Source organism: Hyaena hyaena, unplaced genomic scaffold (genome assembly GCF_003009895.1).
Source record: "Hyaena hyaena isolate Hyena2069 unplaced genomic scaffold, ASM300989v1 scaffold_393, whole genome shotgun sequence".
NCBI lineage: Eukaryota > Metazoa > Chordata > Mammalia > Carnivora > Hyaenidae > Hyaena > Hyaena hyaena.
Window position 1 is genome coordinate 1098655 of NW_024081025.1, and position 144179 is coordinate 1242833.

At 36.0% G+C, this 144179-nt stretch overlaps 2 protein-coding genes and 1 long non-coding RNA gene across 5 annotated transcripts; 1 reads left to right on the forward strand and 2 right to left on the reverse strand.

The window, feature by feature from the left end:
- Positions 1-3396: 3396 nt before the first annotated feature.
- Positions 3397-4813, reverse strand: LOC120244782. The gene is made up of 3 exons (XR_005531635.1): positions 4768-4813; positions 4335-4398; positions 3397-3631 (listed from the first exon to the last, which is right to left on the reverse strand). It is a non-coding gene; the product is annotated as an uncharacterized LOC120244782 (long non-coding RNA).
- An 8559-nt stretch (positions 4814-13372) lies between these two features.
- On the forward strand, positions 13373-50965 carry HSF2 (heat shock transcription factor 2). Of its 3 annotated transcripts, XR_005531638.1 has the most exons (15): positions 13373-13564; positions 27814-27922; positions 28058-28185; positions 29065-29189; positions 31566-31641; positions 34093-34154; positions 35299-35386; positions 36934-37082; positions 37487-37726; positions 38024-38129; positions 42741-42794; positions 45771-45855; positions 46311-46484; positions 48733-48853; positions 50935-50965. XR_005531638.1 is itself a non-coding variant. In XM_039251524.1 (13 exons), the coding sequence occupies exons 1-13, from the start codon at positions 13472-13474 to the stop codon at positions 46601-46603; spliced, it is 1608 nt and encodes a 535-aa protein (XP_039107455.1). In that variant the 5' UTR covers positions 13373-13471; the 3' UTR covers positions 46604-47317. The 3 variants fall into 3 exon arrangements, 2 of the variants coding, with proteins under 2 accessions (XP_039107455.1, XP_039107456.1); XM_039251524.1 differs by lacking the exons at positions 48733-48853; positions 50935-50965 and having other exon boundaries at positions 46311-47317; XM_039251525.1 differs by lacking the exons at positions 42741-42794; positions 48733-48853; positions 50935-50965 and having other exon boundaries at positions 46311-47317.
- Positions 50966-51416: 451 nt separating this feature from the next.
- SERINC1 (serine incorporator 1) lies at positions 51417-85755 on the reverse strand. Its single transcript, XM_039251518.1, has 10 exons — positions 85635-85755; positions 70138-70299; positions 66941-67110; positions 59001-59080; positions 58620-58757; positions 56846-57015; positions 56647-56737; positions 54969-55113; positions 54629-54859; positions 51417-52992 (listed from the first exon to the last, which is right to left on the reverse strand). Exons 1-10 carry the CDS (start codon positions 85671-85673, stop codon positions 52857-52859), a joined length of 1362 nt encoding a protein of 453 aa, XP_039107449.1. The 5' UTR covers positions 85674-85755; the 3' UTR covers positions 51417-52856.
- Positions 85756-144179: the final 58424 nt, after the last annotated feature.

The window sequence follows — 144179 nt, forward strand, 5'->3', positions numbered from 1 at the left end:
CTAATTTTTCCAACCCACTCTGATCTTTTACTTTATTGTACTCTTTGTTTGTGTTATCTAGTTAATATTTAATTATTCTGTAATTACTTGGGTATTTTCATTTTATGTGTTCATGAGGTCATAAGATCCTTTTGGCAGGTTGGACAAAGCATTGCATACTTGCTTGATTTGTGGAACTAATATGATTGAGGACACCTAATAAGACTCAAAGAAACATTAGCTAAGCTAATCAATGCATTCCATATCTTTTTTTTTTTTAATTTTTTTTTAACGTTTTATTTATTTCTAGGAGAGAGAGAGAGAGAGAGACAGTGTGAGCAGGGGAGGGTCAGAGAGAGAGGGAGTCACAGACTGAAACAGGCTCCAGGCTCTGAGCTGGCAGTCAGCACAGAGCCCGACGCGGGGCTCGAACCCACGATCCGCGAGATCATGACCTAAGCGAAAGTCGGACGCTCAACCGACTAAGCCACCCAGGCGCCCCCAATGCATTCCATATCTTACAAGTGAATAAGAAACTAGTATGAAATATAAGCCTGCTCATTCATTAGTGGAAATTGATAACTCTGTGGGGTGCCTGGGCAGCTCAGTTGGTTAAGCATCTGACACTTGATCTCAGCTCAGGTCTTGATCTCAGGGTCATGAGTTCAAGCCCTGCATTGGGGTCTGCACTGAGCATGAAGCCTACTTAAAGAAAAAATAATAATAAAAAGAAAAGAAATAAAGGAAGAAAGAAAATTATAAATAAACTCAGAAGATGGCTAAGACCTGTTCAAATAAACTAACAGCGTTTTACTGTTTGGGGGTTATTTGACAGTATCATGGGATATTTGTTGGCCACTTACTATTACATACCAATCTATCCATAATAAATTCGTTATTTAACTAAATTTTCACAACTGTATGAGATCTTATAAATGATTGAGGCTCAGAGAGATTCACAGTCATGCTGTCAATAATAATGACAGATCTAGAGTCCAAATCTGTGTCTACAAAACTCCAAGTACAGTTGACCCTTAACACAGATTTGAAACGCATGGCCCCACTTACAAGCAAATTATATTCAATACAGTGCAGTACTATAAATATGCGTTCTCTTCCTTATGATTTTCTTAATTACATTTTCTTTTCTCTAACTTACTTATTGTAAGAATAAAGAATATCAACTGTTTCCATTATTGGTAAAGCTTCTGGTCAACAGTAGATTAATAGCAGTTAATTTTGGGGGGGATTCAAAAGTTGTACATGGATTTTCCACTGCATGGGGGTCAGTGTCCCAAGCCCTCGTGTTGTTCAAGGGTTAACTGTATGTGCTCTTTCTTCTGTAACATCTTCTATTGATAGAAGTAAGATAATTGGTGAAAAATGTTATTTTTGGACTAAAGAGGTATATTTCATAGGCAAACAATTATGGAGATACAAATAAAGTAAGAATAAAAAATCAAAATGCATATTTCTAGAAATATCTATGGAAATCTAGCAAGAACCATCAAATGTCAAAAGTTATTTGATTTAAATTTGATTTAAATTTGATTTAAAATTCTGCAAGCTTATTGTAAAGTCACAATACATATTAATATTGAGATTTTTCAATGATGAAACAAATACTTTTATTTTACGGGTGGTATGAAAAATGTTGGACACATGTTTACTGAGAGAACAAAGTCCATAACAATAAAATGCTTTGATTTTTATTTCATGTTTTTAAAGATCTGTCTAAATTTTTTCTTGACCCCAAGAGTGAGTCATTTCTTTGATAATTTGGTGAAGGATTAACACATCATTAAATAGAGCCTGCCATTATGTCCACTCCTTTAGCCAGCTCTGGCTATTAACTTAATAGTTAAGTTACCTAAAAATCTGCTTAACTGAATAATTAAGTTACCTAAAAATCTGCTCCTCTCGTGCATTCAAAACAATGTTCACTTTTCAAAACAATGTTTATTAAGTACCTGTGATGTGCCAGGCATTCCTCTAGGATCTTGGGATAGATATATCAGTGAGAAATCAAAGATACCCTTGCAGAAAAAACAAAAAGGGATTAGGAATACATGAAAGGGTGGTGATAAGAAATTGTTGCAATGTTTTTAGTTTATTTATTTATTTATTTTGAGAGAGAGAGAGAGAGAAAGCAGGGGAGGGGCAGAAAGAGAGGAGAGAAAGAATCCCAAGCAGGTCCTGCACTATTAGCACAGAGCTTGATACTGGGCTTGATCCCATGTGAGATCATGATCTGAGCCGAAATCAAGAGTCAGATGCTCAACACACCCAGGCCCTCCAGAAATCACTGCAATTTAAATAGGCTGGTCAGGATGGTCTCCATAGAAAAGATGGCATTTGACCAAACACTTGAGGGAGTTAGGGAAAATGCATTCCAGGTAGAGGCTTAGTATCCCTAAAAAGTACTCCTAAGAGGATTCTTAGGGAAAATGCATTCTAGGCAAAGAAGCTGTTTGTGCAAAGGCCCTAAGGCAAGGTGTTCCTGATATTTTTGAAGAACAGTAACGAGTCCAGTATAGTTGGAAAGAAATGAGAGTAGTAACAGATGAGTTTAGGGATGAGCTTGTGGGCTTTTACTTAAAGGGAAATAGGCAGCCCTTGTAGAATTTTGAGCAGAGGAGTGATATGCTTTGATATATATTTGCAATGAAAAATAAATAGCATAAGGCCATATAATAACTTATTTAAACATAATTTTAAAGTAGTAGGCTAGCAAAGGGGAGAAATAAATTGACTACATCCAAAATATTGATTTTTTTTCTTCTTGGATATTAAAAATTGTGTATTCCTTAAATCTTTTCTAGTTAAGGATAAATATCAAAGAGTAAACTATAATTCTAATAGAAAGAAATCATTCTCTATTCACCTAGGCTTAGAATAATGCCTTATTGTATCATTATAAACTTTTGATCATTAAAATTAGAATGTTAATAGCCTTTAAAATGTATTTATCAGCTTATCCAGTCATAAATCACCTAGGTTAGTAAATATTTTTATTAGTATTGCTTTAATATGCAGAATCGTTGGATTTTTTGGATGACCTGCATTTTTGGTGCAGTTAAAGATCACAAATCTGCAGAGAGCCCATTAGCAATCTCAGCTGCCAGGCTTCCAACAATGCCAGTGTGCAGGTGAGGAGGAATGAATAGGTAAAATCAGGGAAGGATAGGAATCCTGCCACAAGCCAGGTAGGAATGGATGGTCAGCACATCTTATCACAATATTCAATGGGGAGGGTGAACTTCTTCCCTACATAGGCCAGCACTGAGGCCCAAAAAAGGGAAGCCAAGGAATAGTTGGGCTGCTGTAATGCTCACCTAGTGTGTTAGTTTGCTAAGACTGTCTTAAGAAAATGTCACAGTCCAGGTATCTTAAGCAACAGAAATTTATTTTGTCACAGTTCTGAAGGAGAGAAGTACAAGAGCAATGTTGTCAGGTTTGGTTTCTTCTGAGACTTCTTTCCTTGGGTTGCAGATGTCCACCTTCTCATTATATCCTCGAATGCTTACTCCTCTGCATGTTTTCTGTGTCATAATCTCTTGTTATAAGAACACCAGTCGTACTGGATAAGAGACATGACTTCATTAATTACTCCTTTAAGGGCCCAATCTCCAAAGAGTTACATTCTGAAGTACTGGGAATTAAGATTTCAACATATAAATTGGGTGGCTATGGATAGGAGAAGGAGGAAGGACACAATCCAGCCCATAACACCTAGCATCAAGATCTAAATGATCCATCTGGTTGAAGCAAGACTTGGGACCAGAACTCCCAATTATCTAACTAGGCAGTAGGCAAAGTAAGAGAACCCAAACATGTTTTTGTTTGTGTTTGTTTTATCGATGGCAGATTTTAATATTTTCATAAAGTATCAAAGCAATCATTATGAAAATGCAGAACTTCACTATAGTTTCTTTTCTTATTTTAATGTTTATGTATTTATTTTGAGGGAGATGAAGAGAGAGAGCAAGGAAGTGTGTATGCATTGGGGAGGGGCAGAGAGAGGGAGGGAGAGAATCCCAAGCAGGCTCTGCCTCACAAAAAGTGAGATCATGACCTGAACCATAATCAAGAATCTGCTGCTTAACTGACTGAGCCACCGAGGTGCCCCTGTTATGCTTGGTAATATAAAGTCTTACTTGGCTGAGCACTAAGGGAGCAGCCCAGCCAAGTGAATGGGCATTAGAGGCAGGGGCCCTGGGCCTAGCATCGTAATTGGATTGCAAATCAGAAAACTCTGACTGAATCCCAGTTATAGGGTTCAGAGGAGTAAAGAGAGTCAGAAGGGAAGACTGTCACTGTAGATTGGAAAAGCCAAGCACTCATGCTGGACATACCTGATATGAGAACTGGGTTACCAGGTTTGGTTTGAATTCCATGAGGATCCTCGAAGGGTAAATCCTAAAAAGGTGGTGGAAAGACATATGCTTTAAGGCGAAAAAGTTCTAAATCAAAAAACTAAATATGTATTATACTGATTGTGATCTATGAAATGTGATCAAACTTCTCTGGGTCTCAATTTCAGTTTCCATAATGCTAGTTCCTTCCTTTACTCTTTTCCCCAAAGCTGACAAGGACTGGAGGAGATCATTACTGACAATTACATGTTTAATACACTGAAATGTAAACCAGAACTACACAGACCCAGAAACAGCTTATCTTCAATCACCAATGACTGCAAAGCCATGTATGTAATAAAATCTATAGTTTTCTGGTTTTGTATTAATTGGTTACGGATACCAAAAAATAAAGTACTCCTTTAATCTGTACCTAATAGTCAAAACTCCCTCTAACACCAAATATTAGATCCTTTTCTATCAAGCTTAAGTGTTTGTTATTGCCATAGAAGCGTGATGTTGACTTTTCTGGTTGCTAGGAGCGTCATAGTGTTGGATACGTATACAATAGCATTCTGTTAGCTCAGATGTGGGGCTTTTTAATCAGCAGGACTTTTTCTCTATATACCAGTAAAATAGTTGGAAGGGTAGATTTACCATGCAAATCATACATGAAAATCTGAATTAACTAATCTAAAAAATAAAAGTGTGACTATTTAAAGGCATGTTTATGGGTTTTTTGTTCCTTGGTTTTTTGCAGCAGCATCTTTCAGAATGAAATAAATAAATAAATAAAAGCCTTGAAACAAAACGGATGCCCACCAGTACGTAGCAGAATGGTTAAATATATTGTGCTTCACACACACCATGGAATACCATGGAGTCATCAAAAGAAGTAAATTAGAGCTACGTTAGTTGACTTGAAAGAATTTCCACTCTGCATTGTCAAGCAAGAAAGGCAAAATGCAGAAAATTAGGTATGTGCAGCAATGCTCACAGCAGCACTACTCACAATAGCCAGAAGTGGCACCATTTAAAATTTAAAACATATTAATTATAATTTTCATTAAATTTTAAATTCTACATAATTCTTAATATTTAAGCTTAAGCATACTAATGTAATTTTAATTTCTCAATTTTTTGCATTTATCTTAAATAATATTTTATGAAATATATTCAAATCTGGATTTTAAGTATAATTGTGCCTTGAAAATGATTACATTTTTAATACTTTGATTATTACCATCAACAAAACACAAATCATGTGAAAATCATGGTAACAACCTAATTATTTTGTTGAAATACAGGCAAGAAAACACAATTTTATAGAACAAACATATGATAATTTATGAATTATGTATGTCTTTATTTTATTGATCATCTAAGACACCATTTCCCAACCAACAGAATGCTAGACAGTAATAATTCAATGTGGTCAGTTTGGATATTTTGCCAACTTAGTGTCTTATAATACTATAGCTTTATATATTTCTTTCAAATTTGTTGTTATGAAGACATTTATCAAGATAGGAAGAGAGACATATTTTATTTAACAGTTTGTTAACTTCAACAATTTGTTAACATGATCTTTAAGCGTTCTAAAATATGTATGTGGGCCTCCATTTTTACTTTAAGCCGGGTTACCCAAATCTTCCAGACTGGCCTGGAAAGCCCTCTGAACACAGGGTCTACCAGAATCCTAAGATTAGGGTACTTACAGAAGGGCATAGTCTCTGGCTCCAGGTATCTTGAAGCTTAGGTTAGTCAACAGTGGAGAAAGCCAATACACTGTATCTAGCCAATACACATATGCTGAACTTCATTTTATCAAGGAAAAATCAAGTCCACATCCCTTATCTTAATTAACAAAATTTGAGAAGTCGATGAAATAAAAACTAAAATTAAGACCAACCCTTCAGAGAGTAGGCTTTTGATTAGTCTTCTAAGTGCTAACTAACCACCCCTGGAGTATGCATTCCTAATTAGGGTATTTCAAATGCTAACTAACTGCCCTTAGGGATACATTGCAATGAATTATCACACTACAGACCACTGTTGAAATGGAAGTATTTTAAAATAAATTATAGCAAATGTAACAATAATTATATATAAAGTCTTTATAAATAAGAGTCCTACCACTAATTTGCAGTTCTTTAATGTGTTCTTGTAAGTCCTTGATTCAGAGAATGTAAGACTTTTCTCTGGAAAGTCAAGTCATTCAGTTCTATCTATTCTAACCACACTGTGAGCCCACACACAAAAAAGGATATTTCCCTAGATGCTGCTCGTAGTAGTTGGCTAAACTTTAAAGAAGTTAGAAGTATTCCATCATTGCCATCTCTCCCTACACACCTCTCAGATCATGCCACACATCCATGACAGTGGTTAATTGCTAACTGAAGCCAGTTGCTCCAGTTATGAGTAGATTTGTCTTTAAGGTATAAGTAGATTTCTATACTCAAGCCATATAATCCAGATTAATTTAATTGTTGAAGGGACTCAGGTCTTCATCATCAAATGATTTGAATACAATGATCATTTAAAATCAACTATCTAGAAAGATGAAATCCAAACATATATCTTAGCCGCTACTCCCACTTGGAGCAATACCAGTCCCAAGGGAATGGAAACTGGAACCCTATCATGATGCTATTCTAGTAGAAATAATGGAAAGCTTGTATCACAGACCGCGTTGCTATCTACTACATTTTTCTAATGCTTCCAGTCTTTTTAAATTTTCTGACCTTAAGTTTTCTTTCTTATCAATATCTCTCTTTGTGGGTCTGGGCCTCTATTGGGAAATTTGTGGGATACATGAAGTTCCTATTTATCATCCAGTTGTTGGGATACCTGTGAAAGAGTACCTTCACCCTGCTTCTGGGATGGCTAAATAAGAACTGTATTTAAATTTTAGATCACTCATCTGCACTGGCTGCTATACAAGTTATTTGGCTTAGCTTGATGTGTCTCTGCTTCCTGTCCAATAACAGTAACTGGAAAAGGCTACAGTTAGTGTGACCAACCATCGTGGTTTGCCTGGGTCTGAGGGACTACCTGTGGCATAGGATTTTCAGTACTAAAATAGAAAGTCCTGTGCAAACCTGGACTTGTCACCTTTTGTTGGGTGATGGATCAGATTTTAACAAATTTGGCATATAGTGGAAGTTTTCCGTAGAGCCAGCCCCAGTCTGGTACAAGGGTTACTAACACATGTCCTACTCAAAAGCTTTACTCAGCCAGGGCCTCTGCACCCAAGTTGTAGCCTTAGAAAATAGAAGGTTCTTCTTTGATCTTCTTAAAATTTTTAAGAAATTACCTTTCACAATTTTTTAGCTCTCTACTTATTCAAAAGCCTACTATAGGATCTTTAAGCATTTTGCCACTGTTATCAAAGTATTGTTTGTTTTAAAGACAAATGACCTCAATCCTGGCACTATAACATTACGTTAATGTCTAGCATTTCCAGGATTCTGATATTTGTTACACTAATAGTTCTTGAATCATATGCCTCTGACTTGAGCTATCCTTAAGTTTTCTGTCTCTTTATTTTTCTTCTTTTTTAAAATAATTTTTTTTCATGTAGTTATTTTTGAGAGACAGAGTGAGACAGAGCATGAACGAGGGAGGGGCAGAGAGAGAAGGAGACACAGAATCTGAAACAGGCTTCAGGCTCTAAGCTAGCTGTCAGCACAGAGCCCGACGCAGGGCTCGAACCTGTGAACTGTGAGATCATGACCTGAGCTGAAGTCGGACACTTAACCAAGTGACTCACCCAGGCGCCCCTATTTTCTCCTCTTATAAACACTAAAAAGTATATATGGGGTAAGATCGATTAACTTATAAGTAGTTTCCTTGTGATTTAAAAAAATTAATGTTTATTTTTGAAAGAGAGAGAGAGAGGGTGGGTGAGGGGCAGAGAGAAAGGAAGACACAGAATCTGAAGCAGGCTCCAGGCTCTGAGCTATCAGCACAGAGCCTGAGGCGGGGCTCAAACCCCTGAACAGTGAGATCACGACCTGAGCTGAGATGCTCAACCAACTGAGCCACCCAAGTGCCCCAGGAGTTTCCTTATCATTAAGTAGAGTACATTCTATGCAAAGGGTTTCTAAAACTGAAATTATTCATTCAACAAATATCTATTGAGCAGTTCCTATATTATTAGCACTATGTTCACTGCTAAGGATATAACAGTGAACATTGTAAGCACAATCTTTCAGGCCAATAAGGGCTGCTCAGAAGTCAATGAGCAGTAGCAGTGTGGTAAATATCATGAGGCTCAAGGTCTATATGCCATGGAACATATGAGAAGATCAACTAATGCCAAATATTTGGAACCATGGAAGACTAAATGGTCTTAACACTGAACTGTTCATTTATTCATTGATTAATTCAACGCATATTTATTGAGAGTTGAACACGTATAAGGCACTCTGATAGCTATTGCAGATGAAAATAAATATAAATAGGACATAATCTTTATGTTGGAGTTTCGTAGTCTAGTATAAAAATGCATGTAAATAATTACAATATGATATAGTAAGTGCTATAATAAAGGTCTCCAGGGAAGGTTCATAAAAGAGATGACTTCTGTATGGAATTCTACTCTTCCTTGAAAGTTAAGCAGAAACTTGAGGTATAATGGGGTAGAAGAAGGGCTCTCTACACAGAGGCAACATCTTGTGGAAATATGAAGAAGTGTGAAAGAACATGAGGAGTAGGGTATCAAGCAGTTGGGTGTAGCTAAAGGTAGGGGTAAGGTGAAGAGTGATAGACAATGACTGGAAAGACAGGTGGGATCAGAGCAGAAAAGATCTTTTATGCCATCTTAAGAGGTTTGAATTTATTTTGAAATTTATGGAAAGCTACTGAATTGTTTTAAGTCAGGAAGTGACCTTTTCAGATTTGTGTTTCAGAAAGATACCTCTAAAGATTGTACGGTGGCCTGGAGGAGGAAGTATTTTTTTCTGACCCTCAAAACCACTCTGTGAAGTATGTATAACAAGTATTTTCACTCATATTTTATATATAAGCATCTAGGACTTGGAGGTGTCTACTGATTTTCCTAAGGCCCATGGGTCATTCCAAAATTGAAGAAACTCAGCAGCTTGTCCTGATAGGAATGTAGATGGAAGCCTCTGTGCAGTTCTCCTTTGATTTCAGTCATACTATCCTTGAAAATAATCTTTAAAAGCTAGTTCTGCTTGCACTACTGATTCCAACTAGTTTTGGGGTAGTTGATTAGGTAGAATTTGTACAATCTGAATCAGAGGCTTTGAAGCATCAAAGTGTCTCACAATATGTTATTCTGTTTCCTAAGTAAAATCCTAGGCCACTCATATTTTCTGATGTTATTCTAAATCTTCTAAATCTTACACCTGGGCTGGAAATGAGTCATAGAAATATTTCAACTTTTAAGTTTTCAGTCAACAGGAGGAAATTCACTTTAAGAAAGTGACATTTTTATTCTCTAATACTGTAAATATTTCAAAATTGTGAACTCTGTGTCAAATGAGTTTCTTCTTATATTTGTGAGATTTGTAGGTGCAAATAACTATGAATTAGCTTGATTTAGTTTTCTTCCTTTCTCAGGTTTATAACTGAGTGTCATATAATTGCAAGTGGGTCAATAATGATTTTCTCTTCCTCCCAAAAATGTCTCTAATAAGTACTTAAATTTTGTTTATAGATGACAATAAATACTAAGGATTAAGTTCATAGAAAAAGAAAACAATAGTTTAAATTATTTCTGTAACATCTGGATTTCGTTAAGAGGTGAAGGGTGAGTAATAAAAAGTCTGTACTTATAGCAGAGAAAGGTCAGTTTACTAATTTTTTCTTTAGAATAGTGGTTCTCAGGATCAGCAGCATCTGCATTACCTGGGAACTTGTTAGAAACCTGAGCCTCAGATCTAGTTGGTGGAGTAGAAGGAAAAGCGATCTGTTTTTTTCTGAAGCCCTCAAGGCAATTCTAATGTAGGCTAAAGTTTGAGGCACACTGGTATAGAGGAAAAAAAATCATGTTTCAGACTATGAAAGACATGGTTTAAATTCCAAAGTAATGTGATTTTAGACACATCATCTATTTCCTGGTCATATCACTAGGCTTCCTGGTTAACAACTTATCCCCTTAGCTGGTCTCATGAGTGGATGGATACTATCCAAAGTGATACCTGCTTGTTTGTTATATTGACCGTCGTCCCCCCTCCACGTGATTTGGATGCATGTTTAAGTTGGAAAACCATTGATTTATAAGATGCAATATATTGAAAGCAGACCAGCTACAGAACCTGAAGAGCTCAATGCAGAAGGAAAATGCAGGCTACCTTCTTCAAAAATGAAGAATTTCAAGGCGGTGACAACAAAGCATTAAACCAACCATCAAAGTACAGAGCCCTATAACCCATAAGCCTACAGTTGTACAGGTTGAATGCCCAAAGAGTAGCGTCTGCTTGTATCTAACCACACCTTTTTTTTTTTTAAGATGGAAATACTACAATGCCATGAAAGTAGGCCACATTTTCCCCTCAGACACTATCAATCTTCCCTCCTGAGCTGTCACTCTCCATGCTTATTAGCCTCCTATCTTTTCTCACTTTTGCCTTCCTTTCAGCTATATGTGTGCAATTGTACTATACAAGACCCAACTTAAGGTCACCATCCTCCATTACATCTTCCTTTGCTACTTTAATTTACTTAATCATCTTTCTAGTATTTTATAGTATTTTTATGCCATAATTTGAGTTCTTCTTTAAAAAAAACTAATGACTGCTGATCATTGTGTTTATCTTGTTTCTTGAGTTAGAATATAAGTATCTTAAGCATTGAGGTGATGCCATCATCATACAATGAAAAGAGCACAGGCTTTTTTTTTTTTTTAACTTTTGTTTATTTTTGAGAGATAGAGCATAAATGGAGGAGGAGCAGAGAGAGAGGGAGACACAGAATCTGAAGCAGGCTCTAGGCTCTGAGCTGTCAGTACAGAGCCTGATGCTAGACTCCAACCCATGGACTGTGAGATCATGACCTGATGTCGGACGCTTAATCAACTGAGCTGCCCAGGTGCCCCTGAGCACAGGCTTTTGAGCTTAATAAACCCTGGGTGTAAATTCCCTCTCTCATTTACTAGCTTCCATATAGGTAAATTAATTCAGCTTTGGGCCTTAGAATCTTCATTAGAAAAATGGTATGAAAAGATCTGCTTTGGGGCGCCTGGGTGGCTTAGTCGGTTAAGCGTCCGACTTTCACTTAGATCATGATCTCGCGGTTTGTGGGTTCGAGCCCCGCGTCGGGCTCTGTGCTGACTGCCAGCTCAGAGCCTGGAGCCTGCTTCAGATTCTGTGTCTCCCTCTCTCTCTGACCCTCCACTGCTCGCGCTGTCTCTATTTCTCCTAGAAATAAATAAAACATTTTAAAAAAATTAAAAAAAAAAAGAAAGATCTGCTTTATTGTGTTGTTGTGAGGGTTAAGTGAGATAATATGTACAAAGCTTTGGGCATATATAGGTGCTCTGAAATATTAGTTCTTTAATGCAGGTACATTGGATGTATCCTGCCATATATCTGATTTTGCTTCAGCAAACAGATGAGAGCTGATCACAAAGTCACTATTCAATAAAAATCTGCTCATTGGAAATTGTATGTATTTTATTTTTAATGTATTATTTTTCACATACCCAGGAAGTAAACAAATCCTGTGGTGAATTTTTTTTTAATTTTTCATGTTTATTTATTGAGAGAGAGAGAGAGAAAGAGACAAACCATGAGCAGGGGAGGGGCAGAGAGAGGGGGAGACACAGAATCTGAAGCAGGCTCCCAGCTCAGCTGTCAGCACAGAGCCTGGCGCAGGGGCTTGAACTCAGGAGCCATGAGATCATCACCTGAGCTGAAGTTGGATGCTTACCTGATTGAGCCACCCAGGTGTCCCTTCTGTGGTGAATTTTGTATAAAATGTTATTATCTCTGATTTTTGTGTAAATTGTTATATTCACATGCTGACTTTTGCAAAAAAAAAAAAGGTTTAATTTTGTACAATTCTTTTGTATTTCCACACCTATTATCTTACATGGGTAAAAAGAGGGATACTCTTATTTCCAATGAGAAGAGGAAGTCTGGCACTGACAGATTAGGAGATTACTCTAAATTACACAGACCAGTGTAATTTAATATCCACTAAACTGTCCTTGAAGCTGGGTTTATATTCAGATATACTGACTCCTTGTCCACTTTTTTCCTCCACTACACCAGACAATCCCTGGGAAACAAGAATATACTTGTTAAGTATATGCAGAAATTATTCTTTTATTAAAAGGGCATATAGTTGGCATTCACTGTGTGTTAAATTAAAAACAGCATGTAAGGTCTATTACTGAACCTCGTTCACTTAAGTACATACCTAGTTAAGAGTTATTATTCAAATTCCTCGTTTTGATAAACGTATTTTAATGGAACTGTTCTCGCCTAATGAAAATTTAACTGCAAGACTTACTATTTTTAAGACCGTTTCAATTTGGGGCCTAGCACATCATGTTCGAAAGGTGCTTCCCTACCCCGCCCCTTCTCCTCATGTGAATTATTATACTTCCTCCTGCCTGGTGTAAACCACACTTTGCCTGCCAAACTTATGGCTGAATACCCCCGAGGACTTTCTCCAGCCTCCCAGCCGCCGCTCAGAAACCCAAAGCCGTTTCCACGTGAAACAACCAAACACAGTCCACTAAGCCTAAGGTCCGCTACAGTGACGGCTCGCGTATAAAAGGCGAATGAGAAGGCAGCGCCCCCTTCTGCTCCCACCCCCTCCTCGACTGCATCATCCAATCGCTTTTCTTTGTCGTGTGGTCCGCGCCTCGGATTGGTCGGAAACGGGACCAGCGCGAGACCAGTGCGCACGGGCCGAACGCCGAGACTTGTCCGTCAAGTGCGGCCGTCGGTCCTCCCCGCCTCGCTGCGCGCTTGGCGAGGCTGGGGGGCGGGGCCCGGGAGCTGCTGCGCCTGCGTTGTGGGCGTTCTCCCGGAGCAGCAGCTGCCGCCGCCGCCGCCGCCACCACCTCCACCACCGCCGCCGCTGCCGCCGCCGCCGCCACCGCTACCGCCACCGCCGTGTTCGGGTGTAGAATTTGGAATCCCTGCGTCTCGTTCACAATGAAGCAGAGTTCGAACGTGCCGGCTTTCCTCAGCAAGCTGTGGACGCTTGTGGAGGAAACCCACACCAACGAATTCATCACCTGGAGCCAGGTACGGGTGAGGGCACGGCGGCCTCCGAACCCCTTGACTAACCGCCGTCTCTCTCTCTCTGTCTCTCCCTGTCGCGGGGTTGTCTCTCGCGGCCTGCGGCTCGACGCCCTCTGCGAGGCCCGCGGCGCGGGGTGGCGCGGGCCCGCCGGTCAGCCTCGCGAGGGACCCCTTGTATTGTTCGCGCGGGGAGCCGCGGGGGTCCCGGCCGGCGCCGCTGGCTCAGGCCGCGGTGGGGGAGGGGCGGCCCGCGCCGGGCGCCGCGGCCCGGGAGGCCCCGTAACGGTCTGGCCCCGTCGGCGTTCGGAACCGGCCCGGCAGGGCGAAGGCGGCCGACGAACCGAGGGCGCCGGAGCCACGTTACTGCACACTCATTCTCCGTCCTCCCTCCGGGCTCGCGGGTTACGAATCGCCGAGGGCACAGGCAGTCCTGGGCGCGAGGGTTTGTCTGAGGAAATCTTTACCTCAGCGACCCGATTCTCCTCACTAAAACGGACACCCCGCTTGGTGCCTGGGTTCTTTATGAGGAGAGCAGTCAGAGGGATACTGGCAAATGTTCAAGCGCAGGTTACTGTTTCTCAGTGGGTTTTGAAAGCTTGATTAGAAAATGGTACATCATTCTTTGGAAATCCTGAGCCATTTGTATACACGGGTTTTTGTGATTATTTTAATAATCTAATAGGTGTTCAGTAACTTGGTGAGAAGCTGACATGAATCACTAAATTTCACTGAACAGTGGCTGAGCGAGTGGGATATGATGCCTTGATTATTGGTTTGATCCCAACTCTGCCACTAAACAGGAATGACCTTAGTCAAGCTCCTTATCTTGTCTGACCTAAGTTTCATCGTCCTTAAGATGACTGGGTTGCCTGGGTGATCCGAGACCCTTCTAGTTCCAAATACTAAGGTTCTAAGCAGAATGATTATTACATAAACAGTGCATTTGCGTTTGAATGCACTCTCAGGCTGTTGGAATAATTTTATGACGTGGAATGGATTTTTTCTTATTGTGGATGATCATTTGTTTTTGGGTATTTTCTTGTTGAGAGGGTTGCAGAAGCCTAAGTGAAATCTACCCTCACAGTGCCTGGCACCTGTTAAGTGCTGAGTAAATGTTACCTCCCTTCTTTCTCCCTTTCTATTCCTTTCCTGTTGTAGGAGCTCTCACTTTTACTTACTTTTATCTTAAGAGGGAGCACTATATTGAGTACATGAAGTTTCTGACTACTGTTAACACCATATTCTTTCTTATATTACTGTCATTTGTTCATTTTTTTTATACCCCTTCTAGGACTTCATTTTTTTGAAGGTCAGTATCATCAGCTGAATGGTGTGTGTTAAGTATTTGATGAATTCTTTACAGTGTACAAAGAAAGGTGAAAATAAGAAAGCCAGCCGCCAGCAGCATACACTTAAAAATAAACAGATGTCTCATGCTTTTCATCAGTCAGAAGGATTAAAAGTTGACAGGGATGGATCAGCACAGACTGCTGTTAGTCATCCTTGTATGTATTAGAGTTTGGACTGAGAGTCTCTCTCCCACCCAAGCTGACTTTATTATACGTTTTTTGGCTTGTATGGCCATTTAAAAAAATAATTCTTATTTATCCAATTAGGTCTAAGCTTATGTTTTACTAATTTTCTTATACATAGTGGGACAATTAAAATATAAATTCACTGAGGGCAGAAACAGTGTTTATGCCAAGGATACATTAGGTATTTAATAATGATGAATCAATGAAATCCTTAGGATGTGTAATAGAAGTGGTAGGGATGATAAAGATAAAATTATGCCCTGAAAAGAATCTTAGAGATAATCCAGTTTGGCCTCATCATTTTATAGATGATGATTGAGGCTTAGGTTAGATTTCTTATCCATAATTACAAAACTACCCATTATTGGAGGTGGGACTCTAACATAGATTTCTGACCTCTCAGATCAGTCTTCCATCAACAGCACTTCCCTTAATACAGGTTGGCACAATACATAGTTTTAGTTTTATATCAAAATATTATCCTTTTACAAGTCAGTGGACAGTTCTGGATTAATGTTGTCTTGGCCTTAGCTTAGTTGCTCATGATGTCTGTCTCTATTACTTTCCAACAGACTTTTCCAAAAGCAGTGTTAACAATGAAATGAAAGGTAAAACATTAATTAAACAATGTTGTTAAATGGAAAAAACAAAATAAGTTACTCTCATCTTTTAAAAGTTGCTATTTATGGTTGTTTCTGGTTTCCTTCAAACGTGTTTTGCTGAATTACTGTCAAGGTGATTTAGCATTTTTACTGTCTGAGTGAAAATCATATTAAGACCTTTTAGAAGCAGCAGATGTTTTAGAAACCAGGCAATCTTTTATGCAATTTTCTTTTCACTTGTGGAAAATAATTTACTCCTCTAGCTTGAGAGTAGGGCAAGGGGGAAAAACAACTGCAGCTTGAAAAGTTTGGCTTAAGATTCTTGAAGACTTACTTTTACAGCTAGTTTTTCTTGAAACTTGTAATTTGACAAAAATGAAATAATGCCCCCATTCTCATGATTAATTATAGAAATACAATATTCTGAGCAATCAAAACTATACTAAATGTGTTATTAATTCAGATAGTAGAAATGTCTTTAGATCCCCAGAGTATCTTTAAAAGATTTGTACATATTTTTTCTCCATATTCTCCCCTTGAAAGTTTCTTTCTTCGGGGCGCCTGGGTGGCTCAGTTGTTTAAGCGTCCGACTTCAGCTCAGCTCATGATCTCACGGTTCGTGGGTTCAAGCCCTGAGTTGGACTCTGTGCTGACAGCAGCTCAGAGTCTGGAGCATGCCTTCAGATTCTGTGTGTGTCTCTCTCTGACCCTCCCCTGCTCATGCTGTCTGTATCTCTCTCTCAAAAATAAATAAAACATTAAAAAAAAAAAAGAAAGAAAGTTTCTTTTCTTTCTTTCTTTCTTTTTTTTTTTTTAACATTTCCTATAACTTCAAAATTTTATATAGCTCTTTTGGCTCTGGAAGGCAGTCTATTGGCAGAATCAGTTACAGAGATAGTACTGTTAGACCACATAAAGCTGTTTTAAATGTAACCAAGCCCTAAACAGAAGGCACAGGTTTAACTTGGAAACAACTGCAGAAACTTGATATTCAGGGACAAGAGGTTGTGGAAGTTGGATGGAAGTTCTTGCCATTGATAGTGAGGAACAGTCTTTACTGGTACTGAAATTTGATAGTCAGTGTATGTCAAAGTGAAGCAGTTATAAACGCAGGAAAAAACTGGAAGTCATTGTTTTATTAGTGTTATTACCTTTGTCTCTGTTCTTCATATTGTTTGAGAAGACCAAGAAGTGATTGCCGCTGAAGACCTCATACTCATCTGTTCCACCTTTTTGTGCCCTTTGACATTCTCTACTTCTCCATCTCTCTCAAATCAGTATAGACAAATCAGGAAATAGGAGGGAAATGGAGCAAAACCAGAATTAGTCTCCTATTTTGTAGCTATTTTGGATGAATTTGAGCATCCAAAATCTGATGTTTTGGGATCGTTTTGAACTTCCCAGCAACCATTGCATTATTACACTAAGTTGAAGACAAGAAAGCCACAGGTGTGCCAGAATAGGGGTAAAATCCACATTAAATAATTCTACAGAAAAGTTGAACGATTCATTGATGAGTATTTTTTGTTTGTATACATAAAAGGGAGTGAACTAAAGACTCAGAAGGAATGACTGGTGAACATTAAAAAGTTATGGATTGTTTTTTAAAAAGTTCAAATTTCTCTACTGAAAAATGTTTTAAATTAATGGGATTAAAATATTAGATTATTTAAGAATATTTTGGATGTTCTTAACTGAGTACCAAATTCAGCAGTAACACTGTTGTTATTTGGAAGCTTGCCAACCGTTATGGGTAAAGGCTAAAAAGAAGCTACCCATCTCTCCCACCTTACACAGTCAGTAGTGGCTTTCAGCCCCTTATGAAATGTGTTGGGAGAGTTCTGTGTTGTACTGTTTGAGCTTCACAGTTTTAAATGGCAGTAGGTTGGAATTTTTGCACTCAGAGGTTGTCAACTAATTTTAGAGTGGAGACTGAAGGAATGACATAAGCAGAGACACAGAATATGAGTGAAGGAGGGTTGTATGAGAGAGGGAGAGCACCTACAGATATAAGTAAGGGGCAGTCATTTGTTTCATTTGGTATGATCCAAGAATTGAACTTCTAAAAAGATAATTTGGTCCACTGTGGCCAATGATTCATTTATTTGATTACTCATAAATATTTATCATGAATATTTTATGACCAGACAGTGTGCTAGGTACTAGGAATTCATTTAGTAGTGAACAAAGTGACTTCATAGACCTTATATTCTAGTGGAGGACACTGATAATTAAAAAGTAAGCAAACACAGATAATATAATTTCAGTTAGTAGTAAGTACCATAAAGGAAATAAAGAAGTGTAAAGAGAGGTAAGATACCAGTTAGGACCAAGTAGGAGACAGAAGTCACAGTATAAAAAATGGAAAGAATTGCTTTTAAATATTATAAGCAAGGAAAGTGTAGTAGAATTACTAACTATATCAGAGGAATTGGACTAAAATCTAAAGAATATAGGCCTGGCAGTTATAAGAAGAATATAATGGTGACTCACTTAATGACAGAGAAGCCACTGGTTCCACTTTGGTGGAACTTATTAGAAGCTCATCCTTCAGAACTTGTGGGGAAATATGCCTTCTAAAGCAGCAGTTTGCAAACTATTGCCCATGGGCTAGCCATCTGTTTTGTAAATAAAGTTTAATTGGAACATAACCATGCTCAGTTTATTTCTATATTGTCTTTAACTGTTTTTTGCTACAAGAGCAGTATTGTGACCTTACCTGAAGCCAAAAATATTTACTAACCCTTTAAGAAAAGGTTTATCCATCCTTGCTCTAGAGCACCCTTGAAGCTATTCATGGGGACATGTCTTGCTAGAAGTACTCTGGTTTGAAACCATCAAAGGGGGAGAGAAAGCTGAGGGAAGCTGTTGGCCTTGTGCTGGTGACCCACAAGAGCTAGGTGCTGGAGAATGTGCCTGCACTGTAGGAGCCTGCCAATGTTAGGAACCAGGAAATAAGAAGGAGAACCCCCTTCCTCTTATAATCTCTCTATAGTGTCTTCTATTGACAAAGTTTATCACCATGCCTTCCAGAAAAAGATGTTTAAGGGGCCCAGCCCCGTGTTTGTAAAGCAGACAATGAAAAATGAATTTGGAGTAATAAATTGATAACTGGCACATAGTTATCTGGAATCTGTGGGTATTTTAGGTAGAGTGATGAGAAAGCCTCTCTGAGGAGATGATGATTGAGCAGACACCTGATCAATTAGGAAGGATAGGCCAGGCGAAAGGGAATGACAGATGTGAAGGCTTTGAATATGGCATGTTCATGTGATTGGAGAAGGCCCGTGTGATTAGAGTATCTTTAGAGAATGTGAGATTGAGGTCAGAGAAGTAGGCAGAAACAGATGGTATAGGGCCTTAGGGCTGTAGTGAGGAGATTGGAAATCTAGGGAACCAGTTTGTAGATTATTACAGTTTTCCACTATGGTATTGAAAATAGTGTAGCTGAGACTAGGGTATTTGCAGTAGAGATGGTGAGAAGTTGTTGGATTTGATACTTTAAAGGTGAAGTAGCAGAACTTACTAAGAAATTGTCTGGAGTATAGGAAAGACAGGAAAGAATTAAGAATGACTCAGATTTGGTCTCAACAACAAGATAAATGATAATACCATTTGCCCAGTTGGGAGAGTATTCAGAGAAATGCAGGTGGAGATTCTGTTTGGCCATATTAACTTCGAGATTACAAATGGACACTAGTGTTACCTGAAAATTGTTTTGTTTAGCTTACATTTTGTTGACCACACTTAGTCATATGACCCTGCCTAATTTCAAAGGAGGTGGGGAAGTTCAGTGCTAGGAAGGAGAACAGGAATATTTTTGAACAGTATGAATGACTTCTACACTCCAAGACATCCATGTGGAAATATTGACTAGGATGTTTCAATATAAGACACTGGCATTTAAGTTTGTGATTGGTAAAGCCATGGGACTGGATGTGATCATCCAGGGAGACGAATGAAGATAGAAGGAGCTGAAAGACAGGCCATTCTAATTTTTAGAGGGCATGAAAGTAAGGAAAAGCTAGCTAAAGAGATTGAGACATAACAGTGCAATAGGAGAAAAACAGGGGAGTAAGGTCATAGTAGTTAATGGGAAAAAATGGTTCAAGAAAGAGAAGATGATCAACTGTATCAAGTGCTGTTATGAGTATTCTTACACACCTTTCCTGGTGTATACAAGCAAGAATTTCTTTAAGGTATACATATGTACCTATGTTGAAGAGTGGAATTGCTGGAAAATAAGATGTGAACTGTTTGACCTGAAAATAGTTCAGATTGTTTTCCAAGGAGATTAAATAATCTTATACTCCTGTTAGCCATGCATGAGATTTTCCATTAATTCACATCCTTAAAACTTGATGTTACCATTGTTCTTAATTTTTTATTGATCTAGTGGATGTCAAGTGTTCTCTCAAAGAGGTGTTAATTTATATTTCCCTGATTACTAATATGTTCAAACACCTTTTCATATTTATTGGCCATATGTGTTACCTATTTAATGAAGTAAAGACCATTTTTCTATTGGGTGGCCTATTTTTTTTTAATTTTTTTTTTAATTTTTATTTCTAGGAGAGAGAGAGAGAGCATGAGCAGGGGAGGGTCAGAGAGAGAGGGAGTCACAGACTGAAACAGGCTTCAGACTCTGAGCTGGCAGTCAGCACAGAGCCCGATGCGGGGCTCGAACCCCCGAACCGTGAGATCATGACCTAAGCGAAAGTCGGATGCTTAACCAACTAAGCCACCCAGGTGCTCCTGGGTGGCTTATTTTTTAATATTTGTAGGAATTCCTTGTATATTCTGTATATCCATTTTGGGGGTTTATGTGTTGCTTTTATCTTCTCCTAGTTTGACGCTTTTTTTTCTTTTGATAAGTACAGGTTTTTAATTTTAGTATAATTTAATATATTCATCTTTTTTGTTCATGCTTTTTATTTCATCAGGATGTTTTTTCTTACCTCTACCTCAGGGAGAGAAAAATATTCTTCCATTTCTCTTCTTTTTTTCCTGAATTTTTTAAAAGTTTGCATATTTTGTATAAGTCTAATTCACTTGGAATTGATTTTTGTGTGTGGTATGAGGAATCCAATTTCATTGTTTTCCAAATAAACACTCAGTTCTAGTCCCTTCATTGAGGGGTAGTTCCTTCTTTCTGTGGTGATGTGTATTACTACCTATGTCTTATAGCAAAATTACAGGTAGATTCTATGATTTTGTTTCTAGGTTCTCTATTCCATTCCATTGAATTTTTTTTCTTCCCTCATCACATGTCTTAATTACTGTAGCTTTATACTATCTTGCTTTTGGGAGAGCAGCTTATTTCTCAGGAGTACCTTGAGTATTGCTGGTCTTTGCTCTTCTGTACATGTTTTAAATTCAAGTTCCACTAAAGAAAACCTGCTGGGATTTTAATTGGAATTGGATTGAAACTAAATCAGATTAGGGAAAATGGAAATCTTTATGATATTGAATATTCCCATAAACAAAGCTTGTTTTAAAATTCATTTTGTTTAATAAAGTTCTGTATTTTGGGGGGCACCTCATGGCTCAGTTAGCTAAGCATCCAACTCTTGATTTCGGGTCAGGTCAGTGTGACCTGACGCTATGAGGCTTGCTTGGGATTCTCTCTCCTTCCCTCTCTCTCTACCCCTCCCCTACTCGCGCACACGCGCTCTCTCTAAAAATAAATAAGTAAACATTAGAAAAATGTTTTTAAATAAAAAAATAAAGTTCTTTATTTTTTGGTAATTGGGTCTTGCACATCTTTGTTAGATTTTCTTAGGTATTTTAAGACAATGTAAGTGGAGGGGTGCTTGGGTGACTCAGTTGGTTAAGCATCTGACCTCAGCTCAGGTAGTGATGTCGTGGTTTGTGGGTTTGAGCCCCATGTCAGGCTCTGTGCTGACAGCTCAGAGCCTGGAGTCTGCTTCAGATTCTGTGTCTCCCTCTCTCTCTGCCCCAACCCCACTGGTGCTCTTTTTGTCTCTCAAAAATGAATAAAGTTTTAAAAAAAAATTAAAAGAAAAACGTTGTATGTGATATCTTTTAGTTAAAAGTACATTCTGGCTGTTGCTGGTAGTTAGAAATACAAAAACCATTTGTGTGTTGATAAACCAATAGGCTAATCATTTTACTGATTTGGGTTAAGTGTACATCCACACATCTGTGAATGATAGTTTTGTTCTTCCTTTCAGAGCTTTGTACTTCAATTTTTTTTTTCTTTTTTGCATTGGTAAGACCTCTTAGCATGTCAAATAGAAGCAGTGATCACAGATCCCTTTTTCTTATTTTTAAAAGAAATGTTTTTCATATTTCCCCCTTAAGTTAACTAACCGTTAAAATTGAGACTTTTTAATTTATCTTTTTGTTGTTGATGTTATCCTTATGATCCTTTCCCCTCTCAGTCCATCGCCAGGAAGGAAGATACAGGAAAAAAGTTGATTTTGGTGAGTTAGGGAGATGGATTTGATATAGAAAATAGTTTGAGAACTTATTGAATTAAAGAACGCTATGCAAAAATGTTAAAAATTGAAAAATTCAAGTGTGAAGTTTGAGATGGTCAGGGCAGAGATACAGATATATTCGTATATAATAAAACATCATATTTAATAAAGTCAGTAGGTACACTGATGTGGATGACACTGCCTAGGAAAAGAGTGTAAAAAATGTCATGATCAAGGATAGAAACCTACAGAATACACCACCTTTGATAGGTGAAGAAAATTGAAAGGAAACATGAGAGAGAGGAGACCTAATAGTATTTAGTTTCAAAGTCACAAGAGTAGAGTATTTAAGGAGAAGATTGTCAGTAGTGCCAAATGAAATGCCACAGAGAGGTGTGGGAAGATCAGGACTGAAAGGAAGGCATTGAATTTGGCATTTGACATTTTAGAAAAAAATAGTTTGAGTAGAGTGAGGGAGAATGAAACCAATTTTTAGCAGGAGTAAGTAGATGGTACTAATCTGGAGAAGGGGGTTTTGAAGTATTAAGTTTTACAGTGAAGGAAAAGACAAATGGGGTGAGTAGATTGAGAGGGAATCAAGGTAGAGAGAAAGTCTTTTTAGATAAGAAAAAACATGCACTTTTAATTTTGATAGTTATTACCTAATAACCAATTCTGATTATCATCAAACTTTAAAAATTTTGCCAGTGTACTCAGCCGGTTAAGCTCAGGTCATGATTTTGTGGTTTGTGGGTTCAAGCCCTTCATCAGGCTCTGTGCTGACAGCTCAGAGCCTGGAGCCTGCTTTGGATTCTGTGTTTCCCTCTCTCTCTGCCCTTCCCCTGCTCATGCTCTTTCTCTTTCCCTCTCAAAAATAAATCAACATTAAAAAAATTTTAATTTTGCCAGTCTAACAAGAGAAAATCATTATTTTGCTATACAGTGATAATGAAGTTGGGCCTCTTCTAAATTTTACATTGGGTTTTTCATCTTAACTGATTTTTAAAGACTTTTTTAATTACTGCAGTTAACTGTCATAAGTATTTAAAATATTTTTATGTTAATTTTCAACTATTGAGTTTTTTATAACTTAATAATCAGGTTTAGTTTTAGACACAAATAATGGAAATCCATACAGTGGTTTAAACAGATTAGAGATGTGTTTTCCTTTAAATCTGAGGATACCCAGTCACCTTCTGGTCTTCTCAGCCATACTTAGTTTCTTTATCTCAGTGATTGCTGAAGCTTTAGTCATTAGCTTGAAGTTCCAAGCAGGGATATGGGATATAGGGGTTTGACGCTTTGAATTGTTCCCCTTCTAGACCTTTTCTGGAAGCTCCACTCAGTTCATTCTGTTTATATCTCAATTGCCAGGGGTGTATTTGGCTCCCACTATTTGTAAGGGGGACTGAAAAATGTGGTTGCAGCATCAAACAAAATTGTGATTCTGTTCATAACAAAGTAGAGGATCATTTGTGTTTTTCCAAATGGATCTCTTTGTTTTTAAGGGTAAATAGTGTTCCTGTGTGTGTGTGTATCACAGTTTCTTTATCCATTCTTCTATGAGGGACACTTAGGTTGTTTCCGTATCTTGTCTATTGTAAATAATGTCACAGTGAACATGGGAGCACAGAAAAGTCTTTGAGATACTGATTTGATTTCCTTTGGGTGTATACCCAGGAAAAGGATAGCTGGATCATTCTTTTTTTTGTTTTGTTTTGAGGAAACTTCATTGTGTTTTCATAATTGTTATACTGATTTACATTACCACAAACAGTATACAAAAGTTCCCTTTTCTTCACATCCTCGCCAACATTATTACTTTTTTAAATAATTGCCATCCTACCAGATATGAAGTAGTACCTCATTGTGGTTTTGGCTTTCATTTCCATGATGGTTAGTGATGTTAGTGATGTTGATCACCTTTTCATACACCTGTTGGCTATTCCTGTATATTTGGGAAAATGTGTATTTGGGTTTTTTTTAATCTATTGGGGGTTTTTTTGTTGTTTTTTTTTTTAATTTTTTTTGGGGGGATGTTGAATTGAATGTATTCCTTACATATTTGGAATATTAATCCCTTATCACATATATTACTTGCGGTTATTTTCTCTTATTCCATTAGGTTCTCTTTTTATTTTGTTTTCTTTGCTGTGCAGAAGCTTTTTAGCTTAATATAGATATGTTAGATATGTTAGTTTGACTGTGGTAGTCCTTGCTCTGTGTGTATAAATGTTAAATCATGTTGTACATCTTAAAAATATACAATTTTAGTTTTATTTTTTTATTTTTTTTTAAATGTTTTATTTATTTCTAGGAGAGAGAGAGACAGTGTGAGCAGGGGAGGGTCAGAGAGAGAGGGAGTCACAGACCGAAACAAGCTCCAGGCTCTGAGCTGGCAGTCAGCACAGAGCCCGACGCGGGGCTCGAACCCACGAACCGCGAGATCATGACCTAAGTGAAAGTCGGACGCTTAACCGACTAAGCCACCCAGGCGCCCCAATTTTAGTTTTAAAATAACAAAAATAAAAAAGGAATTAGAGAAATTTGGGAATAGGGTAGGCAGCTGGCAGTTTCCATGAATAAATTATAAATTCTTTACCAGTATGCCTTCTAGTTTACTTTATACTCCCAAAAGCTGGGTTATGAGCTTTGAGTTAGCACTGAGCAGTGAGTTAGAATTGAGCTTTTGTTTTTTCCTTTTCAAATGGAAAGTTTATGAAATAATCCTTTTTTATCCAGATTTTCACTTCTGATTTGAATGCTACCTGTACTTAGTATACATATTATTATATATTATTATATATTATATATTAACATGTAATATATAATATAGATATAATTCTCAGAAAGATTTGCTTATGCTTCTGTTCTCCCTAGTCCATTTTTTTTTTTCTTTTTGACTGTCTCTTCTTTAGTACAAAACTCTGGTAAGCACTGTAATTATTTCACCTTCATAGGGTAAGGTTAACACTTCTCCTATCATTGTTTTTAGTATTTTCTTGCCTACTGTTACGTAATTATTTTACAAGTGAACTTCAGTACCTAATATTTGGTTGTGTGAACATCTCTTCACCTTGTCTCCAAGGTTTTCTTCTTAGTGAGAATTTAATGTGTTGGTTAATTAGAATTGACAGCTTTACAGTTCTGTATTTGTTGCTCCATAGTTTAACGTTCTCACAAATGTCTTGTATATTTTTAAGATTTATTTTTAGATCTGTGACATTTTTCTATTATTGGAATGTTTATGTTAGTTTAAAATTTTTATGGTAAAATAAACCTAACATAAAATTAACCATTTTACCCCTTTTTAAGTATACAGTTCAGTGGCATTAGGTGCATTTACAATGTTATGTAGCCATTGCTTCCATCTATCTCCAGAATGTTTTTCAACTTTCCAAACTGAAACTTTGTACTCCTTAGATAATAACTTCCAAATCCTCTTTCTTCCTAGCCCATAATAACCATTTTGTTTCTGTCCTTATAAATTAGACTATTCTAGATATCTCATATAAGTAGAATAGTAAAATATTTGTCCTTTTGTGCTCAGTTTATTTCACGTAGCATGTCTTTAAAGTTTATCCATGTTGTAGCACCTGTCAGAATTTTCTTCCTTTTTTAAGGCTGAATAATACTCGTTATGTGTGTATACCACATTTTGTTTGTCCATTCATCGGTCAGTGGACATTTGGGTTGAGAGATATTTATTTTTGAGAGAGAGACAGAGCACAAACAGGAGGAACAGAGAGAGAGAGAGAGAGAGAGAGAGAGGGAGACACAGAATCCGAAGAAGCTCCAGGCTCTGAGCTGTCAGGACAGAGCCCAATCCAGGCTTCAAACTCACAGACCGTGAGACCATGACTAGAACTGAAGTCAGACACTTAACCAACTTAGCCATCCAGTTGCCCTGGGTTGCTTCTCCTTTTTGACTTTTGCAATAATATTACTATGAACATTGGGATACAGATATCTTTTCAAGTATCTGCCCCATTCTTCTGGGTACATAGAAGTAGAATTGTAGGATCATACAGTAATTCTGTGTTTAAGTTTTGAGAAACTACCATACTGCTTTCCATAGCAGCTGTACTTATTTTACATTTCTACCAGCAATGTAAAGGTTTCCAGTTTCTCCACAGCCTCCAACATTTACTTTCTGTTTATTTGGTGTTTTTTAAAAAATAATTGCCACCCTAATATTTTGAAGTGGTAATTGTGATTATGGTTTTAATTACCCTAATGATTAGTGATGTTAGGCACCTTTTCGTTTATTGGCCATTTGTTTATCTTTTTTGGAAAAATACCTACTCAAGTCCTTTGCCCATTTCTGATCCGGTTGTTTCCTTTTTGTTATTGAGTTTTAGAAGTTCTTTGTTATGGATATTAACCCCTTATCAGATACCCAGCTTGCAAACATTTTCTCCATTCTGTTGGTTGCCTTTTCTCTCTATTGATGATGTTCTTTGCACAAAAGTTTTTAATTTGAGATAGCCTCATTGGTCAGTTTTGCTGCCTTGATATTGCCCAGAAACCATTGCCAAATTCAAATAAAGCTTTTTCCCTTATGTTATTCTTCTAAGATTTTTATAGTTTTAAGGGTACCTGAGTGGCTCAGTTGTCTAAGCTACTTCTGACTCTTGATCTCAACTCAGGTCTTGAGCTCAGGGTTGTGAGTTCAAGTTCAGCTTTGAATTCTGTGCAGGGTATGGAGCCTACTTTAAAAAATATATATATATATATATATAATGTATATACACACACACAATGTATATGTATAAAGCTTATATACATATATAAAATTTATACACACAGATATATATAAAATTGTTATAGTTCTATCTTTATGTTTAGGTCTTTGGTCCATTTTGAGTTAATTTTTGCATATGGTGTAAGGTAAACTTTGTTCCTTTGCATACGAGTATCCAGTTTTCCCAGCATCATTTGTTGAGAACTGTCCTTTCCCCATTGAATGGTCTTGATACTCTGGTAAAAAACCTTAGGGCTTTATATGTAAGGGTGTATTTGAGGGCTCTTTATTCTATTCAGTTAGTCTGTCTTTCTGTGTTTATGACAGTACCATGCTGTTTTGATTACTGTATGGTAGTAAGTTTCAAATTATCTTTTTCTTTTGTATGGAAAAACACTAGTGACTTTAAATATTAATTAGTAGCCAGAGAGCTTACTGAATTCTTTCACAGTTTTTCAATTGATTGTTCAAAGATACGTGTGTTGCAGATAATGGTAAAATACGGCTTTTTAAATTTTGTTTTTGTCTAATTGCATTGGCTTTAAAACAATGTTAAATATATTGCCTACTTACATTATTTTTTTCTTGTTTCTAATTTAATGGAAATTCTTTTCTAATATTTCACCATATCATATGATGTAGCTTTTGTTTTGAGACGTATTCCTAAACTTCTGAGGTTGACATTAAAAAGCTTAATTATTCACCATGGCGTATGATGTAGCTTTTGGTTTTAGACAGTCCTAAATTTCTGAGGTTGACATTAAAAAGCTTAATTACAGTTTGGCACTTAGTTACAGTTTGTTTCTTGTTGCTGTTAATAGGAATAAAATGTTGATCTAAAAGTGTCATAGAAGGACTGCCCAGTTTTGGAATTCATATGTATCACCTCCAAGGACCTCAACTAATTGACTTTTTGTGTCTTTTTCAGAATGGCCAAAGTTTTCTGGTTTTGGATGAACAAAGATTTGCAAAAGAAATTCTTCCCAAATATTTCAAGCACAATAACATGGCAAGCTTTGTGAGGCAACTGAATATGTGTGAGTATGGACAGCGGTTTCTTTGGAGCACTGTCATCAATGGATTAAACCATTTTTTCCCATTAGGTTGATAAAGAAAAAGGAAATTCTTTAATTTTTGTATATTTTAGTCCTCGAAATTTTTACTCTTTTCAGATGGTTTCCGTAAAGTTGTACATATTGACTCCGGAATTGTAAAGCAGGAAAGAGATGGTCCGGTTGAATTTCAGCATCCTTACTTCAAACAAGGCCAGGATGACTTGTTGGAGAACATTAAAAGGAAGGTGAGCTGTTGTTAATGTGATTTACTTAGGGCATTACCATGTAGCATATTTGGCCAACTTAGTATTTCACCTGTTGAAATTAAGAATGTACAGAAATATACAGGTGTTCCTTGTTGGGATGACTTAGATTGATAAAGCTTTCATTATTTCCCTCTCTTTTTATATTTTTTTTCCTCTGTAGTCAACTGTCCTGAGGGCTTAGTCTTCGGATACTGTCTAGAGGGAAGGAAAATCTTTACATTCTGAGGATTGAGGAATCATCCATGTTGGGATGGCTCACTCCTTCTAATTTAGCTTAAAAATGTAAGCTCCTGCTAGAATGTCCACTCTCTGGATGGCTTTTTCTTTAGTTCATTGCTGAATATACAATTCCCAGAATAAGTCCCTTGCATTGTAGTAAGCATTTAATAATACATTTTTAAATGACTGGTATCTTTTGCTGAAATAAAATATTTTACTAAATCCACAAAAGAGAGGGGATAAAAGAGTTAATGGACCATGAAAGAAAATGGCCCAGTGTGCAGCTGTTACTGCATAAATTTAATTAAACATGGAATGTGATAATAAAGAGGCTTGAGGAAATTATAGTGAGTTTGGCAAAAGGGAATGAAAAGAAAAAAAGCCCCTAAGTTGTTCCTGTTCTTGGAAACTTTTCCACATTTAAATGTTTAAAAAAACAAAAAATAGACTGATTATTTTTTATTCTTTCTCTTTGAGCTATGAAGTTTATTCTTTTTATAAAACCCTAACCTGGGCTTTTTGGAACTAAGTCTAATTTCCTGAATGGGGTACAAAACTCACTTATGTTAGGAAAGCTTTGAATTATATATAAACATGGTGTTTAGTATTTGATTGATTTCCTGAATTTGCTTTCAAAAGGTTTCATCTTCAAAACCAGAAGAAAATAAGATTCGTCAGGAAGATTTAACAAAAATTATAAGTAGTGCTCAGAAGGTTCAAATAAAACAGGAAACTATTGAGTCGAGGCTTTCTGAATTAAAAAGGTAAAGTATTTTTCCAAATATAATCTTAATATAGGGGCTGGTGTGTATATTTGTGTGTAGGAGGTTGGAGGTTAGTGCTTTAAGTACTTAGATCACATTGTTGAAACTGAGATAAAAGGTCATTTTTCTTTAAGATTTGGTTCCCTATAGCCCTTGACTTTACCTCAATAGTATATTTTCTTGATGGTGGTCAAAAGAATTTAGGGCAGTTAGAACAATATGATGCATGAGCGTCACTGATGAAATAGTAGATCTTTAAATTGTGGTAGGAAATATGATTCTACTTAGGTTAGATTTCGTATGATGCTCATACACAGGAGGGCACATAAGCCATAAAAAATACTACATGTGTTACTCATTCTTTTTTTTATGGTGGTTTTATAAGACTTTTCTATGTGGCCCATCTCTTAGGAAAAAATAGGACACAAAAAATAGGGAAAAAGGACACACGAGCCTTGCCCTACTTGATACTTATTTTATATAGACATGGTATAGTGTTATTCAAATCTTTTATCTACAGAAACTTGCTTTTGCTTTATTACAATTTTTGGCACCATTATTTGCCACAGTAACAACTTACATATCGAGTAGATGTATTTACTTCTTAGTAAGTAGTTGAGATTTTTTCTCTTATCCTAATAGGTGACAGGTCTTGGGAATAATTTAAATTTTATGTATTGTCTCCAATTTCAAGTGTGGGACATTAATTTAGCTGTCTTAACTTAATTTTCATTAAAAGAGTAACCTTGGATGTGATTCCCTTTTTTGAATAAGACTTAATTTTAAGCTGTCCTATTGTACATATTTTATTTAATCATTTATCCCACTTTATTATATGTGGTTTGTGTCTGCTGAGGTACCTTTTGACCCACTTCCTTGAATCTCAGGTTTAGCACTTAAGGAATGGGATCCTAGGTTCATCCTGTAAGTTTTAGAGGTAACCATTTTTCTATTTATAGAAGGCAGATAGATGATAGTATCTTTAAATATTTGAGTCTGGGGCACCTGGGTGGCTCATTCGGTTGAGCATCTGACTGGCTCGGGTCATGATCTCGCAGTTTGTGAGTTCAAGCCCCATGTCAGGCTCTGTGCTGACAGCTCAGAGTCTGGAGCCAGCTTTGGATTCTGTGTCTCCCTCCCTCTGCCCCTCCCCCTCTCATGTCCCCCCCCCCCCAAAAATAAATAAACATTAAAAAACATTTTTTAAATTTAAATATCTGAGTCAGAAAAAGTACTCTAGTTATTCAGTAAGTATTAAAGTTTCATTTTCAATGCCCTCTATATGTAAATCCAGTCCCTTTTGTAATAGTTTGGCTTGAGGTAGATGGATATTATGAAAATTAACAAGAGCAAAAATCAGAGCATATAATAGGTAGATTATCTTTCATGCCTTCTCAATGTTATCATTGATGCTAACATTTAATAGCTGCAGTTTTAAAAATAGTTAATGAAGGAAAAGACATTATTACTACTAGACAAGTTACTGGTTTGTCATATATTTAGACATGCTTAAAAACTTGTTTTAGTGTTTTCATATGTTTGTGTTTGAAACATCTTAAGATAGACAGTTTTAGAATCGGATAGACTTTTAGATCGACTTCAAAACTTACTATAAGTTTCCTGTGCGATTTTAGGCAAGGCCTCTCAATTCTTGAGTTTCAGTGTCCTCCTCTATAAAATAGAGTTAATAATTCTTTTCTTGACTGATTTTAGAGAAGTTTAAATAAGAAATACACACCAAATGCTTAGCGTAATGCTTAGAACATAGGAAGTGCTGGGTAAATGTCACTTCTTTTAAGAATTCTAGGGGTACCTGGGAGGTTCAGTTTTTTAGGTATCTAACTTCAATTCAGGTCATGATTTCGCAGTCTGTGAGTGTTACTCCTGCATTGGGCTCTCTGCTGTCAGTGTGGAGCCTGCTTTGTATCCTCTGCCTCCCTCTTTGCCCCTCCCCTGCTTGTGCACGTGCTTTTTCTCTCTGTCTCTGTCACTGTCTCTCAAAAATAAATAAACATTAAAAAAATTAAAAAAAAAATCTTTTCTAAACACATGTCCTAAATTCACTTGGTAGTCACAGTTGAAAGGTTGGTTTATTTTTTGAATAAGAAGTAATGAGCCACATTGTCAGAGAAGTATATTACCTACTACTGTATGGATGTAGGCATGAATCTTAAAATTTTGTGTTTATATTGCCAACAGTAGAATGTACTATAGTTATGAAAGGATGATTCTGGAGCTGTGTCAAGATAGTTGTTATTTTATGTAACTGAACCAACATTTTTCTAGTCTCATAAAAGTAAAGTTCACTGGTATTAATGAAATATCTTGAGATCTGGCTTTCTGAAAAATATTTTTGTTTTTTAATAAATGATGTAGTGAGAATGAGTCCCTTTGGAAGGAGGTGTCAGAATTACGAGCAAAACATGCACAACAGCAACAAGTTATTCGAAAGGTAAGCTTTTTTCCACCATGACTATAATCTGCCTTTGTTTAATTTGTGTACCATTCATAACCTAAAAAAGTCTGTTGAATAGTTAGTGATTGATATTAGTTTCTTATATATGGGGTGCGTATAGAGTAGTGAAACTCTGAAATCAAATTAAATTGTGTTATATTTTCTCTTCTTTCTTTTTTAAAAAATTTATTTCCGAGAGATAGAGACAGCATGAGGAAGGGAGGGTCAAAGAGAGAGGGAGACACAGAATCTGAAGCAGGCTCCAGGCTCTGAGCTAGCTGTCAGCACAGAGCCCAACACGAGGCTCAAACCCACGAACCGTGAAATCATGACCTGAGCCGAAGTCGGACACTTAACCGACTGAGCCACCCAGGTGCCCCAATAAGAAACACTTCTTATTAGCTAAGTATGGTTGTTTCATATTCTCAGCTAAAGTCTCATTAGCTTTAAGTGACTTAGAGCCTGATATAACAACTTTAAAGATACTTTATTTTTGGGAACATAATATACTACCAATTTCATGACATTTTTTACTATGAAAGATAGCCTTATTGTGTGGGTTTGTTATTTTTGTTTTTACTATTTTTTACTTGGAAAGGCATAGATCTGATCTTTGAAGACAAATGACTAAAATTTTCAAATCAGTTAACCAGATGAGTTCAAAAAATGAATTATCAGTGTATGCCATTATTAGTTTCTGTAGATAGGCAGTTAATGTAGTGTGTTATAAAACAAATTATAGATTTTAGTATCTGAGCTGAAAATTACTGGGAGAACTGAAAATCTCTCTGTTGCATTGTGTCCTTGTGATTTAGTCTTTTCATATCAGCTTTCATGTGTTAATAAGAGTTGAAACATTAAAGTAATTAAGGCAGCTATTTTTTGCTCATGAGTAAACTAGACTCTGAAGTTTAAGCAACAGGTTTTGGGTGGGGGAAGGAAGGGTAGGAGGTCTTTAGCTAAAAATAGAGTTATGACTGACTGGATCTGGGTCTAGTGGAGCAAGCTTAGAACAGAGATGAATGGTTGCAGCCTTCGGCCTGCAGTAGAAATAGATATACTGGGGTTTGCTTTTTTTTTTTTTTTCCAATCAGTATGCAAGTGAAGGGTATAATACAGAATTCAGTTTTAAGTGTTTAATCCACGTACATATATTTTCAAAGTTTCCCTAAAACTGATTCCAACATGCAGCCCTGTTAGGAATACCTGATTTAAAATGATAGATATATTGTATAACCTGTACTTTATTTTTAAAAAATCATTTAATCTTTTTCAGAAAATGTTTTAAATATTAGCTTATTATACTATATAGCTTTTTTCCCCCTAAAGTCAAGGATAGTTGGTAAAATACTTATATAAAATTTCAGTTTTTCATGGAAGCTGACATTCTGTCTGCTCAAATCTGAGTTTGAATGTATGTGATTTGGTGGAGCTAGGGAATTTTCCTAATGCATAGTGATAGCTGATAGTGATAGTGATAGCTGATAATTTTTCTTTATTCCTGGACTTGGTTCATAAGTTTGCCATTTACTCTTTTGCCTTGGCTCAGTTGGAATATATGTGAGTTACTGGTATAGGTGCCTGTTACAGGATAGGAAAATAGTACCAGTCATAGAACTTGCCAGGTCCAGAAGTTAGATGATGTAAATGTTAGATAACTTATCTTCTCCTTCAGGAAACAAGCTTTGTACAACATGATGCAGAATTGTCATGAGAGAACTAAGATGAACAAATTTCAGGAGAAATTTATCTAGTGATTCATAATCTTGTAAATTCAACCACTAATGTTCTTAGAATTTTCCTATAATACTTATAAATTAACAAAAATAATTGAAATCAAATTATTTCATTGACATCTTTAAGCTTAAATTTAACTTGTCTTCTCATCAGCTATCAGTCAGCATTTTCTTTGGAATAGGATTAGTGGCTAACTTCCTTTTCATAGACTCTAATGCCATGCTTTCTTCTGAAAGAGCTGGCAGTTTCTTTTGCCTCTAATCATATTACTTAGTGTAAGAAAAATGTTGCCTGTCACTTTTTTTCCCATTGTAATCTTGAAAGAATTTTAAGTAGAACGTTGGGATCTGTATCCAGGCATGCTTAATACTTATCACCAAAACAACTGAATTGAATATTGAATAGGTAAGTGGGTAAGTGGGTGGTTGGATAGATAGATGGATGAATGGATGATTAGGTAGATGAATGTCTTAGGCATCTTGGTATTACAGGTAGCTGCACCTTTCATCACAGGATATCCTTCTGCTTGGAAACCATTACATTTCTTTAGATATCAATTGTAAGATGCACTCAGATTTCAAATATGTTAATATGTGAGAAATTATGTGACTTAGAGAGCATGTAGTATTTGAATTAATTTTGTAAGACGTAATATGGACTAAAAATTAAGAGTCTATGGTGGAAAATTTTTTGTTTATATTTTCTTTTTAGATTGTCCAGTTTATTGTTACGTTGGTTCAGAACAACCAACTTGTAAGTTTAAAACGTAAAAGGTAAGATTTTGTGGTAAAACACTTTGACTTATTCATGGACAAGTAAACATTTTAGTGTTTTACATGAATGACTTACATTTGCTTAGTGTATGCCTTTTGTCCCAGATTCACAGTACTTCCTTGTTAATTTATACTCTCAACATGTCAAGACTAGTGTTATTATCTCCTGCTGTCATCCCGCTGATGTTTTTGAAAGATAAGGTAGCCTAAGTAGTCACTTTACAGACACATACACAGTTAATAAAGAATCCATTTTTATTCACATTAGCAGTTTAATATAGCGTTAGATGACCTGAGTGAGGGAAATTAAAAAACAGGTCATGTATTGAGAAAAAATAAAAATTTTTTTACTTAATCTCTTATGTTTAATCCACTAATAAAGGATTTAAAAACCTATCTATTGAGTGTAGCTTGTGATACCTATAAATGTTAGTAACTGCCATTGTCACAACTAAAGCTTAAAGACAATGGACAAAGGAATAGTTGAAAAGCAGAAAAAGATCTTGTAAGGCTAACAATATTCTAGCAAAGCTTATTTATGGTTATAACTTAGGCTGTGGCCTTAACCCTGCTTCCACAAATTAGTTCTCATGATATTACCTATTTGTTTTTTACTATGTAAATACAGTTTATAAAGAGTTATATAGCTCAGTCAGCAGTGAAGTTTATCCAGAGAAAGTAGTTTATTATATTTATTTTAAGAAAAACCGTACAAAAGAATGACAAAAGTCCTAGACACAGTTATCCTCTAGTTTCTATTCCTAAGATGTGACCATTTTTTTAAATGTTTGTTTATTTTTGAGAGAGAGAGAGAGAGAGAGAGAGAGCATGAACAGGGTAGGTGCAGAGGAGGGAGACCCGGAATCTGAAGCAGGCTCCAGACTCCTAGCTGTCAGCACAGAGGCCTTTGTAGGGCTCAAACCCACGAACCATGAGATCATGACCTGAGCCAAAGTTGGATGCTTAACCAACTGAGCCACTCAAGTGCCCCCAGATATGACCATTTTGGGAGTTCATTGTGTATCATTAACAAATCTCTTATTATTAAAGTGTGTATGTTCATGTGAGGGTAAATTGTTAGAAGCAGTTTAAATTTCTTATATATCTGCTTCACTGAATTTCATGAATATCTTCTGATTTTCAGACCTCTACTTCTGAATACTAATGGAGCCCAAAAGAAGAATCTGTTTCAGCATATAGTCAAAGAACCAGCTGATAGTCACCATCATAAAGTAATTTTTTGGTTAAATTCTGTTTATATTATTTCAAGCCAAATTTTATTGTAGCAGTATTCCATGCAGAGTTTAGTGAATAATAATTGTGTGTTCATCCTCCAGCTTTATTAAATCATGACATGTTTAATTATTTGCCTTAGATTTTAAGAAATAAACCATTTTAAATATAGTTGTCTTGGTTGCCTGTTCCTAGATTTGTTTTTCACCTCTTTTTCAGGCTCTTCTAGATAGTCACTGTCTTGAATTAGTGTTTATTATCCCCGTGGTCATTTTATATGTGTGAATTCTTTTTGAACAATATTTGGTATTATTTTGCATGTATCTAAACTTTATATAAATGATACATAATTTTGCACTTATCTTTTTGCATTGTAACTTTTTTCACTTGGTTTTGCTTTGGAGATTTATTAAACACATTTAGTTAATCTCAACTATTATATTAATTGAGTATTATAATAATGTAATTATGCATTCATCTATTGGTTATTTTAAGTTATTTCCAGCTTTTATTATAAATTGTATAGACTAGACTTTTTACTCAAGCAATTTCAAAGCATATTTTTATTTATCTTTATCTTTGTCATGGGCTTTCTGGATAATTTGTCAAACTTACATCCATTGGCAAGTCAATCCAGTCCAGAGTCTAGACTTTTTTTAGCATCTGATTTTCATTGTTACTTTCAGATTGGAATTCTAAATACTGCTTCAGATTTATTAATGTACTAAGATTTTTTTCTTGAGCAGACCAGAATTAATATCTGGTTCTTCCCACCACTGTTTCTAAATAATCAAGCATACCTAACTGTTGTGTTCTTGAATTGAAGATTCAATGTAAATAGATGATGATTTTTAATTTCACTAGATTTATGTATTTTTAAGTACTTTACATCTTTTGCCTCTGATTTATCTACTGTTGAAATTTATAGATTTTAAAGTATGATAATGACTTTAGTTTGCTTTAGAGAATTTAATGCATTTTTATTAAGTACCTATGATCTAAATATATCTGTAGCTGAACAAAAAAATTTTTGCTAAAAATACAGGCTGACATTTAACTGTGGAATAGCTGAAAGGTTTTTTTTTTTCCTATTAATGAAAAGCATTTAGTAAGAATAAACCATATGTCATATAGAGTAGCTTGAGATAAAATAATCCTCACCAGTACAGTGGTCATCTGGATATGCTTGAAATTCCTGGTGAAATCTTAGGAATTTTCTTTTAACCCTTTGGATATAAACAATAACTTAAAATTTGAAGATCTTTTTATAGAATCATTCTGAGGCATGTCATCCTCAAGATTCCTTACAGTAAAAGAAATAGTTAACTAGAATAAAGTAACACACTTCATACCTCTGTGAATTGGTACTAATACCAATTAGTATGTAAGTCCCATTAGGGTAGAGAACATAGTTGTTTTGCCTACCATTGTATCCTCAATGTTTAGTAAATACTGGGTGCCTAATTAGCACTTTTTAAATAGTATGTTGTTTGGTAGTCAGTATAATTTCAAATTTTGATATATATTTTCTCCATGATTATTTTAGGTTCCACACAGTAGGACTGAAGGTTTAAAGCCAAGGGAGCGAATTTCAGATGATATCATTATTTATGATGTAACTGATGATAATGCAGATGAAGAAAATATCCCAGTTATTCCAGAAACTAATGAGGACGTTATATCTGATCCCTCCAAGTAAGGAGATTATGAAGTAAAATTTGTAGAAATATTGGTTACTTATCAAAGAGCTAAATTCAAAACTACTTTATTCTGTGAAAAACCATTGTCTAACTCATGTCTGGATAATTAAACTGAAAAAGCCAAATTATTCAACCACATGTTGTCCCCTCAGCAAAAAGACTCCCAACAAAAAGTAAAGAGAATTCTCATTTTTTAATTATGGAGTTAAATGTCTAATTGATCCTTTATGGTCTTGTATCATATGATAAATCAATATTTATGATTAAGCTACTCACCCAAGAAATTTAAGCCTTTTGATATATGTTTTGGAGAGAAAGTTTCCATGAAGAATGAATGGACAGAATGAATTTATTGAATTTGTTTGAAAATATAATTGGTTTTCTTATATCCTGATGTAGCTGTAGCCAGTACCCTGATATTGTCATTGTTGAAGATGACAATGAAGATGAGTATGCACCTGTCATTCAGAGTGGAGATCAGAATGAACCAGCTAGAGAATCCCTAAGTTCAGGCAGTGATGGCACCAGCCCGCTCATGTCTAGTGCTGTCCAGCTAAATGGCTCATCTAGTCTGACCACAGAAGATCCTGTGACCATGATGGATTCCATTTTAAATGATAACATCAATCTTTTGGGAAAGTGAGTGTTGATCTAGATGTCTGAGCTTATTTACTTTCGTTAACTTCACGTTCTATTTCTCTTTCAGTGATCTTTCTTTCACATTATGAACCCATATAATCTATCTTGTTTTGGTCAAGGCTGAGCTCTGCAAATGTTATTTTGAAAGGATTTAATCATCCCAAGAGCAGTCTTGGGATTTTCTTGGCAGTTCGTAATAAGGCACCCCTGTAATGTGATTTTAATGTAAAAACAAGGATTTTAATGTAAAAACAAGGAAACCTAATATTTGATATTTTTTAAATCTTTTTATTTTAGGGTTGAGCTGTTGGATTATCTTGACAGTATTGATTGCAGCTTAGAGGACTTCCAAGCCATGCTGTCAGGAAGACAGTTTAGCATAGACCCAGATCTCCTGGTTGATGTAGGTACTTTGAATAATCTTTGCTATACTGGAAGTTTGTGTATTTATGTTTGTGGTGTTAAAACACTACATCATTTCTTGTATTCTACACTGTCCTTGCATTTTCTTTTTTAAATGAATGATTTTGTTTATCAGAAACAATGAGCAGATGGATTCAGGACAATGAAGGAGGGTGATCAGCAATCACTACCTATTTCTGAATAACAGTTCAGTTAATCCTCATATAACAATGTATCAACTCTGTTCAACAGTACTACTAAATCCAGGTGTTCTGTAGACTTGTCATGTTTTGTTTTGCTCTAAAATAGTCACTGAATAGAAATTGGTGGAAATTTAGTCGTAGAATTACTCAGCCACGAAACAGTATGGAAATATTCCTTAATACTTTGTGAATTAATGTTTTCCACTCAAATGAATTAGATTTTATTATATTTGCTATATTTTAAAAATTTTTATGCCCTGAGTCTTAAGGTTATCCTGCAATCCCCACTACCTCCTACATGAACTGACTCCAGTGTTGTCTGGACTGTGAATCCTTAGCTACCATTTCTGGCATTAACTAACTACCTTTCTTGCTTTCTTCCCTCTAGCTCCTACCACTCCTCTCTCTCTTACATAGCTTGGTTCCATCCAGGTGAATATTGTTCCCTGTTTGTGTTTTCTATTGTAAATATGTTTCTCTATCCTGAAAAGTTTTGTTGCTCCTTTATTTATTTGTTTATTTGTTTGATATTTTCTGCCTTAAAATGCAGCTTCTCTTCATCAAGATATTCTTCAGTCTTGTCCTTTTAAGGGCTTCTTAGTGAGGCTAAAAGGAATTAGTCTTTTCTTATTTTTCAATCTTATTAATTCACCACCTTACTCTTCTGCTTCTCATTAGTCTTTGTCAATATCCATGATTTGATTATCCTTTGCAAATGATCAGTATATCACAGGATGGATTTCATTTTCTTTGGGATTTCTTTTCCATACTGATCTTTACCATTTTAAGTGAATTCAGCATCCATGTTAATGACCTACTTTAATTTGTTAATAGTAATTTGACAGCCCTTCTTGATTCAAGTAGTCTTTGTCCCCACTCTGAATCCAGAGACCTTTTTAGAATGTTTGTCCTTTAGATCATAAGAAGAAAATAAAATCACATCATTCTGACCCTCTACAAATCCTTGCAGTCTTCAGTTAGATTGTTATTATTTTTTTTTTTAACATTTATTTATTTTTGAGAGACAGAGCATGAGCAGGGGAAGAGCAGAGAGGGAGACACAGAATCCAAAGCAGACTCCAGGCTCAGAGCTGTCAGCACAGAGCTGAACGCAGGGTTTGAACTCACAAACTGTGAGGTCATAACCTGAGCCAGTCAGATGTTTAACCAGCTGAGCCACCCAGGTGCCTTTTCAATTAGATTATTTTAATTTAACCTTGGAACATTTTTCACACTCGTCCTCAGGACCTTGTCTAGCCACCTCTTCCCTGTTCACAGAGGACAATCACCATGCCTTCATTGTCTCATAAGCTGTGGAACCTCATCTTCTTTCTTCTTAAAGGAAGTGCTTTCTTTCCCGTTAAAGCTGCCCTCTGCCTCTGTTTTTCTAGCTCTGTCCTTAATCTCTCATCTTGCTTCAGTAGGTACAGATCTCCATCTTAAACATTTTGATGTGTTGCTCTGTTCATTTAGCATTCTACTTCTCTAATTCTTTCACTGCAAAGTTTTAGAACTGAATGGCTGTATTTGGTACTTCTTTTTTACCCTAAATTTCTTTTGAAACCCTGTATTGTTCAATTGCTTATTTATTCTAAGCCTGCGCTGCCTTGGTTTATCCATGAGTAGGTTACAGTTTTTTTTTTAATCAGGCCATTGGGGTAGTAGGTTTTTTTTGAGTTAGATGGATTTGGGTTTCATTTAGCTTATGTCACTTACTAGCTATGGTGTTAACCTTGGGAAAACTCAGCTGTCTTGCCCAGTTTCCCTATTTGTTAAATGTGGCTAATGGCTAACATGAAGGACTCTTTTGGGGATTATAAATAATTGATGATATTATTTTTAACATTAGTGATATTTGACAATGGAACTTTTTCTATTGATTTTAGAGGCACTGGATTTTTTTTCTCTTTTATCTTCCTAGCTTTTCTCTGTTTACTCTAAGAGCTTTTCTTTTTCCTGTTTTCTACTTGTGAGTATTCCCCCAAGGTACCATTCTTTCATCCTTTTATCTGTTCTATGTCTCTTCTTTTTCTGTCCTTTCTCTGTGAAGGGATTTTGGCTTGTGGGATTGCTCTCAAATTTATATCTCCAGTTCTTAATAGTTTTTTAAAGTAAATGCTTGAATTCTAATTCCATGCCTTTGGGATGATCCATTAAGATCTTGCCTTAGATTACTGATGTTTAATACCAAACTTTTCTTTATTCTCCAAACTACACTTTGCAGCTTTCTTATTTTTTATTTTCTTAATTTTTAAAATGTGTATTATTTTGAGATGGAGAGACAGAGCATGAGCAGGGGAGGGGCAGAGAGAGAGGGAGACATGGAATAGAAAGCAGGCTCCAGGCTCTGAACTGTCAGTACAGAGTCCGATGCAGGGCCCGAACTCACGGACTGTGAGATCATTACCTGAGCCAAAGTCAGACGCTTAACTGACTGAGCCACCCAGGCGCCCCCAGCTTTCTTTTTTTCTATGGTGGTATCAGACTTCTCTTTACTCACTCAGGATAGTAATCACTGAGTCATCTTGGTTTCCTTATCTCTATCTCATTGTTCACCTGGTCCCTAAGTATTTTCAAAAATAGCACTCACAAATCATCCCTACTTTCTGTTTTCACTGTTGCCTCTCTTATCCAAGACCTTCATTATTTCATCCTTGAATTATGCTGTATTATAAAAATCCACCCATAGGTTGTTTTGTTCTCTGAGGTGGCAGAGATGGTAAGGACATGAACAGGTGTGCTGAGGAACTTATGGGTTCTCTGCAGAGTTCAGTACTGAGTGACCTAGTGTGACGTGTCAGCAAGAGAGGCCTGGCGTTAGGATTAAACCAGCTGTGTCAGCACTCCTCCTATATGATCTACTTTTTTCTGCTTCACACTATGCATCTGCTGGGGATACCTGAAGGTATCCCTGATTTAATGGGTAAGGTGAGTACAGCAAAGAAGGAGTGAGGAGCTTGTACTCTACATATGCCACTCTTAATAGGGACAAAAGCTGGTCAATCTCAGAGGCAGTGACAAGCTGAACTTGGCAGAGATTGGCAGTTATGTGCAGTTATCTACTCTTAAGGATCTGAGTCTCATCCTTTTCATGGTTCAGTAGGTAGTATGAAAGAAGGGAAGTTAACAAAGGAAGAACTGGGGATATTTTTAGCATTATCATGAACGTGGAACGTAAGGAGAGGAATCACTGTCTAGTGAGGGTAGAGGAGGGATCTGTCTGTAATCTCTCTGCATTTCATTTTATCCTATGAACCATTTGGTGTGTTCATTCTCCGAAATGCTTTAATCACTGTATGTCATTGCTGAGGCCTTTTCCAAGCCTGTTATTGCTGACAGAGTGTGGGCTTGTCCACTGACTGGCCTCGTTCTACTTTTTGAACTTTATGCATACAATTTACTATTCAATTCAGACTGGTCATCTTGTCTGTTTCTAGAACTTACCCCACGACCATACCTTCTTCTCTATTATAGCTAATACTATAACAGTTTATTCTTCTCTCCATTCTCTCCTTTCCAAATCCTAGCCATTCTTCAGGGACTGATCTGTGTTGGATAGCTACATAAAGATGTTTTTGTTTCATCTTGCATGTGTGCACTCACATGTGATTTTTTTTTCCTTTCTCTTCTTAGTACTTTTGATCCCCACTATCCTTTACTGTTATAATACTGAATCGTATCTGATCATATGTTGCTATTTAATATTGTTCTTGTCTTTTAGATTGTAAGCTCCTAGAGAGCAGGAATAGTGTCTTCATCTTATATTCTTCATGATGTCAGTTATTTCATAGATGCTCAATAAATCTTTGTGGAATAAATGGCTTTGAAGCTTATGACTTAAAATTTATGTCTGTAAACTGGCTGGATTGAGGAGTACAGTAAGCAGTGGTCTTAGCATTTACGTCTTCTGTTGCTAGGTGAGGTGAAAAGAACCAACAAGGAGGTATGCCATTCAGTCAGAGGACTGCATATGAGGTGTAATTTAGGAGCCACTGTCATCGAGTAGATTCTATAAATTTCTCACATTAGCAGGTAGTCAGTAAAGGCTTACTGTCTGGGCAAGGAACTCATTCCTGGGTGCCCGTTAAAGCCAAAAGCGCTTAGAAAGAAAATAATAAAGGAGATGGAGGAGAGGGAAAGTGGGGCAAATCACCATTTGTCTTAAGTGATTTACTCCACTGTTTTATGGAGAAATTCTTAAAACATCTTGCATGGGTTAGCTTGCTCTGCTTTTGTATGTTTTTCTTTCTGCTTTCCTGCTTTTCTCTTTCAAACTTGTTTTTACTGTATGAAAACTTCCTAGTGCAGGAGCTACATCTCTTCACCCACATGGCTATATAGAAATTTTGAACACACAGTTCTTTTTTAATATTTTTTAAACTTATCATCTTTCTTGTTTGGTCTTTCAGCTTTTCACTAGTTCTGTGCAGATGAATCCCACAGATTACATCAATAATACAAAAGTAAGTTTTAATTCATGTTGCTCAGGACCCTTAGCTGTAAGAATCTGAAAAAAAAAAAAGTTCTAGTAAGTAGAGAGCAATATCACTCCCAGTTACAAAAATCATTTTATATTTTTACCCTAATATGTGTGAACAAGATAGTGAAATTCTAGATGAAAAAATAGCTTTTGGTTATGGGGGGAGTCATTGCCCAATTCTTTAGGCACTTGTGTGATAAACTACCAATATGAAGTCAGCCCTCAAAGGACTGGGAGATCAACTGAACATGTCATGTTCAGGTATATCACTGAAATTACGAAAATATTTTTTTTTTGTTTTATGTGCTTCAGTTTACATTCTTATTCCTTCTATAAATGGCTTCTCAGCAATTTTATTGAAAATTTACTGGTACCAATATTTTTAAATAAATTCCTTCATTTTATTAGCATGCAGTAAAAGCTCAGGGATTTGAACTAATTTGTACTAATTGTAGGTAAGGCAAGTTGAAACAATGAAGTGTGGATTTTGGACATTTTTTTTTAAGTACTGGTTTTTGTTATTTTCTTAGACTTCTAGGAACTGCAGTTGGGATTAGCAGATGTTGACCTGACATTCTTTAGAACTTGTTTTTAATGACTAATAATAAGGACAATTTGAAGTTGTTAAGAGCCGATGATTAGAATCATTCTGTTATTTTGTATATGACTTACTGTTTTAAATAGGTGTATACTCTATTTATCTTGTTTTTTTACCAAACTTTTCAGTCCCATTTTTTACTGAATACAAAGGTATAAATCAGGTCCCCTGAAATTTGTGTAAGTTCTAGATTAGTGGAATAAAAATTTAATTTCATTCTTGTTCCTTGTAGTCTAATGTAAGTGGTTAGAGTGAGAGTAGAATTTTAATTTTTTAATGCTTTATTTTATATTTGAGAGAGAGACACACACAGAGCACAAGTGGACAAATGGGGGAGGGGCAGAGAGAGAGAGAGATACAGAATCTGAAGCAGGCTCCAGGATCCCAGCCATCAACACAGAGCCCAACTGCAGGGCTTAAACTCCTGAACTGCGAGATCATGACCTGAGCCAAAGTCAGACACTTAACCGACTAAGCCACCCAGGCACCCTTAAGAGTAGAAATTTTCTGATTAATGTCATGTGTGAGGCTAGCCTGACCAGATTTTCTATATATTCAAATTATATATTATAATCTGGGTAACTTAGAGTTGGAAGAAGTTACGAATTTTTGAACTACAAAGTTGATTATACATTCAATATTTGGATTTTTATCTGAGGTTGGCATACTTTTGTAAAGGCCAGTTGGTAAATATTTTCAGTTTTGCAGGCCATATGTTCTCTGTCACATCTACTCAACACTGTAATTATGGTGGAACAGCAGCATTAGACTATACAGAAAAGAGTGAGTGTAGCTGTGCTTCAGTAAATTTTTATTTACAAAGACAGGCAGCATGCTGAATTTGGCATGTGGACCACAGTTTGCCTGGATTTGTATTTGAAGGTTCTCTGGATCACTTCAGTACTGGGTTTCAGTAAATATGATACTACTGCTTGTTAGATCTTAAGGTGAATGAACCCATATCATTTATTTAATAGTGAATGTGCTGCACTGTTTATTGATTGGTAGACATTGAGTCATTCTTTCTCCTTGGATTATCCTCTTTATTCCAAAACCAGTAGCTTAAATACAGTTCTCAGATAGAGCAGTAAAACAGCAAATTGCATACTGCTCTGTAGTAATATAGAAAAATTAGAGAAGAACTTTACATTATAGTTCTAAAATCTAGATTATTATTTTCAAATAATTGGCACATCCACTGTCATTCCCTTGCCCATGACAGGTATTATATTGACATAGATTACACACTCTTTCCTAATAAATCAGGATACTGTACTCTGCAGTAAAGCAATCTTAAGTTGCTACTACTAATGAACAAGAATTTGCATAGGACTTGACATCCATTTGTCATCCTGGTTCTCATGTTTTAGAGTAACAGCGACATCCCTGGGAACTACTTTTTAAAAAGTAAAAAAACAAAGATGGTTTTTTTTGCATTAATGTTTATTCATTGTGATTGCTAAATGAGAAATACTTTTATGTTCCTTTTTCTAAAGTTTTAGTTACATGTTGGGGCCATTATTATATCTGAATCCTGGAAACTTGTACTGCTTCCTTTTATGATGAATATCAGGAGAATTATAGGAATTAGTATGTTTTTTACACTATATGTAGTTAACCAGCATGCAAGTGTCTGGGAATTACATCTATTAGGAAAAATTGTGAACCTCTGCACCTCAGTTTGAACATCGTGGAAAAGAGCATTGAAGACCTAAACAACATTAAAGGTTTAATCTCCTTTACAAAATCAAATGTGGGGAAAGAAGACACTGGTTGAAAGAAGCAATTTAAATAACAGAAAAGAGTTCAGAGTCTCAAAAAGGAAATGAAGCAACTTCACCTCAACTTTGAGGCTTCCAATTATAGAGATAATGGTTTTAAAGACATCATCATGTCATCCTGAGCTATTTACTCTAAATATGTTCAGTTATGCTAAATATTCTGTTTGTGAGTGAATTGAGTAATAACATTTTTAATCAAAACTGTTTAAGATGAGTTTAATTGTTTAAAGAATTCTCTCTTAATTAGTTTAAACCAGCCATCTTTGATTCATTCCCATCTTTTACCCTTGACAAATTCTGCTTGTTCTGTTGAAATGTCCCCTCTCTTCATACTTACTGTCATTCTAGTTCAGGTTCATTGTTTCATCCACTTGATGACAGCAATAGTTTTTTTAATCAGTCTTGATACCTGTTGACATCTCTTTCTCTAGTTCATCTTTTCTGGTGCTTCCCCTTCCCATATATTTCAGATAATACATTAATATTCACATACTGTACCAGTTTTTTATTTTATACTATATTTTAGGACTATATCAAATATGAAACAAGTATTTTTATGTTTTTTTTTTTTCTCTTTTAGTCTGAGAATAAAGGATTAGAAACTACCAAGAACAATGTAGTTCAGCCAGTTTCAGAAGAGGGAAGAAAATCTAAACCTAAAACAGGTAGGTATAAATGTAGTATTAGTTTTTACATGTTTTTTAAATTACAAGTCTTACATAGAAACTAATAGGAAAGTTTATTTCCAAGTATGGAAAGTTTGGCCATACTTAACAGTTGAATTCAGAATGTACTGTTCTCAGTTCTGTGCATTAATGTGTCAAGGTTTCAGCAGATAGAGAAAATTAAATTGGTGAGGTAATATTTCTTTAAGTCATTTTTTTTTTTAATTTAACTTTAGGAGAACTGAAAGAATTCTCATATAGTAATTATTGAATAAAAGACTTAACCTTTCTGACTAGTACATTTTTAAATTTACAGACAGAAAGTATCATATTTCTTGTTTGGATGTATAAGGGTAGTTGATTGCATATATGCACATCTGTTTTTATTTTTCCACCTTCACTTGAACTCTGTATAAGCTGGTGATAAAAGAGCATTTTTCTAATCTTTATTATAGATAAGCAGCTTATCCAGTACACTGCCTTTCCACTTCTTGCATTCCTCGATGGGAACCCTGCTTCTACTGTTGAACAGGGGAGTACAGCATCATCAGAAGTTATGTCCTCTGTAGATAAACCCATAGAAGTTGATGAGCTTCTGGATAGCAGCCTAGATCCAGAGCCAACCCAAAGTAAGCTTGTTCGCCTGGAGCCATTGACTGAAGCCGAAGCTAGTGAAGCCACACTGTTTTATTTATGTGAACTTGCTCCTGCACCTCTGGATAGTGATATGCCACTTTTAGATAGCTAAATCCCCAAGAAGTGGACTCTACATGTATATATTCATCAAAATGATGAACTATTTATTTTAAAGTATCATTTGGTACTTTTTTTTGTAAATTGCTTTGTTTTGTTTAATCAGATACTGTGGAATCAAAAGCACCTTTTGCTTTTATCACACACTCTTGCAAAGCTTTCAGATGTTACTCAGCTACATAGGTACACAAGATTTAATGCACATTGTTGGTATATCTTTAAGTTGGATTCAAATGTCCATTTTTCTCCAGTTATAGTAAATTGGATTCCTTTTTTACATATATGCCCATTAAACCCAGTTAAACTTCTGTTTGTTTTACTTGTTTGATGCTGTCTGTTTGCACTGAGTGTAAGTCACTAGAACTAATGGTAGAATTCTTTAAAGCTTTGTCTGTTCCAGTTACTTTTACTAAATATTTTTCACTTGGCTTATTTTTAAAAACTGGGAACATAAAGTGCCTGTATCTTGTAAAACTTCATTTGTCTCCCTTGTTCAGAGAAGTTCATTCATGTTCAACAGGAAAGGCAAAGTATACTTGAGTGCTTGCTGTCAGATATGGCTCCAGCTTCATATACATAGAAAGAAGGGAATGGGGTGGCATCAACCCTATCCATCTCGTTGGACTAGTTTTAAGTAAAAGTTTTCTGATTTGTTTGTGTTTTTTTGAACCATACTATTTAGTAAAATAAATATAATGAATGTTGCGTACTAGTGTCTGTCATGTGTCTTCTTTAGAGGTGACACCCACATGTATAAATTTTTCTTTTTTATAGGAAGTAGATAGACTTAAATTGTAAACTGTTGTCCATTATTGAGTTACACCAAGATCTTTGTGCCTCATCTCAAAAGATAGACTACGTATTGCAACAAGGAAGGAATATAAGGTCTCTAAACTTAATGTGTTTTAAAGGTGTTTGTTAAATTATACTGGCTTGCATTCTATTTTTCTAATAAAGAACTGAGAGGAGTATGTCTCTCATTTTCCTAAATGAGGTAAGAACATTATCACTGAGTGCTACCCAAAGAAAGGCCTGTAATTTTTGCCCCTAGAGAAGATGAAATAATTAAATCATCTTCTCCCTTTAGAATAGTTGTTCAGGAGGTTAATGCAAGACTAAAGCACCTCTTTTATCAAGTTGAATTCCACCTTCAGGCAGAGGGCTGGAAGCAGTGCAGTTTATATCTGAATATTTGGTAGGGCCTTTTGATTAGGAATTACAAATAATGACCTTTCTCTTGGCCATCTTCTGTCTCTTCAAATTTCTCTTATTGTGATGTAAAAATTCAAAGTAAAACCTAGCACAGAGATAGGAAATCCTTCCTTAGCAGATCCTAAAACATTTGGCTCTGACAGTGGCATCTTGGTTAACTAATTCATGTCCCCAGAAGTTTCTGCATTAGCTGTAGAGATCGCTTTCGCAGGTTGTTAAGGTGAGAGTAAGAATTTAGAGACTAGGAAGAGATACAATTTTAGAGACTTTTTTCCTCAGTGTGGAATATGAAATTTCTTCTCTTTGGGACATTTTGGAGCTCTAGAAGTATTCTAAAAATCTTGAAAAGCTTTATATATTCTAGTACTTTTTAAGTTGAAATTAAAATTTTTCACCTTTAGTTGGAAGGAATTTAGGGTGTTGTTAATAGTACCATTTAAAAATAGTCATTACTGTTTAAAAATACAATTACGTGCTTTTTAAAATGTATCTAAAGGAATCTAAAGACCATAGTGATTTGATATCCATCATCATCCATTCTACTTCTCCCAAAGAACTTTATCCTATTTTTATTATCTGTGAGAGTCTTACATTGAAGATACTGTCACACTTCTCTGTAAGAGAACTTGAAATTGTTTCCTGCAACCTTAAAATTGTGAACATTAAAGAAGTTTGTCTCCAATTATAAATACACAGTTGATTAAAACCGGATAGATCGATGTGGCAGAGACTGTTAAAGGAGTGCCAAGCCATTTTCTCTAACATGCAGTTAGATTATTTCCACCCTTGTAAACAGAGTGGCTATGGAACTGAGTTCTGATAAATATAAAATCAGAAGTGATGTATAGAACTTCAGGTCTGGTCTGTGAAAACCTCCCCTGTGCAATCCTTGCTCTTTTACCCCTCCACTAGCCTGATGCAGAGGAGTATGTGGCTTCTGAGTATACATTCAAGGAGGAAGAAATTTGGCTTCCTGAATCACTGCTTAGAAGAAAGCCACCCATCAATTTTGGACACCCGTTGTAGACTTCAGGTGAGTGGGGAACTTATGTTCTGCCTTTGGAATTTGGGGGGAGGGGTCTCTTCTAGTGTTCACTAGTATAACATTCATATTTTGGTAAACTGTTATTAACCATAAGTAAAATTTTATCAAATATATTTTTAGTGAACAGGTCTTGATGGGGGGGCAGGTTTTCCCTACTTTTTTGTATCTGGGGGTTTTGTTTTCATAGATGTAAAACTAAGAAACTTCATTTATAATAAAAAAAAGTATGAGAATGGAATTTTGTTATAGCAGTGTCAATCAGTTCTCTGAATTTTTTCAGAATTACATACCAGAACTATTTTATTATTCCTCTATAAAGTCTAATTTACCAGAGGAAGTCTGTTTACTGCCTGTAAAACAAGTACCACAGTATGAAGACTGGCACAAGTAGGGCCACGGGAGACAGCGTAGGTTTACTGAGAGCTGAATGTTCTTTTAGGGTAGATCATGCGGTTTTTCATAGGGATGATACACTCAGGTGATAAGCTTAAGTGTGAAAAGTCTGCAGACTGGGAAAAGGACCAAATGATATTCATTGTGATGAACATACATAGAATGCTACACTTAAGAATTAGAGCCTAAATGTTCATTTCAAGCACACATGAAATATTTGAGAATTGGCTGCATATTAGACGATAAAACAAATCAACAAATTTCATGGAATTGGTGTCAAACAGACAATTAATGAGACCTTTACAGTTTTGAGGAGCACTGGCATGGTATTTTGTAGTGACTTTCAATTTGGGATTACCATGCTTTTTCCCATGATTAGACAGGAGTTATGGGTCTGAGAATAAGAAAGGCCACAGAGGTGAAGTGCCATTTTCACCACTCATCAGAACATCCTATGGTTGTTTCTCTGGAGAACCCTAATATGTTTACTTAAAAAGGAGCAAAAGTTCTCTTTATCTTAGATCTTACAACACAGAAAACCAAAGGTGGAAGAATAGAGCATCTGTCCAATAAATAGAGATGCTTTCAGAGCTGTCACAGAGCAGTACTAAGAAGGGTGAACTGGCCAAGTAGTGATAAGTTTAACATAAAGGGACTACAAAACAGAAAATTGACACAAGTAAGGTAAGATCTTTTAAAAATTGGTAAATTGAAGCTAATCAAAATTAAGTACTTTTGTTCTGCAAAAGACCCTGGTAAGATGGAAAGACAAAGCTACAGACTGGGAGACAGACTGGGAGAAAGTATTTTCAAACCATGTATCTGATAAAGGATGAGTATTTAGAATATATGAACTCTCAAAATCCATCAAATTATAATTAGCTATCCAATTAGAAATTTGCCAAAAGGCATGAACAGACATTTTACTGGGGACATATAGATGGCAAGTAAGCACATGAAGAGATACTCAACATCATTAGCCATTTGGGAAAGGCAATTAAAACCACAATGAGATAACACAACGTTGCTATCACAATGGCTAAAATATGGGATGGTGACAAATACTGGCAAGGATGCAAAGAAAATGAATTGTGCATACAGCGACAGTGTGAATATGAAATGGTAGTGACCCTAAGTTTGGCAATTTCTTATAAAACTAATCATTTAGCCCATCCACCAAGGTTTTTCCATCCTTGGTTCCAAAGAACCACTAATTTCCATTTTTTTATTTGCATCATTGAAAGCATGTTAAAAAAAAGACCATGTTAATATAAATGAAATGATACTTTGTAACCTCTTGGGCTTGGCTTTTTTAACCCAGCATACCTCCCAGGAGATCCAGTCAAGTTTTGTGTACCAACAGTTCACTCTTGTCTTCTATTATTACATGATATGGGTGTAGTATTGTGTGTTTAAACATTCATCAGTTGAGGGACCTCTGCGTTGTTGTTAGTTTGGGCTATTAAAAATAAATTGATAAACATTCAGGTACAGGTTTCCGTGTGAACATAAGATTTTATCTGAATAAATGTGCCAGAATTTGAGACATTGTCTTGCCATAATGGGAGAATCAGACCACTTTACTAAACCTTGGTAACTTTATAAATGGAAAAGAATACTTCATTACAATTAAACTCCTTTTTTTTCTTGGTAAGGGACTTTATTTTTTTAAGTAGGCTTCAGCCCAGCGTGGGGCTTGAACTCATGACCCTGAGCTCAAGACCTGAGCTAAGATCAAGAGTTGGACGTATGACTGAGCCATCCAGGTGCCCCCGTAAGAGACTTTTTTTTTTTTTTTTAAATACCATCTTGTGTCAGCACCAATTTGAAACTTAGGGAAAAAATGCCAACAGGACACAGCCAAGTGTAGAAGATCTATCTAATGAATTAAAAATATTCTCCAAATTAAACTAGACCACCCACTAAAGGTTCTCTAGGAGAACATCACTTTAATTTCTTGAGATCCAACTTCAGGGGTTACTTAAAGAGGACCAAAAGGGTGTAACTACCACCTTTAAAACAATTCAGTTTCTCAGGACACAAAATGGACAGTTAACCTTCTTGTTTCAGGTTCTTTTATATACACAGGAGGAAAAGTAGGTCTGAGTATTACAGCCACCTAAATTTGAATTGCTAAAGAATTAATGACACCACACACTTTGTCTTGAATTCATTTATTTAGGGATAGAACACAGCTATTCAAAATGATGGAACACAGTATCAACACCCAGAATAAAGTTGGGGAATTAAGCTGAATTGTTATGTATTTCATTTACATTAATAAATACCTTAAAAGAAGCAAAAGTAGATTTTAAGACACTAATGACATGTACAAGTAACTAAGTTTCTAAGTTAACTGTTATACTGCTTGATTTTCAAGTTGAAAGATTATAATAAACTATATATTTTAATTAGGTGGCAGCAAATACAAAAGCATTTTAAATATCTTCTCAACTGTATGTATAGTGTACTGTAAGCAGTTTATAGTCTATCACATTATGTCATTCTGGCCTCAGTTTATGGGTAGAAGGCAAGCTGGACAACAGGAAATAAAATTATCCACCACTAATGAGGTATAAAATCTATTATTTATGTATTTTGAATAGAAGTTATTTTTAAATGCCAAAGAATGCCAGCTATTTTTGGGAAACCTTAGATTTCCCAGCTTGGCTACATATTAGCAATCTGAGCTTCAGTTTCTGCTTTTTAAAATGTAGGATTGGACAAAGTGTTACCTAAGTATCTCCTGAAGCCTAGTAGATTGCAGTTCCTGTCCTGTCAAAAGTTCACCACGTTTGATTTTTAAAATGAATTTTCAAAATGATTTTCAGCAACTGCCTTCTAACCCATGATTATCGTTTTCAAAAGCTTTGAATCCTTCAGAGCTCCTAACATCTCCACTGAACCTATACTTCTGCATGTGTTTATAACAACCAAAATGAAGTTCACTATGTTCATATGAAAGGCCATCCCTACCCGGGGAAGATTACAACCTATTTGGGTATTCAATTTAGTAGCCCACCACTCCCAGTATTTCTCTGAAGACTCCTCTGTCTCAATCTCCATCATAATCTACACTGCTGTCTTATCTTCACATCGAGCGAAAAACCTGAAAAGATTTTTCAGACAACTGGCATTTAAGTGACTTGCTTATACAATTTTACAATAGCCACATTCTTTGCCATCTCTTATAGGGCAAGGCATCAAACATTTCAAAAGGCAGCCATACATTTCCTTTTATACTTTCTAAAACAGCTTAGATACTAGCACAATTTAAAAATCAAACTGTCAAGCAGTTTTATTTTTACTCTTAACTTCACAGGCACAGAGCTAAGGATAAACCTAACAATGTCCACTTTTCCTAACTGACCAACAGATTCCTAAATCTCTCCGTTTGTGATTCATTCTAACACACATATCAGTGCACATGGCAAGAATATAATGAATAAAAATGGCAAGCGGTAAAATCTAATTCATGCCAGAACACTGGAGAAGTTACATGAGAAGCACACACATATACAACTTTACAAAAGTTGGGAATACTGTTAATCTCAAACAAGCAATGATCAAAGTGGGACTTTCATGCCAGAAGTCCTGTTCAGTCAAAATCACGATTTGTAAGAACAAGTGGTGCCACTAGTGTCCAAACATACAACACAATGCCAATCCAGCTAGAAGAGATTTTCACCCAGACTGCTGTCCACTGACTTTTCATCTCACGAGAAGGCTCATATCTAAAATTTAAGAAGAATATTAAAGGGAAAAAGTTGGATTATCAGCCATCATGCTACTACTTAGCTTTACCTCACAAGTATTCTTTGTACACAATTTGTCATAACAAACATACAGTTGGTGGGCTAATCTGCTGCCCTGCTAGCCATACTACTTTAATAGCAAATGTGAAGGTAAAATTCAGTAATTTTCTTTAAAGGAATAAAGGATGCTCTGAAGTAGCTCTTCTATTAATACTCAGATGCTCTTTATATGCAGTCCCTGCTTCCCAAAAATTTATGTCAGGCCAATTTCCTTTTACAAAACTCCCATGACTAAGGTAAGTGGCGTTCTTCTTAAAGACAAAAATTCCATTCGGGTTTCTTTCAATTAACAAAAACATATACTAATGTATAAGTCTTTTATAAAAGTGTAGTAGTGTAACAAACTGTGAGACATGGGGGGAACCTGTATTTCTAGCTTAGTAGTTCTGAGATATAGAGAAATGGAATTGTGTGACCTCTGGGTAAGTAAAATGTCTTGTCCTGTGTAAAAAATATAATCTGTTCAAAGTGTATATGGGAACCACTCCCCACTTCAGCCTTCTCAGATTTAAGACAATGGTAAGGAAATACATCCCAAATTTACCTGGTTTTTGTGTAAATGAAACATACCAAAAATATATTTGATCTGAAGTCTTTTTTTTAAGTAATCTCTACACCCAAGGTGGGGCTTGAACTCACAACCCCAAGTTTGAGTTGCATGCCCCTCTGAACCAGGCAGGCACCCCAATCTATATTCTTAACGTTTACTACTATCTGACAGCCAAAGCTGTGAATTACTGAGAACTACATGGATTCTCATCATGTAATATGCTGCAGTGTAGGAATTCTTAAAAATACATATTCTTCAATAATAAATACCAGTAAAGAATGTCCTCAAAATGAATAATCTTTTTTTTTACATCTTTTTTTCAGTATTTATTAGTCCTCTTATAAGTTAAGGGTACTATGCATTAATAAGTATTCAAAACATAATTGCCCAAACCATATAGTTCAACTTGAATCTTAAATTGAATCTTTCAGTAATCATTTTGACAAAATTAGAATTTTTGAAAACAGAAATAATACTAATACCTACCTTCCTATTACTGGAAAAACACTTATGGATTATTAAGTGCTAAAAAAGCATAAATTGCAGCTTTGAAGAAGAGTTTTAAGAATCCAATTTTAAAGTAGCCATGTTCTTTGCATTAATCTACATTAATGTAGTTCACCTCAATTCTGAGAGCTTTAGTGACTTTAACCACAGTTTGAACAAAACAGAAAAGGTATCTTACACTATGTCAGCAATTGGGCTACAGTATTTGAAAAATTAAAAAAAACATTGTGTTGTATAAACATGGTATTTCTATTAAAAAATGTTAGTAAAAAAACCGAGGCTTTCTATTTTAACCTCATCAAGATTTGGAAGTATATCAATATTTGTTAATGCCAAAGCAAGGAAGTCTGCATTTCTCATACTGATCTCACCATTCACTTAGATGTAAATTTTGAAGTACACTGGAAGATACAAAGTACTTCATACCACATCGTTTGCAATGGAATCATGACAGACATGAAAATTTTCAAATGCAAAGTTTTTCTGAAATATAATTACCTGTACCAGTTGGTAAGGGTCATCATGATATAAAGTGAAGCCAAGAAAAGCATGAAGTGAAAGAAGGAATAACTGTAAGTAACACCATCCCTTTCATTATCTACAGCTCGGTGAACATCATCTCCATCCTCCAGTGATCCATCACTTCTGGCTCCACCATCTTCTATTAATGTTGATTCATCACTTGTTAGAGTCAATTTATTAACCTGACTATTGTTTGAAGTACGGATGCTGCATGAAAGACAGTTAAGGAAGAGAGAAGGAAAAAGGGTACTTTTTTAAAAAAATTACTTTTAAATGGCTAGATTTCTTGTTTAAAAAAATGCACACTTTTCCTTACCTTGAATAAAACACACACAACAAAAAGAGGATTAGTCCTATAATTCCTTGAGCATGCCACCACTGGACAGACTGCCCTTCCTTTGGAATAGTGCTTGTTGTATTGTACCCAATTATGCTTAGTAGACTTGGGTTGCAGTTTGTTTCTGTAATGTAAATCCAGTCAAATTCATGTTAGAACACTATAAAATATTTTTCAGGGCCTCGTTACAGTTTTTTTTTTTTTTAAGTCTTTAAGATAAGTGGTATTTATTAATGAGATTTAATTATAGTGCTGATTTTATAGACATCCTTGGAAAAATCAAGTAATTTCATTTTAAACCTCATGTGAGAGCTGAAATATTTTTAAGCTAGTTCCTACTGATCAAGAAATAGGTGAAATTTAGATAACTTTTCCAAGTAGTAAACTTGGAAAAACCTGGAAAAACTCTAGTCGTTAGGAATAAAAATTCAGATGTTCTAAACTAAAATAGAGTGGTTTTTCCTAACATATTGTAAGAGAACAATAGTTACTTTAATGAAATTTATCAACTTGTAAAAGTACATTGCTACATAAGTAAGTTAGCTTACACACAAAATTACCAGTTATTAGAATTTTAGCAAACACTTTTGTGAAAAGTCCAATTAAGTCATAATGACTTAGTCTGTATTCAGTTTCTTTACTTTAGTATGAAAAAATTAAGGTTTGTACAGCATTCAGTAATCTATGCAAAATTGTTTCTTCTCTTTGTGAAGCCAGATAGGTCAATTACCATCTTATTAATGAAAACAATCCTTAATTAGGGGAGGAAAAAAAAAAACTATTCTTAAAGCCATTTGGATAAGAATTACTAAAAAATTTTTTCTAACCACTTAAATACCTGAAAAATGATTTTTCTCTAATAAAAATAGCCTTTCTCCAACTAGTGATAAAGTACCTACCGAGTTTATGAATTTGAAATCAGATTCAGATAACATAATTTTCTTTTTAAGAGACCATTTTCTTCCTTTTCAAAATTAGTAAATAATTTCTCACTTATTTGTTTCACCCCAAATGATATATACTGGCTTCTAATCTCATAGAATGCAATGTAACTGGCCTATGAAGAGATTCATTAGGGGCACCTGTCGGCGCTCAGTTGGATAAGCGTCCGACGATAGCTCATGTCATGATCTCACAGCTCGTGGGTTCAAGCCCTGCATCAAGCTCTGTGCTAACAACGCAGAGCCTGGAGCCTGCTTCAGATTCTCTGTCTCCTTCTCTCTCTGCACCTCCCCTGCTCACAATCTCTCTCCCTCAAAAATAAACATTAAAAAAAGATTAGAAAGCCCAATTATATTCACTTGCAAGGTACTCACAGACAAAAATAGTATTTTAAAGTAAAAGAACTGTACTGTTTACCACTGAATCAAGGAGCATTTTAACACCATTTCTTTCTTTGTATATATACTATCACAAATAAGACAGTACAAATTAGGTATATTTGCTATAATTTTCATTTAATCTCTTATAATTTTGTCAGTGAAAGAAAGTAAAAAAACTCTGATATATCAAAGATGAAAATGGTATTATTTCCATACTGTTTATTTCTCTAGAGGCTTATTTTTAAATAACTTCATTTCATAAGATGACCATATTTGAAAAGAGAAAAGTTGTAGAACTCATTAAAAAGAAATAAACCCAAGCAAACAAAACATACCTGGTTCATTGGTCATAGCCGACCATGTCAAATACATTGTGTAGACTGTAATTACTGAAGATTGTAACAAACCAGATCTTGGTTGTGACTCCTACAAAGAAAAATTAAGCAAGACAAATAAATATTCTGACATCATTCAAAATTTAAGAAAACTAAGAAAAATGGAAGCTTCATAAAACTAATGATATAAAGAGCATACTTGGATTTTGGGCAGTATAGACATTACAGAAGCACCAAGGCAGAGGAGCATGTTGACACTGATGAATGCTTTATTTTCTGAACAACTGGCTGGATGAGTATAGTAAACAAAGAATAGGACGATAGCAACTAAAGACAGCAGATAATTCAGAGCTGTAGCTGATAACAATGCTGTGAAGGAAATATAATTGGACAATTAGAATTTATCACGAATATTAGGAATTAGGCATAGGGCTCATTTTAGAAACAAGTATTTTACTCTAGAATGTACTTTAAGCAACTAACATTGTCAGCATTATGCAGGCTATAAAAGCAGGGAAGAATACTTCTGAACTTTATCACAGAAAATTTTACAGTCTTTATATATAATTCACTGTAGTATTTATATATAGTTCACTGTAGTATTTTCAAGGAAATTAAGTTAGTTAACAGACTAAATATTTTATTAATAGTAATATCTTCGTTACAAACATTTATATACATTAGTCATTATTTTCAAAATTCAGAAAAATAAAAAGAAAATTAGAACCGTAATTGTTCAGTTATAATGATATTGAGAAACGAAACTTTCACTGATAATGCTAAGCCCACGAAACAAGGCTTTTCCATATTAGTATCTTTAAAAATGTTTTATTATGTAAGAGTAATTATTATTTAATAAGACAACCTAATTTCCTCCTTTATAAATTAAAACATATACAGTGTGTTTTGGTGCTACTGTGTGCTCCATACACACAGGTGCCAGACAGGGGATCCACCCAAAAATATTTACTGAATGCCTACAGAGTTCCACGCAGTGGTATTACAGCGGAACAAAACAGAAACTCTTGCATTAAACTTGCACTAAAGAATGAGGTGTTCTAGAACAGTGAATTTTCTAAATAACTGAAGCTTATTTCTTTGAATACTAAACTCTCTTTGTTTTAACCACCATGATCAAATACCAGAAGTTAGTTGTGTGAGAGAAATATCAGACTAGCAGATACAATGATGTAGCTCACTCTGAATTAAAATATTTAGCTGAAACTCACATCATTTCACATAAAAATTTATATTTATGGCTTTTCTTGAAAGAAATCAGAAAAACTTTAAGCAATACTGAGTTCACATTTCCACAAGAAAGTGAGAAGCATCTCTATGCATTTTAGATAGGGTCTTCATCATAGTCCCTGCTATCTGCATAAGGATTGATTATACACTTAATCTGGTTTTCTTCCCTCACTTTGTCACCTGGAGTAAGCATGTGAATTTTGATCCCTGTTTTGCAGTATAACCACAGGACCCAAGTTCATCATTATAAATAAACAAACATTAATCACACTACAAGAATCCCCTTAGGTGTTACTGATACACAAAAAGGCATCTTTCCACTTCTATTAAATGAAATGTTCTAGAATTGCTTTTTATTTTTATTCTCATGCTCATGTTTATGCATTATGTCACTGTTTATTTCTAGCAGTCCTAATCCCTTTAATATTTTATCTATCTGATGCAGAATAGGAAACTAGGCTGTAAAAGGTACCTATTGCCAGCAGTAGCCTTTGCAACATCTATTCTAGCTATTCAGGGTATCCTGGTTTATTTTCTGATTCTGAGGTATGTTCCTAGAGTTGATTCACTAAAAGTTCTCTCAGTAAGTAAAGTTGCTGATACAATGTGATTCAAAGCGACTCATGAACTCTTAAACACCATACCTCTTCATAGAGTCTATGTATGTGCTTTTATCTTTGAAGTTCAACTATCTTGAAGATGCTCTGTAAAAGACAAAAGCTTACCTGCATACCAACATCTTGAGTTCCCTTCTTCCATTTTTTCAACCCATGATTCATTCCATGAATGGGCAAAATCAATAAGTAAGACTAGCTGTATGAGGATGAAGCAAAAAGCACCTGCCATTCCTACATAAAACCACACTGAAGAAAAAAAAAAAATATATGAGCGGCTGGCTCACTTTTTATCATTTCATTCTCACAATCACAGTACACAAAAGGGTAAAAAATATTTTACACCAAATGCCTTGATTTTGCCAACTGGAAAAAAAAATGGAAAAAGAAAAACCAAAACAAGTAGTGTTATAGTTCCAGGCAACAATTATTAAAGTTTCTTTACGGAGTTATCAACATCATACCATTAAAAAAACAAACAAAAATTGTTACCAGTTGTAAAAGTTCCTTCCGGAATGAAGAAAGCCCCAATAATAATTGCAATTGCTGCAGCAAATTTAAAGAACCAAAATCTGAAAGAAACAGAAATATAGTTTATTAATAAATATTCACTCAACAAATAGTTTCATATATGAAATCTTTTAAGAGCCTCTGAAAAAATTTTATGTGACTGTTTAGGACAGTTTTAAGATAGAACTATAATTCATTATGAGAAAATATGAATATTCTGTTTCACAGGTTTATTTTAAATAATGAATGGGTATAATGCTAAGTGAAATAAGTCAGAGAACCACAAATACCATTTGATTCCACTCATCTGGAATTTAAAGAACACAAACTAGCAAAAAAAGACAGACAAGAAACCAGACTTTAAATACAGAGAACAAAACTAGTGGTTATTAGAGGGCAAATGGGTGAAATAGATAAAAGGATTAAAAGTACACTTATCCTGATGAATACTGAGAAATTGTATATAGAATGACTATACAGAATTGTGAAATCATACTGTACACCTAAAACTAATATTAACATTGTGCATTATACTTGAATAAAAAAATTAAAAGAATGGGATAATATGTGAAAGTATGAAGTGCATTGTCCTAATGAATAGGTTTTATAAATACATGATAAATGCTCCATCCAGAACTGATTTAAAAAACCCATCTTTTAGAATATAAGCATCTTGATGGCATAGGAAGTCATTATTTTTTGTTCTCCTGTTTTGAACAACTAATAAGGCATCCATCCATGAAAAAAAGTGCTTCTGTGGGAGTTGTGGGATCCAGAAGCATGCCAAGACCCAGGAGGAGTCTTATGTAACTGTGTATTTGATCACAGGAGACAGGCTTTGGTACAGGTTACAAAATGAATAAACTTCTCCAACCCCTTCAAGCTTTTCCTAGCTGGGAAAAATCTAGAGTGCTCCCTGATATGAGCAAATACCTGTGAATGAGATACAATTTATACAAGTTTAGCCCTACTGTGGGAAGATTCCAACATGGCGCGCGCGCGTGTGTGTGTGTGTGTGTGTTTGTGTGTGTGTGTGTGTGTGTTGGGGTGGGGTGGGAGGGAGAGGATTTTCACTGCAACAGAGAGGGGAAGAACTGCCAGCAAAAACCCTATACCATAGGCAATACAGTATGGACAGTGTTTGGCAGCAACCTCTCCCATGGGGGAAAATGAGAGCTACCTGAACTCTGGGACAATTCTGGAGAAATCATTTCTCTCTAGAAGCACCCAGATTACTAAGGCAGAACCTCCATGACTAACGGGAGGGAGAAGATGGAGAAAGAGGTGGATATCAAAAAGCATTATAGGAACACAGTTTCTGTCAACTATGCTCAGGACTTAAGCAGGAAATCTCACAAGCCTCTAGGAGATCCTCAGCAAAGGATCTCTCTACAGGCTGTCTGGCCATATGGGACCCCAAACATCTGGAGTGAGAAACCCACATCTCCCACTCTGAGCCAGCTCTTTGTGTGCACTCTTGAGCGCAGGAGCAAGAGAGGATCCAATAATGACAGTGCTCTGTGAAAAATACCATGATCTGTAGGCAAGAGAGAAACTACAAATGAGCTGTAGTGCCACCATCTGGAAAACAAAACAAAAATTTCCAATAGCCAGCAAGGTGAGTTATAAGAACCAGGGGAAACATTAAAGCTTAAGATATTCCACAAAAAAAGTGAGCAAGAAGTGTGCAGGAAGTGTTATAAAAGCAAGAAATGTGCAGCAAGTATATGAATATAAGGTCAAAGTGAATTCCAGGTATATACAACAATGAAAAAGAGTATACCCCATCAAAAGCAACCAGTAAAGACTTGAGATGTCTGCTACTTCCAAATGCAAAATCAACCAACACAAAACTACAGGGAACATGAAAAATCAAGACAATGTTCCACTACCAAAAGATAATAATCCAACAAGCTAAAAGGCATGGAATCTTACAATCTAGTGGATAAAGAATCAAAATAGCAGTTTTAAGGAAATTCAACAAACTATAAGAAAACACCGAAAGATAAAATCAGGGGGAAAAAATGCATGAACAAAATAAGAAATTTAGGAGAGCCAGAAATCATAAAAAAAGAATCAAATTCTGGGAGCCAAAGAATGGTGAAAGAAATGAAAAAAATGCAACAGCACTTGCAACAGGGTAGATTAAATGACGGACAGAATAAGTGACCTGGAGAACAAAAATTCTGAAATAACCCAATAGGAGTGAACAGAGGAAAAAACAATAAAGAGCAAAGCCCATGTGATCTACAATCTAAATATTAGAATAATCAGTGTTCCAAAGGAAAGGAGAGAAGGGGAAAAGTTTATCTGAAGAAACAATAATGGAGAACTTATCAAACCTGGGATATATACATCTGAGTTCACAATTCTAATAGATTATGCTGTATTCTCAATGTAAAAGACCTTCTCTAAGACACAAACTGTCAAAGATGCAAGAATATAACCAGAGAATGCTAAAACCAGCCAGAGGAAGAAAATGATAATCTACAAAGGAACTCCCACTAAGCTCTCAGTGGATTTCTCAGCAGAAATGCTACAGGCCAGAAGAGAGGGGAACGACACACTTTGAAAACTAAGTTTTCAAAGAAAAAAACTTCCAGCCAAGAATATTCCATCTACCAAAGTCATCCTTCAGATATGAAAAATACTTTCCCAGATAAATAAAAAGCTGAATTCACCACCACCAGACCTACCTTGCAAAAAATGGTGAAAGTTCAAGCTTAAATGAAAAGATGCTAATTAGTGACATGAAAACATATGGAAGAATACAATAAACTGCTGAAGATTAATACACAGTAGGAGTCAGAAAACTCTCATTCTATAAGATGGTGTAATAACTTTTAACTATAAAAGTTAAAAAATTATTTTAAAAATCTATAGCCACTATAATCTGTTAATAGGATACAATCTAAAAAGTAAATTGTGACATCAAAAATATAAAAGGGAAGGAGTAAATGGGTAGAGCTTTTGTATACAATGAAGTTATGTTGCTATCAGTTTAAAATGAACTGTTTTATCTCTAAGATGTTTATGTAAATCACATCAACCAAAAGCAAAAACCTAGAGTAGACTCATAAAAGATAAAAAGGGAAACAAAGCATACCACCAGAGAATACCAGTTTACAAAAGTAGGCAGAAATGGAGGGAAAGGAATGGAAATACAAAACAATCAGGAAGTACTGTATAAGGCAGCATTACATATCAATAATTATCCTAAACGTGTATGTGCTAAATTCACCAATCAAAAGGCATGGTTTGGCTAGATGGATTAAAAAAACCAAGACCCAACTATACACTGGATACAAGACTCACTTCACATTCAAGGACACTCAGAGGCTCCAAATAAAGGGATATTAAAGGATACTCCATGTAATTAGGAAGCAAAAGAAAGCGGAGGAAGTAGCATATCTACATCAGACAAAAGAAACTTTAAACCGAAAAAGGTAACAAGAGACAAGGAAGGCCATTATATAATGATAGAGGGACCAATTCAATTCTCTAAGATATAACAATCATATATATGCTACACACACACACCAGAACACTTATATGTATTAATACTAACACACACACACACACACACACACCCCAGAACACTTAAATATATTAATACTAACAAATTTTAAGACAGAAATGGAGAATAAAATAATAGAGACTTCAATATCCCACACTTTCGGCAATAGGTAAATCCTCTAGACAGCGAGACCTTACATATTTATAGAACATTCCATAGAACAGCAAAAGAATACACATTTTCCTCAAGTGCACAGGGAACATTCTCCAGAATGAACGGATCATAGGATAGGACTCAAGTCTTTTCAAATTTAAAACTGAAATCATCAAACCAAGTATCTTTTCCAACTACAAAAGCATGAAACTAGAAATCAACAAGAGGAAACCAGGAACTTTTACAAGCATGTGGAAACTAAACAACACACCCCTGTAAAACCAAGGGAAGTATGTAGTGATAAATGTACATGCTAAGAAAATAGAAAGCTCTCTAACAACCATAACTGTACACCTCAAGGACTAGAAAAAAAGAACTAAGCCAAAGTTAGCAGAAGGAAGCTAGCTAAAGGTCTGTCAGTTTTATTTATTTTTTTCTGTTCTGTATCAACATTTGTTTCCACTCTGATCTTAGCTAGACTAAGAAAAAAGAGAGAATACTCAAAATCAGAAACGAGAGACATTACAACTGATACTATGCAAAATGTTCATAAGAGACTGCTATAAAGAATTATATGCCAATAAACTGGATAACCATAAGAAATAGGTAAATTTTTAGAAACACAACCTATCAAGACTGAATCAAGAAACAAAATCTGAACAGACCAATAGCAAATAAAGGGACTGAATCAAAAACCTCCCAACATAAAACAGCCCAGGATCTGAGGATTTCACTGGTGAATTCTATTAAACATTTAAAGAGAAATTAATGCTAATCCTTCTCAAATTCTTCCAAAATACTAAAGAGGAATGAATGGACACTTCCAAATTCATTTTACCAGGCCAGCATTACCCTGATGCTAAAGCCAGAAAAGGACACTACCAGAAAACTATGCCCTAATTTCCCTGATGAATACAGATGCAAAACTTCTCCACAAAATGTTAGCAAACCAAATTCGACCATACATTAGGACTGTAGCACCATGAGCAAATGGAATTTATCCTTGGGATGCAAGGATGGTTCAACACATGCAAACCAGTAAGTGTGATATCTGAATGAAAGATGAAAATCATATGACAGTATCAGTAGATGCAGAAAAAGCATTTCACTAAATATAACATCCTTTCATACCGAAAACCCTCAACAAATTGGGCTACAAGTAAACATACTTCAACAAATAAAGGTCATAAATGACAGACACAGAGGTAACGTCATACTCAACCAATAAAGAGTGAAAGAAAAACTTTCCTCTACATTTAGCAACAAGACAAGGGTGCTTATTCTCACCACTCTTAATTCAACACAGTACTGGATATTCTACCAACAGAAATTAGGTAAAACAAAGACATAAAAAGCATCCAAACTGGGAAGGAAAAAATAAAATTGTCTTTATTTGCAGATTATCTTATATATAGAAAATCCTGAACACTCAACCAAAAAAACTGTTGGAATGAATCAACAAATTCAGTAAAGTTGCAGAATATAAAATCAACACACAGCAATCAGTTACATTTTAATATATTAACAATAAAATACCTAGAAAATAAAACTATCCCATTCATAACAGCATCAAAAATAATAAAATACTTAGGAATAAATTTAGCCAAGGAGGTGTAAGATCTGATGAAAGAAACTCGGGACTACAGTAAAAGGGAAAGATATTCATGTTCAAGAACACTTAAAATGTCTGTACTGCTCAAAGCCACCTATGGATTCAATGCAATCCCTATAAATATTCCAATGAGATTTTTCTCAGAAATAGGAAAAAAAAAATCTTAAATTTTGCACAAAATCAAAGTCCCCAAATGGTCAAAATAATCATGGGAAACAAAATTAGAGATATCACATGTACAGATTTTAAACTGTACCACAAAGTTATAGTAATCAAAATAGTATGGTAAAAAGACAGAGACCAATGAAACATAATAGAGAGCCTAGAAATATATCCTTGCATGTATGATCAACTACTATTTGATGAAGAAGTCAAAATGAATGGGGAAAGGACTGTTTCTTCAGAGCTTGCTTCAGATTCTGTCTCCCTCTCTCTCTCAAACATAAACATTAAAAATTTTTTTAAAAAGAGTGAAATATTAAGACCTTACATCGTAGAACATACTGGGAAGATTCTGGTACTAGGAAGATGAAAATAGGGAAGAAGCTCCTTGACACTGGACTTGGCAATGAGTTTTTGGATGGCAAGACACCAAAGCATAAACAACAAAAGTAAAATCAAACAAGTGGGACTACATCAAACTAAAAATCCTCTACAAAGCAAAAAAAAAAAACAAAAAAACAAAAAAACCAAAAAAAAAAACCCAAAACCAAAAACCAAAATTAAAAATTAAAAAAAATAATACAATAAACAAAAACAAAAACCAATCAACAAAAAGGCAACCTACAGAACAGAAGAAAATATGTGCAAATCACATATTGGATAAAGGCTTAGTATCCAACAGATATTAAAAAAAAAAACTCACACAACTCAATAACCAAAAACCACCCAATTAAAAAATGGGCAAAAGAACTAAGACTTTCCAAAGACAAATGGCCAACAAGTATATGAAAAGGTGCTCAATATCACTAATCATCTAGAAACCATTATGAGACAGTACGCTCATATCTGTTAGGATGAAGTAGCTATCATCAACAAGACAAATAACTTTTGATAAGGATGTAGTGAAAAGGGAACTCTTGTGCACTGTTGGTGGGAATGTAAACTTGTTCAGCCACTATGAACAGCAGTAAAGTTTCCTCAAAAAATTAAAAATAGAAACTACCATAAGATCCAGCAATTCCACTTCTAGTTATACACCCAAAGGAAATAAAAACAGGATACCAGAAAGATACCTGCACTCCCATGTTTACTACTGCAGCTTTATTCACAATAGGCAAGATATGAAAACAATGTAAGTGTTTTGTCAATGAACGAATAAAACAGTGGTATAGACAATGGTATAGACACACAGTGGAATATTATATTGCCACGAGAAAGCAAATCCCACCATCTGCAACATATTTGAAACTTGAAGGCACTAATGCTAAGTGAGATAAGCCAGACAGGGAAAGACACACTCATGTGTGGAATCTGAAAAAAACTAAACTTATAAAAACAGAAGAGAATGGTAGTTACTAGGGTATGGGAATTGAGAGAGGTCATTACGGGGAACAAACGTGCAAACACTAAATAAGTAAGTCTTAGAGACTGATGCACAGCATAGTGACTATAAGCAGCAGTACTGCAATTACAGACTTCAAAGTTACTAACTGTTCTCACCACAAGAAATAATAATTATGTGACATGACTGAGGTGAGGTCCTGGCTAACCCTACAAAGGTTAATCATACTGCAATATACAAATTTATGAAATCAACACTTTGTATATGTTAAACCTATACAATGTTATATGTCAATTTTATCTCAAAAAGATATAACAAAGATGGTTATAAGAGTGCTATATGCATGCTACTCTGACAAGTGTTATTTCAGGGAATGGCTGTCTTAGCCATTCTGAGATGCATTTTGAGAAATGTTTAAAAACACATTTAATAAATATAGTTTTAAGAGTGCAAATAAATATCAATGACTACAAGGACAAAATAAACAAATCAACATGTCACAGCACATTTTTCATTAATATTTATATTGCACTTGTTCATCCTTCCTGTTTTTGGTAGCATATATTATTAAAGAAATAATAGATACTCAAAAAAAGTTTTTTTCACTTATGGGGAGAAAAGAACATAAATTTTAAAACATTCAAATTAAGTGTCAGAAGTGATGCTCTACATTAAGGGAAATTAATAAAAGGGATCCTGAAGTTTCTTTCTGGATTGTCTAATACAACCAACCATTTAAACAATCGATCACCCTATTTAGCATTAAAGTTTTTCATTTTGATTGCACTGCAGGTCTAAAGAACCAAGTTCAATTTCACGTAATAAGACTGGTCTACCAAAAGATTGGAGCAGAGGTTCCTCCTTATTAGTAACAATATAGATTCTCTTTTTATAATGAAACTGTAAAACATCATGCATCAGAGATTATACCAATAAATAACCCAAGGCTACTATTTAATATCGGTATTTCTAAAGTTTGATATTCTCTAGTAGAGACAAGAAGATATTTTTATGTGGTCCTTCATGAATAATAAAATAATTCTGCAAGTTGTGTAATTTATTTTACTTTCAAGTTGTTTTAGACAGATTCAACTGAGAAGAGACTACCCAGATTTTTATATTATTCAAAAACGTACCCATTATGCACTGCGGCTCTAGGATCACTGCTGCTCTTCACTTTGATCATTAGCAGAGAGAGGAGAAGATAGAACATAGCCAAACCAAAGCACAGACGGTACACAGCTTTATAGCCAACCAGAATATTACAAGGTACAATGCCTTTCTCATTTTCACAAAATCCAGGAATCTAGAAAAACAAGAATTTATGATCTAGAATTTTTTTCAAGTAAAAATGAAAATTCTATGTAATCAAATAGTTTTAAGGTTTAGAAAATTCAAGTTTGCTTGACAGTTTATGCTGAATATGTAATCAAGGGAAGTCTGGAATATTTTCATCAGATAGACATTTAACTCTTTTCACCTTATATAAGCCCAAGATAAACTATAAATGCCATTCCTAAATTGGATGCTTATTCTGACTTGCAAACTTATTCTGAATTTTCTAAAACTAGCATTCTCCTGTGATATACTGAATTACACCAGTAAGAGAGGAATACAATCGATAAAAGCTTAAGGCCATTACAGAGTAACTAAGTTAGTTTCTAAATACTGAAGAGAATATTGACAGCTTCTCAAAGCCAGTGCAGCCTGAATACATTTTGAGTTTTGGTCTCTTATTCCACAAGTGTTATTTCTGATAACAAATGGAACAATATAATATAGATGGCACTAATTTTATTTTGTAAATCGAATTCTGAAAGACTGATGGCCATTTCAGAAAGTCATATGGGAATCAGAAAATTAAAAAAAAATCTTAGGTGAAATAAATGGGAGTAGACCTCAGAACTACATACACTACTCATATGAATGAGAATGATTTATTTCCTCTAGAAAATGTTAGACCAGGGGTGCCTGGGTGGCTCAGTCAGTTAAGCGTCCGACTTCGGCTCAGGTCATGACTTCATAGTTCGTGGGTTCGAGCCCCACATCGGGCTCTGTGCTGACTGCCAGCTCAGAGCGTGGAGCCTGTTTCACATTCTGTGTCTCCCTCTCTCTCTGACCCTTCCCTGCTCATGCTGTCTCTCTTCTCTCTCTCTCAGAAATATATAAAACATTAAAAAAAAAGAAAATGTTAGACCAATATGCCAAAATATAACTGTTAATTTGTGACTTTAAAACCAAGAACTTAAAATTATATTTAAGCTAATGGAAGCACTACTTCCGTTTGCTGGTCTCTACACAATCTGTAAGCCCTTTCTTGGTCCCACTTAAACCTCACCTTCCCAGCCTTATGACAGTACGTACTTAACAATACGCAGTTGCAACATGTACTCAACTAGACACCCTTAATTATCCCATTTCCTTATAGGAGAGCAGGACACCACCTGTCAAGTTCTCATCATTAAATTATCAACCACCTATATTAGGTTAAGCTGGTTCAGTAACAACCCCCAAATATTACTGCTTGCTCATGTACATGTACATAACTGGTCCTGGTAGTCACTTCAGGAGTCCAGGCTGTTGGAGAAGCCACCACTTCAAATGATGTACATGTTGCAACAAGAAAAAAAAAATCAGTAAGTAGAGGCCAAGGAGCATTTCTTCCACTCACCACTTATTTGATCAGTACTAGAAACATGGTCCTACTTATCATAAGCACTCTAGGAAATGCAAATCTTTCATGATCTTCATAGAGAAGGAGAAATATCTGGTGTTAAGAATTAACATTCACCAACTGAACTATCTATAACCACAGTCAACTGGATCCATGACAAAATCATATAAATGGGTATAAATGTCTTTTGCTTATACACAGGATTTGAATAACATTAACTGGTCATTCACATCTACCATGTATAATGCTAGTTACTTTCACAATCATAATTTCATTTCCCAAACTTTCACCATCTTTCCTTACCCCAATGCCAACCTCAAGCAGACACTATACTTTAAAATGGAGGTCATCTGCCATACTCTCTCAACCTCAAATTCTCCATTGTCACTCATCATCTTGGTGGAAAGCTAACCTCTAAACCTTCTCTTGATCACCTTCTCTCTCTCATACAAATTAGATCTCTTATCGCTGACTCATCTCAAAATTCACACAAATAATTCTCATCTTAAAAAATCCTTTCCTTAACTCAGCTGCCTTCTGAGACCGCCATCTCATTAGAAAACCCCTCGAATCAGCAGTTTATGCCTACCAGACACAATGTCTCATGGCATTATGATTCTCCTTTCACTACTCTGATCCCAGCACTCTAAAGAAATTGCTTTTTCAAGACACTAATCATGGACTGGGTGTCAAATACTTTCCTCCTCAGGCCTACACAACAGGCCATTCGCTTGGTTCACCTTTTTTCATTGCTCCCTCTGAGCTTCCCTTTTCTCTACCAACCCCTTTCACAAAGAGCTTTTATCAAAGTTATACTCTGCTTCCTTTGAATGGTCTTCTTCAGCATATACTACCATGGTTTTAACTTTCATCTCTATTCCCAAAACACCTCTAGCTATGATTTCTTTTTTGTTACACACAGTGTTTTCTACTTTCTGCTGGATACACAAACACATACTCTCACTCATGAAGGTAGTATAGTACCCCAAGTCAGTATGATTTGATCTTCAGTATGATAAGATCTTCCTTATCTCCTTTCACAGTCTGACTCTCTGGAGAAAAATTTTTAAGTATACTTTTTATTTTTCTTCCTAGGTTAATAACAACAGTTTCCTAATTGTCCAGAATCAGAACCTGAATACTATATATGACTCTATCACCACCAATATTTAAATTCAGATTCAGTTAATTCTGTATTCAGAAAAACTAACGCTGGCCCTCTGTAAGTTCTTGAATATACCATTAAAAAACCTCCACATTTAACTGCTTGACTTCTAATTATCAATCTTCCTAAGCATATATACTCTGCTCAACAAGCTCTTTATCCCCATTCTGCTTCCTATTTTTCAGTCTCTGCATACACAAGTTCTACTCATTCTCAGAATGTCCCTTTTTCCATGAGACCCACTGAGTTTTGACATTTAACTGGTTATAATTACTTATTTCTCCTTATTACCATAGCATATTTTCTGTACCACCATCACAGAACATTAAGCTGTCTTGTACTGTCTGTCTTTCCTAAAAGGCTAAGAAGATTACTAAAAATAGGAATTACAGATTATCTTACTTTGTACATTATTGTTTCCAAAACATGAAAATTGGTTTTACATATACACATATTATAGATTCAGTTAATCAAGTAAACAAACAAAAACTAACCTTGTTCAGTTGTTCTTCCATTCCTGGTATCAACATTACACAAGCTACACACACTCCAACAAGCAAGAAAAGTGCATAGATCAATCTAGTTACAGTAGAGTTGTTTCCACTGGGACAGCATCGACACAGCAAACAAGGGGCACTGCCACATAAACATGGTATCTGGGAAAAAGAATATTAAATATCAGTACAGTTTAAAATGATACAGTGAAAATTTATGTTCCATCCATTCAAAAGAGAAAAAGACTGAAGTTAAATTACCAAAGAACAAAAGGATATGGGTCACACAGAATTATCCACAACCTATAAAACTTAGTCATTTCTGTGTAAAGATGGACTCCATTCAAACATAAAAGTGCCTGACCTCGGGAACCTGGGTGTCTCAGTAGGTTAAGTGTCCAACGTTTGATTTCAAACTCGGATCATGCTCTCAGTTAGTGAATTCAAGCACCCCACTGGGCTCCATCCTTACAGTGCAGGCAGGGCTCTCAACTCTCCTTCCCTTTCTGCCCCCCTCCCCCCTGCTTGCATGCTCTCTCTCTCTCTCGAAATAAATGAACTTTAAAAAAATTTTTTTAAGTGCTTGACCTCTGAATCAATAAAAATAAATCTGTTAAAATAACAGCAGAAAAATAGAATATTCATGATTACATGCCCATCTCTGGCTCTTGTCTTTTAGCCCCCAGATATATAGGTGAATTCACAAAATCCTGAAATTCTCAAATACCCAAAAAGAGAAAAAGAAGTGAACTGGCATCTATATCTTTTCCCTCTTCTTGAAAGGAAATGGTGGTAGTGAAAACAGTGAAGACTCAGGCTAATTTTCTCCAGTGGAACTCCACACTACACTAGTTGTATACCTAAGAGGAACACATTATCTTCCTCACCAGGAAAAATGAACACTGGTAAGGGTATTTACCAGTATTTCAGAAAGGGAAAGTGTTAAGTGTTCTCATAGGAACTCCCCATAACCTAGACTTCAAGAAGTTGGACAGACTATGATATTCTAGACCAACAGCCACAGCTCTAGGAGAAAAGTATCAGAAACCAGGAGTATGGTACAAGCCAGACACATTTGGAGCAACCAATATAAAATAGGAACAAAGCTGTTTATATTAAGCTTAAGTAAGACAGAAATAAAAATCATCGCACCTCTGCAAACATAATCTAACAAAAAATAAAAATAAATAAGCACACCCCTCAGGGGGAAGGGAAAAACAGGGTGGTGGTGGAGACATTTTAAGAATTCAATCTGAAACAAAACTCAGTAAGAAAAGGAAATTTTGTACAAGTGCTTCACCTGAACTACAAAAAAATAACAAAAAACAAATGAAAAGGAGAACTCAAAAATGAAATGTGAAAAGAACAAAATAAGATAAAAAGGAGACTGCAGGGTTAATTAAGCAAAGAAATAAGAGAAAATAAAACTTAAAAAATCATTAACTCTGAAAGAACAAAACAGACACACCTGAAAATAAAATCACTAACAGAAAAAAACTTGAGTTAATTACTATAAACTTAGGTAAAAATGGAGTCAACAGTGACTAGACTTACCCTACTGCCTTAATGGGAAAAAAAATTAAAACAACAGTTATCAGACAATTAACAACAGGCAATGCGCAACAATAATTCCTGATAGGAAACAATGTGAGCTCCATGATTAACCCATCTTTCTGACTGGGGAGAGGTTCCAGTGCAGGGAGCGGAATCCAAGCAGAGGCTAGCAGTCCACCTGAATTGAGGAGACTGAGTTGAGAGCCGGAACAGAGTTGAAGGTGAGTTTCTAAGGCAGAATCCTGAAGAGAAGAAAGCTACAACTGAGCTCTGGAAATCTGTAGAGGCTTCAGATTGAATCTGCAGTACCAATCAGTGCATTCATCTGAATAAATTACTAAAGGAGGGGGAAGAGTGGGTATTCCCACTAGCCATAGTGGAAAACCTTGTAATCCAGCAGACACGGAGTGATATAGGCTTTTACTTAGAAGGAGGAAAAAAATCAGCCATAAGACTAAAAGCTGCTCCAGTCTCACTTAACAAAGTGTAAAGAAAACATGAAGAAGGAAAAATTTTCTTCAAGTAACTCAACTATGTCTGAGAACAAAACCCAAGAATATTTTCTTTTCAGAATACAAGTATATCCACCATTCATCAAGGAAAATTTTACAATGTCTGACATCTAATAAAAAGTTGATAGCTATGCAAGAAAGCAGGAAAATACAACCTTTAATGAGAAAAAAAAACATCAAAATCAGCCTGAAAATAACAAATACGGCTGAATTATAAATAACTACATAAAAATATCATTTTTACTTTATTTCATATGCTCAAAGACAGGAAAAAATCAGCATGTTAAGAGACATGAAAGATAATTTAAAAGATCTATACCAAACTTGTAGAAATGAAAAATAAAGTAATCGAACCAAACAATACTAAAACACTGCAAAAAAAGATTAACAAAACTGAAGACACAGCAGAAGAAATGAGACAAAAATACTAGGACAAAAATGAACAAAGGATCAGTATTCTAAGAAAGCTTCAAGCAGCCTACTGTAAGTGAAATTAGAGCTTTTGAAGGAGAAATGAAAGAGAAGAGTCCTTCTGAGGTAATAATTGTCAAAATGTCCCCAAATTAAATCAAGATTATAAGTACACAGATCCAGAAGCACAATGAAAATTCTAGAAAAACAAGGTCGCTTTGGGTGATTCTTTATTCGGCTTGGGTCATGAGCTCATGGTTTGTGGGATCAAGCCCTGTATGGGCCGTGTTCTGACAGAGTGGAGCCTGCTAGGGATTTTCTCCCTCTCTCTCTATCCTCCCAATTTGTGTGTGCTCTCCGTCAAATAAACATTAAAAGAAAAAAAACAAAAAAGAAAATCTAGGAAAATACACATGATGGCAAACACACTAAACTTGTATCATAATCAAACTGTTTAAAAACAACCATAAACAAAAAAATCTTTAAAAAGCAGGCAGAAAAATTAAGTCATATTATATACAAAGATCTCAATTCTAGTAAAAAGAATTGTGCAAAAGTACTTTTAAAAACACCATAAATGATAAAATCTCATACTCCACAAGTCTCTTTCAAAAATTAATGCAAAATAAAACCATTTTCAGACAAAGACAAAAGAATCCAAAATTAGCAGAACTAAACTACTATAAATGTTCAAGGAACTCCTTCAAGCAGATGGAAAATTATACCAGACAGCTGATCTATGATACCAAAAAACTGGATCTATACAAAAGGAATGAAAAACAATGAAAATGGGAAATGTATGTGTTTTTCGTATATAAAAAATTACTTTAAAGGATAATTTTCCTTTGAAAACAAATAATAGTAATGTATTGTGCAAGGTTATAACAAAGGTGGAAGTCAAATGTATGATGATTATAAGTAGTATGCAAAAGGACACTGAACTATACCACTATAAGGTTCTTAAATTAGAAATAAAGGGATATTGTAATAAGTTGAAAATGAATACTATAAACCCTAAAGTGACCTCTAAAAAACCAACACAAAGAAGTAGAGCTAGCAAGCCAATGGAAGTAAAACAGAATACTAAAAGAAATGGCTAGTAAATGTAAAATATGGCAAAAAAAAAAAAAAAAAACTAGAGAAAAGGGATAATGAATAGACAGGACAAACAAAAAATAGATGGTTTATTTAAACCCAAACATAATCAATAATCACACAAAATGTGAATGGCATAAACACTCCCACTTAAAAAGGCAGAGACTGTCACACTGGATAAATATTGAGATCCAACTCTATTCTACAAGAAACCTACTTAAATATAAAAATGCAAACAGGTTAAAAATGATAAATAAATAAATATCATGCCATGGTAGTACCAGACAAAACAGATTTCTGAGCAAACAATTTTACCAAGATTAAAGAGGGACACTTCATAATGAAAAGGGACATACATGGAGATTAATGGGATGTTCACAGAGGAGACCTACAATCCTAAATGTTTCTACTCTTAGTAAGAGAACTTCAAAATATATGAAGGGAAAAACAATAAAACTGAAAAGGATAACAAATAAATTCACACTGATGTTCTCTCATTAAGTAGCACAACAAAAATCAGTAAGGATATAAAAACTTGTACAACATTATCAATTAACTGTGCCTAACTGACATTTAGAGTATATTCAATCTAACCAGAGCACAGCACAAATTGTTTTCCAAATGTAACTAGAGCACACAGAACACAACCAAAACAGACCATATTCTTGGCCATAAAACAAATCTCAAATTGCAATAAACATAAATGTTTCAAATCATACAACAAATATGTATTCTAGGCCCACAGTGGAACTAACTTAGAAATTAGTAATAGAAAAAAATATCTGAAAACTAAATGACACTTTTTTAAATGTTTATTTATTTTTGAGATGGGGCAGGGGAAAAGAGAGAGAGAGAGAGAGACATACAATCCAAAGCAGGCTCCAGGCTGCGCTCCAAGCTGTCAGCAGAGAGCCCACACGGAGCTTGAACCCATGAAGCATGAGATCATGACCTGAGCCAAAGTCAGATGCTTAATCGACTGAGCCTCCCAGGTGGCCCCTAAATAACACACTTCTAAGTAATTCACAGACAAAATATATCAAAAGGAAAATAACTTTACATTCATGAAATGCACTGAAGCATCGTTCAAAGGAAATTTACAATACTAAATGACATTAGACAAAAATAAAGATTTCAAATCAGTGATCCGAGCTTCTACCTTAAAAAAAAAAAAAAAAAAAATCAAACAAACCCAAAACAAAATAAGGAAAATAATAAAGAGAGACATTAGGGAAGTCAAAAGCAGAACAAGAAAATCAGTGAAACCGATTTTAGAAGACCATTATAACTGAGATACAGAAGAGCAAAAGTAAACACAAAAATCATGAATATTGGAAATGTGTGAAGACAACAAATACAGATTCTAGATGCATTAAAATATTATAAGGGAACAGTATGAGCAATTTTATTCAGTACCTTAGATAAAGTGGACAAACTAAAAAACCCAAACTGTTAGAAATCATTCAATAAGAAATATATATAATCAATAGCCCTGTAACTATTTTGAACTCTTCCAGGATCCGTAAGAGAGTGAGAATATAGGGTAAGTCGCTGCCCCCAAGACTGGAGACAGGCAAATACAGGGAGCCATAACTTATCAAACATAAGGAAAGGGAAATACTCAATGCCAGTCCTTGTTAAGCATCTTTTCCCACCTAGGAGGAAGAAAAAGCCTAAGAAACAATTGAGAAGCTCACAGTCCAGAAACAGGCTCACTAAAGGACTATGGCCTAATCATAGGGCTGTGGAACACTTTCTTTCCCAAAGACCTCACCACAACATGACCAAAGCCTAGTTACAGCAGTCCCTTTTACCCAGTACAGCATGTCCAACAATAAAGAAAAAGTTACAAAGCACAGCAAAAGGTAAAAAACAAATAAACATAATTTACGGAGTCAGAACAAACATCAAAACCAGACATGAAAGGATGTTTGGAGTTATCAAATTAGGAATTTAGAATAACCAGGACTAAATATATTAAAGGTTATGATGGATGACGTAAACCATATACAACAATACACAGGCAATGTAAACTGAGAAGAATCCTAAGAACCAAAAAGAAATGCTAGGGATCAAAAAAACAAACAAACAAAACAAAAACAAAGAAAAACTGCAGTTGATGAGCTTATTAGTAGACTGGACAAGACTTGAGAAGATAATCTCTTAGCTTGAGGACACCTCCTCTCAAACTGAAAATGAAAGAGAGCAGAGAGGGAATAAAACAGAACAGAATATCCAAGGACTGTAGGACAACTAAAAAGGGGGAATAGACTGAGGATAGAAAAAAAGAAAAGGAACAGAAGAAATATTTGAAAAAACAATGACAGAATTTTCCCAACTTGATGTCAGAAGCATATGCCAAAAACCAAAACAAAAACCACAAACAAAAAATAAAAAGCTACACCTAGACACATCACTTCCAAACTCAAAAATAAAAGATAAAGAAAATATTTTGAAAGAAGCTGAAGAAAACACAACTTACCTATAGAGGAAAAAGAGAAGATTATATCCACTTGTCCTCAGAAGCCATGTAATCAAGAAAACAATGCAGTGAAATATTTAAAGTGTTGAAGAAAAGGGTTCTATACTGTGAATTATCCTTCAAAGGTGAAGAAGAAATAAAGACTTTTTCAAAGATTGAGAGAATGTGTTGTCAAATTGTAGACCTGCCTTGCAAGAAATGTTTAAGGAAGTCCTTTAGAGACAAGAAAATAGAAGTCAGATTCTAAATAAGAACATCAAACATAAAATAAAAACTTTATCTTATTCTTAATTGGCCTAACAAAGAAGAGTTTGTTTAAAAATCTTAAGAACACTATATTCAACTATGTATGCATACATACGCACCTCGTGTATACACATGCTGATGGCTAACCAAAAAAGTACATCAATTACTAACATCAAAAATGAAGGAGAGGATGTCACTTTAAATCTGTTGGTCATCAAAAGGATAATAAAAGAATGCAGTCAACAGCTACATGTCCACAAATCTGATAACCTAGATGAAATGAATCAATTCCTTGAAAGGCACAAATTGCCAAAATTCACATGAGACAACCTGCTAAGTCAATATCTGTTAAAGAAACTGAATCAATAATAACTTCCGGGGCACCTGGGTGGCTCAGTCAGTTAAGTGTCCAACTCTTGGTTTCGGCTCAGGACATGATCTTGCCGTTCATGAGCTTGAGCCCCACATCAGGCTCCATGCTGACAGTGTGGAGCCTGCTTGGGATTCTCCTGTCTCCCCTGCCTCTGCCCCTCCCTCTCTCTCTCTCAAATATAAATAAATTAACTTAAAAAAAAATTAATAACCTTCCAAAACAGAAAGCACTGGACCCAGATGGATTCACTGGTGACCTCTACTAAACAGTTAAGGAAAAAACAAAAAACCAAACCAAACAGTTCTCCGAAATCCCTTTCAGAGGACAGAAGCAGAGGAACACTGCCTAACTCACTGTATGAGACCAGCATCACTCTAACAACAAAACCAAAGACTTTATAAAAAATGAAAACTACGTATCAGCATCTCTCATGAACACAGATACATAAAATCCTCAACAAAATACTAGCATATCAAATCCAACAATGTATGAAAAGAATTATACATCATGAGCAAGAGGGATTTATCCCAGGTTTGTAAGAATGGTTCAACATTCAAAACTCAATTAATGTAATCCATCACATCAACAGGCTTAAAAAAAAAAAATGGATCACAACAAATGCAGAAAATCTATTTCACAAAATCCAACACTCATTCATGATAAAAATTCTCAATAAACTAGAATGAGGGGAACTCCCTCAACTTGATAGATCAACAAAACACCTATAGTTATATTTAATGGTAAGAAAATTGAAACCTTAACCATTAATATCAGGATGTTATTACAAGGATGTTTCCTCTTACCATTCCATTTCAACACTGTACTGGAAGTTCTAGCTAATGCAATTAACACACACAAAAAAGGAAATAAAAGGTAAACACACTGGGAAAGAAAAAATAAAATTAGCTTTGTTCACTGATGACATTATCATCTATGTAGAAGATTCAAAAGAAATGACCAAAAAAAACCCTCAAGAAAATCTTAGAATAAACAATTATAGCAGGGTTGAAGGATACAAGATTTATAAACTAAAGTCAACCATGTCCCTATATATCAGCAATGAAAAAGTGAAACTTGAAATTAAAAAATACATTTTAGGTGTAAATGTAAAACAGTACATATAAGATCAATAGCAGAATCCCCCCCACACACAAAATTCTGAAGCAAAATGAAAGAACTGAATAAATGAACAGACATTCCACATTCACAGATTAGGAAAACAATACTGTCAGGATACCAATTCCTCAAACTTGATCTATAGATTCAATGCAATCCCAATCAAACTCCCAGCAAGTTATGTGTAGATACTGAGAAACTGATTCTAAAAGTTCATAGGGAAAGACAAAAGACCCAGACTACCCAACAAAACACTGAAGAACTAAGTTGAAGGAATGAAACTACCAGACTTCAAATTTATTATAAAGCTACAACAGTATGGTTGTACTACAAACTAGTATGGTATTGTCAAAGCAAGGGAGAAAAAAAAAAATCAATGGAAACAACATAAATAGCCTCATATAAATAAAATCAACTAATCTTTGACAAAGGTGCAAAGGCTATTCAATGAAGCAAAAATCGTCTTTTCAACTGTGCTGTAACAACTGGGCATCCACAAGTAAAAATAATCTATCATTCTAGACACATATCTCTCAGTCTTCCCCCAAATTGACTCAGAATGGGTCTTAAATCTAAATACAAACCATACAACTCCTATAATACAGGAAAAAGTCCAAACGACTTTGGGTATGGTAATGATTTTTTTCAGATAACACCAAAGGCATGATCCACAAAAATAAATTATTGTTAAGCTGGTCTTCATTAAAATTCAAAAGATTCTGCTCTGCAGGTACACCTAGGTGGCTCAGCTAAGTATCCGACTTCAGATCAGGTCTTTAATATTCTGGTTCCTGAGTTTGAGCACCATCACTAGGCTCTCTGCTGTCAGCACTGAGCCTGCTTTGGATCCTCTTTCTCCCTCTCTGCCCCTCGCCCGCTTGTGCTCACGCTCAAAAATAAAACATTTAAAAAAAAATTTTTTTTTAATTCTGTTCTGCAAAGGTCAATGTCAAGAGAATGAAAAGACAGGCCAACTGTATGAAACTTTGCAAAAGACACACCTGACCGTAAAGGAGTATTATCCAAAACATACAAAGAACTCTTAGTATGCCAACAGTAAGAAAACAAATAGGTCAACAGACATATAGATGGAAAATTAGCATATTTCATATACATATGGCAAATGCATATTAAAACAAGATATCACTACATATCTATTAGAAAGGCCAAAATCCAGAACACACATTAACACCAAATGCTGATGAAGATATGGACCAATAGTGACTCTCATACACTGCTGGTAAGAATGCAATATGGTAAAACCACTTTGGAAGACAGTTTGACAGATTATAAAACCGAACATATGCTTGCCATACAATCCAGTTAAATACCAAGAAAACCTCATGTCCACACAAAAACCTGCACATGAATGTATACAGTAACTTGATTCATAACTGCCCAAACTTGGAACCAACAAATATGTCCTTCAGTAGGTACTGTGGTACATCTGAATAATGGCATATTATTCAGTGCTGAAAAGAAAGGAGTTCTTAAGCCATAAAAAGACAAGGAGAAAACTTCAATAGATATTACTAAATGAAAGAAGACAACCTAAAAAGACTACATCTTGTATGATTTCAACTGTATGATATTCTGGAAAAGGCAAAACTATGGAGACAGTACGAAGATCAGTGGTTGGAGTGGGTGGAAGGATGACTAGACAAGATACAAAGGATGTTTTGGGCAGTGAAAATACTCTACATGCTACTATAATAGTAAATACATGTCATTACACATTTGTCCAAACTCACAGAAATGTCCAACACCAAAAGTAAACCATGATGTAAACTATAGATCCCCTAAGGAAATGAAAACTAAAACCATAATGAGTGACCACTACAGACACAAATGTCAAATCTGACACACAATGTCAAAATCAAACTCGTAATACCAAGTATTGACAACTCTTTTGGTTAGTGGGAATGAAAATTGGTACAGCTATCTTGGAAACCAGTTTAGTAGTTTCTTATTAAGTCAAATGTATGCTCATCATGTTGCTCAGCAATTCCACTGCTATATATTTTACCTAAGCAAAAAAGAACTTAAGAGTCACACAAAAAACCTTTATGGTAATGCTTATAGCTACTTTATCACCAAAATCTGGAAATGCCCTTCAACTGGTACATGGATAGGTAAGTTGTAGTACATCCAAGCAATGGACTACTATGCAAAAATAAAAACGAACCACTAATATACCACCATGAATAAATCTCAAATGAATTATACCCAGTAAAAAAAAGCCAGACTCAAAAGGCCCTATGCTGTATGATTCTATTCATATGCCTTTCTGGAAAAACTCTGGAGACAAAACAAAAACAAAAAAACAGAGGTTTCCAAGAACGGGAATAACAGATTTTTTTAAAGATGGAAACTGTTCTGTAGTTGTTACATAAGTATAGGACTTCTCAAAATTCACAGACCTGTATATTACAAAGTGTAAATTTCATGTAAACTATATCAACTAAAAACATTGACAAAAGTAGAGAAATAATATAGAAGGAAAACAAAGATAATATAACATGAAGATAACTAATTTCCTCAAAACAGAAAATCATCTAAATAAACAAAAAAGACATTCAAGGATAGACTACAAGAAAAACTTTCCAAGAAGAAATGAGTATGTATTTTCAAAAGAACACTATTATCACACCTGTCAGATGGCTAATATTAACAACTCAGGCAACAACAGATGTCAGTGAGGATGTGGAGCAAGAGGATCTCTTTTGCGCTGCTGGTGGGAATGCAAACTGGTGCAGCCACTCTAGAAAACCTCAAAATACTAAAAATAGAACTACCCTCAAAAAAGATTTAGAAATGGAGATTCCTCAAAAAATTAAAAATAGAACTACCATATAACCCAGCAATTGCACTACTAGGTATTCATCCAAAGGATACAGGAGAGAGGTTTCGAAAGGGCTTATGCACCCCAATGTTTACAGCAGCACTATCAAAAACAGCCAAAGTATGGAAAGAGCCCAAATGTCCATTGACAGATGAATGGATAAAGATGTGGTGTGTTACAGGGCAATCAAAAAGAATGAAATCTTGCCATTTGCAACTACATGGATGGAACTGGAGGGTATTATGCTAAGCAAAATTAGTCAGAGAAAGACTAATATCATTATGACTTCACTCATGAGGACTTTAAGAAACAAAACAGATGAACATAAAGGAAGGGAAACAAAAATAATATAAAAACAGAAAGGGGGACAAAACATAAGAGACTCTTAACTATAGAGAACAGAGGGTTGCCGGAGGGGTGGAAGGGGGATGGGCTAAATGGGTAAGGGGCATTAAGCTTGTTGCATTATATACTAACTTGGATGTAAATTAATAAATAAATCATATATATGTATATACAAAAAAAGAACATTATTTTCCAGAAGAAAAAGTGATACAAGATTTAAAGTCAGACATACTTGACCAATTTCAAAGACAGGTAAAAACCGTTCAAATATCCATGCAAAGGAAAAAAAGTCAATAGAACATGTGAGAGGTGTTGGGAGGGAGGGGATACCAGGAGGCAGTTAGACAAAACAGAATTCACAATAAACAGTATTAAGTTCTGAAGGAAATGGGTATAATAGGTATACTATAATACTGGTAAACAAGGCCTCACCAATGTAAAAGATATTTTTAAATAAAAAAGAATTTAGGGATTTCAGCATCTGTGAATTCTTCAAAACTCTAGCTGATGATAAAACTTAGTCAATTAGACGACATATCAATTAAAAAAAATTGGGAAAAGCCCTGGCTAAAAAGAAATGCTTTGAGCTTTGAAATCACAGTGGTTCTCAAAATGTAGTAGGCATCAGAATCACCTCAACAGCTTATTAAAATAGAATGCTGGGCCCTAGTCAGTGTTTCCAATAGTTCCCTAGTGCGCTGATGCTACAGAGTCTAGGGAATACACTTTAAGAATGACTTGTTTAGTTCTATGACTAAATAACTAGGAGAACTATGCTTATAATACATATTGATCACACATAAAGTAGAATACAGAAAGATTCTGGTTAAAGATGGCAGATTAAACATGTGAATTCACCCATGCTTCCTTTAGAAATACCAGTAAAATTAAAAAAATAAAGGGCTTTAAAAATTTTTTAATATTTTATTTATTCTTGAGAGAGAGAGAGAAACAGACAGACAGACAGACAAAGAAAGAGCATAAGGGTCACAAAATCCGAAGCAGGCTCCAGGCTCTGAGCTGTCAGCACAGAGCCCAATGTGGGGCTTGAATTCACAAGCCATGAGATCACGACCTGAGCTGAAGTCAGACACCCAACTGACTGAGCCACCCAGGCACTCCACAAAGGACTTTTTTTTTAAAAGTGGTAAATTTAGAAATAAACTTAAAAGGTCAAAGACTTCCAGATTAATTCTGGGTTTTTTTTTTGACCTTTCAAGGCCTAGAAAGTTGAATTATAAGCCATCAAATGAAAAAGTTAAGCAATAAAATTTGTAGAGAAAAATTCTCAAGTAGAACTGGACTTGGTGGCACCAGGTAGCCTCCATAAATGAGGCAGAAGGTAGAGGTACAAACAGAATTCATTAAATGCTTTTTTTAAGAGCAATTAAAACTCTGAGGTTTCATTCCATTTTTTACTCTGGCCAACCAAAGAGGATAAAGTAGAATTTCTCAAGTCTGGCAATACTGACATTTTGGGCCAAAAAATTCTCTGTTGTGGGGGAAGGAGGGGAGGTCCTGTGCACTGTAAAATGTTTAGCAATTAGTTACTCTGCCCTTTACTCACTAGATGCACCTCTCACCCCAAAACTGGACACAAAAAAATGTTTACAGACACTGCCAAATGCACTTTGGGGGTCAAAACTGTGCCCAGTTGAGAACCACTGCTGTAGAAATATCTCAAGAGAAATCTTTTTAGGAAATTCTCCTGATGAAGAAATGCTTATTTAACATTCAGGAACTCCTTTGCTTTTATTTTTCACTCGTTAAATTCAGTAAAATTTCAATTTAATGCTTTAATTTAGCATGCTACCATTCCTAAAAAAAATATTTTTGTCCATTTATCCATGTGTATATATGCATTGAGAGAAAAGGAATGTTATTGGTAGTGGCATTTTTGTGTGTGTAAGATTTTAACTTTCTACTCTGCTGTGTTGGACTATTCATGGTGACGATGAATCATTTCTGCAAAAACAAGTCATTGTACTAAATAATAAAAATCTAGCTGAGGCAGACAAATAGGCAGGCAGTAATCACTGGCTCTTTCTTCTTAACTACATTAGATATCTTAGGTAAAAAAAAAAAAAAAAAAAGATGGCTATTGTATATAAGGTCCAGTAATTCAAAAAAAATCAATTCTAGTCATTAACACCATTGTTGAGATTGGGGTGGAGAAAAGCACTGAAGTAGGCATAAATTTTGCTGGTAACGTAGTTACAGGATTAGGTGGGAAGTCCACAGATATTTGAATGCATAACACAGTCACTAATCAAAGAGCCAGCCGTACATGAACCAAGGATTATGATCAATCCAATTCTAGGCCACTTGGCAAAAAAACAAAACCAAAACAAAACAAAAACCCTCAAAACAAAATAAATGTTCCAATACAACAGTATTACATATATTTTTTGTGCCTTTTTCATAGTTTAGAAATTTTCTACAGCTGTTTTATAAATCAGAGAAAAAACTTTACAAAAACTAAGCCTGAAGAAACGAATAAAATTTGTTTAACTGCGTTTTAACTAATTGTTCCAATTTAATTACTTGAATATTTTTGAAAATCTGAATAATTCTAAATTTGTCAAAGTCTCTAAGTAAATAAACACTGACTACTAAGACTGTTGAAAAAAATACATTTGTATAAGGCAAAGTCCCCTTCAATTGATATCAAATTACACTAAAATTGAACAATTCAGGAAGAGACAGAAACACCAGGAAGGAAAGGGGAAAATATGGCCAGAATTGCAGACTACAGAGTCAATTCCCAGACTGGCCACAGTAATCTAGAACACTGAAAGATCAACCTTGGGCATCTAGCATATCTGCCACAGACCTAATTACTGGAAGATAAGAAAACTGCCTCCTGTTACTATCTTTCCAGTATACCTTGTGACTGAAGTGCAGTCAAAATTTTATCAGTTTTGTAGTCAATAAAGGTGAAGAACTAAGTTGTAAAAACATTAATAGGAATATAGTGTTTCTAGACTGCTCACTAAAGTGATTTTCTGATTTAAAACAAAACAAAACTTAAAACATTTTTTTTTCCTTCTGTAACCATAATTGTCCTTGAGGCAGAAAAGGTTGTTCATCAAGGTTCTGGAGATGAGAACAAAATGGAAAGTATGAATCCCTCCCCTTTAAGTCTTTACTATATACAAAAAACATGCCAACTTGATAAATGGACAAAAATCTGACTTCACAAATCACACAATCCTCCCCCCACCATGAAAGCAATGTTTTAACATTTATTTCATAAAACAATACACTATACCTCTTTTGTATTAGACAACAGACTCAGGTAGATTCTCCAGTTTCTTATTGAGATTTAAAAAAAAAAAACTGGTTTCCATATCCAATACAGAAAGAAATACGTAGAACATAGTCAAGAGAATGGCCTGCGTTGAAATAACAATCTCCATGTATTATTTTATTAAAGTTTAACTTTTACAGTTCAAGAGGTATCAGAAATTTCCGGGAAAAAAAAGCGGCGAGGTATGTAAAAGAATAAAAATTCTGGCCGATGTATATAATGGGAGTCATTTGGAACGTCAGACAAGTGTTGAAAGTGGAATTTAGAAATCACAGATTAAAGAACTATGACTTGAACGCAAATATCTCGCCCCAAATCACATATAATTTATTAACTGTAATATTAATTTGCTGTTTATATTTGCGGGTGGTGGTGGAATGATTTTCTTAAACTTTGGTTTATTTGAACCACCTAAATCCAGAAATTGTGCCACTATAATGAAAAATGGCTTCACCTTAACAATGTTATCTATTTAAAATGCAATCCAAACCTAACTAAACATGATATTCCAGATTACACGAGCATGCTTTATGTCAAAAGGCACAGGATTTTTAATATCACGGAGCTGACCAGCTTTTAGAGATACATATATTATTACTTGAGAAATACAGTAATTTCCCTCTACCATTTAAGGCTGAGGATCAAGCCACAGAGCTGGAACTAAACTGTGTTAGCTTGTCAGTATTACCGCCAGGCTGCCCCAAATAGCCTGCACTTAATTGTAGTCGGCCCCACAGAACAAAGAGGCCAACATGCCTCCAGGGATGACAGTGCTGCAGTCTGAGGTCGCTGGGAATGTGACGAAAAGAGATGGGGTACTCCACGGAATAGGCCTAAGACCTTTGTAGAGATGCCCTACGCAGACATACAAACACACAAAAAGATCAAAAAAGAGCCTGGAAGAATGGGGAGTGGCTTTCACGAAAGACCGGGGTGTTAGGGGAAGACTACCAGCTAGCTCTCTTCGCTTCTCCCATCGAGGTTCTCTTCCCATCTCCACTTCTCTCATCGCCACCCGTGTCCGCTCTTCGCAAGACTCAGGGCCCTAAAGTTGAGCTGGATGACTGCGGGAAACAGAAAATGGGGACGGAAGGCACTCCCTCTTGGGTGGGGTACCACGTTACCGACGGGCCGCGTCCAGCCCAGCTCGGGTTCCCTTCTCTTCCACCTCGTAAGCTTAGCACCCCGAAGGCCACTAAAAACCTTCTTACCCAGCTCGCCATGGAGCACAGTCCCAAGACGTTCCCCATCTCCGCAACGTCGCAGGAGCCGTGGAGGGCGACAAAATGGAGACAGTATCTCTCCACCCTCTCGGGCCTTATTTACTATCTGCGAGCTACTTCCGGCGCATAATCCACCCCGCCCCTTAGCTTGCGTCACTTCCTTTGAAGCCGGCGTTAGGTGGGGTGTGGGAGGATGTTGTGTTAAGATTGCGCGTGCGCATGCGTGGAACCTGGCGAGGTACTCTACAGAGCAGAATCTTTTAATACCGTGGGCATAAAGTATCTGGCCGATGAAGCCTGACTGTAGTGTACCACATTAAGAAAACGTGGGGAAAACTCACCTTTACTTAATATTTATTTGAATTTGAGTTAAGTAGAGGCTGAAGTAGTAGTTAATGATTTTGCCCTCGTCCATTAGACGAATTTCTCACTGCTCCTGGAGAGTTGCTTTCTCTTTCTCGGTGCTCATCCGTTTATTCACTTATTTCTACTGTTTGCACGTTTGCGTCTTTTCCTTCCCAGTTACTTTGTCAGGCATTACTGCAGGCCACTGCCTGGGACAAATTTTAATGGGATATGTCTTCATTTGGGTACTTAACAGTTCCTCGTATCGCTTCTTTGCTGTTGACGTGCATTTTAATTTTTTGTCCAATTAAGATGTTACAGGAAGTTTGTACATTCAAATATTTTAATTAGATAAGAAGACATACTGATTATAAAAACTTAAACATAGCATTGATTTTGTTGAATGTTATGAGGTGTTCAGGAGACATTTGGAGCCCTTGATAATTGAGTGATAATGGCCAATTCCAGGGAATGTACAAAAAGTTCTAGTTCTTTTTATAGTGATTGGTCCCTGAAGATATTCTGGGAGAACAGTTTGGCCACAGAAATAACTTAAAACAGAAATAGTCCTTGTCATTAATAATAAGAGTCTTAAAAAATTTACAAAAATTAGATGTGTGAAGGTCAGGAAACTCAAGAATCTGGAAGAACTGTGACCATTAACTGATAGGTAACAAAAAGGAAGGAATGGAATTGGCAAAAAGACAGTTTACTTTGGCCATGTTGAAGTCTCAGAAATGTTACCTCTCAGCGCTTGAAAATAAAACTTAAAAACCAAGAGTTAATGAGATGCAAAATTTAAAGTAACTTACATTGCAGTTATAATTGAAGATGTCAGCCATTAAGCAAGAAACCATTTCCAGAGACAAAGCATGTAGTTCAGATCAAAGAATTGTAATGCAGATTACACAGATTTAAGTAGAATCCCAAAGAGTGTCCGGATTTCAGGAGGTTGACTCAGGATTTTCATGGGGGAGAGAAAAAGAGGAATATTGGACCAGTTGTTTTAAAAAGAAGAGTTCATTGCTACTGACAAGTAAGGCTAGATTTGCACCTCATTCATTGGTCAGGTGAAATGGTCATCAGGCCAAAATTCACTTCTAAATTAGTCTTTCTAAAGAGACATTGTCTGGATATTCTCCTGCTTGCTGACTTTTTGAATGTTGGCAGTTTGGCCCAGTTCAAATATTCAGGAAACAGGATGTGAAACATAGTTCCTCTGAACTGGATGCTCTGGCTCCATTTTAAAATGGTTCTACTTAAGTCATTTTAACAAAGATAGAGGATTGAGGTAGATGTCCAAAGAGAAATGCTGTAAATTTATAAAAGCCCATAATATCGATCCAAAAAATTTGCCTCTGGAAAAATTATCAAGTGGAGGGAAGCTATTGACTTAGTTTTAACTTCTCACTTTTATTGTTAATGTCATTTACATACCTCTCCCTCCAAGTTCTGCATTTTAAATTCTGCTTTCAGTATAAGTTGTGAAAATATGTTTTATAAGGTACTTGACTTCTCAGAATCTTAGAATTCTTGTTAATAATATATCAACCTTAAAGAATTGAGAGAATTAAGTCTTTTAAGTGATAGCACCATGTAAGTCTATTGTAGATAATCAATACAAGCTAGTTTACTTCCAAAATAAATTGTCTTAAAGGATGAATAAAACTTGTGCACAGTTTACATTGTACAATTCAAGAAGAGAAAGGGTCTATGAAAAATATTTTATGATTTTAATCCTAAAATAATTAAATTCTAAATGTAAACATGTTTAAATATTTCAACCTGTATTCCATAAGAATAAGCTAGGAATAGATTAGAACAAAATAACCTATAGAGGTCAGTATAAACTTAGAATTGGAAGAGACTCTACTCTGATTAAAGACCCGCTTTTGTCAGTGAAGACAGATTTTGACTTTTTTTAAAAATAAAAACCAAGAAATAATAAAGGTACAAATGCTCTCCTAAATTGTTACTTTAATGTTTAAAAAGCCTGTGAACAATTTTCTTTCCACAGAGATTTTTTCCCCCAAATGTAAGCCAGTAATTCCCATGACAACCAGATATGTCTATATCAATGGAGTAGATGAGTACAAAGGTACAGTATTTATTTCAGGCAGAACATATACAAATTTAGAGGGGAAAAAAGCAAATATTAATTATGTAAATAATGAAGTGGGTAGAGAAATCAAACATTTCTAGTGTTTAATATACCATTTTATAATCATTTAGAGTGACTACTTAAAGAAATGCTAATGGCATTTCTATTTTTTAAAATTTTTTAAAATGTTTAAAAATGTTTTTATTTATTTCTGAGAGAGAAAGAGATAGCATGAGCAGGGGAGAGTCAGAGAGAGGGAGACACAGAATCTGCAGCAGGCTCCAGGCTCTGAGCTAGCTGTCAGCACAGAGCCCAATGTGGGGCTCAAACCCACGAACTGCAAGATCATGACCTGAGTCAAAATCGGATGCTCAACCGACTGAGCCACCCAGGTGCCCCGATAATGGCATTTCTAAAACATTTTGCATTTCAGGGGCAAGTAGCTAAAATATGTTAAGGATTTATTGACCTCTCATAGGAGTTGATAAAATATTATTTATCATATATATTAAAATCAAGAACTCATTCACTAAAAAATGCTATTATGCTGTAGAAAGGAGAAACCATTTTTCTATTTAGGCATTTATCAGATTTTTGAATTCTTATTAAATATGTTATTAAGGCGATGTCTAAATCAATGCTTTCCAACAGAAATATAAGCCAAATTTATAATTTAAAATTTTCTAGTAACCACATTAAGAAGAAAAGGAAACAGATAAAATTAATTTGAACAATACTTTAACAAACATTTAACCTAATATCATTTCAACATGACATTAATATAAAAATTAATGAGATGCTTTACATTATTTCTCATGTTAAATTATCTAAACCTGGCTTATCTTATACATTTATAACACATTTCAATTCAGACATTACAAGAGCTTGATAGCTCCCAAACTGGACAATGCATATCTAAGGTTGAGGGAGAAAGGGCACCTGGATGGCTCAGTTGGTTGAGTGTCCGACTTTGGCTCAGCTCATGGTCTCATGGTCTGTGAGTCTGAGCCCTGCATTGGGCTCTGTGCTGATGACTTGGAGCCTGGAGCCTGCTTCAGATTCTGTGTCTCCCTCTCTCTCTGCCCCTCCCCTGCTCGCACTCTCTTTCTCTCAAAAAATAAACAAACATTAAAAAAATTAAAATAGTTTTTATTTTATTTTTTTAAATGTTTTATTTATTTCTAGGAGAGAGAGAGAGACAGCGTGAGCAGGGGAGGGTCAGAGAGAGAGGGAGTCACAGACTGAAACAGGCTCCAGGCTCCGAGCTGGCAGTCAGCACAGACCCCGACGCGGGACTCGAACCCACAAACCGCGAGATCATGACCTAAGCGAAAGTCGGACGCTTAACGGACTAAGCCACCCAGGCGCCCCTTAAAATAGTTTTTAAAATAAATAAATGTTGAGGGAGAAAACTGAAGCAATTATCCAGACCTAGTACAAGCTAAACAAACATACACGCTTTTCTTTGTATAGATTATTTAGATATTTCAGGATAAAGTGGTTTTAACCCTGTGCATTTACTTCAAGCATTAAGTCTGTTTCATCGAATTTATTTTTGTATAATAACTAAATCTTAGAGAATTGTAAGAAAGGTAAATGTTAAGTTCTTATGTAGACTATCTTACTATTTTTTTTAATTTAATTTTTTTTTTTTTATTTCTAGGAGAGAGAGAGAGACAGCATGAGCAGGGTAGGGTGAGAGAGAGAGGGGGATACAGAATCTGAAGCAGGCTCCAGGCTCTGAGCTGGCAGTCAGCACAGAGCCTGACGCGGGGCTCGAACCCACTAACCGCGAGATCATGACCTAAGCGAAAGTCAGACGTTCAACCGACTAAGCCACCCAGGCGCCCCAAATTTAATTTATTTTTTTAAGTAGGCTCCCCAGAATGGAGCCCAATGTGGGACTTGAACTCATGACCCTGAGATAGAGACCAAAGTTGAGATAAAAAGTTGGACGCTTAACTGACTGAGCCACCCAGGTGCCCCCATACTGCTATTTTATACGTTTACACTTAGCCAGATGTGATTCTCAAGTATTCCAAATAGTCCATAATTCTATTTTAACCAGTTTATCCTGATGTTTTAATTCACTTGAGTTTCTGTAGCCTTAGCTTTCCTTCCTCTAGAATTAGTTGTAACAACAGAGTGCTCCCTGGAGCCCCTTGACATTTTAAGCAACCTGAACTCCAATTTCTCCAGACAGGCTTGTGGATTCTTACCCAGTTGTCTACAACTCATTTTTCTTCCTTTATCAGCTAATGAAAGACAAAACTGCAAGCTGCACAATAAAATGTGTTTCAGTTATTTGGGATCTTAGGGATTGCAACTGGGAGACAGAGTTTTGCAAAATTGAGAGTGTAATCTCGAGAGACAAAGGAGGTTAGAGTTTTAAGGAGGAAAGAGGGAATTTACATAAATTGTTTTGAATGAAATGTAATTGATTCTAATATAACTACAGTTACACTACTGTTAGTTACAGTTACTACTATACGTGATTGTTTCCTAGGGTTAATGTTAGGCAGAAAGTCCTTTTATGTTCATTCTAACATGCAGCAGATTTCTTGACTTTTAGTTGAGTTCAGCAACAATTCAGAGAATTTGAGACAGGAGACATGCATAAGCCCCACTTCCTCAGTGTCCTTCTCGTTCCATTTTAAACAACTCTCTTAGCAATGCTTATTCCATTTTATTCTCTCCGTTATCACTGTATTCCCCCTTACCTTATATAATACTACTGCTATCACTGTATTCCCCCTTACCTTATATAATACTACCGCAGATTCTAACGTAAAGTGAATCGTTTTATTCTTTCTGCTGAGTGATCAAGAACTTTGGGTAATTTTCCCCTTCAGTTCTTCACTCTGCTGAAGATTTGCTTTAATTTAATTTAATTCTAAAACAATTAGAACAAAAGTATGGACATACTTCCATATGTTTTCTGTCAAATTTTATTCAACCCAATAATAACTGGTAGGATCTTAAGTTTTTCATAAAACATCCTAATAATTCCTAGTATTAAAGTGTTTGTATCTGGAACACATTCTGCACACTGAATAGTGTTAGGCCCATGGTAAGTGCTGAGTAAATATTAGCTACTACTTCCAGATATCAGGGATTTTTCTTCTCTTTTGTCTTTGTTTTCCTTAATACCTCCCCATAGTTTCTTGGGGAGCCTGGGGGTTCAGTTAGTTAAGCATCCCTCTTTTGGTTTTGGCTTAGGTCTTGTGAGTTCAAACCCAATCTTGGGCTCCATGTTGTCAGCACAGAGCCCACTTGAGACTCTCTGTCTCCCTCTCTCCCTGTCCCTCCCCCGCTCGTGCTGTCTCTGTCTCTCTCAAAATAAACAAATAAGCTTAAAAAAAACACCTCCCTCTAGTTTCTTAATCTTTTAAAACCAGTGTCTAGCTCTCAAATGTTTCCATCTAATTTTCTCCTCTATAAAACTGAAGGTAGAATAGGGTAAAGGCCCCCAGCCCCAGTAAGTAAATAACTACAAGCAAAACAGACTCTTTTTATAATTCCTATTAACTGTTAACCATAGAAATAAAACTTCCAGTTAATTTGGTAGTCAAAGATGGGCTTATTTCGGAATAGCAGAGAATTGCAATCCAGGACAAGAAAGCTACAGCAAAACCATAGGCAAGTATGGAGGACAAAGGAGAGAAATGCTCTTTTATAGCAGAAAGGCAGGAGTTGGGGGGCACTGTTATAAACTAAAAGTCTACTGGATTCAACTGGGAGTTTGAGCATAATGGCTTCTCATAGGCTGAGCTGTTGCTAGAAGAAGAAATCTTTCTGTCTGGCCTAGTCAAGTAGAATAGACTTGCACGCTCCTTTTCTTCCTGTTGGAAGTGTTATTGAGAATGGGTTCTGGGTGTAAGAGCTCCCCCTGCTGGCCTCCTAACTTCATTCTAAATGAGGTGGGTCTTTAAAAAGTTATTAGTTTTCACATAAATTCTTAAAGTATAACTCCTCTGCATTGTTTTCTTAAGAGAGTATTTGTTTGTTCCTTTTTCAAATCTTACCAAAGACCCCATCTCAAGAAGAGGTAAGAATGGAGGTATTTAGAATGTATCCTGGAGGCAGAGCAGTTCTAGGATTGGTTGATTTAAACATTTAAGCATGGTATTTTTGGATGAAAGAAAGAAAGGGAAATCCTCTGCACCATCCTCATACCCCACCAAACATCTCTTTTCCATAGGGAGGAAAGCATTTCCCAGAAGCCCTCCTCACCTGCCATCAGACTCTTCTTCAGCCTCAAGATCAGAATTGTGGTGTATATCATTGCTTACTTAAAACAATTTTTGGGAGAGGGAATGGAAATATCATAAGTTTACTCATCAGTATTCCCACATAGAGTCCTGAAGGTCATAGCCATGGATCAAACCTGAGCAGAATTTAAGTTCTGTTACCAAGCCACCTCATGTCTAAAAGCTGCTTCTTTCAGAGAGAACCCAAATAGATAAAATCACGAACAAAAGAGGAGAGATCACAATCAACACCACAGATACAAACAATTATTAGAGAATACTATGAAAAATTATATGCCAACAAAGTGGACAACCTGGAAGAAATGGACAAATTCCTACACACCCACACACTACCAAAACTCAAAAGGGAAGAAATAGAAAACTTGAACAGACCCATAACCAGCGAATAAATTGAATCAGTTATCAAAAATCTTGCACCAAATAAGAGTCCTGGGGCAGATGGCTTCCCACGGAATTCTATCAGACATTTAAAGCAGAGTTAATGCCTATACTTCTCAAGCAGTTCAAAAAAATAGAAATGGAATGGACTCATTCTATGAAGCTAGCATTATCCTGATTTCCAAACCAGAGACCCCACTGAAAAGGAGAATGAACATGGATTCAAAATTCTCAGGAAGTCGCTAGCAAATCAAATTCAAGAGTAAATTAAAACAATCATTCACCATGATCAAGTGGGATTCATTCCTGGGCTGGAGGGCTGGTTCGATATTCACAAATCAATCAATGTGATCAAATCAGAAAAAAACATTTGACAAAATACAACATCCTTTCTTAATAAAAACTCTCCAGAAAGTCAAGATAGAAGGAACATACTTTAACATCATAAAAGCCATATATGAAAAGACCACAGCTAATATAATCCTCAATGGGGGAAAAACAGAATTTTCCCCTGAAATCAGGAACATGACAGGGATGTCTACTCTCACCACTGTTGTTTTACATAGTGTTGGAAGTCCTCGTCTCAGCAATCAGACCACAAAATTAAATCAAAGGCATCCAAATTGGCAAAGAAGTTAAACTTTCATATTTTGCAGGTGACATGATACTCTACATGGAAAACCCAAAAGACTCCACCGAAGGGATTCTAGAACTGATACATTAATTCAGCAAAGCCGTGGGATACAAAAATCAATGTACAGAAATTGGTTGCATTTCTTTAGAAAAAAAATTTTTAATGTTTTTTATTTTTGGGAGAGAGAGACAGACAGAGAATGAGCAGGTAAGGGGCAGAGAGAGAGAGACACAGAATCTGAAGTGGGCTCTAGGCTCCAAGCTGACAGCACAGAGCCTGATGGAGGCTCGAACTCACAAACTGTGAGATCATGATCTGAGCTGAAGTTGGATGTTTAACCAACTGGGCCACCCAGGTGCCCCAACTGATTGCATTTCTATACACCAATAAAGAAGCAACAGAAAGAGAAATCAAGAAATTGATTCCATTTATAATTGCACCAAGAACCATTAAACACCTAGGAATAAACCTAACCAAAGATGCAAAAGATCTGTATGCAGAAAACTATAGAAACCTTGTGAAGGAAATCGAAGAGACAAAGAAATGGAAAAACATCCCATGTTCAAGGATTGGAAGAAGAAATATTGTTAAAATGTCAATACTACCCAAGGAAACCTACATGTTCAATGCAATCCCAATCAAAATCACACCAGCATTCTTCTCAAAGCTAGAACAAACAATCCTAAAATTTGTATGGAACAACAAAAGACCCTGAACAGCCAAAGTAATGTTGAAAAAGAAAACGGAATTAGAAGGCTTCATGATCCCAGACTTTAGCCTCTACTACAAAGCTGTAATCATCAAGACAGTATAGTATTGGCACTAAAACAGACACATATACCAATGGAATAGAATAGAGAACTCAGAATTAGACCCCCAAATGTATGGCCAACTAATCTTTAACAAAGCAAGAAAGAGTACCCAATGGAAAAAAAAAAAAAAGACAATCTCTTCAGTAAATGGTACTAGGAGAACTGGACAGTACACGCAGAAGAATGAAAGACCACTTTTTACACCATACACAAAAATAAATTCAAAATGGATGAAATACCTAAATGTGAGACAGGAAACCATCAAAACCCTAGAAAAGATAATAGGCAACAACCTCTTTGACCTTTGCCACAGCAATTTCTTGCTCAACATGTCTCTGAAGGCAAGGGAAGTAAAAACGAAAATGAACTAATTGGGACCTCATCAAGATAAAAAGCTCTTGCCTGCAAAGGAAACAATCAACAAAACTAAAAGGCAGCTGAAAGAATGAGAGAAGACATTGGCAAATGACATATCAGATAAAGGGTCATTATCCAAAATCTATGAAGAACTTACCAGACTCAATACCCAGAAAATAAATAGTCCAGTGAAGAAACAGGCAAAAGACATGAATAGACACTTTTCCAAAGAACATCCAGATAGCTAATAGACACATGAAAAAATATTCAATACACTCATCATTAGGGAAATACACATCAAAACCACAATGAGATACCACCTCACACTGGTAAGAGTGGCTAAAATTAACAACTCAGGCAACAACAGATGTTGGCGAGATTGCAGAGAAAGAGGAACCCCTTTGCACTGCTGGTGGGAATGCAACCTGGTGCAGCCGCTCTGCAAAACAGTCTGAGGTTCCTCAAATATTAAAAATAGACCTACCCTATGACTCAGCAATTGTACTACTGGGTATTCATCCAAAGGATACAGGAATGCTGTTTCAAAGGGGCTCATTCACCCCAATATTTATAGCAGCATTATTGACAGTAGCCAAACTATGGAAGGAGCCCAAATGTCCATCGACTGATGATTGGATAAAGATGATGTGGTATATATACACACAATGGAATATAACTCAGAGATTAAAAAGCATGAAATAATGCCATTTGCAACAACATGGATGGGACTAGAGTGTATTATGCTAAGCGAAATTAGTCATTCAGAGAAAGACAAATATCATACGACTTCACTTGTATATAGAATTTAAGATACAAAACAGATGAACAAAACAGATGAACATAAGGAAAGGGTAGCAAAAATAATATAAAAACAGGGGGGAGACAAACCATAAGAGACTCTGAAATACAGAGAACAAACAGGGTTGCTGGAGGGGTGTTGGGTGGGAAGATGGGCTACATGGGCAAGAGGCATAATGACGACACTTGGGATGAGCACTGGGTGTGATGAATCACTAAATCCTATTCTTGAAAAAAAATAAATTAAAAAAAAAGAAAAAGAAAAGAAAAACAGGGAGAAAGAGAGCACAAGTTGAGGGGAGAGGCGGAGAGAGAATCTTAAGCAGGCTCAATGCTCAGTTTGAAATTTGATGTCATGCTCAGTCCCATGTCCCTGGAATCAGGACCTGAGCTGAAATCAAGAGTTGGATTCTCAACTGACTGAGCCACCCAGGTGCCCTCCAATCTGATATTCTATTGATGTTAATACTAGATCTGAAAGTCTTCTGTGTGATGTTGTACACCTAGCTAGTTGTTAATAATTTTTAATTTTGAGAAGCTACTTTGCCATAGACAAATAATATTTTATAAACATTCATATATGTACATAAATATAAATGTATATGGAAAAATTCTGAAAACTGTAAAGGTATTTGGGTCTACACTAAACATAATGCTATATTTTAGGACACCTGGGTGGCTCTGTCAGTTAAACTTCTGACTTCAGCTCAGGTCATGATCTCATGGCTCATGGGTTTGAGCCCTGCATCAGGCTTTGTGCTGACAGCTCGGAGCCGGGAGCCTGCTTCAGATCTGTGTCTCCCTCTCTCTCTGCCCCTCCCCTGCTTGTGCTCTAAATAAATTAAATAAATAAATAAATAAATAAATAAATAAATAAATAAATAAAATGTAATATTTTAAGATCAGTCATACCAAGAAAGTTCACTTATTGGAAACATTTATCTTGCATAAACTGAAGTAGTACCATATATATCAATGCTATTAAGGTAGACATTTATTGTCTTCAATTTAAAATTAGTTTTAACAGAGTTAGTAGGATAAGATACTCCATTAGAATATAGTAGAAAATATCTATACAAATTGCTCATCATTAGAGTTAATATTTATAATCCAATTTAAAGTGTTCCTATTAATAAAAATGTGTATGCTATGAATCATGTCTCCTTAGATGCAAAACCTCTATATAGTATCTTTCCAGAACAGTCAGATCTAGCAGCTCTACTCTATAGTCAAGAACAATGGTGACAATGGCTTTAGGATGGATAACCAACACCTAATACTTAAAAAATTGCAAGCTGGAAGTACACAAAGTGATTTTCAAAAATGAAGTAAGTATCTTTAGGTGAGATACTGAATTTCCCTTGCTCAGTGGGCTTCACAACGTCCCATATGTTGCATTTGCTTCAAATTTATATGTTACTCTGAAGTCATTTGCACTTTTTTCCTGCTTTAAACAATAAAGTTCAAGGTACCATGCAGCTCATCTGCCTATGTCTCCAGTCTCATCTTCATTTCTTCAGCTTTCAAATATTTATTCTTTCTACAAATATTTTACATTTCTTAATATGAATACACATGTATTTTACTTTTCATAATTCTGTTTTAATAGTGAAGACATTTAAAACAAAGGATTTTTTCCTGAATAACATTTTCCTTTTCTTGTAGATATTAGTATGAAAAGTTCTCCCTTTCATTGTTTTATTTAAAGGTTATGATTTCCTTTAAAATTCCCTTTTTGATAGGAATGTTTTCTGCAGTAATAATATTTCTTAATTTCCAAATAGAAAAGACTTTTCTAACATTATTGGCTTTTGACTTTTCTAATATTATTGGCTTGTGTTATTTTTCAGTTTGTGACCAAGCATCTGTTTGGTTTTTCTAAATGGTACACTGACATAACAAGGAAAAAGTGCATTATCTATTAGAGGAATGTAAATATCCATAGATCTACTAATTTAGGGTTATTCTTCTATTATTTAATTCCATTGTTCTTATTTTTTGTTTGCTAAATAAATCCAGTTACAAGTGGGTCTGTTGAATCTCCCACCATAATTAAGGTTTTAAATTTTGCATTTCTCATAGTATTTACTTTGTACTTAGCTATTTCTTTAATACATTCAAATTTATGGTTATATTAGCTTTTTCAATTATTACATTTTATTACAATGAATCCTTTATTCTGCTGTGCTGTACCTGAATATTCACCTTCTCTAATATTTACATAACTATTCCTACTTTCTCTTGATTTGCTTTAGATTATTACATTAGGCCTCCTGCTCTTTTAACTGAGGCAATCAGCATTCTTGCACATCTTACACTTTTTCCCTCATCCTCTTGCCCCAGTTTTTACTATTTTGCCATTTCTCAGGCATAAGGGCATATAACACTTAGGTTCTTTCTCTTCTGACACCTTCAGCTATATGTTTATTTTAATATTAGTTCTATAGTAAAATATAGTCAATGTTCACCTCCAGTATTTTACTGTAGTTTCTTTTTTTTCTTTCCCAGCTTTATTGAGAAATATTGATATACAACACTGTGGAAGTTTAAAGTGTACAAAATGTTGATTTGATGCATTTATATCTTGCAAATGATTACCACAAAGAATGGAGTTGTGGGTTTTTTTTTTAAATTTTAAACCCAAGTTAGTTAGCATATAGTGTAACAATGATTTCAGGAATAGAGTTTAGTGATTCATCACTTATATATAACACCCAGTACTCATTCCAACAAGTGTACTCCTTAATGCCCCTTGCCCATTTAGCCCATTCCCCACTCAACACCCCTCCAGCAACCCTGTTTGTTCTCTGTATTTCAGAGTCTCTTATGGTTTGTCTCCCCCCTGTTTTTATATTATTTTTGCTACCCTTTCCTTATGTTCATCTGTTTTGTATCTTAAATTCTATATACAAGTGAAGTCGTATATTTGTCTTTCTCTGAATGACTAATTTCGCTTAGCATAATACACTCTAGTCCCATCCATGTTGTTGCAAATGGCATTATTTCATGCTTTTTAATCTCTGAGTTATATTCCATTGTGTGTATATATACCACATCATCTTTATCCAATCATCAGTCGATGGACATTTGGGCTCCTTCCATAGTTTGGCTACTGTCAATAATGCTGCTATAAATATTGGGGTGAATGAGCCCCTTTGAAACAGCATTCCTGTATCCTTTGGATGAATACCCAGTAGTACAATTGCTGAGTCATAGGGTAGGTCTATTTTTAATATTTGAGGAACCTCAGACTGTTTTGCAGAGCGGCTGCACCAGGTTGCATTCCCACCAGCAGTGCAAAAGGATTCCTCTTTCTCTGCAATCTCGCCAACATCTGTTGTTGCCTGAGTTGTTAATTTTAGCCACTCTTACCAGTGTGAGGTGGTATCTCATTGTGGTTTTGATGTGTATTTCCCTAATGATGAGTGATATTGAACATCTTTTCATGCGTCCGTTAGCCTTCTGGATGTCTTTGGAAACATGTCTTTAAAAAATGGTTTTGGGCTGTGTTGTTATCATTTTCATTGGCATCCATTACTTTTTAATTTCCTCTTTAACTTCTTAGTTAACCCGTTCATTCTTTAGTAGGATGTCCTTTAGTTTCCAAGTATTTGTTGTTTTTTCAAAGCTTTTCCTGTGGTTGATTTCAAGTTTTATATTGTTGTGGTCTAAAAATATGAAAGATATGATCTCTATCTTTTTGTACTTTTTGAGGGCTGATTTGTGTCCCCGTATGTGATTTACTCTGGAGAATATTCCATGTGCACTCAAGAAGAATGTGCATTCTGCTGCTTTGGGATGAAATGTTCTGAATATATCTGTTAACTTCATCTGGTCCAGTGTGTCATTCAAATCACTGTTTCCTTGTTGATTTTCTGCTTAGATAATCTGTCCATTGCTGTAAGTGGGGTGTTGAAGTTCCCTACTATTAGGGCATTACTGTGAATGACTTATTTTATGTTTGTGATTAATTGATTTATATATTTGGGTGTATCATGTTAGGGGCATATAAGTATTTGCAATTGTTAGATCTTCTTGGTGGCTAGACACCTTAATTATGATATAAAGCTCTTCTTCATCTCTTCTACAGTTTTTATTTTAAAATCTGTTTTGTCTCATATATGTATGGCTACTACAGCCTTCTTTCTTTCTTTTGATGTTTCTCCATCCCCTTACTTTCAACTGAAGGTGTCTTTAGGTCTAAAATGGGTCTCCTGTAAGCAGAATATAGATAGGACTTGCTTTCTTATCCATTCTGATACCTAATGTCTTTTGATTAGAGTGTTTAGTCCATTGACATTTGGGATACTGAATGATATGTATTTAGTGCCATTGTGTTGCCTGTAGAGTTGGGTTTCTTGTGATGTTCTCTAGTCCTTTCTAGTCTTTGTTACTTTTTTTTTGGTTTGTTTTGTCTTTTCTCCACTCAGAGTCCCCCTTAAAATTTCTTGAATGGCTAGTTTAGTGGTCATGAACTCCTTTAGTTTTTGTTTGTCTGGGAAACTCTTTATCTCTCCTTCTATTTTGAGTGACAGCCTTGCTGGATAAAAAATTCTTGGCTGTGTATTTTTCTTATTAAGTAAGTTGAATATATACAGCTACTCCTTTCTGGCCTGCAAAATTTCTGTGGATAGGTCTGCTGTGACCCTGATCTGTCTTCCCTTATAGGTGAAGGACATTTTTTCTCTTGTTGATTTTGTAATTCTTTCCTTGTCTGTGTATTTTGTGAATTTGACTATGATATGCCTTGGGGATTGTCAGATTTTGTTGAACTTAATGGGAGTCGTCTGTGCTTCTTGGATTTTGATGTCTATGTCCTTCCCCAGATTAGGAAACTTTGCTATAATTAGCTCAGCTAAACCTTCTGCCCCTTTTTCTTTCTCTTCATCTTCTGGGACTTCTATTATTCAGATGTTATTCCTTTTTAAGAAGCCACTAAACTCTCTAAGTTTTGTATCTTTTGCCTTTGTTTCCCTCTTTTTTTCTGCTTCATTATTCTTCATAATTTTGTCTTCTACATAGATGATTCGCTGCTCTATTTTGTCCATCCTTGCCACTGTGGCATCCATTTGCGACTGCATCTTGGTTTTAGCATTTTTAATTTCGTACTGACTAGATTTAACTTGTTTTATCTCTGCAGAAAGGAATCTATGCCTTTTTCAATTCCAGCTGTTTTTCTAACTATCATGGTTCTAAATTTTAGTTCAGACACCTTGCTTATATCTGTGTTGATTAAGCACCTGGCTGTCATTTCTTCCTGTTTTTGTGGTGAATTCTTTCATTTTGTTATTTTAGAGGAAGAAAAAATTAATAAAATACAAATTTGAAATTTGAAAATTAAAAAAAGAACCAAAGAATCAAATAAAGGAAGTTGGATCCTAGGTATTTCAGTCTGCTTGTTGAAGGAAGCTTGATAGAATAGAGAAAGAAAGGAAAGAAAAATAGTAAGAAAAAATTAAAAAATATATACAATAAAATAGAATAGAATAAAATAAAGAAGATGGAATAGAATAAAAATTTTAAAAAACAAAGTGAAAAATAATGCAAAAAATTTTAATTAAAAAAGGAAAAGAAAAATAAATGTTCTCTTTCTGTATTCAAGGAAAGGAAAAGAGAGGGAAAAAAATAACAAAAACACTTTGAACATAAACAGAAGAAAAACAAAAACAAAAAGAAATAAATGAATCAGCAACCAGAATGAAACCTGAATGAAGTTTACAACCAGTTTACCTAGAACTCAAACTATGAAGCCCTCTATAGTTCATACACTAAGTAGGTGAAGGGACTTGTGTTGTTCTTCTAAGGAATGTGCGTGGAGGGTGCAGTTGGGAGGCGCTTGATGTAATAGCTCCATCCTCCATTAAGTGGTGCTGCCAAGCTTGCTGGGGTGGATCAACATGGGACACATGCACATGCACTGGAGAGGTGGAAATGGTTTCACCCAGCTCCCTAGTCTCTGGCACAGGAACTTTGCATTCTCACCGACCTCCGATCAAGCACCCCTCCTTTGTCTCAGGCCTCTGTCCACTCCCTGCCTCTACCCAGTCCATGTCCAAGCTGTCTGCCTGCCAGGTCGCATCTCCCTCCAGAGTTTTATTTTAGATGGGGTTGTGTTTCAAAACTCCACACTTCATAGACCCCTGCAGCTTGGACCCATGACAACTGGGGAGGGTATCACTGAGCAATGGCTGGGTGCTGGATTGCCCCAGAAAACGTTCGTGTGATTGCAGAGTGGCAGAGATTCAGAGCTTGTGGCAAATCACAACAGTTGGCACCAGGTTTTGCTACACTCTGGACTATCTGTCTCAATACCAGCAAATGTGGCTGCTCTCTGAGTCTGCTAGGACCTTTGCCTATGGGGAGGCCTTATGGCCTCTAGCAAATGCTCTCCAAGCAGGGGAACCACTTCTTCCTGTGTGATACACAGACCCCCTAAGACTCCACTGCCTGGTCCTGGGGATTTGCCCTATTTCCTCAACAGAGCACTGCTAGGTATTGACCTCCAGAACTTCAGACTCTGTGCTCCACTGTATATAAAATTGATATCATGGTATTACTACCCTTTCCTTTCTTTCTGTTAGTGGTTTTGGGGAATAGATTTCTTGTTCAGTCTCCTGCAAGTGTTTTCACTCTTTCTCTTTCTGTCCAGCTACTTTCAGGGGAGTGTTTTTCTTGCACTCTCCTGATGCACTACACTCTCTTCCTTTGTCCTCTCTTTGCAAAAACAGCTCCCCACCCTCCACAGCTTTTCTGTCCCCACATTCACTTCTCTGCACTGCATACCTGCTGAGTTCTGTGACTTGAGTTATGCAGATTGGGTTTTTTTAATGTGTTTTTTTTAATTTTTGAGAGAGAGAGAGACATACACAGAGTGTGAGCAGGGAAGGGGCAGAGAGAGAGCAGGAGACACAATCTGAAGCAGGCTCCAGGCTCTGAGCTGTCAGCATAGAGCCTGGTGTGGGACTCGAACTCACAAACCATGAGATAATGACCTGAGTTGAAGTCAGGCACTTAACCGACTGAGCCACTTGGTGCCCTAAATTATGCAGATTGTTGTGTTAATCCCGTGATCAATTTCCTAGGTATACAAAATGGTTTGGTGCTGATACAGCTGTGTTTCAGAGATGAGACAAGCTGAGGGTCTCCATGCTGCTCTACCATCTTCCTGGAGATCTGTAGCCTTTTTTTTTTTTTTAAGTTTATTTATTTATATTTGAGGGGGGCGGTGCAGAGAGAAAGGAGACAGAGAATCCCAAGCAGGCTCAATGCTGTCAGCACATGGGCCTTGATCCCACAAATCGTGAAATCATGACCTGAGCCAAAATTAAGAGTCAGATGCTTTACTGACTGAGCTGCCCAGGTGCCCCTAATTTCTCATCTTTAAATATGAGTTCTGTCCTGGAATTTGTAATTAAAGGAAACTCACGTGAAGAAATGGCCAACACCATGATCTGCCTTATCTGAAGTTTTCTTTTGACCTAGGACTTTTTTGAGGGGAGAGAGGAGTGTTATTTATATTTTACTTCGTAGTCAGTGGAAATTATTTTTATCCCTTACCATTCCACAAAATGTATCTTTTATTTTTCTTCTGCTACCACAGCTTCCTATCTTCATACATGAACTTATTTTCATATAGATAACCTTCCTATGCTTTTCATACCTAAACTAGATTGAAAGAAACATTGTAACCATTGTTTAATATTGGTTTTTGCCATTGCAAATAAGGAACTTATTTTTTCATATCAAAGTGTGCCCTCTCTCACTGAGTAGAGGATTTTGCTGGTTCTTTTGGGGATCTACAGCCAAGGTATCCTCTCTTTGCTTCTTTTTGAATTTACCCCCCAACTTGTCTCTGGTAATTTTTGTTTACCTTTTCTCCATTTTCACCTAGGATTTAGCTGTCCCCTGATTTTCTTTGACAATGAGATTGTATCTTGTTTTTCTTTCTCCTCATTCTATTTGGATGACTTCCAAGAATAGAATGAGCAAAATGCCAACTTCTACTTCCTTGCATCTTGGAACTGGAAGTCCATTGTTGTGACTTGCATTTTATTTTATGCTTATGTCACTCCACATTGCTTGGAGTTTACCCAACATGCCATGAACTTTCTTATATTTTTGTCTTTGCTCCTATATGTATTTCTACCTGAAATATTCCCAGCACAATTTCTCATAATTGCTTTTATCTAGCCAATTAATCAGCTAAACTTCAGGTGCAAGAAATTTCCCTGACAACTTCTCCTTTCCTTGGTTAATCCCTAGCATTAGGTATGATGATTTATCTAGTCTTCATGAGGCCTGAATAGTTTTGCATGTCTACATTTACCTTATTGTTACCTGCATTACTTATTGTTATTCTGTTGTACTTTTATCTCCCAACCATACTAGGCTTCTTGGGAACAGTGACTGTGTCTTAGGCATTTTTGTATCCTCAGGCTAGAAAAAAAATGTTAGGTCTGTGATAAGCAATCAATAAAGCTAGTTTAATGAATAAATACATACATCATTTAGAAAGAAAACACAGATTCTTTTTGAGTTATTGTTTTCATTTCCTTTGGATACATTCTCAGAGGTAGAACTGCTGGGTCATAGTTCTATTTTAAAAATTTTTTGAGGTACCTCCATACTATTTACATAGTGGCTATCCAATTTACAATCCCACCAACAGTGAACAAGGTTTCCCTTTTCTTCATATCCATACCAGCACTTGGTATCTTTTGTCCTTTTGATGATGGCTATTTACTAGGCATGAGGTGATATTACATTGTGGTTTTAGTTTGCATTTCCCCAATGAGTAATGATGTTGAGCATTTTTTAAATGTACCTGATGGCCTTTTATATACCTTATTTGGATAAATGTTTGTTCAGATCCTTTGTCCATGTTTTAATTCAATTATTTTTGTTTCTGTTTTTGTTTGCTTGTTTGTTTGCTACTGGGTTGTACAACTTCTTTATATATTTTTGTATATATATATTTTTAATTTTTTAATGTTTATTTATTTTAGAGAGACAGAGTGAGAGTGGTAAGGGAGAGAGAGAGAGGGAGACACAGAATCCAAAGCAGCTCCAGGCTCTCAGCTGTCCCCACAGAGCCCAACGTGGGGTTCAAACACACAAACCATGAGATCATGACCTGAGCCAAAGTCAGACGCTTAATTGATTGAGCCACCCAGGTGCCCCTATATTTTGTATATTAATCCCTTATCAGATACATGGTTTGCAAATATCCCCCGTTCTTTATGTTGTCTTTTCACTTTGTTGTTGATGTTGTTCCCCATACAGAAGATTTTTAGTTTGATATAGTTTATTTTTTGTCTTGTTGCTTGTGCTTTGAGTGTCATATCCAAAATATCATTACCAGGACCCATGTCAGGAAGCTTTATTCATTTGTTTTCTTCTAGTATTTTCATGGTTTTAGGCTTTACATTTAATTTCTTAATTCATTTCAAGTTCATTTTTGTGAGTGGTTTAAGATAGGATCCAGTTTCATTGTTTTACAAGAAATGTCCAGTTATTCCACCACCATTTATGGAAACGACTGTCTTTCCTCCATTGAATATTCTTGGTTTCCTTGTCAAATATTAGTTGATCATATATGCTTGAGTTTTACTTATTTCTTTTTTAAAGTTCATTTATTTATTTTGAAAGAGAGAGAGTGAAGAGGGGCAGAGAGAGAGGGAAAGAATCCCAAGCAAGGTCTGCCCTGTCACCACAGAGCCTGATGTGGGGCTTGAACCCATGAACTGTGAGATTAAGTCCAGAGCCAAAACCAAGAGTCTGATGTTCAGCTGACTGAGCCACTCAGGCACTCCTATGCTTGAGTTTTATTTATGTGTTCTCGGTTGCATTCCATTGATCTATTTGCCTATTTAGATGCCATTACATTTCTACTTTAATTTCTATAGCTTTATAGTATAGCTTCAAATCAGGAAGTATGATGCTTCCTGCTTTGTCCACCTTTCTCAGGATTTCTTTGGCTATTCAGGATCTTTTGTGGTTCCATATAAACTTCAGGAGTTTTTTTCTAATTCTGTAAAAAAAAGAAAATGCCAGCAGAATCTTGATAGTTATTACATTGAATCTATAGAAGATTTTTGGTGGAATTGACATTGTAACAATATTAATGCTTTCAATCCATGAACATAGGATAGCTTTCCATTTATTTGTGTTTTCTTCAATTTCTTTCATTATGTCTTATGGTTTTCAGAGTAGAGATCTTTCACCTCCTTGGTTAAATTTATTCCTAATTATATTATTGTTTTTGATGTTATTGTAAATGGGATTGATTTCATTACTTCTTTTTTAGAAAATGTGTTGTTAGTATTTAGAAATTCTACTGAATCTTTTATGTTAATTTCATATCTTCCAATGTCACTGAATTCACTGATTAGATCTAACAGATTTTTGGCTGCGTCTTCAGGATTTTCTGTATATCAAATCATGTCATCTGCAAATAGAGGCAATGTTACTCCTTTCTTTCCAAGTCTGATACATTTTGTTTCTTTTTCATGCCTGATTACTCTAGGTAGGACTTCCAGTACTATGTTGAATAGGAGTGATGAGAGCGGTCACCCTTGTCTTATTCCTTATCTAGAGAAAAAGTTTCAATCTTTCACCATTGAGTATGATTTTAGGTAAGGGCTTGTCATACATATATGGCCATCATTATGTTGACATATATTCCCTTTATGCCTAAATATTTTTAATCATGAATGGGCATTGAATTTTGTCAAATGCTTTTTTTGGGGTATCTATTGTGATAATTATATGATTCTTTTCTTTCATTCTGTCGGTGTGAGGTATCACAATGATTGATTTGCATATGGTGAACCATCCTTGTGTCCCAGGGATAAATCCCACCTGAATATGGTAAATGATATGGTTGATGCGCTGGTGCATTTGATTTGTTAGCACTTTTTTTTTGAGGATGTTGAATCTATATTCCTCAGATTTCTTTGTCTGTAGTTTTATAGTTGTATAATTTCCTGGTTTTGAAATAAATATAATCCTGGCCTTATAAAATGAGTTGGGAGTGTTCCCTCCTCTTTAGTTTTTTGGGATTTTGAGGATTGATGCTAATTCCTTATTAAATGGTAAAATTCACCAGTGAAGCCATCTGGTCCTGAGCTTTTCTTTAGATTTGCGATTACTAATTCAGCCTCCTTACTAGTAATTGGTTTATTCAGATTTTCTATTTCTTTCTGATTCAGTCTTGGTAAGTATTTCTAAGAAACTTTCCATTTCTTTTTTGATTGTACTGAATTCTCTGGTCAGATAAGGCCACTGGTTTTGCTCTGCAGATAGTGAGAATCACAGGTTATGTTCTCTGTTCAAGTGTTAGTTACTGTAAGCAGAGCTGTTGAATGAGTTACACAGCTTCCCATGTATTCTGGTTGGGTTCCTTGGTCAGGTAAGCTAGAGGCTGTATTCAGTAATGAGGGGGACTGTGAATTCGTTTCCCTGCTTAAGTGCAGTGGGAGAAGGAGCTTTAAAGCTGGTAAAGCTCTTTGTTGTATTAACTCAGGCTGACCCATGACCCAAGTTCCCTGGACAAACAAGTCCACTATCCTTGCTCTGAAAACTGTTGGCTCTGCCTGTGTTTCTCTCAGCTCAAGCACCAGTGGGCCACACAGCTTCTAGGTGTTCTCACCAGCCCTTCTGGTCAGACATGGCCAGGAGACTCTCTCCATACCTCTCCAGAGTGGGTAGTGTGTCACTCAAGTTTTTGCCTATGTATGGGCAAACCAAGCTCTACTGCCAGCAAAATTTTTGTTTGAGGATCCAAATCAGGCACATATACACCCCACTGAGTTCCCTGATCAGAGTGTACCACTGACTTGGTTCTGCAGATGAGCAAAACTGCTAGTTGGGATTAATACTTGGGCACTACATTATGAACTCAGTCTACTAAGATCCCTGTGCTGGTTGTTACAGGTCTATCCATCCTACTCTGTCACAGTCAGATTGCCAGGGATTGAGCTCTGCAGATTCCCTTGCAATCCCCCTGGGGTTAATTATACCTTCAAAGTCTCTTTTGTCTTATGAGGTGACATATTCAGATTCTAAAAATTAAGATGTGCTATTCTTCAGGGTGGCCATTATTCAGCCTGGCACAAATGCTCTGATCTGGGCCATAACTGTAGAGTTTGTAACTTTTTGTTTAAGGAATTTTATTTTCCTTAATTTTTTTATAATTGTGTGTGGAAAATAACTTAATATTTTAAGAAAAATTTTCAATATTGTTCAAATGTAAATAACACATTTGCAAAGTATTTGCATGCAAATTTTAATGAATAACATGGTTTATTTCCTTAAAGTCACCTCTGAAGAAGCATATTGCTACCACATTTATTTATTTATTTACTTATTTAAATTTTTTAAAATGTTTATTTACTTTTTTTGAGAGACAGAGAGCAAGTGAGAGAGGGGCAAAGAGAGAAGGAGACAGAGAATCTGACCCAGGCTCCAGGCTCTGAGCTGTCAGCACAGAGCCCAATGCAGGGCTGAAACCCACAAACCGTGAGACCATGACCTGAACTAAAGTCAGACACTTAACCAACTGAGCCATCCAGATGCCCCTTAATTATTTATTTAAAAAAATTTTTTTTAAGTTTACTTATTTATTTTGAGAGAGACAGAGTGCTCGTGAGTGCATGCAGGGAAGGGGCAGAGAAGGAGAGAGACAGTCCCAAGCAGGCTCCATGCTGTCAGTGCAGAACTGGACACCAGGTTCATTCTCACGAACTGTGAGATCATGACCTGAGCCAAAATCAAGTGTTGGACACGTAAGTGACTAAGCCACCAAGGTGTCCCACTGATGCCACATTTAAATAATATGTGGTCTTCACTATGCCTCAACACAACACTCAAAATCCAATCGTATGAAACCTATGCAATTTACTGTCTATGCAAAATGAAAACATGCTTTTTACATGAATTTCATAGCAGGAGAAATAAGTGAAGGGGTTACATAGGTCCTTTTTTACCTTTTTTGATCCTGAGGTGACAGTATTTCTTTAGGGGACTCAAAATTTCTGAATAGCTTTCAAAATTATATTCTTGGAAATAATTTAAAATATTAAAATCTGGAAATAATATTTATTTTCCCCAGATTGATTATTAGTTTCTACAAAAAACCGCAAATAAACATATTGACAACCCTAAAGGAATAGCAATTATTAAACTTTATAACATTAACAGATTTAAAGAAAACCAATCTATGATACTATCTATTGAGAAAATCTCTTAGGATTTCCTTCCTACTTCTTATCCCCCTACCTAGAAGTTTCAGTAAGTAGAAGGGCTTTAATGTAAAGCAATATTAAGTTGAACTCTAGCCCACAAAGCAAAATTTTGTTTTTGATTTTGATCTTCCTCTGTGATAGAAATAAATGTTGTACATTAAGATGAAATATCTCAACTAAACTTCTTGCATCTAATGAGTGGGACCTGAAAACATTTGACGTTTTTTATACATGAGTGGATAGAATAAGTGACTATCCTGGAAACAAAACTTGAATCTATGGCTTGCGTTAGAATTTAATTTAGAAAGCCAGAGATACAAGTTGCTACAAATTGTAGCATTTAGAAAGCTAGGAATATGATATACTATGAATTCTAGCTAAGAAATACCTTGCAACCTTGAAGAATGTAAAACCTTTCCCTTTTTAGAAATATCAAGCTAATTTAAAGGTTCACAGCATTCAGTTCATCCTCTATTCCACGTGCTGACATAGAAAATTGGAATTAAAGAGATGTGAAGAAGGAAGCAAGTCTTGCAGAAAGTATGATTGCTTTTAACAACAAAATCCATGGGATGCTTTCATTCACTGAGGAAAGATGCAGAAAAATAAATTGAACTGAAAGGATGAAGCTTGATTGTGAGTATTACATAAGTGAATAAAAAATAAAGCACCTCACTTGTAGCATGATTGCAAATAATTCCATCATTACAGGCACATCTTATTTGTCATTTGTTGTTCCTAAAACTGCCAGAGGATTTTTAATTTGGTATTTACTTACAAGTAAAAATAAGATTTTTCCTGTGCAATTACTCCCTTTTCCAAAAATGCCTGCAGCCAACATTAGTTGCAAATGGATTGATTTTTGATTCTTTAAGAGCTCTTGAGTGCTTCTTCAATAATACCCTCTTCTGGAGGCCCTAGTAGTGGAACAATGTCATAAATCTTTTGACTTTCACAGCTTGACCTTCCTTTTGTATTTAAAGCCAGAATGTAGGTTTCATAAAAAGCAGGCATTGTAATGCCTGAGAGATTTGTGTAGGCATTATTTATGCCAACCAATAAATATGGTTGCTTTTATATAAACAAAACCCGTGTTTTATCTGAGAAAGTAGAGCAGCTGACTATCTCTTTTAAAATAGGTTATTGATTCTATATATATTTATGTTTAAATTTGTATTTCAGTTCCAAATAAGCATTTGATTCCATATAGATGTTTAAATTTTATCTTGAACCTGCACACTAAAGCACTTGGGACTCAGGTCAGAATGTTTAAGATTAAGAATCCTGACTTATTTTTTAAGGTTATTGATTATGTCCTGGGGTAGAGGAGAAATATATGGAGTACAAAATAGCTTTACAATTTAAAAGAGATTGCGTATATTGCCTCTGCAGTAGTAAGGTTTACTCCTGCCCAAGGCAAGGTAATGGAGTACTCTGCAATAGATGCACTTTAAAAATCTTACAGTTTTGACATAAATCATGGTTTTAAATTATTACCATATTTTTTTCTTCTTAATCCTCTATCTAGGGAGTGTTTGAATTATTAGGGGCAATTTTTTGGCCATTGATGACTGATATTTTTGTAATATATATTTACTTCAAAAACATGAGTATCAGTTTAAGAGAGCTGATACTCTTGATTGAATTCCATTTCAACAGTAAAAGTCAACAAGAATATTTTAGTTGACTATTTACCCATTTTCCAGTTAGTCTGTTGGTTTCATATTCAATTTGGAGGCATGGACATTTACTCCAGGATAGGAAAAGTAATCACCTAGTTGATACATACTCTTAACATCAACATCATAGTCATCATTAATAATAATAAATAATAATCCAAAACCTCTACTGTATGTAAGCTGTTATTATAAGTATTTACATGTATTAACTCATTTAATCCTGATCACAACTCCATAAGGAAAATATTATTAGTATTCTATTTTATTTTTCTTCAGATGAGAAATCTGAAGCCTGGAGAAATCACGTGACTTGCCTACAGGTACCCAGCTAGTAAGTGGCAGAACTTCAGGTAGCCACTCGTAACTACTTACCTGCTCATAAGTTACTGGAATTCGTAATTGTAAATGACCGCCAGTCACAGATATACATTGAAACTAAGAACAGTGGGTGCCCAGATGACTGAGGATATGTCTGAAACAGTGTTGTGAATACCACTGGCTGTGATTTAAATGTGCCAGTAATTGGAGGAATTGAAAATGACTAAGAGATTGTCTCTACATTCACGGAGTTTCCAGTCTTATACAAGCATTTATGATTTCAAGATAAAATGATCTACAGTATATTGCTAGGCTGAGGTAAATTCTAAATATGTAGGATTTAAACAAATGATTGAGATGGGTAGTACGATGAGTCACAACTTCTCTTTAACAGCCCCTGCCCTTTGCCATGCAGAGCCACCACACTCCCCCTTTCAGTAATAGCTTTTATTCCTTTTGAAACATTGAACTCTTTCTTATCTAGAGCCTTAGCTCATGCTTGTTCTCTCTGAAACACACCTTAGCCTCATAGTAATTTTACTACCGTCATCAGCTTAGTGCCCTATGCTGAGCATGGGCTCAGTGAACAATTACTGGATGAATCAATGCATTTCCTTGTGCCTTCGCATGTTTCCACATGACATTTCTGCAGCAAACATATTCATACACTTTTAAATAATTATCTGAGGTTAAAAAAATGCCTTTATCAAATACCTAAAAGCTAATGTGAAGAAATCAATAGAGACACAAACTAAGTCCAATAAAATAATTTCACATGTTTAGTTTCTGTATTTGTTAAAAGATGTAGGATTGTGCCTTAGAAATCAGAAGCCAATTTTTTATCTTAACTGAGAATTATTCCCTCCAATTCTTAGAATATGGACAACTGCAAAAAATAAATATGATTTAATTTTTGGAAAATATATTCTGCGAGGAATTGTATGGCAAGATTTTATTCAGCTCTGTTAAGAAAGGAGAATTCTAAAGTAAAAGGTAAGCCAAAGTAAAGAGATCTTTTTCAAATAGATGCTTTCCCTATTAGAGACTCACAGCACACATTACTTTTTAAAGGCTTTGAGAAATCCTGTGATAAACTTATTAAGCCAGGGATTCTCAAATTTATATGACCTCAGGACTTTCTGTCTCCTGAAACAAAACAAAACAAAACAAAACAAAACAATTACCATATATCACATCTCATAGATTATGCTTGGGGAAACACTGTTAAAATACACCGTTTTTCAGTACGTGGCAACGAGGTGGTTTATATTTCCACTGAGAATAAAATGAGACAAAATGGGAAAACTGCTTAATCTATTACATGGTATATAAATAAGAGTTCTAAGAAAGAATCAATACACTGAATTTATTTCCCAAAGGACAATTAAAATCTTACTTTATAAATGGAATAGAGAGTCATCCATAAAGTATTTATTTGGGGCTTTGGGTTAAAAATATTAGAACAAATTAATTTGTCTAAGTAGGATCATTCTCCAGGTATCAGCAATAAAAACAATTACATTCTCTAGAATAAATAAGATTCAGGATAAAATCAGTAGTATGTAACTGGAATACAGAAGGTAGGATCCAAGGGAAGCACACACAGCAAACTTGAAACAAATTAAATAATAAAAGCGTGGTTAGCACATTTCCAAGTCAAAGCTGGAAGAAAGCAGAAGATGGCTAGTTAACAGCAGAAACGTCAAAGGCAATGTTATAAAACAGAAGATGAAGTTTAGGTTTCTGACCAGGAGGGTTGCAAAAGGAATTTTCAACAGATTGAAGAGTCCTTGAGGATTGAATACTTAACTGCTTCTGTTGATGTTTTTCATATCATGAATTAATGATGAGTATGCTTTAGTAGTATGGTTTGATTCAGTATAACATTTGGATATTGCCCTACATCTTGCCTTTTCTCTTTTTCATGTGGCAGCAAATGTTTGTCACCAAAACTAAGTCTCTCTTCCACTTTTGTCCTCCAAATCCCCAACAAATTTATTTCCCCAGAAGCAACCTCTAGCGCCAGTTTATGGGTTTTCTTCTAGAGATAATATATTCATAGACACGCATAAAAATGTAGCTGATAGATTGAACATATAAACTTAGAAATAAAGCACTTTATTTTTGCTTACCACTATTGCTCTTAACTCGTGATGCTACTGTTATGGAAACGGGTCTGGATCACCCAGCAGAAGAACTAAGGGGCATTTGGGGATCTAGGAAGGCAGGAGGTTTATTTTACACCAGTGGCCTCAGAGGAGATCACTCTCCAGAGGTCTGAGCCCCCAGCAAAAGCAGAGGCAACAGTTTATACTCTGTTGGCAAGGCAAGCGGAGTGGGAAGGAAAACCCGGAATGGGAGCCTTTGGACAGGGACTGGAGTTCCCCTATCAGTTCTGTCAGCCATCTTATAATAGATTTTTCCTGTGGAATACAGGAAATCTTGAATCTGGTTTCATCATTTTGGGTCAAATTTCAGGTAATGAAAAGTCCTCCAGTCGTCTTAGTCCCCCTAAACTCAATCTAAGTTAAATAATTATTATATTCATTCCATATACCATTTTTATAAATTATGTGATTAATTGTTGGTTCTGTTTCATTATTTTAGCTTTTTCTTTGACGGTTCCGATCATAGTTGCTTGGTCCCACACACTTCTTCTACCTATAATTTTGTCTTTATTAATTTCCACTTTATTTCTCTTTCACAGGTTTGTTTTTTAATTTTATCTTCCATGCTTCAGCAGTATCTAAACTCCATTAGATTCCTTTCAATTTTATTTCTCATGTTCATTTTTTTGGCATCATTATATATATTTTTTCTACTTCTTTTTCTACTTCTTGTTTTTCCTCTCATATTCTATTCCCTTCTACTACCATATCATCCCAGAGTTCTGGTATTTCTGCTCTGTGGTCTTCTAGTTAGAGAGACTTGTTTTAATACGTTTTTAATTCTTGGCAGAATGTTTGATCACAGTTTTAATGTGTGCCATGAGAATTTTCTTGTATATTTTGCTTCTTAAAAGTACAACACTTAAAAACTTCTTAGGTGAAATAATTGAAATTTACAGAAAACTTATAAGAATAGTATAGATGAGGTAGGGAAACTGAAGGGATCCCATGGGAAAAAATGCTTTTTTTGCTCCTTTTCCTGCTTCTATTTTTGCTGGGACCTGCACTCCCACTGAACACATACATGCCTTAATGTGTGTCCTCTTTGTTTTTTTTTTTTTTTAATGTTTTATTTATTTCTAGGAGAGAGGGAGAGAGAGAGAGACAGCGTGAGCAGGGGAGGGTCAGAGAGAGAGGGAGTCACAGACTGAAACAGGCTCCAGGCTCTGAGCTGGCAGTCAGCACAGAGCCCGACGCGGGGCTCGAACCCACGAACCACGAGATCATGACTTAAGCGAAAGTCGGACGCTTAACCGACGAAGCCACCCAGGCGCCCCTATGTGTGTCCTCTTTGTAAAGGTCAGAGTTAATGATTTCTTTGGAGTCATCCAGCACAATAGATAACATCTAAGGAAGTGACCAAAAGGGGTCATCATGTACATTTTCCAAGACCACTGACTCCAGATATCTTGAGGCCCCCAGGATCCCTGGCTTCAGGACATAAGTGACTTATGAAGGACACCTGGTCGCTCATCCTTGTTTTGACCAGTTCCTAGATGTCTGAGAGGACAGGTACACCAGACCCCCAGCAAAGATGAAACTCTCTCTCTCTCCTTTCCTTTCTGAGTCTCCCAGGTGCTCTGTCTGTATCTGAACTCTATGTCTTCAATAAACTCTGCTCTCACTTCCTCTCAACTTGCATTTAATTTCTATCCTGAGCAAAGCCAAGGACCCTCTTAGCTGGTCCTGTGGTATCCTCTCTGGGCCTGCCTGCATCATAAAGAACTCCACATATCCTTTTTTTTAAATGTAGGTCTTCCAAATGTTAACATTTACTGCATTTGCTTATCTCTCTCTCTCTCTCTCTACTTATCTACATATCTACCTACCTATATCTACCTATCTACTTACTTACCTACGTACCTACCTACCTATCTAATTACTAAAATTAGATAAATAGATTTAAAAAAATATCCAGTATCCATTGAAGGATTACACATTGCATTTAGTTGTCATGTCTGTTTGAAATCTGGAACGCATCCTCAATCTTTCCTTTTTTTTCATGACCTTGTTATTTTTTGAAGAATGCAGGCCAGTTAATCTGTAGAATGCCTCTCATGTTTGGATTTGTCTGATGTTTCCTTATGATTATATTAAGCTTATGCATTTAAGCCAGGATTATTACAGAAGTAAAGCCGTGTTCTTCTCATTGTACCATATCAGTAAGCATATGTTATCAATTTGTCCCATTATTGATTTTATCACTTGTTTAAGTGGTACTTGCCAAGTTTCTCCATTGTGAAGTTTCTAGCTCTCTCTTTGTAATTAGTAAGTATTTTGAAGGGAGATATTTTGAGATTATGTAACTATCCTATTCCTCAGTAATTATTTACCCATTTACTTCAACATCTACTGAACCTTAATATATTCTTACTCTGATGAGTGTCAAATTGTGATTTTCTAATTTCACTATCCTTTCTATATTTTATTTGAGTTCTGCTGGAAGTATTAGCTTCCCTCCTCCTATTTATTTATTTATTTATTCATATGTATACATACACATACACTCATAGAATCCTAGTTATTTAATGGGTTGATAATCCACTGCTATAATTATTTATTTTGATATTCAATTTGCTATATACATTAATCACCCCTTATCCATGCTTTAACTTTCTGCTGTTTCAGTACCTGTGGTCAACCACTGTCTCAGCAGATGATCCTTCTTTTGATGTATGTCAGAAGGTTAATAGTAGCCTAAGGCTTCATCTTATCACATAGGTGTTTTATCATCTCACACCATCACAACAAATGTGACTACATTACAACAAGATATTTTGAAAGAGTGATAGACCACATTTACTTAACTTTTATTACAGTATATTGCTATAATTATTATATTATTGTTGTTGTTAATCTCTTGCTGAGCCTAATTTATACATTGGACTTTATCATAAGTATGCATGTATAGGAAAAAACATAGTATATGTAGGTTCTGTACTATCTACAGCTTCAGCGTCCATTGAGGATTTTAAAATGTATTCCCCATAGATAAGGGGGGACAACTATTTGGCAAATGAGATCTCCCTTTCCCGAAGCTGAATCCTATGTCTTTTTGACATTCCCCCATCATTTTCTTTTCATGTCTTCCTTACTTTCTGACACAAGATCTCTAGGTTCATATTGTTGTTGTTTTTTTTAATCTCCCCAAGGAGTTCTCATTCTATAAAGTGAAAAATGCTATTTAGAAAACAAAATCTGAGTGCTAGGTCTATTTGATGTTTCTGGTATGCAGTGGCTTTTAGACTTTCCCATATGGCAGAGGAAATATACATCCATCCACCTATCTGTCCATCTGTTTATCTATCTATCCATCTATCCATCCATCCATCCATCCAATCATCCATCTATGGTTACATGCAAACATTTGTATCTATTTCTAGATCTACATCTATAAATACTATGCATTCACAGTGATAACTCCAATTATAATTCAATACTACAGGGTTGATTTTGGCTTTTGGCTTTTCCATATTTCCTTTTTCTAATAGTGAAAAATCTGGTTCCTATTATTTTCAATTTACCTACTTATTTGCTTTTCCTTCTGTATGTAATCAAACCGCTGACCCAGTTGGTTTGCTTTCTCTGCTCTGCCCACTTCCAACAGCCTCACAATCTCCTTGGTCCCATAGGTTTCACTGGCCTTGGCTGCCTGAAGGCAAAGGAAGTGAAAGGAATCAATAAATATTTTTTAAAGAGTGGAAGAGAAGAAGAGACTTTTAAAGAATTGTGTTTAGAAAAATCAATTCTGTCCTTTTAAAATATTATTCATGATTGAATGAGTTAGGTTTTCTTGGACTCATCATTTGTAAGAGGTTCCTTTTGGGAGAGGTGGACAAAGTAGACTTTTAGGCTAGCTAGTTTTCATAAAGCAAAGGCTTTCTCTTCTTCTGTTACAGAGTCATGCTGCTTTCTGCAAATATGACATTTCTGTATAATTTTTCTATAGCCTTAACCTCTTCTAAGGAAGAAAGATGTGCCAACTGTATGTAGTCCTTGTACCAAGTATCATAAAACTTGGAATATTACTTTTTGACTTCAAGATGTACCCTAATTTCCAAGAAGTATATTTTCATTGATGCTTTTTGAGATCTACTTTCACTGATTCCCTGCTCTTGAGATTTCTCTCTACAGGTACTTGTTTCTACTGCCTCCTCTTTGTTCCCAATGAATGTCATCTGCTTTTGTCAGTGTTTGATATAAGTGGAGTTGGGAGTTATATATACAGGTTTCCAATATATACAGGTTTCCAAGTTCCTCCAAAATGGTTTGTGAACCTATAAAGTCTTCTTCTTCTTCCCTTCCCTGAGAAGGGAAATATGCTCCTTTATGTAGGCCTGTGTATGGTTGTGACATGTTGGGTTTCCCAGTAAGAACACTCTGAGCTGAAGTTTAGCATGAAGATATTTAAGAAGTGCCCTTGGGATCAATACCTGCAGCAAAGAAGGGGAGGAAGTAGGAATGGGCAGAAGAAGAAGTTATGCTGTGAGGAGGGCCTACCTGTGACCCTAGCTGACCTCATGGGGAAGCTCTGGAGTTAGAATGACCCTTTTAGAGTTGAGTGGGGCCTTTATGCCATGACATTGATCAGTTGTTTATGTAGGCTATGAGAAGGGGTATGGTGGCCTGGAGCAAGGGAGTACTTTCTCAAGTCGGTGCAGCAAGTCGTTTCTCAAAAATGAACCATGGACCTACATAACAGTGTCCTGGTAGATTCCTTTTGGGATATGGTCTTCATCTGATTTCAAAGCTCTCCATGACTCAGAAATGTAGAGATTCACTGAATTATTGGTCAAATTCATTATGTCTATGCTTTGATTGTTTTAATCTAGAGTACTAAAGTTAATATAGAAAGCTTTCAGCTGAAGTTAATACTATTTTTTAAAATTTATTTATTTATTATTTTGGGGGACAGAGAGAGAGAGAGAGAGAGAGAGAGCAAGCACAAGTGGGGAAGGGAAAGAGAGAGAGGGAGAGAGAATTCCAAGCAGGCTCTGCATTGTCAGTGTAGAGCCTGATGTGGGGCTCAAACCCACGAACCGTGAGATCATGCCCTCAGCTGTAGTTGGATGCTTAATGTACTGAGCCACCCAGGTGCCCCAAATTACTGAAACTACTTGGTAAAAAATAAGTATTGTGCTTTTATAGTTGGCAAATTACCTTTAGTTATGTATGAAGATGGTGAGTAACAAAAAAAATTTGTAATTTTATTATATTACTAAAAGCAAAGACTCAGTAACTGTGTATTGATTTACACAGGTATTTCTGAAACTTGGAAGTTTTATTCTGAAGCTTTAAGTCATTTGCACCCACTGCCTGAGAAAGTATTGCCTGGAACCAAGAGAGGGCAGCAGAGGGCCACCAGAGCAATAATCTAAGAGGTGTAGGAATTTATCAGTGAGGATACTGATTCTTGCTTGTTCTTGGAGATCCAAAAAGATAAATAGATTGATTTATTTATGCTAAATACAGAAAGTCGTGCTTGGGTTTAAGAAAAATCATTTATAAGCATTCTGGGAGAATCACCAGTTGTTCACATGTGGTGCCATGGGACAAAAACTCTGAAAGAGGAAAAGCAAATAGAATCCAGATTATAGTGAAACCATGAGCTTGCCAGGAAGTGTGTGCTTTAAAAAAGAGATTCAAAAGAATTTCTGACCTTCCACCACCTCTGGACTCTAAATCACCATTACCATTGAGCACCCAGGAAATAATTTGAGACCAAAGATAGCCTCAGTAACTTTTCCAGAAATATATTTATATTTCTTTTCCACTAATTCCTGGATTAGAATAATGGATTTTTGAGACATCCTTTCAAATAATTTGTTCCCCTAAAGAATGAGTTTTTGCTTTTATAGATCAAACTGCCTTTTTCTCTCAATTTCTAGTTTGACTTTTATTATTTTCATTGCTCTAACATCTTATGTTTTATTTTGTTAAGGTGCTTGTTCTTCTCATTTTTCTCTATTAACATTTATTTATTTATTTATTTTTGAGAGAGAGGAGGAGCAAAGGGAGAGAGAGAATCTTAAGCAGGCTTCACATCCAGCGTGAAGTCCCACGTGGAGCGTGATCCCATGGCCCTGGGATCATGACCTGAGCTGAAATCAAGAGTCAGACACTGATTTGACTAAGCTACCCAGGCACTCCTGTATTAATAATAATTTATGTATAACAAGTTGTGAGTGGGGCACCTTGGTGGCTAAGGTTAAGCATTTGACTCTTGATTTTGGCTTAGGTCATGATCCCATGGTTTGTGAGTTTGGGCCCCATGTTGGGCTCCGAAACGGTGGAGACTGTTTGGAATTGTCTCTTGCTCCCCTGCTTGTTCTCTCTCTTTCTCCCTTTATCTCTCTTTCTCTCTGTCCTTCTCTCTTTCCCAAACTTTAAAAAAAGTTATGAGTTTGCCAACATACAGCTTTGCCATATCTTATGCATTTTAATAGAAAGAGTTCTTATTTTTAAACATTTTCTCAAAAAATTTTTTACTGGTAGCTTTGGCTCTCTTTTAACCCAACAATATTTTAGGATGTGTTTTCCATTTTCTACAAGGGTGAACCTTTTTGCTGTAAGCTGTTGTCATTAAATTATCTTTATATTACATTGCAGTCAGAGAATATGGCTTTTTAAATTTTTACTCTGGCATAATTGAAGTTTTGTGTCCTAGAAGTTGCTTAATTTTGCTTCAGGCATTCTTGAAAAGGATATATTTCCTATGATAAGTTATCTATTTGTCTATCCAAACTCAACCTCATTAATTAGGTTCTCCAAAATTTTCTGAATTAAAAAAAATAAATCCTTTTGAGCTGTCAAAGCATGAGAAGTATTAAAATCTTACATGGAAAATTATTGGTTATTTTCTCACTTTCTTCACATTTCTAATAGATTTTATATACTTTTATAGATTAGATATACTTTGATGCTGTGGTTTTTAACACATAAATGTTCATTATTCTATAACTTTGATGTTGGTAGTGCCTCATAAATAGAACCGTTAGCCTGAGACCAAGACCTCTAATGAGTTTTCTAAGATGTTTTTCTCCTTTAGTACACAAAATTCATAGGCTTGTCCTCTTTCTGAGATTCAGGTTCATGTTTTCTTTCTCTTGTCCTTTAGAATCTTTTCATAGGCCTTAAATATCCTTAATTATCTTTACATAAGAGATGGTCTAGCCAGTCTAATATTTGCCGACTTGACTTTGACCTTCCTCTCTGTATCCTTTGCTCTAAATGTATAGAATTCTCTTCTTGGATCCATACCCAGGTTGCAGGTGGTTCCCACCAATCCTGTTCTTGCAGTAATTTATCTACTGTGGCTCTGCTGGAAAGAAATAAGATCTTTCCTATCTATACTGTTTGCTTTATTGCTTGCCTTTAGTCTTTGACTGTTTTCCTAAGCTACCCTTCAGAGTCATGAAGCATATGCTCATGCTAATATAGAATGAAAAAAAATCTATTAGTAATTCAAAATCAGTTACTAAATCCAACTCCACTCAGGCCTTGGATTTTCTTGTTTGAAACTTTGGCTTATTAATTCACACTGAACCCAAATACCAAATCAGTTTTGGACCATGATAGAGAAAGGTCTTGCCTTAATAATGTACCTAGTCAGATTAGGAATAATGGAAGAAAATTATTTAACTGGCTTTGAATTTCTAGGCAGCAGAGACTATGTCATGTTCATTTTTATATTCACTATCCAGGACATACTAGTGCTCAATAGCTATTAACAAAACTAAATCATAATAATGAGGAAGGGAACAGAAGACTGCCTCTGTATTTTAGCTCTTTTTCTGTAGGTACATTTTTGTTTGCAGTAATTTTACACAGTTAGCACAAGAAATAACTTGGAGTTTTTTCCCACATTGCTAGTTGTAAACCTTTACACTGTGTAGCTGAAAGTTTACCCCAAAAATGCTATAAGAGCTTGTCTCTGGAATTATTCTGGTTGCTACGGAGAATTAAGAATTTACCCCTTGTCACATGCATGGACTCTTAGATATGGTTGATTCCTATGAAATAAATAGATATTGTATCTTCTTAGATATGGGGAAATTTATTTGCTATGATATAGGCGCCAAGTGTATTTTCTTTATGTACTAAAGAAAGCAAATTCCAGACTTTTTGGAGATGAGTTCTGCAGCTCATGAAATATTAGATCTGGGTTTTTTTTTTTCTGTCAAAGATAACTTTTCAGTAACTGTTCACAGCTAATTACGTATCTTTCTTGAAAGAATCAGGCAAGGGTAGTGATTCTCTGAAATTTTCACATAGTAACTTTTGTAGAAATTTGAAAGTCACAGAGTAAGTAAAAATACGCCTCATACAAGGCTTATGTATTACTTGCAAATTTATCGAAATGCTACTATTATTATGGTTAGTTGGTGTTTGATGTTAACAATTTATATAAATGTTTCTATTTCTTAAAACCAAATTCGAATTGGCCTAAGGAAATGAAAGAATTTATTTTGTATATTAAAGTCTAGATCCAGGGACTTAAATAAAGTCTTCAAGATATTCTCCTTTCCATCACTTATTTTTTTTCTTTTATGGTTGTAGCTTCATTCTCTTCCACTACCATAAGCTTCTTTAAAAGGATACATATCAGGGGCGCCTGGGTGGCTTAGTCGTTTAAGCGTCCGACTTTCACTTAGGTCATGATCTCGCGGTTTGTGGGTTCGAGCCCCGCGTCGGGCTCTGTGCTGACTGCCAGCTCAGAGCCTGGAACCTGTTTCAGTCTGTGACTCCCTCTCTCTCTGACCCTCCCCNGGTCATGACCTCGCGGTTCGTGGGTTCGAGCCCCGCGTCGGGCTCTGTGCTGACTGCCAGCTCAGAGCCTGGAACCTGTTTCAGTCTGTGACTCCCTCTCTCTCTGACCCTCCCCTGCTCACGCTGTCTTTCTCTCTCTCCTAGAAATAAATAAACATTTAAAAATTTTTAAAAAGATACATGCCACTCCAGTTAGTCCCCCAAAACGGAGAGGACTTGTTGATTTGGGGATATTACAAGGCAGGCTAAATACTTACCTTTAGTCTTGCCCATTCGTCTCCTGTTTTTTATAGCCAGGTCAGTGGACGATCGTGGTTGGTCAGGCTTTGGTCACATACTCATATCTTAGGTCATGATGATGAGGCAGCTCACTGTGAGTTTTTAGCAGCTCACTCTCCAGACTAAGATTCAGGAAGGACAATTTTCCAAAGAAAGCAAGGACTACAATATGAAACAAATGTTAAAGAGAGGAAACGAATATGGGAAGACCAAAACAACCCCCCCCATTTCTATTTAGCCAAACATCCAACAATATTATAGTTTCCAGTAATGATAATGAATTGATTCCAATGGCTTTTATGGCAGTTACTCAAATATTTTCTGGGGGTTCGAATAGATAACTATTCATATTCTTCAGAAAGATGCCAATGAGAGATATATTTGAAAACATTTTTCCATTCCTATTTCAGTGGGCTGGACTTGCATTTTTGTCTGTGGAAGACTTTGCAGCAATGAGTAACAAGTTCCTTTTCTGAGGTCAATGGATGACAAGTCTTTTGCTCTTGGGGATCCTGGCTTTAGGAACCTTTCATAATCTGGGTAATTCCTTATTTTAAAACTCTTACTGTCCATTTTTTTAAATGTTTATTTATTTTTGAGAGGGAGGGAGGGGGAAAGAGGGACCATTTAAAAATGTGAAAACCATTTTTATCTTCTTGGCTATACAAAAATGGGCAGTAGGCTGGGTTTGACCTATGAGACTAAGTTACCAACCCTGCTTTAAGAGTTCACAATCTAGGGGCACCTTGGTGGCTCAGTTGAGTGTTATGTTACTTTTCATTTCTGCTCAGGTTATGATCTCACAGTTTGTGAGATTGATCTCTGCATCGGGCTCTGCATCAGGCTCTGTGCTGAGTGCTAAGCCTGGAGTGTTTGGGATTCTCTCTTCTCCCTCTCCCTCTGCCCCTCTCCTGCTCATGCTCAATCTCTCTTTCCTTCTCTCAAAATAGATAAATCAACATTTGAAAAAAAAAAGAGTTCACCATCTGGAAGAAACTAAACAGATACTCTAATTTTAATACAACACTTTAAGTCTTTTAGAGTAGGATATGTAGTTCTTCTAGAGCCCATCAGTGAGAGGGACTAACTGCTCGAGTATGTTAGGGGAGATTTCATGGGAGAGAAAAAGGGAGGAAAGCCCTACTTTAATTAGAGGTTGTCAGGACATCTCTGGGGAGGAACCATTTGAAGCTAAGAACTAAAGGCTGAAACAGAGCAGCAGTGGGAGAACCGGAGGTTGTGACTTCCAAGCAGAAGGACAAAACATATCTTATACCAACCCCAGAGGGAAGCAGAAGATATAACAATAGCACGGCTTTTAAGGTCTACCATAGCCCAGACACAATATGCCAATCTCCTCTCTCCACCCTTGGGTTGCACTATTTGCATTTTCTACATTTATCATGCAGTTCCCTACCTTTCAAACATTCTCCTTGCAGTACCATTCATTATTATACCATTCATTATTATAAAGCATTTTAATATTCTGAGCTATGTCATATTCATCCACGGTGACTGAGGCCAGGCATCAATTCCAAAACACCTTTTTTAAATGTGAAGCAGGTCCAAGTGCCTTTTCAGTCTGTTTTCCTGACACCACTCATACCTTATCATGGCACTTGTCATATTACATTGAAATTATTGATGTTTGGGTCAGTTTCTTCAAGCTTCTAAAGGAAAGAGCAATGTCTTTTTGTTTATCATCATGTTCCTGACACTTAGAATAGTCATGCCCACTAAATGTTTATGGTGCTTTATAAGTTTTTATAAGTCCCCCTGTCTAAGCCCCTGCCCCGCTTGAACTCTCTCTCTCAAAAGTAAATAAACGTTAAAAAAAATCATTACTGCATCTCCTTAGAAGAAGTCTTCTGAATAACAACAGTTTCCATTCACCAACAGAACTATTCTGCAGACAGTTTGAAATTCAGATCATTAGTATGTATCTAAGTGTATATGAGGTTTTCCCATTTGGTTTGTCTTCCTGTGTTGATGCTAGATCCCTGTCTAAGTAGAAGTGATTGTTTCTTCTCAGATTCTCCTTACACCACCTCCTTTGTTGCTTTGTCAGTATAATCTGGCCTTTTTCTTCAAACTGATCCAAGTTCATGAAGAAAGTCTCTATCAAAATCTTTCTGCTGAAATTATTTCTATAGGAGGAAGCAAACAGTACCCACCATTCCCATGACTACTATCTGCTGTCATGCATTTATCTTTAGGAATTTCTTCATTCACTGTCAGCAACGGTGCTTCACAGAGTTTTACAAGTGGATAATAACATAAGCTCTCCCATCAGAGTTCTTTTCTGTGAATTCCATATTCAGTTTCAAAACATCTTTCAACAGTTAATTCTTTGGTAGAAAGTTGGTGCACTGCAACTACAAATTTTTTCTCCCTTGTTTGAATCTGAAATATAATTTATCTCTGTCCTCAGGCACAGGACTCAATTTTTCTTGCTGTCATCTTTTACCTTGTTCAAGGAAGCACTGGAGGTATACACATTACTGTAGTGGATAGGAATAAGTTTTTTTATTGTGATAAAAAATACATAACATAGGGGCGCCTGGGTAGCTTAGTCGGTTAAGCGTCCGACTTTCGCTTAGGTCATGATCTCGCGGTTCGTGGGTTCGGGCCCCGCGTCGGGCTCTGTGCTGACTGCCAGCTCAGAGCCTGGAGCCTGTTTCAGTCTGTGACTCCCTCTCTCTCTGACCCTTCCCTGCTCACTCTGTCTCTCTCTCTCTCTCCTAGAAATAAAAAAAAAAAATACATAACATAAAATTTACCATCTGAATAATTTTTCAATGTACAATTCAGTAGTGGTAAGTACATTTATGTTGTAGATAAGATCTCCAGGACTTTTTCATTCTTCAAATTTGAAATTTTATATCCACTAAAAAAACTGCCCTTTTCTCTTCCCTCCAGCTGCTGGTAATGACCACCCTACTTACTGTTTGTATAAATTTGTATAATGTAGTTACCTCATCTAAATGGAATCATACAGGATTTGTCTTTTTTGTGACTGGCTTATTTCACTTAGCATAATATCTTTAAGGTTCATCATGTTGACTCAACTGACACAGTTTCCTTCTTTTTTTTTAATTTTAAAATGTTTTATTTATTTCTAGGAGAGAGAGAGAGAGACAACGTGAGCAGGGGAGGGTCAGAGAGAGAGGGAGTCACAGACTGAAACAGGCTCCAGGCTCTGAGCTGGCAGTCAGCACAGAGCCCAACGCGGGGCCCGAACCCACGAACCGCGAGATCATGACCCAAGCGAAAGTCGGACGCTTAACCGACTAAGCCACCCAGGCGCCCCAATTTCCTTCATTTTTTAAGGCTGGATAACATTCTACTGTATGTAAATACCACACTTTAAAAAATCCATTTATCCATTGATGGACATTTGGATTGCTTCTACCTGTAAGCTGTTATGAGTAGTGCTGCTTTGAATGTGAGTGTGCAAATATGTCTTTTGAGACCTTTTTCTTAGTTCTTTTGGAAGTGGGATTGCTGGATCATATGGTAGTTTTATTTTTAATTTTTTAAGGAAACTTTTTACTGGTTTCCATAGTGGTTACACCATTTTTGCAACCCTACCAACATGTACAAGGATCCCGATTTTTCCACATCCTTATCAACACTTGTTACTTTCTGTTTGTCTTTATAGTAGCCATATTAATGGATGTGAGGAATGTCTCATTGTGGTTTTGATTTGAGTTTCCCTAACAATGTTGAATATCTATTCATGTGTTTATTGGTCATTTGTATATCTTCTTTGGAGAACTGTCTATTCAAGTCCTATGCCCATTTTTAATCAGGTGGTTTGCTTAAAAATTGTTTAATGTTTATTTATTTTTGAGAGAGACAGACAGACTGTGAGTGGACAAGGGGTAGAGAAAGAGTGAGGCACAGAATCTGAAGCAGGCTCCAGGCTCTGAGCTGTCAGCACAGAGTGCGACCTGGGACTCAAACACACGAACCGTGAGATCATGACCTGAGCTGAAGTCAGATGCTTAACAGACTGAGCCACTCAGGTGCCTCTCAGGTTGTTTGTTTTTTTATCGTTGTTGAATTTGGGAAGTTCTTTATATATTCTGGATATAGACTCCTTATCAGATAAGTAACTTGCAGATATTTTCTCCCATTTCATGGGTTATCTTTTTATTCTCTTGACAGTGTTCTTTGCACAGAAATTTTAAAAACTGATGTAATCACATTTGTTTGTTTTTGCTTTTGTTGCTGATGCTTTTGGTGTCATATCAAGTAAATCATTGCCAAACCCAGTGTCATGAAGATTTTCTCCTATATTTTCTTGTTAAGAGTTTTATGGTTCTAGCTCTCACTTTTAGGTCTTTTTTTTTTACTTTTAAAGATGTTATTTTTAAGTAATCTCTACACCCAGATGGGTGTAGAACTCACAACCCTGAGATCAAGAGTCTCATACTCTACTGACCGAGACAGCCAGGCACCCCTTACTTTTATGTCTTTGATTAATTTTGACTTAATTTTTGCACATGGACTAAAATAAGGGTAAAATTTCATTTTTCCGCATGTGGATAACCAATTTCCCCAGAACTATTTGTTGAAAGGAATATCCTTTATCCATTGAATAGTCTTGAAACCCTTATCAAAGATAATTTGACCATATATTTCTGACTTCTCTGTTCTATTTTATTGGCCTATTTGTACGTCTTTACACCAGTACTACACTGTTTTGATTGTTGTAGCTTTGTAGTAAGTTTTGAAATAAGGAAGTGTGCATCCTATGTTGTTCTTTTTCAAAATTGTTTTGGCTCCTCAGGGTTCCTTGAGATTCCATTAGAATTTTGGAATAAATCTTTCTATTTTTTAAAAAAATGCCATTGGGATTTTGATAGTGGTTGCATTGAATCTACCATTTTTTCCTCTTTCTTTCCCTTTCATATCATAAAATAGATATAATAATACTAATGGTTCTACTGAAAGATTAGTTATATGGATATTACATGATTCTGGCAAAATTGAACTTTAGAGAGAAAATTTTGGTCAGATTTCTATTATTCAGCACAACTACCTCAGCCCATCCAAATTCCAGTCTCTGTCTTCATAAGCAGAGAAATCATCATATTATGCATGGGTTCTTCTTCCCAACTTGTGGTCTAGAAAAGGCCTCATGGGAGATAGCAGGGATGCTGTAAAGCTAACCTCATTTGTCTCCCTTAAAGAGATCATAGTCTGCCTGTTGGCCAATGTCTGAAGAATACTGTTTCATATATTTTACTCCACTTTTTATTTGTCTATTGTGGGAAAGCAAGTCTAGTATCAGTTTCTCTGTTTTATATAGATGTGGAAATTCTCGTTTAATTTTTCAATGTCCACCATCAATACTCATTTCTGATCTAAGTACTGTGAAAAAATAACTACAAGAACAAAAAGAGTTTGCTCTATTCTTTCACATCACAATGCATTTTAATTTTCAGAGCATAAGAGACTTCATGTACTGTTTTATTTGTGGAATTTTCATGCTTGTGTTTTAAAATCTTTGGGAGAACAACAGCTATATTTTAAGGTGAGCTTTGTTTTTTGTATTTGATTATTCAAGTAACAAGAACAATTTACAGCCATAAAACTAACTGAGGAAAACTATCTGATCATATTAAACAGATAATGTCTGACTCCTGCTTTCTTTCTCATATGTCTACCACTTCTTTCTCTTCCTGTTTTTCAGCTGATACAACTTGAAATCTTATCTCAGTCATATTTTGTGACCCTCAAACTTTCTAATGGTCACCTCTTACTTTCTCTATATCTTTCTTCATGTGAACTGTGTTTCTCAATTCTTGTCTCCTCTATCTACCACCTTCTCTTTCCTCCTTTTATTCCCGTCATATCTTGTGTTTTGCAATCTTTTGCCCATTCGTCTTCTCACTCTTCCAACTCCCAAAATATATGAATTTCACCTATGTTCTAATTTAATTCTTTTCTGTTAACAATACCAATAATAATATTCACTGATAATAGAACCATTATATATGAATTTCACCTGTGATCTGATTTCTTCTTTTCAAAGAATCTAATTGTTTTCTGTTAATTATAACAACAATGATAGTATTCACAGATAATCTAATCTATGCTCAAGTTATTTTACATACCTCTTTATACAGATCACTGCTAATCACTACAGTAACTGTGCTTGTTACTATTACAGCCATTTTTATTTTTTTAAATGTTTATTCATTTTCAAGAGAGAGAGAGACAAACACAGAGTGTGAGCAGAGGAGGGTCAGAGAGAGAAGGAGACACAGAATCTGAAGCAGGCTTCAGGCTCCGAGCTGTCAGCACAGAGCCTGATGAGGGGCTTGAACCCACGAACTGTGAGCTCGTGACCTGAGCTGAAGTCGGCTGCTCAACCAACCGAGTCACCTAGGCGCCCCCTATTACAGCCATTTTTAAATTAAGGAAAAGATTCAGAGGGGGTAACTGGCAACTGGAAATACTGATATTATTTCTATATGTGTAGGATTAATAGAAAGGAAGCTCAAAAAAAGAGGTCCCGTGCACATTCATTCATATTTTCTCCAGATTACTGATATCCTCTCCTCTTAGTGAAAATAGCTTCATTTTTTGCTTCAGGGATAATTTGCAGAATACCCTGAACATGTTATTTTCTCCCCTTTAAATTTAAAAGGCTCAATCAGGCCTCTGTTTGTTTCTTCTTTTGTTTCTTTCTTTTTTCTCAGTACATGGCTTTGAATTTTTGTTTTCTTTTGTTTTAAACTTGTTAAATAGATCTGTTTTTAATAAATCTATGTCTGTCAAACCAGTTTAGTCTTTGTGATATAAACTTTTAATTATTTAATGAATTTTTATTTTCAGGGACTTTATAACCTAGGCGAGAGTTTCTCTCATCAAACACTAACTTCCTAAGCAGTTTTGATTATAAGTACCCAATTGAAAATTTGAGTTTTTAAATACCCTTTGCAAATCATTCGCTACCTCTATTTTTTTCCTCTAAAAAGTATTCATTTATGGTTTCCTTTTATATAATTACTGTTCATTCAAACAATATTTGTTTTTGTTCTCTATTGGTTCTATATTAGTAAAGTATGACATATTGGGCCGATCATGTAGTTAATTATTAAAATGACAGCTATCAGATTTTGACCCCGTGGTCTTACACTGTTTTTTCTTGTTCATTTATTCAATAATGGCCTGTACCCCAACCAAAGTTTATGTGTTTTAGAAGTCCACAAACCTTGCAACATGATGCAAGTTTCTTCCTCATTTTAGACTGTTTTGTTAGTCCTGTTTTCAACTGCTAACTGTTGTTGTTTTCAAGATAATTGGACTGTCTGGTTATAGGAGAGGCAAACTGGTGAGAGGTTAAGCACATAGGCTTGGAAATTAAAGTAGATGTAGATTTTAGCTTTTGCTCTAACACCCATTAGTGGTGTCATGTTGAGAAAATTTCTTAGGCTTGGTTCTAAAGACAATATCAGTAAATTTTTACAAACTTTAAAAATATTCAGGCCCAGTACTCAGGTCTGAATGTAACATATTATGTAAAACCTACAAATATTTGAAATGTGAAAACAATCTTTCAAAAAGTCAGTATCTAGTTTTTTTCCCCTTGAATAAGAAGGTAGTCCAGGGCTCTAACGTGGAAGGGACTTTTGTGATCCAGGCCTGGTTGTAGGAATGGAGTATGCCAAAAAAGGGAGGGTCCATAGCAGAACTTGGTGGAGCTTGCTACTCTGGCCTAAATAAAAAATTATCTGAATGGACCAACAGCTTTAAAAGGACCAAACAGAGAGGTGAATGTAAGTACAGAGCAGAGACTGGCATCTGGGACAACAGAGTAGTTATTGAGATTAGTGTGCAGATAAGAGGTTGAGCCTAGACAGATCACCGTTGGTGTCTGTGAATAGAGGCAAGTGATCTTGTTAATGTGTGATGAAGTCTCAGGAACATAAGTCTTTTCCTAAAGGCTTGTTTCTCTTTAATGGAAGCATTCTAATTAACAGTATAAGTATGGGGTGGGTTAGTGTCTACTAGAAACAAGGTCCTCAGAGGCTGGAAGCTGCAAAAGGTTTCCTCTTCTTGAGAAGGTCAGTTTTTTGAGTGTTCAAGATAGAAAAGTAGGGGACAAAACTGCCAGTCATGTCTGATCACCCAATACATCCTAAAACCTACACCTTGAGAAGTGATCTTATCACCGGATCACTGGCCACACTTCTATCTTCAAAGTGATGCATAGCTTTTCAGAAACATTGGGGGTTTACACACTTAGTTAGCTTAGTTTGCAACAATCTTTATGCCTCACAACAAAAGAATGTTGAATAATTTTATGTTTTAATATCTTCTAGGTGAAATATTACGTAACTATTTGACTGTTTTATGATTTTAAAATAACATGGGGACTGTTTAACTTTATTATCAAATTAAGTGGATATCAGGCTTATAACAAAAATGGCCACAAACAGGAAAAAAGGAAGGGGGGATGAGGAATATTTCAAAACATTATCTCTGTATATTTAGATGAAGAAACTCTGGTTTATATGATTTCTTTTTCTTTTTTTCCTTTACTGTGTTCTTCAAATACTCTTTAATAGTATTTTTAAAAAAGCACTAATAAAAATAATGTATTGAGTGCTAAATATGTACAAAATCAGACCTAGGTACTGCAGGCATAAAAAGTTAAATAAGAAAAGATGACTTTCAGGGCGCCTGGGTGGCTCAGCTGGTTAAGCGTCTGACTTCAGCTTGGGTCATGATCTCACAGTGCATGGGTTCGAGCCCCACATCGGGCTCTGTGCTGACAGCTAGCTCAGAGTCTGGAACCGGTTTCAGATTCTGTGTCTCCCTCTCTCTCTGACCCTTCCCTGCTCATGCTGTCTTTCTCTCTCTCAGAAATAAATAAGAAACATTAAAAAATTTTAAAAAAAGAAAAGAAAAGATGGTTTTCTTAATGAGATATATGGTAGTAGGGGGATGAGACCTACATAACACAAGATAGAAAGTAGCAAATGTTACATTAGGGCTCAGAATAAGAGCTACACAGAGGAAGGTAAAGAAGAGGTTATGACTACTGCCTTATGTCATTTGTTATTTACTTTAGATCAGTGAATAATGAAGCTAAATCCATAAAATAAATCTCTGTGTAACTTTAGAACATTTTATTTACCTTTCATATTTCAGAGAATAGAACCTGGTTGCTGGTACTTTATTGAATCTATTTCCGCCTGGATTTGAAAATGTGTTGTAAAGGAAGAACAAAGGTAATTTAATTTCAACAGCCTGTTTTGACATAACTCTAATTAATTGGAAAGGCACCCGGGAATTACTGTAGCTTAAAGACAACTCTCAACTCATTTTTCTGGTCAAAAAAGAAATTAACAGTGCACTTTGAATATGAAAATAACCTTTTAAGAGACTTTTATGAGAAGGATTTTAAAAGTGTCTATAACTTGCTCAATGATATATAGACTTTCAATAGCTGAATTGTTGAGTTCCAGAGCATTTCTGAAACATGAAAAAAGAAATCTCTTCGCAAATATGAAATTTCATCCTACTTTTTTGAATGGTCATCTAAGATCAGGATAGAAAGCATACATAGAGAATAATAGGAGGAAAAGACATCAAATATTATTATTTCATTTCAATTTAGAATAGAGTATTGTGATAGTTATATGGGTCACCTGTAGATACCATTCAAAGTGTTTCAATAATAGGATGGCAGAATGAATACAAAATAGAATTAAGCATTTTATTTATCATTCAGTTTTCATCTTTTATTTTAGGTTATAAAGAGAGACAAATATGGCAGGTGCACAATGACTAAATTGGCAGACAAGTGGAGTTAAGTAGCTAGAGTTTATATTATATTATTCAGAATATATTAGAGTACAATTAACAATATTAGCATTTTGGGAATTACAAAAGGAGAGAACACTTAAGCATATTTTGATTGTACTTCGAATTCATTCACATGGAAATTTTAAGATATTCACTTAAGGCAAAGGAAAAAAGTACTTTCTTGGGTATATGTATATATATATATATGGTTAAATAGTTAACACTGAATTTTAAAGAAATGTTTTGCATGACAAAGACATCCATGTTCTAGCACACAGGTCCCTTTCAATAGTATTGTGATGTTCTGATAACCCAACTTTTCCACTTTCTTGACTACAACCCACAGAAAGAAATACCCTGTAAAATCACAGTACTTAAAGCAAGCCAAGAAGATAATCTAGTTCATTCCCTCCCTTTGAGTCTGAATCATGTGTCAGCCAGCAGCACAGATGTGAATCTCTTCTATTCTTAAAGCTACTATGATTCAGCTCATCTGTAAAATGATGCTAATATTTGTCCCATTAGAATTAGGACTAAGTCAAAGGGTATAGGTAAAAGACCTAGTATGAGTATCTTATATGTATGAGGTAGTAAAAAAGAAAAAAAATAGCAACTATTTTATTATTATTAAGTTTATTTATTTTGAGAAAGAGAGTGTGTGCGAGCGGGGGAGGGACAGAAAGAGAGAAAGAATTCCAAGCAGGCTCCATGCTCAGCACTGAGCCCAACCTGGGGCTCAATCCCACAACCCTGGGATCATGACCTGAGCCAATCAAGAGTCAGATGCTCAACCCACTGAACTACCCAGGCTCTTCAGGAGCTATTATTATTATTAATGAGATGATACAGTAACCTACTTTAAACTAAAAAATATTTATTTTCAAGATTTTTTTCATATTATTTTAGATAATTGAATTATCTAGTCTACAGTTCATACCCTGCATTTAGCATGGATGGCAATGTCCTCTAATTTCTTCATTTCACACTTCTCTCACAACCCTTCTAGCCTGTCTAAGCTTGTGAGCTCCTTAAGGTTGGCGGTTCTGTCTTATTCCAGTGTTATCCCCAGTACGGAACACTGATGTGGGCACACAGTAAATTCTTAGCATGTATTTGTTCAGTGAGTCTGAATATGAAAATATTTTTAACGAATATATTCTTTTTTCTTTTTTAGGCTAATTTTATTTTTGAAAAAGGTTATAAGTCAAATACATGTAGCAAAATTTTCTGTCAAATTCTTCTCCAATTCCTTTCCCCAGAGACAATCATTTTTTACTCCTTTAGAGAGTCCTTCTTCATACATATCTATGTTTCTAAATAATATGCATATACTTTTTATATTTTGATTATTCAATTTTAGATGTTTTTAAAGTCTTTAATGTTTATTTATTTTTGAGAGAGAGAGAGAGAAGGAGAAAGTGTGAGCAGCAGAGAGGCAGAAAGAGAGGGAGACACAGAATCTGAAATAGGTTCCAGGCTCTGAGCTGTGAGCACAGAGCTGGATATGGGGCTTGAACTTACCAACTGTGAGATCATGACCTGAGCCTAAGTTCCATGCTAACCTGACTGAGCCATCCATATGTTTCTCAAGTTTAGATGTTATCTATTGACTTTCTAATATGGTTGTTGAGGATTTAGCTCTCTGAAACTTCTCTAGGGGCCAAGGGCAGGCCAGCCCAAAATACACCACTTAGACTCTGGACTACTTTCAGCTGAAGCCTATTGAGATCCTGAGGGCTCAAGAGATATAGAAGAATCTAACTCCCTAACTATATAGAAGAATCTAAATCGGGAGTCTTTTCCAGAATCTGGGTTATTACCAGAGATAAATTTTATCTGAGTGACCCATCTATACGGTAGGACAAAAACCCAATAATCAAATATCTGCTGTTATTGTCCTGCGATGCCTTCCTTCCCTTTAAAGTCCCAGGCCCCTACACCATTCTCCTTAGTTCAGGATGACATATATATACCTCATTTTGCCTGACTGTTTTTGGAATTTCATGTCTATGTGGCTTTCCATACATACAAAACTACATTTGATGTTCTCCTGTCAATCTGTCTTATGTCCATTTGATTCTTAGTCCAGCTAGAAGGACATTGAAAGGTAGAAAAAAAAATCCTCCCCTATAATTTTATCTCCTCTGCTTTCCCTCCCCATTACCCACAATAGTTACATTAAAAGTTTTATTTAGATTTAATTAATTGCTGTCATTATTATGACTATGTCAATATTTATAGTTGGGCATTTTAGGAATTTATTAAAGTTACATTTTCATTTATGCTTTTATTTTTCTTGAGAATAATAGCTCTGATTTTTCATTAGATTGATTTCATTTGAACATTTTGCTAACTATTCACAGTAGCATTTTAGTACCATTTTCCCTAAGATCATTCTTAGGTAATCCATCAGTTTGAATTATTCTTTTAAGGAGTCCTCCATCTGAAGAACGCCATTGTTTTTTTATTGAACGAAAAGCTTTTTAGGGATGCTGCAAAGCATCTGTCCAGGAACTTCTCTTCCTTGCATTGCTGAGAATTCCCTTGATTTTCTTCTGATTTGAGTGCCCTGTTTTCTTGATCTCTTCTTTTCACCTTTTTCACTCCCTTGTTTTATTGGAGGACATCTTCTAATTATTTCCTGAGAAAGGCTGCATGGCATGGGAAATATAATTTTAAGAATTTGCATATGTGAAAATATCTTTATTTTACTAGAACGCAAATAGGCTGGGCATCACTTTCTATACTGAAATAATTATTTCTTCTTACTTTTGAAAGTGCTGCTCCACTCTCTTTTAGAGAACAGTATTATTCCTCATTTTTGCATGGCATACCTAATGTTCTTTTTATCTCTCTTAAAACTTGTCTAGTTATTCTGAAATTTCACTTATGGCCCTTAGTTGGATCTGTATTTTTTCCTTTCTTTCTCCTTTCTTTTTTTCTTTATTTTTCTCTTTTTTTGTCACTTAGTGGGCACTTTTAACATGGAAACTCATGTCTTTCAGTGCTGAGAAAATTTTTTAAATGTTTATTTTTGAAAGTGAGAGAGTAGAAGTGGAGGAGGGACAGAGAGAAAGGGGGATGGAGGATTCCAAGTGGGCTCTGCACTAACAGCAGCAATCCCGATGTGGGGCCTGAACTCTCGAACCTTGAGATCATGACTTGAGCCAAAGTCTGATGCTCAATGGACTGAAACACCCAAGCCCCCTAAGAATTTTTTCCTAAATCATTTTATTGGTGATTCTATGGCTACTGTTTTACCTGATTTCTCTTTTTGAAACATCCTTGACTGAAATATTTTGTCTCCTGAACCATCTTCTTCTTTTCTCATCTTTCCTGTCATTTCCCATTTCTTTGTACTCTAATTTCTGGGTCACTTCCTTGACATTACATTTCATCACTACTATTGGGCTTTTCATCTCTGCCATCACACTTTTTATTATGTTCTCTCTTTTTTGTATTCCAAATGTTCCTTTTTATTGCAAGAGAATCTTGCAATATGTTCCGACTTCTTTGAGAATATTTGAACTTTCTTCTCCTTTTAAGGCCTTTGTTCCAATTATTGTTTTTGAGTCTATCCTTCATCATAGATGCTGCCTCAGATGACCTATTAGTCTTATCTTCTAATTTGAAGGGTGGGGAAGTAAACACTGTTAACACTGAGCCAGCCTCTGGAAGCCAGGAAGACAAAAACACAGTGGTCTCAACATTCAGCATTCAGTATGTCTGTATTCATTTATTCACCTGATTTTCACACTAGGTCTAGTTTGTCCCAGCCCAAAGACCTTCTGTTTGTCTTCAAAGAACAGAACTCTTTCTGCTAGGACAGTAACCCTGTTGCAGAGGGTGACGGAAGGAATCTCGGGATCTGACTACTTAAACAGTGTTCCACCAAACCTCCATTTTTAGCCTCTGCCTTCCCTGTCAGTTCTAGAGGTGGCACCACTTGCTAAGCCTTTTTACACTCTCTATACAGATCATGTTGGTTCTGTGCCGTCTCTCACTCTAAATTCACCCTTCTCACCTGCTCTGTGAAAATGAAGTGGGCCAATTACATATGTTCCTTGCAGATAGCATAATGTCAGGCTTTGTCACTAGAGGGTACTGGAGAGACATTCAAGGAGGAAGGGGCTTTCCTTCCTAGTTTCAGTGTGTTCCTTTTGTCTGGCTCTTGCAGCATGGCTGGCTTTTGCAGCACCAGACTTTTCCATTCCAGGCAGCCTCTCCAGTGCCCAGCTTTGCCGTTCATGTTGGGCAGGAGAACCCAGCAGCTGGCAGCTTCCTCAGCATTTCCACCCTCAGACAGTTTTATAACAGAGGCCTCCAGTGAGTCATCTCCCTGTGAATAGGTTTCACTGGCACCCTAGAGGGTGTATTTCCAGCAAGTTCCACCAGTACAGCATCACAACATCCTCTCTGCATCCAGTGAGCCACTTCTGTGCCCTCTCGAACAAGGTCTGGATCGTAGCCTTTGGGAGCAGAGGTAGGCTTGTCCTTGGGCTCTATCTCATCCTAAGAGGTAGTGGCTGCTTCTTTTTTCTGCTATTCCTATATTTTCTAGAGTCCTTTTTACTTCTTACCAGCTAATTTCTGGGTATCCCAACCTGCTGTTATATCTAGTAATTCTTTATATTAAACCATCCCTGTTCAAATTACTCTGATTCAGTCCTGACTGCTACGGTCACTGTGAGCCTGCACTTCAAGCCTATAAGAGGCTGTCTATCACCTACAGGGTAATAGTATGGTAAATATACATGCTCTTTTTGATCCGCTCCTAACCATCTACGCATATCCTCTGGCTATCCTGACTGCCCTGTGCTCTGCTCCCCATCCCTAAACATTCTTTTCCCCCTTCAAGAATACTAAATTACTTGAATTTTCACAATTCAAAAAGCAGATTAATATTCCTGGGCCTTAAGGGTGTGCTGTTCCCTTACTTTAGAAATACCTTAACTTAGCAACATAGACATCTTGCAAGACCGTTCAATGCCACGTTTTCTGAAAAGCCTTTCCTGATCTTTTCTCTCTCTTGAGATTTGTTGTTTTTACCTCTCGTTCCCTTAGGGCACAAGCTGTTCACAGGTGTGTACCCGAGTTTACTGTGAACGCTTTATCTTTCTTTCTGTTACCAGACCTAGTATATTACCATTTTGTCACATCGTAAAAACTCAATAAGCCTATGTAGAATGAATCAATGTGTTGAATTGTAAGGAATCTAATTTACAGTTTCTTCCATAGGGAATTGAACTATGAATATAAAGCAAAATCAAGGTGAAATTTTGGGAGAGGGAGAAATAGTAAATGGTAGGATGATTCTTCCCTGATGTGTAGCCCTATTTCCACTGCTATTGCCACAATTACAGCTCTACTAACCTGCTATTTCAAAGCAGCTGTCACACCAGCTTGAGCATGGTGCTCTTCGCAACTCACAAGATTAGAGCAAAGTGACACAGGTGCTCCTAATTTAGCTGGAGCAAAGTAATACTTCTAATTTAGGTAAAACAAATCATTGGTGTATTTCAGTATTCTGATGGACATTTGCATTTCTAGATCAACAGGGATGACTGACAATCTGTGGTTCTCCAAAACATGCAGAAGTTAGCATTTCATAGATTCCTTACATTTACCAATTTAAAGCTCTATACCACTATGTTAGGATTTACGTGGGCTGGAATTTGAACTAGACACAAGGACTACGACACTAAATTAGTATGACTGAATTACTTGTTTCTTTCTCACAAAAGTAAGATATTAACCTCAATAATGACAGAAAAAATTATTAATTCCAACTATGAAGTATAGATTTCTGAATTTCCCACAGACTATCTCAGTGATCTTCTTTGAAATGCAGATATTTAAATATTTGTTGATTAGGTTTATATTTTGTTCAGACATTGGGCAGGTTGGTAAAGATATAATGTTAAATAAAGCATAGTATTCACAAATTATTGGTACTCACTAAATGTACTGATATGTTTATTAGGCACAAAAATACTCATAATGCTTGCATTTGACTAGTATTTGTACTCACTTAACAAACTGTTGTCTTCAAGAAATCTGTAAGATGGGCAAAAATTATCTTCATTTTACAGGAAAGGGAGCTGAGCAGTTGAGACTGTCACACAATCAGTATGTTGTAAAAAAAAAAAAGACTTTAATAAAGGGCTCTGTCCACTATTCTGGCTGAGATAAGTAAATAATTTACAGTGAACTATAAAAAGATCAAGTTTTTAATTAACTGGTTAATTCTACTTCTTACATAGAGACTCCTGCAAATGAGGACCACTAAAAATATCAACAAATTAGACAGTAAGTACCAGACTTCTAAATGACCTCTAAAAAAATCATTTAAAAGAAACATTCTGTTAATGTTAGATAATTGCTTACATAGCTGTTTTGGAAAAATAATTTTCCTTCTAAAGATTTAAAATAAAATCAACAGCAAATTGCAGGTGAAGAGATGGGGCTCTATCTACAGTGTAGGATCTGGGCAAACCAGAAGGTAATAAACCCATCTGTTTCATTTGTTGAGCAAATGTTTATTTCCTTCTTTGTTCTATTCATGGAGATAGGCCTATAGAGATAGAAAAACAACAATCTTTTGTGGCGAGCATACTAACAATTATGATCCAAATGCTTTGGGGAACCCAGGAATGAGACTGATCCACTTGTTTCAGGGAATCAGAGAAATAAGGGAAATCAAAGAAGAAATGATATTTGAGTTGAATCTTGAGGTTGAATTGAGCAATCCAGGAGAAGAGGAGGAGGGAGGCCATTTCCAGGAGAGTGACCAGTATGTGCAAAGACTGGTAGTTGTGTAAATATACAATGTATTCCAGAAGATATGAGGAATTCAGCATGGCTTGAGAATAGGTTGCATGGGCAGCTGAGACTGGAAGGATAGATGCGGTCATATTTGAAGGAGCTTTTGGTTATGAGTTTTTTGCTTTTTATCTTATAGGCAGCAAGGAGGCATTGGAGATTGATATATTATGGTAGGGACAAATGACAGAACTCAGCATTAGGTTGGGAGTGAAAGAGATACCAAATACTTAAAGCAAGGAAAAAAATATAAAGAAGAAGATAAAGGACCTGCAGAACTCCTCCTGAATATGGCATTCCCTTTTTGATGGTAGGAGAGGAGTAATTTCATATCCTAATTTTGCGGTTTCCTACCCTGCAGGCCCTCTTTTCCTTTCAAATTGCCATTAAGATTTTAGCCTTTGGTTCCATTTCTTCTTATCTTGGTGTTCTGCTTTCTTTCAGAACATTACTTACAGCTGGTTTGAAGATCCTGTTCACTGTCACCTAGCTCTTCCTAATTTGTAGTGATACTTTTCAGAAGGCCAATCTTATCACAACAATACAGAGAAAAACTCACCACCTTGGAAACATAAGCCTGTGTTTAATATAGAAATGCCACAAAAAATTCAGAGATTTGCCCCCTTTGTAAAATATCTAGAGATCTAATGGTCTGGAGCATGTTGATACATCTCTTCGAAGATGAAGGGCAAGTTATTGCCCTTGCCTCCTCTAACACCAAGGAAGAGAAAACACCCTGTAGGCTTCTTTGGATTTCTTTGGAGGCAACATATGCTATTTCAATTTATTTACCAAGTATCTCCAAAGACTGCCAGTTTTGAATAGAACCAGGGAAAGAGAGGTCTCTGTATCAGATCTAGCCTGTCAAACAAGCTGCTCCATAATTTGGGACATATAACTGAACAGGTCTTATGGCTCTTGAAGGGTTAGAGATATATAGAGATCCTATTTGGAACATCTGGCAGTCCCTACAAGTGAGTCATAGCACAGAGCCTTAACAATTTTGGAGCAAAGCTTTGCATTCTTTGCAAAAAAAACTCCTATTTTTTGAAAAGCAGCTTCTGGCTTGTTACTGGGCAAGTCATAAGCAAATGAAAGCTTGATCCTGGACCATTAAGTTACCAAATTATCTGAGCTTCCTGTCATGAACCAAGTATTTGGCAACACTCTAAAATACTGGGTATGTATAACAGCACTTCATCATCAAATGAAAGTAGTTTACACATGATCAGGATCAAGCAGGTCTTGAAGGCAAAAGTTAGTGCACAGCAAATGTCACAGGTGCTTATGGCCCATATTTCTGTTAGTTGTTTCCTCATTCTCAACCTGTACCTATGGACTGATGGGGAGCCCCCTAAGACCAACCTACTAAGGAATAATGAAATTTGTGGTTTGATATACATGTGGTTCTGTGTAATATGCTAGCATGACTCTAAAGGAGAAAGCTTCAGGACTATAGCTCCATTCAGTGATAGCCCTAAAGGGCAGTGGTGAGGAAAATCCCTCCAATGGACAGAACTCAGAGCAGTGCATATGGTTGTTTATTTCTTCCTAGAAGAAGAGATGGTTGGAGACATGGATCTACCCTGATCCATACGCAATGCTTAACATTTGGAAGAACAGAGACTTGGAAGAAACATAATTGGAAAATTGGTTACAAGATAGTCTAGGGAAGAGATATCTAGATAGACCTGCCTCTCTCCATCTCAGTGGTCAACAAAGAGTGGCACTAGCAAAGAAGGATTTTAATAATCACGTAAAAACTTGCTCTTCTATGGATACCAGTGAGAATCTATCCCCAAGTACTGCTGTCCTCACCAATAAACATAGAAAGTGGCCATAGAAACAAGAATGGAGGTTTTGCTTGGACTCAGAAACACAAGGCTAATCTGGCCATAGTTGCTGCTAAATGCCTAACCTGCCAACAAACAAAATCTGATACACTCGTATGGCACCATTTGTTTGGTAGTCTTGCCAGCCACCTGCTGGCAGGATGATCATACTGAACTACTTCTATTATGCTGTTTTATTTTCATTGGAATAGATACTTCTCTGGATATGGATTTACCTTTCCTATCTGTAATGCTTCTGCCAAAACCATCACCTTTGGACTTCTGGAATGCCTTATTTGACATCAAAGAATTCCACACAGCATTACCTCTGACTAATGGACTTATCTGACAACAAATGAAGTGTGGCAATGGGCTTGTGTTCATAGAATTCACTGAACTAAGCATGCTACTTATCACCCTGAAGCAGCTGGCCTGATAGAACTGTTGAATAACTGTATGAAAATTCAGCTGTGGTGCCAGCTGGATAGCAAGACCTTTGTGGACTGAAGTCATGTCTTCTAGGATTAGGTATATTATTTGAATGTGAATCCAAGATACAATAGTGTTTTCCCCATGCTAAGATTCAAGGGGGCAGATTTAGGAATGTCTATCTATGAACATTTTTCTTATTATTTCTGCACCTTTTGACTTTTCTGGTTTGGAGATCTTAGTTCCCAAGGAAGTGATACTTCCCCTAGAGGTCATAGCAATGGTTTCACTAAACTGATTGTTGAGAATAATTGGCTACTGTGGGTTCCTCAGGCCACCTAACCAATTAGTAAAAAGGGAGATTACTTTACTACTGGAGCGATTAATTCTGACTATTAAGAGAAAATCGGGTTACTCCATTTTGGGATTTTTTGAGGTGCCTCAGTGTTTTTTATGTCTTGTGATAAAATTTAATGAAAAATTATAACTAATCAATAGAGGCAAAACAGGTGAATGTACAGCCTATTTCAAAATTAAAGTTTTGATGATCTGACTCAGAAGAAACTACTACCAACTGGGATACTTACTGAGAGCAAAGAGATTATGGAATGGCTGGTAAAGAAGGTCATAAATATCAGCTATAATTATATGACCATTTGGTAAAAGGAGTATTGTAATTATGAGTATTTCTTCCTTATTTTGGCATAAGTTTATTTGTATCTATACTAACTGGTCATTTTCCTTTCTTATTTCCTTTTCCTAAGGAAGACAGAGGTTAAACTGATGGTTCAGTGTTTAGTTGCAGGATATCAAAAAGGGAGTGTGGAGAAGAAATCATTCTAAGATGGTATCTTGTACATCCTTCTATGAGGAGAGGAACACTGTATTTTCAGTTAAGCAAGAGATAGTTGCATGATGTTAGGCAGAAGCATGATTTTTCTTTTGCTTTATATGGAATATGGTTAAAAGAGGTATGCACTGATGACAAGTTGACTAGGAGAGAACAAATTGTGCTGTGTCAACCTGATTGAGCTGAGAAGCACATTTCCCAGGATTCTCTTTGCTATAAGATTACAAATTAAAGTTGACCAAAAGAGAACTTGCATCAGGTTTGAAAGTCCCAAGTGTGTAACAGCAACCTTTATTTTCTGGAGATTTTTGTGGTCAGTTAAAGTGACAGGGAGGAGCTCTTCTTTCCAGCTCTGGGCCCTCATGATTAAGATGCATGGCTGTACTCTGACAGAAACATTTCATAAACCTCCCCACTCATAGTCCCACTTTGGTGGCTAGATGTGCTGGTCTTCTCAGAATTCCCTGAAATTATGGACAATTACTTGCACTGGTGCTTCAGGAGAACTCACTAGAGACTCCTTCTTAGGTTACCCTACTGTTGACTTCCTAGCTCTTTCCACAACTGTGTGGAAGTAAATAAAGGATAAATTCAATAAAATTCTCATTTGGAAATGAGAAGAGGGAAACATTTTAAAAACCAGTTGTTTTACTCATTAATGATTGCAAATTCTTACTGCCCAGAAAGGACAGTGAGTTCTCTGGTCAGGAATTTACATTATAATGGACTTTACTTGACAGTTACTTTCTTGTGGCTACATTTGAGATCTGTTTTTGGTGGCTGCCATATGTTAGCAACACACTTCCCATTGATGAAGTTTTGGTGGTAGAGGGAATGCTTATGGGTTATGTACTTATGAACATTTGCTTGCTAGGTTTGGAGCTTTTCTAAAAGGAAAACATTATTAAAACTTGGTAGGCATCTAGTTAATTTGCACTTGGTTAATGCTGTAGACTAGTAACTAGTAACTGGAACCTGAGATCATGTTGAGTCATAATTTCAAGAGAAATCTGAGTCTGTAGTTTCTACTTCTTAGCAGTAAGCCTCAATGCTCTACTTGCCTTCCAACTCTTGGCTTAAAGGTTTATAATGATAAAAAACAATTGGTTGGGATTGGAAGTCATAACCAATTCTCTCCATATCTCTAGACGGTATGACTGGGAAAACACTTTCCATTGTCTTTTAATTAAGATCACTGGATTGGAGTTTGTCATTTTCATCTGAAAACCTCCTACTTAAGACTTTTTTCAGGATGCCTGGATGGCTCAGTCAGTTGAGCGTCCAACTTTGGCTCAGGTCATGATCTCACGGATCATGAGTTCCAGCCACGGATAAGGCTCTGTGCTGACAACTTAGAGCCTGCTTAAGATTCTGTGTCTCCCTCTCTCTCTGCCTGTGTCCAGCTCACACTCTTGTCTCTCTGTCTCTTTCAAAAATAAATAAACATTAAAAAAAAAAAAAAGACCTTCTTCAGGCAGGGAGTAGCAGTTGAGGTTCTTGGGAAGGGCCTGCAGAATCATTTTGTAGCTTCACCTAGATCCTCTTCTTATCTGCAGTGTTGTTGTCAGACTCCTTGGCATTCCATGCACCAATTTTTTCTTGGGGTGAAGCATTTGACTTTTTCAATTTTTCAAGCACAGAGCTATTTGAATCTCAGTCATCTTGGATTGTTAGATGAGCCATAGAACAAGGATGTTTTCTCCTCCTCCTCTTTCTTCTTCTATTTTTTTTTTTTTTTTTGCTTTCAAACAGTCAAGATTAAACTATTGAGAACTGGCTATAATATTCCAGGATCCTGATATGTTTTTACCACATTCCTTCAAGGTCTCACCTCAGTAGACACATAACCTGAGTCCAAAGATATGACAGGTAACAGTTTAACCATCTGCTTTGCTACTGCATAGCACAGATGGACTGCATTCTAGCTAGTATGAAAACATTCATTACCCTGCAGCCTACCTCAGCTTGGCCAATGCAGCATTTTTAAGATTTGTCAGTGACAACAACTGACTTCCATATTAGCCAGGATATTTTTAGGTGATGATCACAGTAACTTCAATCTAATTATCATAATTCAAAGGACAAACAAGTATTAATTGGTTCACAAACCTGAAAAGGCCAAGACCTTGGCTTGAGGCATGGTCAGATCCAAATATCTAAGTGCTTTAACAGTGTCATAAGAAATTGGTTTCTTTCCATTTCTAGCTATATTTTCCTCCACTCTTAGGCAGACTCTCTCATGAGCTGACAAAAATGAGTATGGGTAACTCTCTAAGCTTTCCAATTTTCCAGCAGTTGAGTACCCTTGGTAGAAGAAGCCATCGAAAGTCCTGGGCTGTTTTGATTGGCCTAACTTGGGTCACACGACCAGTTCTTTACCAGTCACTGTGGACTCTCACTAGTCAGGCTTAGGTCCACTATGCACCCTTGATGATGAGAAGATGAGGAGATTCTTGAAAATAACAGACATATTCCACAGTCATAAAGAGCATTGGGCCAGGAGTCAGAAGAAATATGGTCTAATCACAGTTCTATCATTTTATAGCCATCTGGCCATTTCTGGGATTTAATTTTCTCATTTGTAAAATAAGGACACTAACACTAAACTCAATTATTTCA

Bases quoted from the DNA above. Each gene is read 5' to 3' on its own strand.
- SERINC1 (XM_039251518.1), bottom strand. From the start codon at position 85,673: ATGGGGAACGTCTTGGGACTGTGCTCCATGGCGAGCTGG. The intron at 70,300-85,634 runs GTAAGAAGGTTT...TCTTTTTCCCAG, and splicing joins TGTGCTCCATGGCGAGCTGG to ATACCATGTTTATGTGGCAG. The intron at 57,016-58,619 runs GTAAGCTTTTGT...TTTCCTTCACAG, and splicing joins CTCAAGATGTTGGTATGCAG to CATTGTTATCAGCTACAGCT.
- HSF2 (XM_039251524.1), top strand. From the start codon at position 13,472: ATGAAGCAGAGTTCGAACGTGCCGGCTTTCCTCAGCAAGCTGTGGACG. The intron at 13,565-27,813 runs GTACGGGTGAGG...TGTCTTTTTCAG, and splicing joins AATTCATCACCTGGAGCCAG to AATGGCCAAAGTTTTCTGGT. The intron at 28,186-29,064 runs GTGAGCTGTTGT...TGCTTTCAAAAG, and splicing joins TGGAGAACATTAAAAGGAAG to GTTTCATCTTCAAAACCAGA.